Source organism: Acomys minous (assembly GCF_964271855.1).
Source record: "Acomys minous genome assembly, chromosome: 11".
NCBI classification, from domain to species: domain Eukaryota; kingdom Metazoa; phylum Chordata; class Mammalia; order Rodentia; family Muridae; genus Acomys; species Acomys minous.
The window spans coordinates 38,370,865-38,513,524 of NC_140492.1; the positions used below are offsets into that span (position 1 = coordinate 38,370,865).

General features: G+C 43.1%; 4 protein-coding genes and 1 long non-coding RNA gene across 10 annotated transcripts; 3 read left to right on the forward strand and 2 right to left on the reverse strand.

The window, feature by feature from the left end:
* Nucleotides 1–6,843: 6,843 nt before the first annotated feature.
* On the forward strand, nt 6,844–39,559 carry CEP97 (centrosomal protein 97). Of its 2 annotated transcripts, none has more exons than XM_084801545.1 (11): nt 6,844–7,016; nt 10,325–10,467; nt 11,962–12,120; nt 14,164–14,265; nt 18,227–18,340; nt 18,980–19,146; nt 23,162–23,326; nt 24,039–24,163; nt 26,002–26,779; nt 29,909–29,984; nt 33,173–39,559. In XM_084801545.1, exons 1-11 carry the CDS (start codon nt 6,974–6,976, stop codon nt 33,848–33,850), a joined length of 2,550 nt encoding a protein of 849 aa, XP_084657671.1. In that variant the 5' UTR covers nt 6,844–6,973; the 3' UTR covers nt 33,851–39,559. The 2 variants fall into 2 exon arrangements, with proteins under 2 accessions (XP_084657671.1, XP_084657672.1); XM_084801546.1 differs by lacking the exon at nt 6,844–7,016 and adding an exon at nt 7,035–7,674.
* Nucleotides 36,249–44,670, reverse strand: LOC311608917. The gene is made up of 3 exons (XR_014783189.1): nt 43,727–44,670; nt 42,808–42,882; nt 36,249–36,514 (listed from the first exon to the last, which is right to left on the reverse strand). It is a non-coding gene; the product is annotated as an uncharacterized lncRNA (long non-coding RNA).
* Nucleotides 44,669–95,514, forward strand: NXPE3 (neurexophilin and PC-esterase domain family member 3). Of its 4 annotated transcripts, none has more exons than XM_084801550.1 (7): nt 44,669–44,747; nt 45,844–45,899; nt 50,063–50,237; nt 75,299–76,053; nt 82,470–82,543; nt 90,636–90,842; nt 94,544–95,514. In XM_084801550.1, exons 3-7 carry the CDS (start codon nt 50,145–50,147, stop codon nt 95,092–95,094), a joined length of 1,680 nt encoding a protein of 559 aa, XP_084657676.1. In that variant the 5' UTR covers nt 44,669–44,747; nt 45,844–45,899; nt 50,063–50,144; the 3' UTR covers nt 95,095–95,514. The 4 variants fall into 4 exon arrangements, with proteins under 4 accessions (XP_084657676.1, XP_084657674.1, XP_084657673.1 ...); XM_084801548.1 differs by having other exon boundaries at nt 44,698–44,747; nt 49,932–50,237; XM_084801547.1 differs by lacking the exon at nt 44,669–44,747 and having other exon boundaries at nt 45,839–45,899; nt 50,007–50,237.
* A 5,898-nt stretch (nt 95,515–101,412) lies between these two features.
* On the reverse strand, nt 101,413–101,735 carry LOC311608107 (small ribosomal subunit protein uS14-like). The gene has a single exon (XM_084800372.1). It carries the CDS (start codon nt 101,697–101,699, stop codon nt 101,529–101,531), a length of 171 nt encoding a protein of 56 aa, XP_084656498.1. The 5' UTR covers nt 101,700–101,735; the 3' UTR covers nt 101,413–101,528.
* Nucleotides 101,736–103,540: 1,805 nt separating this feature from the next.
* NFKBIZ (NFKB inhibitor zeta) lies at nt 103,541–130,665 on the forward strand. 2 transcript variants are annotated; one of them, XM_084801987.1, is made up of 13 exons: nt 103,541–103,944; nt 105,721–105,792; nt 123,256–123,395; nt 123,934–123,964; nt 124,093–124,196; nt 124,431–125,257; nt 125,848–125,953; nt 126,340–126,486; nt 126,670–126,733; nt 126,999–127,168; nt 127,679–127,789; nt 127,894–128,061; nt 129,510–130,665. In XM_084801987.1, the coding sequence occupies exons 3-13, from the start codon at nt 123,267–123,269 to the stop codon at nt 129,561–129,563; spliced, it is 1,911 nt and encodes a 636-aa protein (XP_084658113.1). In that variant the 5' UTR covers nt 103,541–103,944; nt 105,721–105,792; nt 123,256–123,266; the 3' UTR covers nt 129,564–130,665. The 2 variants fall into 2 exon arrangements, with proteins under 2 accessions (XP_084658113.1, XP_084658112.1); XM_084801986.1 differs by lacking the exons at nt 103,541–103,944; nt 105,721–105,792 and adding an exon at nt 120,165–121,065.
* The last annotated feature ends 11,995 nt before the right edge of the window (nt 130,666–142,660 follow it).

The window sequence follows — 142,660 nt, forward strand, 5'->3', positions numbered from 1 at the left end:
AAAAAAGCAACTTGGGGAGAGAGGTTTTATTTTTGCTTACACTTCCATATCACAGTCCAGCACTGAAAGCCCATGCAGTGCATGTCTACCTAGTGCTCTCAGAGGTCAGAAGAAAACATCAGATTTCCTGGGACTGGAGTCACAGAAGGTTGCGAGCTACCATGTGTGTCCTCTGCACAAGCAACACATGCTCTTAACCTCTATGCCAAGCTGGGCACGGTGGAGCACGCCTTCAATCCCAACACTCAGGGAGGTAGAGGCAGGTGGATCTCTGTGAGTTCGAGGCCAGCTTGGTTCCAGGACAACAAAGGTTACACAGAGAAACCTTGTCTGGAAACAAACAAACAAGCAACCCCCCCCAAAAAAAAAAACCCCAAAACACCCTCTAGGACAACTCTCTAGCCCTCAGTCTACTATCATCTACACTCCGGGACCACCTACGCAGGGGCGGCACCATGAGCAATGGGCTAAGCCCTCCCACGTCAATCACTAACTAAGAAATTGCCCACAGGCCTGGCGACAGGTCAGTATTATGGCGGTGTTGTGTTTTCTCAATTGTGGTTCCCTCTTCTTAGATAACTTTAGTTCAACAACAACAACAACAACAACAACAACAACAACAACAACAACAACAAAAACTAGGATACCTGCCATTGAATTCTTCCCTATTTTGTAAAGACAGTGGTGGTAAAGCTATGCCTAGCTCTGGGTGACTCCATTTTGGATATAAAAGCAGAGGCAAGGCAACGCTGCACATGTAGGTGCCGCCGCCTAGCACCGCCCATGAGGCACAGGCTGGCAAATAACTTCTTTTTCTTTCTTTTTTTTGAGATAGGATCTCATCTATCCATGATCCCAGGCTAGCCTTGAACTCACTTTTTAGCCGAGGATGACCTCAAACTTCTTATCTTTGTCTTACTTACTGTTTTATATCTATGAAGAGACGCCATGGTCTCTAGACCATTCTTATAAAAGGAAGCATTGAACTGAGCGCTTGCTTACAGTGTAGGGGGTCAGTCCATGGCCATCATGGTGGGAAGCAGACAGGCACTGCATTGGAGCAGTAGCTGAGAGCTTTACATCCTGACTTGCTGGCACCAGGCAGAGAGAGTGACTGGACCCGGCTCAGCCCACCGCCAGTGACACACCTCCTCCAACCAGGCCACGCCCCCCAATCCGTCCTCAACAGTCCACTACCTGGGGAACACACATCCAAACATATGATCCTATGGGGGCGCCATTTTCATTCAGATCACTGCAGAGTCCTCTCACCCCCACTTTCCAAGTGTTGTGCTTACAGACATACAATTCCCACGTGTGGTTTTACAAAGTGCTGGGGAATCAAACCCAGGGCTTAATGTGTGCCAGCCATCCTGGGTCTCATAAGTTGTTGTTGTTGTTGTTGTTGTTGTTGTTATTATTATTATTATTATTATTATTATTATTATTATTATTAATTAATTTGGGGCCTGGAGAGGTGGCTCAGTGGTTAAGAGGTCCTGAGTTCAATTCCCAGGAACCACATGGTGGCTCACAACTACCTGTACTGGAAATTGATTCCCTCTTTTGGAGTGCATGAAAACAGAGCACTCATATACAATTAATAAATCTTTCAAACATACTTTATTTTACATTATGTGCATGAATGTTTGGCCACATATGTGTCTGTGTTCCGCTTTTCTGCCCATGGAGGCCAGAAAAGGGTGTTGGATATCCTGAGACAAAAGTTACAGATGGTTGTGAGCCGACATATGGGTGCTGGAAATTACACATAGGTCTTCTGGAAGGGTAAGCCTGTGTTCTTAACTGCTGAAGCATTTCTGCAGTCCCCTGACCTTTAATTTTAGGTCATTTTATGTAAAGTGAAATATAATTCTATTGACTTTAAAAAGTTATTTATTTTTATTTCATGTGCATTGGTGTTTTGCCTGCATGTATGTCTGTGTGAGGGTATGAGCTGTAGACAGTTATGAGCTGCCAAGTGGATGCTGAGAATTGAACCCAGATCCTCTGGAATGGCAGCCAGTGTTCTTAACCACCGAGCTATCTCTCCAGCCCTTCTTTTGTTTTTTTGTTTTGTTTTGTTTTGGTTTTTGGTTTTTGTTGTTGTTGTTTTGTTTTAAGAATCATTGTAGGGGGCTAGAGAGATGGCTCAGAGGTTAAGAGCACTGCTTGCTCTTCCAAAGGTCCTGAGTTCAATTCCCAGCAACCACATGGTGGCTCACAACCATCTATAATGAGATCTGGTGCCCTCTTCTGGTGGGCAGGCATACACGCAGGCAAAACATTGTATACTAAAATAAATAAATAAAAAAATAATAATAAAAATGAAAAAGAATCATTGTAAAAAATCCAAGGCTTTTTCATCCAGAAATTCCAGGAGCTGCTGAGGTGGGACAGCAAAGTGAGCAAGAAAGAGGGGACCAAAGACTTTTTCTCTAGTCCTGTTGAGGCTAGTTGCTGGTTACTTCTAGGGCTTCTCTATGTACTTTACTTTTTTTTTTTTTTTTTTTTTTTTTTTTTTTTTTGAGATAGGGTTTCTCTGTGTATCCTTGGCTGTCCTAGACTAGCTTTGTAGACCAGTCTGGCCTCGAACTCACAGCGATCCGCCTGCCTTTGCCTCCCGAGTGCTGGGATTAAAGGCGTGCGCCACCACGCCTGGCTCTCTATGTACTTTAACGCTTAAACTTTCAGGCTATTTTGGGCCACTGGTCATGGAGAGAAACTTTGAACTTTCTTAACTTTTAACTCTCAGGCTGATAGCTCTGGCTGCGGTACTTTAACTCTTAAACTCTCAGGCTGGTAGCCTTGCTATTCAGGGTCTCTGCTTGCAGTGAAAAGAAAGAAAGAAAGAAACTACATACATTCACACAAACATAGGGAGCAGTCACAGATCATTCATAAACATACATAAAGACATAGACAGTCAGACGGACAGACACATATTTGCTGGATGGTGAATGAAGGAAAACTCCCGTCAATCAGCCACAACTTTATTTCTGTCTTGGGTTTTTATAATATATATGAAAAAAATTACCTCATTCAAAATTAGGTACAATTGTTATTGTTACATAAAATGGGAGTTACAGTAGGACTATTGATTCTAAGTTCTTTCATTAGAACTATTATCTAACTATATACTTTTGCTTATTGTAAGTTCAAAGCAATATTTTTTGTTTTGTTTTTAAGATGTATTTATTTATTGTTACTTATACAGTCCTCTGCCTGCATGTACACTTTCGTGCCAGAAGAGGGTGTCAGATCACATTATAGATGGTTGTGAGCCACCAGGTCATTGCTGGGAATTGAACTCAGGACCTCTGGAAGATCAGTCAGTGCTCTTAACTTCTGAGCCATCTCTCCAGCCCTCCAAAGCAGTGGTTTTATCTGTATGCTCATTATGAGTTCAAAGCAGAAGTTTTCTCTTTTTCTTATTTCAAATGTATGTTATGTATTCAAAGGAAAAGTTTTTTAGGTCAAGGTTTTTCTAAGAAACAGGCATCTGTCATGTCTTGTATAGATAACCGTGTATTCTTTGTTTCAGTATTCATATGGTCTTTCTTATTGAAGTGCACACCTGGGCCTTATCTATGAACTAAACCTAGAATGAATGTATTTCCATGATTATTCATTTGTTTCAATCTTGTTTTCCTTCTTGGTGTGATTCAAATAGAGATTCATAGAGCACCCAATGGTTTTTGCTATAGTGCACGAGGGTTTTATAGTTATTTGAATCACTTAGAAACCATTATGAGGAATTATAAAATCATCTGTGGGAAAGCTGCTCAACACAGAGAGTGGCACCTATGGAGGGATATTACTATTCTCTAGGCAGTGAGGGTCCTTTCATGCTCAACTGCATTATGCCAGGCCTATGGGGCAAGCATGGAAGGGCAGTATAGCAACAAGAAATGGCCTTGAGGCAAAAATCCCCGGGGCTTCGCCAAAACCAGAGACACACCTACTCCTCTGCAGTGCAAAGCAGGCTGCCTCCGGGAAGCTCCCTTGCTTGCTTTTGCCAATCCAGCAGGTGATTGCTCCCAGCAAATCATTTTATATTTTATTCGCGTGAATGTGTGTGTGCACATGCTTGCAGGTGCCTGTGAAGGCAAGAAGATGGATGCCCAGAGGTGGCGTTACAAGCAGTTTTGAGGCACCTGATGTGCATGCTGCGGACTTAACTCCGGTCCTCTGAAACAGCAGCAGGTGCCCTTAAGTACTGACCCATCTCTTTAGCCCCTGTATTATTTATTTGATGTCGAGCCTTGCTGCCAAGCCCAACTTCCGTGCCGCAAACTTACGTGGTAGGAGAGAACCAATTATTCCCACAAAAGTTCTTTGATCTCTACATGTGAGCATCAGTCATATTTGTCTTTCAGACCTGGTAAACTCAGCCCTAACTACTGAAGCACCTTCCTTGTACAATAAATTAGAATATGCACGCCTGTATCTAGGCATGGTGGCAATGTTTGTAATCCTAGCACTCAGACGTCTGCAGAAGGACTGACTGTCTTAGTGAGTTTGAGGCCAACCTAGGCTGCAGAGTAAGCCCTTTTCTCTCTCAACAAAACAAACAAAAGCCCCAAACACACTAATGTTATCTCAGACCCGTGTTGGCTTAGTCTCCTCAGCACGTGTTATCTGCACTTTTTGTGTAATCCTCTCCTGGAACCTTGCTGGAAGTTTCCATGCACTTTTACAAGTCTCCTTCCGGAGCTCTTCTCCATTTCAGTCCAGCCTTGTCATATGAGCAGTTTAGCTTTTCTAAACACAAGTCTCTTTGTGCCAGTCGCTCAATGAAGAGCGTCAGGTGAAAATGAAGGGAAGGAATGGCGGGACGCTCTGGTGAGGCCATCTTCCTGAGAGGCTTCTGATGAGGGAGCGACTGATGTGATAAAGGGCTTTGTCTTGCTCGGATCATTCCAGTGACAGTGGGCAGATGAATTTGGGAGACAGAGTTGGGGATAGAATATACAGTGTTGATAGAAATAAGAGCAGGGTCCCTGGCTTTGCCACTGCCGTTCTGGGAGGCTTTCAGGTTTAATTGGTACAACTCTCCATTCAGAAAGTGCAGGGCTTGATATTTTAGGCAAGAAGGCAATTTAGCTAAAAGGTTAACAGTTTGATTTTAGATTTTTGCCTGAAACACAGAGTGTGTCTGTGCCATGCCTGTGAAAGGATGACGAGTCATTTCATCATATGAGGGCATCTGACTTTTGTACCATTTCCTCAGAACTCAGGATTAATGTGGAGTACCCTGGGAAGATCCTTAAAGTGCTCTTTTTTTTTTTTTTTTTGAGACAGGGTTTCTCTGTGTAGCCTTGACTGTCCTAGACTCACTTTGTAGACCAGGCTGGCCTGGAACTCACCTCGATCCACCTGCCTCTGCCTCCCAAGTGCTGGGATTAAAGGCGTGTGACACCACATCCGGCCCCTTAAAGTGCTCTTAACTGAGCCATCTCTCCAGCATCCTTCCTTCCATTCTTTCTTTCTTTTCTTCCTTTCTTTTGTAACTCAAAGTATCTGACGTTAATTTTCCTCATTAAAAAACACTAAGCACAGTGTTTCTCTCTGTAACAGCCCTGGATGTCCTAGACTTCTTTGTAGACCAGGCTTGCCTTGAACTCACAGAGGTCCACCTGCCTCTGTCTCCAGAGTGCTGGGATTAAAGGCATGCACCACCATACCTGGTTTGGCTTTGTTTTCATACATATAAATTACAAGACTGTTCTCCACGTAAGGGATAAGGGATCTCTTGGTTAAAATAAGGGGGGATTCTTACTCTTTCTTCAGAATTAGACAAGTATCTTTAGACTGAAACAGTAGGACCCAGAAAAGGGTTTTAAGGGCAATGATGTCAAAGAGAAAAGGGAATCCAGGAGTGAGGAAATGCTCTTAGAATTATGAGCCAGAAAGAGCTGGAAGGGAGAGTTACTGCATTTTTTTTTTTTAAACAAAGACGCTCAGATTTTGGAGAGAGCCTTCAGCAAGAGTGGCTTGCAGCACTAAGAACCCTTGTTGTTAGAAAATGGGTCTCCCTTTGTGCTACTGAGTACTTTTAAAGCCGTAGTTTAGTTTCACTTCCCCTATCAAGTTTCCCCAAAGACTGTAATTTCCATTTTCTGATTTTACTGAGTTCATAGCTAAATAAAAAAAAAAAAAAAAGATAAGCCTGTGCCCTTCCAACTAGGCAAAGTAAGCATTCCTGACCTTGGAAGCTATTTTAAACTTTTTTTTGAATACTACAGAAAAAGTGTCAAATATACTTACTCCTTGGTCAAAAGTTCTGTTTAGTGTGTAAGAGCCATCACTTAAAACAAAAACGTCACCTGGGCGGTGGTGGCACACACCTTTAATCCCAGCACTCGGGAGGCAGAGGCAGGTGGCTCGTTGTGAGTTCGAGGCCAGCGTGGTCTAGGGCAGCCAAGGCTACACAGAAAAACACTGTCTCCCCCAAACAAACAAACAAACCCCACAAAAACCAAAACAGAACAAAAGTCAATTATTGGGGCTTTAAATCTATTTAATTAGGTAAAATTGCAAATACAATGTATACATTTTTTAACTCTCAAAATTCCTATAGCAAGGCTGAAACCTTTTAAACTTAATTCAGAATTGTCAAAATAGGTAGCTGCCATAGAGGCTTCTAGCAACGAGCTCTCAAAACCAGTTTATTTTAAATAACGTCCTTATAATGTGCCAGGTGGTAAAAGTGTCAAATTTCTCAAACACCTGGTCCTGTAGTGAAACGGTTTAACAATGCAGTTTGTTCGCTGATCAACTGTAGGTGCCCACAGTTCCCTGAACTGTTTTTACCACTCACTTTCTAGCCTGAGAGTCCGGTCAGGCAGCTAATTGGGCCGGCTGAGTGCTGTGCATCCTGGGAGTTGTAGTTTGCAGTTCACCACGGCTGACTACACGCTCTACAGAACGGCTGAGGACGGTTGCCTGGTGTCATTAGCAAGCGGCAAGTATGGCGGTGGCGCGAGCTGACGGGGCTGTGGCTCCGGGAGAAGGTACGATGATACCCACCCCTAAATTCCAAAGTTTACTTCACTAAGTTAATTTAAATAGTTGCTTGGTGTAAAGAGAAAATCTGGGTTTAGAGGTGCAGTTTTGGACCAGTTCTTTTGATGCGAGGCTGTAGGCAGCGCGGAGGAGCACTACCTACTGGGAGTTGTAGTCCCGCTCTTTGGTCCAGTCCGGCAGCATTGTGGGGAAGGCTGGATGAGGGACTTCAGCCCCCAGGATCCTTCGCAGTGCCTGGCGCCCCTGTCCCGCGCTCTCTTTAGCCTGACTGGGCAGTGGGCTTCTGACTGCGGTGACCTTTCTGGGACGTTTACTTTGAGTTCCGAGTGCCTAAGGGAAATTGGCAGTCTCTTAATTTCCCGTGCCCCTCCTCCTCGTCGATAGCGAGAATGTTCATGAAGCATCTTATCTGATGATGCCGCATCATAGTCTGCCTGAACTCTTCTTTGGAAGTGGCCAGTATCCGTGATAGAATCTGGGGTGACCTAGACACGCGTCGCGCTCCCCCATCATTCTGCAGGCGGAGTCTTGGGGTCGAGTTTGGTCTTTGTTTGGCAGAGCGCAGGCTCGGGGTGCGCCTGTGCCTGGGAGATGCTACCTCTGTGGGGCGCCGGACCTGAGCTTTTGTTTTGGTTACACTCTGAGGTGTGGTAGCAGCTGGTTAGATTGGGGCAGACCCGGGTACAGTCGGGGCTCATAATCTGGGAACCCTGCATTCTTGTGGGGAGGAGTTCGGCTAAAAGATGTGTCGACCCTTAGGAATTGTGTGCAAACGCTAGGTGCGCTTTTCCGGGACAGCATAGTTTTCATTTTGAAGAAGGGGGTCACGAAGCCTCACGTGATAAGAAAACATGTCACATAAAACATTGAAACCTTCAAACAGAGCAGTCCAGAAAAATTACTTCCCTACGGTAATGCCAGTCTGATCATAGATTTGAAATTGGCAGTTACTCTGGCCCCGCCCCCCTGATAGCTCCTTTCCTAAACCTCTCTAGCCCACCAACACAACAGACCACAGCAGCAGTTAGCATTTACAGAGCCATTTAAAAAAAGAGCCAGATGCTATTTTGGTTGCTTTTCTTACATTATCTCATGCTTCTATGTAGAACAATGTTTATATTGTGTGTGTGGTTTTTTTTTTCTTTTTCTTTCTTTTTTTTCCCCCTAGACCCTTGCCATTCTGTAGCCAGGACTAGCCTAAACTCACACAAAAAAATCCTCCAGTCCTTGCCTCCCCAAGTGCTGGCATTAAAAAGTGTGGTCAGCTCATCCACACACCCACTCCCTCAGACTGGGTTTCTTTCTCTGTGAATCCCTGGCTGTGCTGGAACTCGATCTGTAGACCAGGCTGGCCTTGAACTGAGAGATCCGTGTGCCTCTGCCTCCTGAGTGCTGGGATTTAAGGCATGCGCCATTAACCCTGGCTGTTATCCACATATTACACAGTAGAAAAGTTAACTCAATCAAAAAAGAAATGGAGGTGGGACAGGCAAAGAGAGCGACTGGCGATCTGCAGGTGTAGAGGGAAGACACTGGCTGACAGTGAGGAGGCAGCCGGACTCTAGGACTCAGTTACCAAACCTGCCAACACCACTTTAATTTTGGGGGCTTTCAGACTATGAAAAATAGACGAGGAAAAGAAAAGAAAAGGAAACTTGGCCATACTAGTAGCCAGAGGAGCTGCTATGGTTTGAATTCATGCAGTGGTGCTTTATTGAGCGCCGACTGCCAGGTCTCAGGCTAAGCACCGATTGTTTAGCTTCTTCACACCAACCTGTACTTTAATTTTCAAAATGCTTTGACGAGACAGGGCACAGTGCTTGCTCTGCAAACAGGAGGACCCAAGCTTAATCCTCGAAACCAAGGTAAAAAGTTGAATTTGGGTTGGGTGGTGGTGGCGGCGGCTGCGGCACACGCCTTTAATCCCAGCATTTGGGAGGCAGAGGCAGGTGGATGTCTGTGAGTTCGAGGCCAGCCAGGTCTAGAAGGTGAGTCCAGAACAGTCAAGGCTACACAGAGAAACCCTGTCTTGAAAAACCAAAAAAAAGTTGAATTTGGTGGCAGGAGCTTGCAATCTGTCTGGGAAGGTGGATATAGGACGATGGTTGGGGAGGCTTGCTGGCCAAGCAGCATACCCTATTTGGTGAGTTCCAGGCCAGTGAGAGACTCTGCCTCAAAGAACAAAGTGAGGAGCTGAGGTGGTGGGGGTGGGGTGGTGGAGCCCGCCTTTGTGGATCATTGTGAGTCCGAGGCCAGCCTGGTCTACAAAGCTAATTCAGGACAGTTAGGGCAACACAGAGAAACCATGTCTTGAAAAAACAAAAACAAACCAAAACAAAACAAAAAGAGCAAAGTGTGGGCTGTAGGGATGGCCCAGTGGGTAAGAGCACTTAGAGCGAAGGCACAGGGACTGCAGTTCAAATGCCCGGCCTCCATGTGCAAAGCCCCCAGTGCCTAGTGCTTTGGAGGCTTGCTGATTTCAGGTCTGGCTCTAGGCTTCCAGCCTCCCTGGGCATGCATGATGTGAACCCTCCCCCCACTACTTTGGACATTTGATGATAAACTTGTAGTTAGATTATAAACAATTGATCTCTATAAAAAGTTCCGTTTTAGTGCTTGGTGTGACCACAGCTATGACCCCAGTACTTGGGGGGGGGGTGGGGGGGTGGGGAGGAGGAAGAAGATCAGGAGTTCAGATCCAGCTTCTGGCACACAGAGAGTTTTTGTTAGCCTGGTTAGGATCAGATCCAATTTCAGAACAACACTGCGGCAAAAGGAAAACAGTTCAGAACAATGAAAGATTAAAAAGGGGGAAATTGGCTGAGCAGTGGTGCCACACACCTTAACCTCGGCAGAGGTTGGCTGGAGGCAGAGGCAGGTGGATTTCGGAGTGTGAGGCCAGCCTGGTCTACAGGACCAGTTCCAGGACAGCCAGGGCTATAGAGAGAGAGGACACCCTGTCTTGAAGACAAACAAACAAGACAACGACAACAACAATAAAAACCCAAAGGAAAACAAAATCCAGAAAAACAAAACCCCCAAAACTTGAAAAATGCTATTATTAGGTACAAAATAGGGGAAACTTGGGACCTTGCATGCTTTATCTCCAGCCTGTAATTTGTAAATTCCGGAAAAAAAAAAAGTATCATTTACAGCTCTAGATTACTATAGCTTTAAACTTTTGATACTTGTGCTCTGGTGTATTTTAAAAGTGTATACGTACTTTTTTCTTGGTGTAAAATGCTAAGCTCCACTGCCATATTCGCTTTCTAACAAGTTATCTTCTCTTCTCAAGGGTCAGTGGTGAACTGGTCAGGGCAGGGGCTGCAGAAATTGGGTCCCAACTTGCCCTGTGAAGCGGACATTCACACATTGATTCTGGATAAAAATCAGATTATTAAACTGGAAAATCTAGAGAAATGCAAACAGTTAATACAGGTGGGTATGGGTTACGTAAGAGGAAGTTATTAATAAACAAACCCAAAAAGTCACTCCACATCCGGATGCCAGGAAAGCAGTAAATGTTGCCTTAGATCTTTATGTGCTAGCTTCTGAAGACCAATACACGCCCTGCATTTACAGTGGGCTAGAAGGAGAAGCAGTGTCAGAAAGTGAAGACAGGGCCGTGGGAGGGCTCAGTAGGTAGGAGTGCTTGTGCCAAGGTCTGAAGACCTCAGTTTGATCCCCTCAGGCCACAAGGCAGAGAGAACTGACTTCTGAGTGTATGGTGATGGCATTTGCACATGTGCTCTTGCTCATGGGTACCTTCAAATGTGTGTGTGTGTGTGTGTATGTGTGTGTGTACACGCACATAAACATACATGACATATACATAACCCCCCCAACATACACCATCCGCTCACAGATATCTTTAGTAATTGGCGGAAGTCTTATTCAGCTTTGCCTGTATTTTAGAACGTGTAAGCATACATTGATTATACATGATGCTGAGTTTCATTTTCCTGATATGTATATAAATATATTGCTATGATATTCATCCCGTTACCGTCTCGTTTCCTTTCCACTCTCTAATCCCATTTTTCTTCTAAAGTGGCCTCTCCTGTTTTTTCATGTCTTCCCCTCTTTCTCCCCGACCTCCCCTTTTGTGACACAGTGAACTTCATGAGGGGCGTGGGTGAGAATCTGTTTACAGGAGCATGGATGCCTTACCAGTGGCTAAACCACTGAAGAAAGTATCTTTCCCTTCTCCACCAACCATTAACTGTCTGCTAATCCTCAGGGACGGGTAGGGTCTTCCAAGCTCCTCTCCCCAGCTCCAGGTTGCTGAGCAGCTCGGTCTTATAGAGCTCTTATGCTGCTTTGAGTTCAAGAGTACAACAGCCATGTAATACGCAGAAGTCAATATTCCTCTCCCTCTCTTTCCGCCTCCTCTTGCATCTTTCTGCCCTTTTTCCTCTGTACTCCTCGACCTTGGATGGGATGCTATAGATGTCCCTTTTATGGCTGGGCATTTAGCAGCTGTTTCTTCCCTGCACTTTGATCCCTCATGAGTCTCTGCAGTCACCACTAACCACCGCAAAAGCTTCTGTGAGTAGAGCTGGCCGCAGCATGTTCTGTGGGCCTCTATGTATTTATTTAGGATGCAATTGACAGGCATGTTGTATCCACTGGCAAAAAAACGTCAGTAGCTTCTTCACTAGGGTTTTCGTCCTTCCCAGCCATGGGCTTTGGACTGCGTTTACAGTATCACATATGAATTCCTTCCTGTGGACCAGGCATCGCCTGGCTACCCCATTTAGAACAATAAACTCCAGTAGTTATATTTGTAGGTAATAGATGTAAATAATACGTGTAAAAATATAAACTAGGTTTGCGTGTTTGGGAATGTTTGACCATCTACCATACTGTGAAAGTAATACGTATGGACGTATATATTTTGTTTCCAGGAATAATAGTGTTCCCTTTTCACAGTTGTCAGTGGCTAATAACCGGCTGGTTCGGATGATGGGTGTGGCCAAACTGACTCAACTCCGGGTATTAAATTTACCTCATAATAGTATTGGCTGCATGGAAGGGCTGAAGGACCTGGTACATCTGGAATGGCTGAATTTAGCAGGAAACAATCTGAAGGTGAATGGCCTTTTCTTCTTGATAATGAATTTTGTGAGATTTTGTTGTTGTTGTTGTGAATCTATTCTCTGTGAAAAAGAAACTTGGCAAGTATATAAATAAGTCGACTAAAATATGAAAATGTCTGCTTCTACAATCTGCGTTAACAGAAACTTTAAAAAGCTCCCACTTTTGAAACACATACTACATTATAGTATACTTTAAAATGTGAACAGAGAATCTATATTATACTTGAAAATAAATAAAATACCAGAATGACGGGGAAAGAGTAAAATGTGAACAGAGAATCTATATTATACTTGAAAATAAATAAAATACCAGAATCACGGGGAAAGAGATTCCGTCCCACGGAGTTCAGCTTTAAGTAAAAGTTTAATGGTACGTGGAAAAAAGATTTTGAAAGTCGAGAGGTCTGGATTCTATCAACTCCTATACCTGCCACTCAGGAGCTATATCATCTTGGATAAATTAACAGCCATTTCTATATCTTACTTTCTGACGTGCTGGGTGAGGGACTAAGGTAATTGATAATACCAGTTGCCTCTGTTGAGCACCTACGTGATGCTGGGTGCTTCTCTAAGCCCCTGGTCTGTAGGAAGCTCAGGGCAGCCTGTGAGGTTGGTGTAGTTACCACGCTTATTATGTAGAGAAGAGAACTGAAGCATACAAACTGGGCTGGAGAGATGGCTCAGAGGTTAAGAGCACTGGCTGCGAGCTGGGCCGTGGTGGCGCACGCCTTTAATCCCAGCACTTGGGAGACAGAGGCAGGCGGATCGCTGTAAGTTTGAGGCCAGCCTGGTCTACAAAGTTAGTCCAGGATAGCCAAGGCTACACAGAGAAACCTTGTCTCGGAAAAAAAAAAAAAAAAAAGCACTGGCTGCTCTTCCAGAGGTCCTGAGTTCAATCCCGGCAGCCACATGGTGGCTCACAGCCATCTATAATGAGATTTGGTGCTGTCTTCTGGCCTGCAGGTGTACATGCAGATAGAGCACTCATATACGTAAGATAAATAAATTAAATCGTTAAAAAATTTTTAATAACCTGCCCCAGTTCATACATCTGAGATACTGCAGAGCCCAAAAATTTAAAAAATGAATTCTTTCTTGGAGGATTTCATACAACTTATAGCCTATTTTGATTATATTTATCTAATGCTCCTTTCCTAACTCTACAGAGCTGCTCCTCCTAACCCCATTTGATGTCCTCTCTCTCTTTTTTAAATAACCTATTGAGTCCAATTGATGCTGTCTATGTATTTGTGGGTGCAGTGCCATCCAATGGACTATGGTTGACTTACTAGGGCCACACTCTTTTTTTTTTTTTAAATTTAATTTTATTCCATGTGCATCGGTGTTCTTGCCTGCATGTATGTCTCTGGGAGGGTGCCAGATCTTGAAGTTACAGGCAGTTGTGAGCTGCCATGTGGGTGCTGGGATTTGAACCCAGGTGCTTTGGAAGAGTAGTCAGTGCTCTTAACCACTGAGCCATCTTTCCAGCCCCTGGAAAACCGACTTTTCCTTTCTCAGAAGCCATTAGCTGTCCATAGGTCCTCAGGGGTGGGGCTTGGAAGCCCTGCTGCCTCTATGCCAAATGTTAACTGGCTTGATCTAGTGCTGGCTGGCCTTGTGCAGATGAGCACAGTGGGCCTGCAGTGTCTGGTGCTTGCTGGCCTTGTGCAGATGAGCGCAGTGGGCCTGCAGTGTCTAGAAGACACTGCTTTGCTCTCGTCCTCCCTGACCACAGAGCCAAGAGTTAACATAGGCTGTTTGGCTTCACTCTAACTTTGTAAATTCTTTTCTCTACTAACAGTTAGATGTCACTGAAATTTCCTTGGGCTTTCAATATTTGGGATGGTTTGTGTTTCTTGACAGCCTTGAAAGCTTGCAATGTGGCTAATGTCTAAATCCTACTTTCCCTTTTTCCTGCTCAACTCTGCTTCTAATGACAAGAAGAGGCAGGGGCTCAGCTATAAAGAGTTAGGGGACCATTTTGTGTGTTGATCTTCATGTACTAAGTAATGTGATGCTTTTTTTTTTGTAATAGACCATGGAGCAAATAAATAGCTGTACAGCTCTACAACACCTAGATTTGTCTGACAATAACATACCCCAGATAGGCGATCTATCGAAGCTGGTGTCCTTGAAGGTAAGTGGGTCTTCTGTCACTTCTTAAAAATTATCATAAATACAAATAATTGCTAAAAATGTCTCATTGGCATAATCTCAGCCTGCCATATACTTTATATCAAGATCTCCCCCCTCTCTGTCTTTGTCTCTGTCTCTCTCTTGGAGAGTCTCCTGGTAAAGCCCCCCTAATGTCTCAGGGTTATCATAATCTTCCTGCCTCTTGCCAGAGTGCTGGAAATTTCATGTGGTTTGCCACTGTGCTTGCCAGGTTGTCTTTGTTGTAAAAACTTAGGAACTTTCTGTTTTTTCTTCTCTAAGTTTTTCTTTTTCTTTTCTTTTTTAGTTTTTAAAGATTCCTTTATTTTATGTATGAGTGCTCTATCTGCATTTACACCTGCAGGCCAGAAGAAGGCATCAGATCACATTATAGATGGTTGTGAGCCACCATGTGGTTGCTGGGAATTGGACTCAAGACCTTTGGAAGAGCAGACAGTGCTCTTAACTCTGAGCCATCTCTCCAGCCCATATTTTTTCTTTTTAGATACAGTCTCACTGGCTATTTCTGGAACTTGTGAACGCAACAGCACTCCTTTTATGCCTCCCAGACTGGTTGTTTATTCCTATAGTTACTTCTTATTTTCCATCCTCTGAATGTGAGGAATTCCCTTCATTTTAAGCTAGCTAAGGCTAGGGGCTTTAGTAAGTATAGAATGGTAAAGTCTGATAGTAATTCATCCTAAAGGAGTCTGTGTTGTTTGTTTTTTGAGACAGGGTTTCTATTATGTAGTTATGTTTGTCTTTCTGTCTTTGAACTAGCTATGTAGACCAGGCTTGTCTTAAATTCTCAGAGATCCACCTGCTTCTGCCTCCTGAGTACTGGGATTAAAGGTGTATGCCATCAAGGCCAGCCTTATCTTGTTTTTAGATGAGGCAGCACTCTGTTGTCTAGGTTGGGCTTGAACTCCTGGGCTCAAGTGATCCATTTGCCTAACTCTTTGTCCACTTGTCTATTTGCTGTGTGTGTGTTCATAATCGTAGGAATGCTGTTTTCAATATGAAGTATAACTTAATTAACAAAATTAATTTCACTTAATAAACATGGAGATGAAAAGATGGCTCAGTGGTTAAGAACACTGGCTGCTGTGCCAGAAGACCTGGGTTTAATTCCCAGTACCATATGGTAGCTAACAGCTATGTGTAACCCTGGTTTCAGGGGATCTAATTCCCTCCTCTGTCCTCTACAGGCACCAGGCACACACATGGTACACACACATACATGTAGGCAAAACATGTACAATACATAAATAATAAAATCTAAACCAAAAATCATACATAGGTTTTCCCCCTGTATATATATATATGTGTGTGTGTGTGTGTGTGTGTATTTTTGTTTTGTTTTGTTTTGTTTTGTTTTTTGAGATAGGGTTTCTCTGTGTAGCCTTGACTGTCTTGGACTCACTTAGTAGACCAGGCTGGCCTGGAACTTTCCCCTGTATTTTTTGCTTAATTGAATATTATTAGCAGCAGATAGACTCTCAAAGCCTTCGAAGTGGAATGTGAAGCTCTACTTTCCCTGCATCCTGAGCAGAAGTCATTTTATAGCAGCAGTAATTCTAAACAGTTTATGTGCATGTGCACGCATGTGTGTCTGGCAGTCTGCGCACAGGTGTGCAGGAGGACAGAAACGGGCCCTGGATATCCTGGCCTGCAGTCACAGGTGGCTGTGAGCCGCTGATACGGCAACCAAACCTAGGCCTCTGCAAGAGTAGGAAGCACTCTTAACCACCGCAACATCCCTCAGCCCCTTGGACTTATTCTCTGTCATCACTGACGCAATATGAGTTAGCCGAGTCTGCAAGGGACAGCTTCCACCTTTCTTTGGCTTCTAGCAAGCCAGAAATGTAGTTGTAAAGTATGAATTGTGGCTTATCTATCTCTTTTGTGAAATTTGCTTTGTGTGTGATTTATTTTATGTGCATGTGCACATGTGCATGCATGAGTGTGTGTATGTGTGTTAGATATGGGTGTGGTGCATGGACATGAGTGTAGATGAACATACCTATGTGTGCACATGTGGAGGGTAGAACAGGATGTTGGGCATCTTCCTTTAGCCCTCTCCATCTTATTACTTTGAAATACTGTGTCACTGAACCAGAAGCTCACGTTCTTAGCTGTTGACTGGCTGGCTAAAAATCCACTTACTTCTGCCTTCCAGTGCTGGGTTATAAATATGAGCCACCATGTCCAGCTTTTTTTATATATATTTATTTATTATTATGTACACAGTGCTCTGTCTGCCTGCATGCCAAAAGAGGAGATTAGATCACATTATAGATGGTGTGAGCCACCATGTGGTTTCTGGGAACTGAACTCAGGATCTCTGGAGGAGCAGTCAGTCCCCTTAACCTCTGAGCCATCTCTCCAGCCCCCATGTCCAGCTTTTTAAGTGTGTGGTGGGGATTTGATAACAGATGCTCATGGTTGTAGAGCACTTATTCACCAAGCTAGCTATCCAGTCCCCCGACTCCCTTTTTTTTTTTTTTTTTTTTTTGAGACAGGGCTTCTCTATGTAGTCATGGCTATCTTGTAGACTAGGCTGTCCCCAAACTCAGATCCACCTACCTCTGCCTTTTGAGTGTTGGGATTAAAGGCATGTACCATCACAGCCGTCTTATTTTAACATTCTAGAATGAAATGAATGGCTGTGCTGGAAATTGCTTTGTGTATTAACTTCAATTGCATAGCATGCTAGTGCACCACGGCATAGCTAGCGACGACATCAACTATGTGTTCTTGTTTAAATCATGAACAATTGTTGAGCCAAAGACCACTTAGGTACCTTCTCAGTGTTGATCTTTGATTTATGTGTGAGTAGAAGTATAACAAAATAATCTTTATTCTTGTTTGTTTTTTGTTTTTGTTTTTTTGAGACAGGGTTTCTCTATGTAGTCATGGCTGTCCTAGACTCACTTTGTAGACCAGACTGGCCTCGAACTCACAGTGATCCACCTGCCTCTGCCTCTGCCTCCCAAGTGCTGAGATTGAAGGCATGTGTTGGCTCTGTTTCTTAACAATTAAACTTTATTATATAACCCAACTGGCTTACACAAAAGGGAAAAAAGGTTAGAGGGAAAAAAGAGTGAACCTTCTGGTGTCCCGTTCCATGGGATGGGCCCCTAGCTGTCTCTGGCCTGCGTGCTGATCTGGCCTGTTTGCTGACCCTCTTTCTGATCCGCGTGCCTCAAGCCCAGTGTTACCCTGCTGCTCCTCTCTCTGTCCCCTCTGCTTGTCTGTCTGTCATGTGCAAGGGGCAGTCTCCCTCTTCCATTGAGGGTCGGTTAGAAACAATAGTCCAGGTGGAGTCCCCAGGTCCGCTTCCTGAATTCCAGGCCCAGGATGGCTCCACCCAGTCTATTTCAAGGTTAATCTCAGGGAATATCCGTGGTGTGTCCAAGGGCAAAGCCCGCCAAGACTGCTTTCAGAAAGTTTACAATCCTTCCCACAGGCGTGCACCACCACGCCCGGCTGTATAATCTTTATTCTTACAGGCATCGTTTTGGCACTGTGTAGTCTGCCTGCCTGTCTCTCTCTCTCTCTCTCTCTCTCTCTCTCTCTCTCTCTCTCTCTCTCTCCCTATCTATCTATCTACTTTGGTTATTCAAGATAGGATTTCTCTGTGTAATAAGCCCTAGTTGTCCTGGGCTTGCTTTGTAGACTAGCCTGGCCTCAAACTCACAGAGATCAGCCTGCCTCTGCCTCCCGAGTTCTGGGAATAAAGGTGTGCACCACCACACCTAGCAATTTATTTGTACTTTTTTGTTTTTTGAGACAGGATTTTTCTGTGTAATCTTGGCTGTCCTGGAATTTGCTTTGTAGACCAGGCTGGTCTCTGCCTCCCCAGTTGCTGGGATTAAAGGCGTGTGCTATCACACCCGACTGTCTATTTATGATTTGTTAATTTGTAATTTTTCTCTTTCAAGACCTTGCTTTTACATGGAAACATCATCACCTCTCTTAGAATGGCACCTGCTTACCTACCCAGAAGTCTTTCTATACTGTCTTTGGCAGAAAATGAAATCCGAGACTTAAATGAGGTAAAATTTGAAGCTGCTCCGTGGGATCCAGGAAGGGGAGAGTCCAGGAGAGGCAGGACAGTTGCTCCATCTTACTTTTAGACTATGACCATCTTGGGAGAAAATGCTGCCACGGTGAAACACTCGGCCCTAGAGCATCACGATTCTTCTTCACACGGGCAGGCTATCAGGCTGAGCTTCAGTTGTGTGCTGCAATTATCCTCACGCTGGTGATTGGTAGGAGAGAGACATCTACTCTATAGGGGCCAGCAATATCCATCCACGTTTCCCTGGCTGCTGTTATGTTTTTAAAGAGTGGTTTTCAAGCCAGGCATAAGCTCAGTGCTATGTAAATGGAGGCAGGAGGAATAGAAGCTAAAGGCCAGCCTGGCTGAATGAGACTGTGCCTCAGAAGAAGTAAAGAGGGTTTTCTTAAGTGGGAGATAATTCCGATCCTTTTCTGTTGTTGAGCAAGGACAAATGGCCAGGTTTTTAGAGTTTTGGAACTCAGTGGCTAATAGTAGAGTATTGCTTGATGCTTTTTAGAACAAGGGGGAGATTGTGGCATTCTCCAGTGCTGCCAAAGTTAGGCGATCAGCGGAAACCCTGTGCTTGACACTGACCGTTCATTTTGCTCAACAAGGACGTCTTTTGTTGTAGATCTCGTTTCTGGCCTCTCTAAGTGAATTGGAGCAGTTGTCAATTATGAACAATCCTTGTGTGATGGCCACCCCATCCATTCCGGGGTTTGACTATCGGCCATACATCGTCAGCTGGTGTTTGAATCTCAGAGTCCTGGATGGATACGTGATTTCTCAGAAGGAAAGGTAAACATGCTCTTTTTAACATGGCATCAATCAAGGAAGCTTTGAGAAAGAACATTTTTTTCTGTCTTTCTTCTTCTTCTTCTTCTTCTTCTTCTTCTTCTTCTTCTTCTTCTTCTTCTTCTTCTCCTTCTTCTTTTAAAAAAGGATTTATTTATTTATTATGTATACAGTGCACATTAGATCACATTATAAATGGTTGTGAAATCACCATGTGGTTGCTGGGAATTGAACTCAGGATCTCTGGAAAAGCAGTCAAAGCTCCTAATCTCTGAGCCATCTCTCCAGCCCGGGAAAGACCATTTCTAGTTTGCTACAGATTGTTGATTTTTTTTTTTTCTTTTCTTTCTTTCTTTTTTCTTAGACAGGATTTCTTTTTGTAGCCTTGGCTGTCCTGGAACTTGCTCTGTAGACCAGGCTAGCCTTTAATTCAGATATCCACCTGCCTCTGCCTCCTGAGTGCTAGAATTAGAGGTGCATACCACCACCATCTGGCTAGTCATTTAATATTTTACAGTGTGTGTCTAGAAATAAAACTGCTAGCTGGGCGGTGGTGGTGCAGGCCTTTAATCCCAACACCTGGGAGCTAGGTGCTGTGTCAGTAATCCCAGCCCTTGAGAAGTAGAGGCAGAAGGCTTGTCATCCCAGGATACACTTGGTTCTAGAACAGCCTTGCTACATAAGCCCTTAGCCTCAGCGCTAGGGAGTACAAGTTGGTGGAATGCTTGTCCACTGGGTTGGAAGCTCTTGCTCTGCAAGCATGAGGACCCGAGTTTGAATCCCCAGAACCCATATAAAAAGCCAGGTATAGCTTCCTGATGCCTTAGCAGCATGGGGAGGAGGTGGTAGAGTATTTCAAAGCCCTGGCCATGTGGCGCATGCCTGGGACTCCAGCACTGGCGAGATGGAAGCAGGAAGGTCAGAAATTGAAAATCATACTCAGCTACCAGGCAGCTATGCAAAAAAAAGGGGGTGGGGGATGGAAAGATGACTCAGCAGATATGAGCGCGGGCTACTCTTTTTGGGTCCCATTCTTTGTGTCCACATGCTGGCTCACAACTGTCTGTAACTCCAGTTCTAGGGGATGCTGTGCTCTCTTATGTCCTCCAGTGCATGTGGCACATAGATGCCCATGCAGCCAAAATACCGATACACATTAAAAATATTTAAAAAGTGAATATAGCTCTAGAGGTTGGAACTAGTAAGTCTAAATGCAAAACTTACAACAGTCTACTTGCTAAAAGTTCTTTTGTTGATAGCTTGGAAACTGTTACACTCTTTCCTAGAAACCATGCTGTGGATGTGGTATTAACATCTCGGGTTAATCCCTAATAATATTGTAGAATCCAGTGGCCTGCTCTGATGTGTCTAGGAAAACGAACATGGTGTTTCAATTTGGGACTTGTAGCAGCCATACCAAACTGTTTGGTTCTCACCTTCTGATGCTTGTGAACCCATCCTTAGATCACTGACAGTCTCTACCTTGGAGCTGGGAACCTGTCCCCCACCAGGGCTGTATCTTCCAGCGACTGTTGCATGATCCATCAGAGCCTTAGGGAAATCGGGATGTAGAGATCACGCATTATTCTCTTTATATGCCTACTTTCATTTCCTGCCCTCAGAGAATATGTATTTAATCCTTTTTTGTTTTGTTTTTGAGACTATGTAGCCTTGACTGTTCCAGAACTTGCTTTGTAGACCAGGCTGGCCTCAAACTCACAGAGATCCTCTTGTCTCTGCCTCCCAGGTGCTGGCATTAACAGTGTGCATAACCATCGCCTTGCTAGCCTTTTCTTCTAAAATCCTTCTGGGAATTGGTTTTCTTTTCCCCACCTCCTGGGAGCAATGTTTCTTTTCTTGTTCCTGCTTCCTACTCCGTGCTTGGTGTCCCACTACCTGGTTTGGTTTTATTTCCACCTTCCATTTTTGCAGTAGAATGCTGGGATTACAGATACACATTGCTGAATCCGACTTTTTATGTAGATTCAGGAATTGAATTTAGGTCATTAGAATGGTCTGAATAACAAACACATTCACCTGCTCAGTCATCTTGCTGTCCCTATAAATTCATTTTAAAAATGAAAATACGGCTTACATGATGCATATCACATACTATAATTGTAAATCTCTCTCTTTCTCTCTTTTGAGACAGGGTCTTACATAGCCCAGGCTGTCCTTGAGGCTGACCCCTGTGCCTTCACCACCTCAGAGTCAGGATTCCAAGCCTGTTCTATGGCCCTGGGGATTGAATTCAGGGCTTCTTGCACGCTAGGCCAGTGCTCTACCACCTAAACTGCACCTTCAACCTGCGCTAACTTTTTAGTGTCTTAAAATATCAAGCAAGTTGGTAGTCATAACACTTAGGAGGTAGAGGCGGGAAGGCCAGCTTCAGCTACATAGCAAGTTCAAGGCTAGTCCTGGCTGCTTGAGACTTTGTTTCCAAAGGCAACAACAAAATTAATCAAAACCATCCAGTCTATTACAGTTGTATATGCCATAGATTGGCTGTGATGACTGGGTAGTTCTTAGTCAATTTGCTGTGTGTTTGACATCTTCTCCTCTCTACTACCTAAAAATTGGTGGTCGGATATGAAGATGTGATCGGATTCAGTTTTGACTTTTTATTTATTTATTGTGAGACAAGATCCTTCTTCATAGCCCTGGCTGCTCTGTAACTTACTGTGTAGACCAGGCTGGCCTGGAACTCAACAAAGATCTGACTGTCTCTGCCTCCCAAGTGCTAGGATTAAAGGCATGTGCCCCTGTGCCCAGCTAGTTTTGAGGTTTTAAAGGAAGGACTACTTTGTAGATCCTACTGGATTGTACTTAGTGTCTAACCTATTATTAGTAGCTATAAATGATCTGTGCCCAAAACCATAAATTCACTAAGGGTTACAAAATGGTACACATCTGTCATTTTTATTAGTTATATTACTTATGTAAAATAAGTATTTAGTGACAACATTTGTATAGAAAATAAAGGATTAATAACAATATATATGTACACACACATACACATATATATATTTGTTCTTTTTTAATATTTTATTTAATTTTAATTTATATGCATTGGTGTAAGGATGTCAGATCTTGGAGTTACAGACAGTCGTGAGCTGCCATGTGGGTGCTGGGAATTGAACCTGAGTCCTTTGGAAGAGCAGGCAGTGTTCTCAACCACTGAGCCATCTCTCCAGCCCCTCTTCTTGTTGTTTTTGGAGACAGGGTTTCTCTGTATAATAGCCCAGGCTGTCCTGGAACGCTCTCTTTCTAGATCAGGCTGGCCTGGCCTCGAACTCACAGAGATCCACTTGTCTCTGCCTCTCAGGTGCTGGGATGAAAGGTGTGTGCCACCATGCCCGGCCAGAATTAACAATATTTAATTCTCACTATTTACCAGTTTAAAAAAGTGACCAATTAAGTATTTTTAAAAACTGCTATTAAGAGCTTTTAGATTTCTTCTGTTTGATGAAGCAAATGGAGAGAATGCTCATTGCTTCCTTGAGAATAATTTTAAAATATTTGGAACCACTAGTATGAACAGAGTGGTCTAATTATGAAAAAAAATTAAAGCATGAGACCAAGAAAAATGGATTAGGAATAGATTGAAAACCAGGGATTGTAATCCTGCTGCTGAGGGGTGGAGATGGGCAGATTGCTGGAGCTTGCTGGCCAGCCAGTCTGGCCCAAAGGTGAGCCCCAAGAGATACCTCGTCTCAGAAAATAAAGTGGGGAGCAATAGAAGATACCCAACCTCAGTTCCTGCCTTCTGCTGCACACGCACATGAGTATTCATACACGTGCGCATGCAGGAACATGTGTGCACTTGCTTGTATGCATGTGCGCATGCACACTTATACCTCACCCCTCAAAATTAACTAAAAATAAGTATGTAAAACTTGAGTAATTTTTTAAAGTGAGAAACATCCAGTGGTTTTTATAAAGTAAGTTCACAAGGAAGTCACTGCTGCTTAACGAGGTATTGCCCACCCTTGTGCTCTTGCCTCTTCTGTGCCCCCAGTCTGAAGGCTGAATGGCTCTATAGTCAAGGCAAGGGACGCGCGTACCGGCCTGGCCAGCACATCCAGCTTGTCCAGTACCTGGCTACAGTCTGTCCTCTTATTTCTGCGCTGGGCCTTCAAACTGCAGAGGATGCCAAACTGGAGAAGATTCTGAGCAAACAGAGGTAAGCCTGTTATTTGTGGCAGCTGAGGGATTTGGAGGTGAGGCTCACATTGGGGCACTCGGGCCGTAAGTCACTGCACAGAAGCTGAGTTACACAGTGTGGGATGTCCCTCGGCAGATGCTTTGCTAACCATTTCTTGGCTGGGAGAACCAAACAATATGATAACGGAAGAATAGGCCAAGGTTCTAGCCTAGATTTGCCTTGCATGTGTGAAGCCCTAGGTTCAAGCCTCAACGCCTGAAGAAGAGTTCTTGGCCTTTTAACAGAGGCATGTCATGTAGTATGGTAAGTGCTAGTATTAGCAGGCATGGCCAGAAGGGTTTAGTAATCACTTTCCTTATCAGAGTTCCTGTCTTTCAGTGTTTTTGTATATGAGATTGTGTTGGTTTAAGGATCTGTGCATGATTAATTATATAGATGTGAGGCAGGGCCTCATGTAAACCAGCTCATTATGTAGGAGAGGGTGACTTTGAATGCCTGATTCTGCTGCCTCTTCCTCCACAGCGCTGGCTTTATAGGCATGCATTGCCACTCCCATCTCTGTCTAGCAATTAAAGAAAATATAACCTTTTTTTTTTTTTTTTACACACGATGCATTCAAAGGAGACTATGGTTTGCTAATGGCTAAAGACACTCCTTGTCATCTCTGGTAGCAGGAGAGATGTCCCTTCTTAGTTTATGTTAGATGACAGCAGATATTATTGCTTTTTAGGTTTCACCAGAGGCAGCTGATGAACCAAAGCCAAAACGAAGAGCTGCCTCCTCTTGCTCCTGTTGAAACCAGGGCACCCCTTCTACCTGAGTGTTCCAGCCCTGGTCAAGAGGTGCAGGAAAGTGGTAAGGAAGTCATTTATATCCAGTGCCTAAGATCCACCTGTTCCACTCCTTTCCTTCAACTCATTTGACTTAGTGGTCATAAAAAAGCTTCTGACAAGGTCTCTGGTAGCCCTACTGGACTGAAACTTACCATGTAGCTCCCCGGTTGGTCCTGAACTTGTTTCAAATCCTCCTGACTTGATTCTCGATTCCTCTTTTTTTTTTTTAGTATTTACTTTATGTATGTGTTGTATCACACGCATACAGGAGTCTGCAGGTCAGAAGAGGGCAGCAGATCCCTTGGAACTGTGGTCACAGACAGCTGTGTACCATCATGTGGGTTCTAGGAACTAAAACCTGCTTGTTCTGCAAGAGCAGCCAGTGCTCTTGACCACAGGGCCATCTCTGCAGCCCTTTTCCTCCTCCTGAGGGCTGAGATGGCATAGACATGTGCCACTAAGCCTACCTGAAAAGTATGTATTTTTGTAATATTCGATTATTTTAATTTGAGTGATCATTTGATTCTGATTCATAGATACACATATATATGTATATATGGGTACATGTACGTGCATATTTTATATATGCACACATGTTATATGTATGCACAAGTATGTGTGTATGTTATATTTCTAATTAACTTTTCAAAAAGATGTATATGTATTATACATACATACATACACACACACACATATATATGTATATGAATGTTTTATCTACATGTATGTCTGCACACCAGAAGGTGGTATCAGACCATTATAGATAGCTGTGAGCTGCCATTGCATGCTGAACTCACGACCTCTGGAAGAGCAGCTAGTGCTCTTAACCACTGAGCCATATCTTTACCCCCTTTGCAATTGATTAAAAAAAATTTTTTTTAAATCATGTATGTGGTGTGTAAGTGGGTACATATGCAATGGTTACATGTGTGAAAGACAGAGGATTCCTCTGTGGAGTTGGTCGCCTTCTCCTCCTCCTCCTCCTCCTCCTTCTTCTTCTTTTGAGACAGGGTTTCTCTGTGTAGCCCTGGCTGTCCTTTGTAGACCAGGCTGTCCTTGAACTCACAGACATCTGCCTGCCTCTGCCTCCTGAGTGCTGGGATTAAAGGAGTGTGCCATCACTCCCGGCTGGAATTTTCTTCTTGTTCCTTTATGTGGGCTTAGGTGATTGAACTCAGGTCACCAGGCTAGTGCAGCAAGTACCTTCATCCATTGAGCCATCTTGCTGGTCCCCATATTCCTAGTGTGTGTGTGTGTGTGTGTGTGTGTGTGTGTGTGTGTGTTACTAGGGATTGAACCTAGGACCTCAGGCATGTTAAACAACTGTTCTACCATTGAATCATAACCTTGGCCCAATATTTCCAATTTTTAAAAATATTTCCTGTGGGGCTGGAGCTACGGTTCAGTAGATAGTGCCTTCTGGGCTGTACAGTAGAGCTGGCCCTGGAGGTTTGGGCATGGGAGGGCCAGCCGAGGGCACAGGGGGGGAGGGTGCATATGAAGGGAAGGGGCGATGAGTGATATTGGAGTACCTGATATAAAACTCACAAAGAATCAATACACATTTTTAATTTAAATAAAGAGTGTCCCATAGTCTTCCTTCCAGAGGACCAGAGTTCAGCATCCACATCAGGCGGCTCACAGCTAACTGTAACTCTACTTATAAGGGATCTAATACCCTCTTCTGGGCTCCATGGACACACACACACACACACACACACACACACACACACACACACACACAGAGTACATAAACAAATATAAAAATGTTTTAAATAAATATAAAAATGTTTTAAGTATACAATTAAGAAGGCTCTTCTTATACTTGCTGTTTTAAATATGCTCTCTTGATTCTTCTAGAACCTGTCCTCCAAATCAATTCTTGGGTTGGGATAAGCAGTAATGATGAGCAATTATACGCTGTCAAGAATAACTTTCCAGCCTCTGCACACACTGCACGATATTCTCGGAATGACCTTCACCTGGAAGATATACAGACCGATGAGGACAAGCTCAACTGTAGCCTGCTCTCTTCAGAGTCCACGTTTATGCCGGTTGCGACAGGACTGTCTCCAGTATCACCCACTGTGGAGCTGAGGCTACAGGGCATTGCCTTGGACCTAGATGATGATGATGATGTTGCAGATGAATCCATGAAAGGGCTGGAAAGCCAGGACTCGACTAAGGACAAGGAAAAGTCTTTATGGGATACAAAAGAGAGTTCTGTTTCAAGGCTGAAAAGTAAGATCAGTACAGAAGTAAATGAGAAAGCTGGGCTGTTACTCCGCCCCGAGTCAGTGATCAACGATGCTATCTTGGCGGAGGATAGGCATGCTCTTACATGCTTTCCTGAGTCAGGTGGACACAGTGTGTCCCACACAGGACCACACAGTGAAGAAGCCATGGCTCCTACCACCTCAGAGAAATTTCCCTGCAGGATTTTTACCCAGACACCTGTTGCTTTGGGACAAGATAAAGTCACCCTCCAGAAACTGAATGCAGCTGCCACTAAGCTTCAGGCCTGTTGGCGGGGCTTTTATACCAGGAACTACAATCCGCAAGCCAAAGGGGTACGTTACGAAATCCGGCTACGCAGAATGCAGGAGCACATTGTCTGCCTAGCAGACGAAGTAAGGAGGTAGGTTCTGTCAGCTTGGGGTGCCAGGTTCTGAAGTGGTTTTAGAACTCTGCTGCTGTGGCCATGACACCAGGTGGCCACTGTTGGTGTACTTCGCCTCCTGTGACTGAAAGCGTCTTGAGAGTACAGATGGCCATACACACCTCCTTTCCCAGCATAGCAATTGGTACATGGATATAGTATCGTGAAAGACGTTGAGTGACTATGTCTATGATTCTCAAGGCAGAAGCAGATAGTGTGGAAAAACTTGACAAGGGCGATGAGGGAATCCACACAGAACAAGTAGTTGACATAAGAGATCCGAAGGGAGCTGGGTGTGGTGGCACACACCTTTAATCCCAGCACTTGGGAGGCAGAGGCAGGTGGATCACTGAGTTTGCATGCCTCCAGGACAGTAAGGGCTGTTACACAGAGAAACCCTGTCTCAAAAAAGAACAACAACAACAAAAAGAACTCAGGAGTTATTCTGTTCTCAGTTGCTGTTTGTTATAGCAGTTCCATACAGATTAAAATAGGGAGAGTCCCATAGGGCAGGCCAGGTGCAGGCTTGCAGGTGCCCTCTGTCAGTTGCCTCACAGGCTTGCAGGTGCCCTCTTCGAGTTCCCTCACAGCTTACATCCTGTCACGTTGGTATGTGCTAACACGCACAAAGTAGTGCCAACCAGAGAAGCTTTCCTGAACATCGCAGGCCATGTTTTTTCAATTGGGGTCACTTATTTAGGCACTGAGTACTCATGTGACTGACTTAGATTTCTTGTCCCCAACAGGCAAACTAGGTTCTCAGGAGAACAAAATGGGTGTTCATTGGGAATCACATAGTTAGCAAAAACTCCACTACAACTCAATACCTCAGGTGTACAAAGAGACTCTGTAGAAGCTACTTCAAGGGCTCTGAGGCTGGCTTAGTCCCTGTCCTGTGTCTGCAGCATGCAGGGCATGAGCATCTTACGTCCCAGTTCTGATGGGCTAACTCTTCACTGGGTCACCGGAAAGTGGCTGTAGTGGCCTGGGGATGAAAGCCAGTTTGGGATGGCCTGGATAATGAGTAAAACCATGACGGGCTTAAAGAATGTGGTGGCAGCTCTTGGGGAATGTTATTTTAATGAGGGCGAAAGAGTAGGTAGTTGCTGATAGGGAATCGAGGTAAAGGTTCGTTCCTACTCCATGGGTCCTAAGAATTGAACTCATGTCTTCAGTCTTGTTGGCAGACACCTTTCCCCCCAAAGGCATCTTCCCAGGCCTTGGAATAAGTTTTAAAAGTGGTGTGGTTAAAATGGTTTGGGCCTAGGGTGAGATTTTGACAAGTAGATTCCTGGGGTTTTCGTAGGTAGACCATCTGTTTGAATGTTGAGCCCTCACAACCCAAACGGCGGGCATGGGGCAGAGAGAAAGACTGGTGCTGAGACGTCAGTGAATAGTGTGGGGAGAGGGAGAACTTACCAAGATTGTAGGCACCTTAGAAGTGTCAGGGTTTCTACTGCTGTGCTGAAACACCATGACTAAAGGCAGCGTGGGGAGGAAAAGCTTTATTACAGCTTATAACTCTCTTGTCACACTCCATCCCTGAGGAAAATCAGTTCAGGAACTCAAAGCAGGGCCCTGGTGCCGGAAACTGAAGCAGAAGCCATGGCGGAACATTGCTTATTGGCCTGCTTCCTCATAGCTCGTTCAGCTTTCTCGCTTCCTTCGAAATGTTCTTCCTTCGTTTCTATTTATTGAAAATAATTTTTTTCATACACATATTCTCCTCCCCTCCCACATCTCCTCTATCATGGAGTGGCCCTTAAATCCAATCAGAGTTTGTGGTGACTCCCACAACATCTGTGCATCAATTGCACCTGTGTATCACATGTCAGTCTGCTATCTTATACGACTCAGGACCACCTGCCCAGGGTGGGCTGGGCTCTCCCATATTAATCAAGAAAATGCCCCATAGACTTGCTTATGGAGGCATGCCTTCAGCTGAAAATTCTGTGGGTTTGTGTCAAGCTGCAAAAGAACTTAACCAGCACGAAGAGTTAGATAAAGAACCACTTGAAAATAGCAGCGAGGGAGCCGGGGTGGTGGCGCATGTAGGTGGATCTCTGTGAGTTCGAGGCCAGCCTGGTCTACAAAAAGAGTCCAGGACAAGTAAGCCTACATAAGAAACCTTGTCTTGAAAAAACCAAGACAAACAAAAAGCAGTGAGGAGCAGTTTGATGATCCTCGTGTATTAAAGAAGAAAAAAGGCTTCTACTTGAGAGAGCTACAGTCTGTTTTGGCTAAGGAAAAGTTCCAAGAAAGGTAGATTATAAGGGAGCGTGCTACTTACAATTCAGGACTGCCAGGTGGTATATCAGAATGTTGTGGCGAGTCCAGAGAAAGTGGATAATCATGTTCGAAGTTCTGAAAGGGGATGAGGTATAGCTCGGGGGTAGAGTCTTTGTCTAGTAGGCACAAGGCCATGGTTTCTATTTCCAGTGCTGCAAAAATTAAAAAGTGAACACAAAACACAGTTCAGGACAGAGTGAGGGTGATATGCAGAGTGGTAATGGATAACAACTAAGGAAGCCTTTCCTTTGGAAGAGGCCTCAGAATCGAGTTGGCGTCAGTGATCTCAGAGCTGAGACTGAGGTATGAGAGCAAGTAACAGATGGGAGAGGCCTGTGATCCCAGTGAGCGCCAGGCATGGGGCAAACAGGAAAGTGGTGTCTGATGCGTTAGTTCTGCTAATGTCTCGGGAAAATTGTCCGTCCGTGATCCTGAGTCCTTCTGTGTGGTCATTAACTGTTTGCAAGCTTTGAGTAACCAGCCTTTCCTGTGCCTCCCGTCACCTTGTCTCTGGCTGGGAAGTTGAAGGGCAGATAGAGGGATGTTTAATACATAAGCTTATGTGTACACTCACACTCACACAGACGCTTCCCCCACTTTATGGAGTGAATATGTGAATGTCAATTTCAGACATATCTCATTTGGCCTCTGTTTTGAAGCTTAATTTTAAGTAAAGTTTGAGCTTAGATATTCTAAAAGTGGAAACAGTTGTTATTAGGTTATTAATCTCTTTCTAATGCATTTGTTTAGTAGTTGTGACAAGAAGTTTAAATCAAAGTGTTCTTCCTTGTGTCAACATGATCTTTTGAATCATTGTAGATTAAGAAAAGAAAGGGATGAAGAACGTGTGAAAAATTCTGTGCAAGAAGAGGCTGTCAGATTCCTTTGGAACGAGGTAAACCCCTACTGCTGATTCCTTTAGTATATGTGAGCAAAGAACATTTCTACTCAGAGACACCAAAGTCAATTTTTATTTTTTTTTAATCTATTTAAAAAAATTTTTAAAAATATTTTTAAAAAGATTTATTATGTATACAGTGTTCTGCCTGCATATAACACCTACAGGCCAGAAGAGGGCACCAGATTGCATTGTAGATGGTTGTGAGCCATCATGTGGTTGCTGGGAATTGAACTCAAGACCTTTGGAAGAGCAGCCAGTCCTCTTAACCTCTGAGCCATCTCTCCAGCCCCAAAGTCAATTTAAAAAAAAAAATTATTAATTTATTCATGTTACATCTCAATGGTTATCCCATCCCTTATATCCTCCCATTCTTCCCTCCCTCCCATTTTCCCCTTATTCCCCTCCCAAAGTCAATTTTTAAAAAACCTTTTTATTGATTCATGTACCCCAGTCCCACTCATCTCGCTGCCCCTTTGTTCTCCCAAAATAAAAAAAAAAAAAAAACACAACCAACCAACCAAAAAGCCAGACCAAAACAAAGCATAGAAACTATCCTGTAGTGGAAGCTGTAGTGTGTCACGGTGTGCCCCACAGAATCTCTCTCTGCCCACACCTCTTCACTTGCAAATGCCCATTGCAGTGAGTCTGGTTTGGCTGGTGCTCTCTGGCTTCTGTGACACCATCAGTGTTGGATCCTCACTGGCACTCCTCCCAGTTATCCAGCGGTTGCTCTGTGCCGAGGAGATCCTGCAGCTTGGCAGCAGGACTGGCCCTTTCATGAGTCTCAACAGTTTACGGATGATGGAAATTTTGGGGTGGACCAGTGAAGCCCTGGATCTGGGCCTGGGTGGTAGCTGAGCTGGTCAGTGCTTATCCTCTCCACTGGGGTGAACTCTCCAGCACTGCTCCCCCTAGGTCACCCAGTGCAGCCCTCAGCAGCAGGCAGGGGCAGCTCTCCTGCTTTCATGCCCTCCAGCCCAGCTGAGCGGCACCCATACCTCCAGAGCCAGCTCCACCCTGCTGTCCAGTAAAGGCACAGGACCCACCCTCCCAAGTGCTGCAGGCGAGAGGCTTACTCTTGTCCTTAGGGCTAGCTCACCTGTGCTTCCCCCACCAAGGCCAGCTCTTCTGAGTGCTGCAGCCAGCAAGGGACAGGGCCAGCTCACCCAGCTCTCTCTCATGACCCCAGGGCCAGCTCTCCCAACTGCCAAAGGTAGTGAGGGGGAAGGTGGCAGGAGGGTGTCCCCCCCCCCCATACTACCTCCCAGCGGACTACAGACGGTGGCAGGGGCAGCACCCCCTCGCCCTCACCCTCAGGGATGGTTCATGCCCCTCCTGCCCCCACTCTACTATGCTACCTAGGTGAGATGCAGGGCCACTCTCCTGAGTGCTGCAGTTGGCGATGCCACTCCGGCAAGTTCCCTCTGACCTCCACAGGCATGTATGTGCCCCTCCATAAGTAAAAATAATTAAAAAAATTGAAAATATATATTAAAACTATAAATATTTGAGAATGTATAGAAAAACTTTGAAAAAAATACACTTTAAACTACTATCAGAAAGTACCTTGCTAGCACAGGGCTATGTATGAGACCTTGCCTCAAAAAGAAGAGAAGAAATCGCCTTGGAGAGTAGTCAGAGCAAGACTAAAACTTCCATATATGGCTTTTTCTTCTTCCCAGGTATCTATTTTATTTTTTGAGATAAATTCTCATGTGGTCCAGGCTAGCTGTAAGCTCAGTATAACTGATGGTGACCTTGAACTCCTAATCCTCTGTCTGCACCTCACAAGTGGTGGAGTTCCAGGTGTGTATCACCACAGCTGAGTGCTGGGGTTCGAAACCAGGGCCTCATGCCTGCTAGGCAAGTACTATACCAATGGAGCTACATCCCTAGCTCTGTCACATTCTTGCTTGCAATTAAAAAAAAAAAAAGATTTATGCATATGCTTTGCCTGTGTGTATGTATGTGATCTATGTGTGTACAGTGCCTTTGGAGTCAGAAGTGGGTGACCGAAGCCTTGGACCTGGAGTCACAGGCAATTGTGATCTGCTGTGCGAGTGCTGGGAACTGAACTCTGGTCTTCTGCAAGAATAGCAAGTGCCATTTCTCCCACCCTTTTTGTTTTGTTTTGTTTGAGGTAGGGTTTCTCTGTGTAGCTCTGGTTTTCCTGGCACTTACTCTATAGAACAGGCTGGCCTTGAACTCAGAGATTTGCCTGCCTCTGCCTTCTAAATGCTGGGATTAAAGGTGTGTGCTTACTACCCGCCCAGCAGTTTGCAGATTTTTGTTTGTTTGTTTGTTTTTGAGATAAGGGTTCTCTGTGTAGCCCTGGCTTCCTGGAACTCACTTTGTAGGCCAGGCTGGCCTTGAACTCAGAGATCCACCTGCCTCTGTCTCCTGAGTGCTGGAATTACAGGTGTGCACCACCGTGCCTGGCTGTAGTTTGCAATTTTTCTAATACAAAAATTGAAATTATTTTTATACCTTAAACATCTAAAAGGTCATATTGTCAAGAATATGGAATATTTTTAGTCATTTTAGAAAGTTATAAATACTATATTATAAAATAATTATAAGTCCTATGTCTGCATGTATATCTCAAATAGAATGATTTTAGAGGATCCATTATACCCAGAGGTGCCAATTGGCCCTTACTGAGACTAGATGCCTGTCTATATTTTGTACAATATCAACCCAGTAATTAGTGAGAAAGATGCTGTTGTACTTCTCTGGCCTTGCTCTCTGTGCTGGGGATTGCCCTTTGCTACCGATGACACAGAACACTGTCCCTGATCTATTAAGCTGGGAGTCAGGCCTGTGACGAGGCCAGGGGAGTGATGAAGGAAGGCAACTGTGTGACTTCTGGGGGTAAAAAGCTCAGGACAGTTTTATTTAATTAAATTAATTAATTAATTTATTTTTTAAAAAACTATCACTTTCTTTTAAAAATATTTTTTAACATTTTATTTAATTTTTAAAATTTATGTGTGTTGGTGTGAGGGTGTCAGATCTTGGAGTTACAGACAGTTATGAGCTGCCATATGGTTGCTGGGAATTGAACCCTGGTCCTTTGGAAGAGCAGGCGGTGCTCTTAACCGCTGAGCCATTTCTCCAGCCCCTCAGGACAGTTTTAAAGGCATGGTTTTTACTTGATAACAACAGTATCTTCTGGTTTACAGGTAAGATCTCTACAGGCTTGGCAACAGACAGTGGAACAGCGTCTAATTTCCTGGCATACTGATGTTCCTCCTATATCAAGTACTCTGGTGTCACCTAAGCCACCGCTATTTCCACAACGTCAGGACCTGTCTTCTGATCAGAACTTGGATTGGTTCATCGCTGAGGATGAAGTTCCTCAAGAGAAATCTGTGCCAGAATTTCCAGACTCTGGCTTTCACTCTTCCCTGACACAAGTTCACTGTTTGCAGGATTCTTTGGACTTTGAGAAAAGTTCCATAGAGAGCAGCGAAAGCTCCATGTTGGGGAACTCCACGGACACAGTGAAATACGCCAAAGAGGCCATGCCTGAGGAGCACAGCGACTGTAGTAAGGAGAGCTCAAGCTATGAGCAGGATAACACCTTGCTGGAACAGTACTTAACCTCAGTCCAGCAACTAGATGATGCTGATGAGAGGACAGATCCGGACGATGTGGCAGGAGACACTAAGTGTCACGGAGCTTGTTCTCCAGAAAGGTTAGATGCCTTGTCCGACAGCGAGACTCAAAGAGCATCTCCTGCCTTACAGGATGAAATTAGCCAGATGCCAGAGGACTGTAAGTTAAACGAAGGAGTCCAAGGGCCGCAGCCGGAACATGACGCTGCATTTCAGGTGTTGCACGTGGGTGTCACTGTGTAGCCTCTGATCGCATGGGAAGCAGAAAGGCACTTCCGAGTCTATTCATAGTTTCAGTTGCTTCTTTCCTTTTGCAGGGAGCAACTCTTTCTCCCATTTTGTTATTGTTTATATTACAACTTGTATTCTTGTCCCATACTTTTCAGGTATGAGATACTGAGCTACGTCTTCATTTTGATTGTGCTAATGTACTAAACAATATTGATATTAAAAGGCATATGCACTTTATTTTTTAATAATTATACCAATAATGTTTCTTTTACATACATACCTTCCTTTCAAAAACAGTTCCTTGAAGTAGTTTTGGTGATTTAAATAGGAGGAATTTAATTCTTCACTACATGGTAAGGAATATAATGTGGAGGACATGACAAAGGTAAGGATTATGAACAACTGAAATTTGCCAGGCAGTCTTCTTGGACTAAAACATGTTTTTCCCCTTTTCTGCATTATGGAAAGACTTCTTATATAAGAAAATTTAGGAGAAAAAGGCTTATAGAAGTGTGTGTGTGTGTGTGTATGTGTGTGTGTGTGTGTGTGCGCGCGCGCGCCCATGCATGCTGGCAGTTAAACCCAGAGCCTTGAGAATGCTAGGCATGTGCCCTGCCACTGACCTGTCCACCTATCTCCTAGATTATAAGATTTTTAAGTGGGGTGATTAAATTGCCTCATGACAAACGTTAGCTAATTTGTGGATCAGTTTTGAAGTAAAGTATTCCACGTAGGATTAAAATCAAGCTTACTTGATCAAGATTATTGGGCAAGAATATTTTTCTTTGATGTAGAGAAAGGAGACAGGAAACCTATTCACTTGGAATGATGCTGCTCAAATGTCTGTCTTTTCACTATTTTTTAATTATGATATTTATGTGCCAATATTTTGGGAAGAAATATACTGTAAGACATCAATATTCATTTATCATTATGTTCATGCTTGTATTTCTATATATACTTGAGCAGAAGGGCCAAAACTATTCCTCCCTCTCCCTCTCCCTCTCCCTCTCCCTCTCCCTCTCCCTCTCTCTCTCTCTCTCTCTCTCTCTCTCTCTCTCTCGTGTGTGTGTGTGTGTGTGTGTGTGTGTGTGTGTGTGTGTGTGTAAGAGAGAGAAAGAGAGAGAGAGAGGAAGAGAGGGAGAATGGGGATTAACCGGGCCCTTTGCATCCTAGGTGAGTGAGCTGTGTCTAAGTCCTTATTTCACTCTTTATCTTTGTCCCATAATGAAGAACACTTAAAATCCTTCTACTGATAGACTGGGATTTTTTTTTCCTTAAAGACTTTTTTTTGTTGTTGTTGTTAATTTAATATCTGAAAAGTGCCGCCTCTGAAGGCTGGGCCTGATGGTGCATGACTTTAATCCCAGCATTTTGGGAGGCAGAAGCAGGCAGATCTCTAAGAGTTCAAGGACAACCTGGTCTACATAGTGTGTTCCAGGTCAGCTAGGGCTACATGTGAGACCCTATCTCAAAATAAACAAACAAACAAACAAATAAAACCCAACAACAAAACAATAAAAACAGCAGCAGCAAAACAAAAACGAAAAAAAATATATTTTCATGAATAATATTGTGTTTGAATTTTGAAGGTACATCTGTCAATCAAAGATGACATTAGGAGCTTGGTGTTATATCTTTTAGAATGTTCTGCTCTCATTAAATAGCACAACACAGATCTATTTTTCCACCTGTGGACAAGCAACTTTTAAAAATACTGGCAATACTTCTGTTCTCTAAACTTAGGTGCTAAATGCCATCGATTATTCTGTTAAAGCCATTAGAACCTCTTAACTGAAAGTATGTAAAACAAAAGCTCAGGTCCTTCCAAAATAAAGTTGAAGACAACATGGTATTCTCTGCTGAGGGGACATTCCTATGTTATGGTGAGCTGTTGCCTAGTTTGTAAATACATAGCATTCAGGTTGGGAAGGCTTGCATTTCATTCTCATAAGTACAAAGTCTTTTGAAAAGGACATGTTTTCTGTGCTTTATACACAGAACAACTGTCTTGTCTTCAGAATATTTTCTTTAGTTATAGATGTGTAACATTAAATGCATGGCGGATGAAAACTGAAAATTTAACCTTCTGACTAATAATTGCATCTTATAACTTGGCATTTAAAAAATATTTAATTTTATGTGTGCGAGTGTGTGTGGGAGAGAGTGTGTTTGTGTGTATGTGTGAGAGTTTGTATGTGTATGTGTATATATATGTATATATATGTGTGTATATGAGAGAGAGAGAGAGAGAGAGAGAGAGAGAGTGAGAGTGTGTGTGTGCGCATGTGTGTGAGCCTGCTGGAGGAAGCCGGAAGTGGGTGTCAGTTCCCTTGGACTTGGAGTTACAGGTGTTTGTGAGTCATCCTTCAGGCCTCTTTTTCATTCCTTGTTCAATATGAGACAAGACATTTTCTTAGTTTTGCATTTTCTATTTTTGCAGTTAAGTGCCTCATTTGCTGCCCAAAGTTAAAGAAAAGCCATCTCTCGACACAAGTACCCAAACTGCTTCACTGCAGGTTAATTTTCAGAAGTAGCTGAAACGCCGCGGTTGAGTCTCCCTGAGTATGGTTTCTCTAGCCTCTTCCTCCTTTTTTAAAGTAATGGCAGGTACAGCCATCTGAGCTGATCAGCATTGTCAGCAGAATCCATTGTTCTTTTTCTCGTTGTCCTAGTCTGGAAAATGGCGGTCAACGTAGTTTTATGAAAAACTTGGCAGAATATGATAATTACTAATAGTCTGCTTTTATCTTTCTTTTATTTTTACTAGCGATTGTAAGTATGAGAATGTGACGAAGCCTGCTTTGGGCTGTAGAGCATCTTGAATGTAGATGAAAATCCTGTTTGCCAGAATGTAGAAAAGCTAGGGCCCAGACTTAATGGGTGTTTATTGGTTTATAAAGTTTAAGGATAATTTATATAACGAAGGAATAGTAATTTATGTGACGCTATGGGTTAGTTGTTAGTTTGGTTGGAGAGGGGACAGACCAGGGGGTCTTGGAAGTTGAACATTGAACTTTTTTTGAGAGGAGAGTTTGTCCAGTTGTGCTATTTTGTCTCATATAAAATTTCCTTACTCTAGAGAGCATTTAGTTATCAGTTGGACTTACTGCAGAAGCCTAAACTCGTGCTATGTAGCTGGGTGGTGGTGGGGGCAGTGGCGCACACCTTTAATTCCAGCACTCGGGAAGTAGAGGCAGGCGAATCTCTGAGTTGGAAGCCAGTCTGGTCTACGGAGTGAGTTCCAGGACAGCCAGGGCTCCACAGAGAAACCCTGTCTCGAGCAAACCAAAACCAAACCCAAAACCAACCCCCACCCCCCAAAACCACAATAGCTCAAAAAACCTCCTATCATGTAAGAATAAGAAGGAATCTTAAAATTGTGTGTTGCTGTTGTTGTTGTTGTTATTCAACAATTCTAACGAGGTGCCGGCCTCACAGCAGGGACTGACTCTTTGATTTTGAAGAAGAAACTGAAACCCTGGATGCTAAGTGACTTGTCTAAAGTTGCAGTAGTCAGTAGTAAACTGTAAAAACATGTTTATATTTAAAGTGATCCTTATATCTTCTCTGTTAATCTTTATATTTAGTTTAAAAAAAATCTGCGTTTTAAAGAGGGAAAACAGCTTTTAAGAAAGGGCCTTTAATGGCAGAGTTGTAGCAAACAGCTAAATCTTTCAGAACCTTGAATAAGTGTTTCCCCCCCCCCCCCCCACAAAAAATGACTTCCTTAAAATTGTCTGTAAAAAACAATAATAGTAGTAGGGAATGGTGGTGCACACTTTTTTTTTTTTTTTGACAAGGTTTCTCTCTATAGCTTTGGCTGTCCTGGCACTCACTTTGTAGACCGGGCTGGTCTTGAACTCAGATCTGCTTGCCTCTGTCTCCTAAGTGCTGGGATTAAAGGCCTAGGCCACCACAGCTCATTGGTGGCACACACTTGTAATCACAGCACTTGGGACATGGAGGCAGGAGGATCGGAGTTCAAGGCCACTTTTAGCTACATAGTGAGATTCAGGCCAGCCTGGGCCACCTGGGATTCTGTCTTCATAAGCAGCAATAGTAAAGCTAAGACTTTAAGAAGGAATCGCGGTATCTTCTTCTCCTGTATTTGATAACAGATAGTGTGACTGATTGCCAAAGTAGACAACATTTTCTCAAGAAATACTGTACTTGCTGTTTCATCTTGCCTTTTATAGAGCACCACATGCTGTCCTGGTGTGAGAAAGGTCTAAGCATGGCAGGTGATAATTGTCAAATAGTTCAGTAGTTTGCTCTTACATGTCAGACTATAAGAGGACACTATAATATGCATGTTTTAGAAAATGTTTGTCTGGCCACATAGTTATTTGTAAATAACTTTGTTCTTTAATTATATGGGTGCCATTCTTGAGTGTATGCTTTTCCTAGATTTATTAGGTTATTTTAAATATACAAGCATCATAATGGTGTATCTCTCTGTTATCTATTTAGGACAAGTCTAGTTCTACTTTTCATAAATACTTTCAGGAATATACAGGCTTTAAATATTATATGATCTCTCCTGGTCACTTTTTTATGTAAAGTATTAAGATTGCATTTATAACAATAATATTATTTTTTCCTGAAGTAGGAAGGGGAAATACAGTCATAGGGTTAGTTCCTGTTCATAAAAAAATAAAGTCTCAGTTACATGGTTGTTCATTGTATATTCTTATTTTGCCACATCTGTGTTAAAAGGGGTTTATTGTAGTTTTTGTTTGTTTGCTTGTTTGCTTGTTTGTTTGAAACAAGTAGCCTTGGTTGTCCTGGATTCGTTTTGTAGATCTGGCTAGCCTCGAACTCATAGAGATCCGCCTGCTTCTGTCTCCTGAGTGCTGGCTCTGTAGTTACGTTTTAAATGTTAAATACGTAATACTTTTATTTTAGTTTTTAAATTTTTTAAAGACAGGGTCTCTCTATAAAGCTCTTGCTGTCCTGGAATTCACAGAGATCTGCTTGCCTCTGCCTTCTGAGTGCTTGGATCCAAGGCAAAAAAAATTTGCCACTGTGCCCAGCCATAGTACCTTTATTCTTGAAGTGAAACAGAAGTAGTTTGTAAGGAACATTTTACATTTTTTTCTTTTTTTGAGGTGGTGATGGTGGGGTGGTCTCACTATGTTGCCTAGGCTGGTCATGAACTCCTGGGCTCAAATGAGCCATCTCCCATGTACTTGGGACTATTTCCATAGAAACATTTAAATTCTAAACCTTAGTGATAAAACCTATTGTGCCATATTAAAATTAAAAATCAACTAAACAAGTGGTCCTTATTACCTTGGAGAGAAGTTGATCACTGTCTTTTTAGGATGAGGTGCTTCTTATTTGCAAGTGGGTAGAAATCACACTGGATTTTAATTCTTTTAATTGATTCTAGTGGTCATAAGGACTCCTTAGAGTGGCATCACTAATGCATTTCTTTGGATATTTTATAGTAATTTTGTGTGTGTGGTGCTGGCATGTGAGACAAACACTGTACCACTGTACTATACCACAGTCATATGTTTCAGAATATCCTTAAAGCTGGCAATAAGAGTTTAAAAATAATTTGGTTTTGTACTATTTCTCAATTTTTAAAAAATGTTACTATACGTAGTGTAAGACTTAAGGTGGCTGGAGTCTGTTTTATGAAGCCTTGCTATTTTATATTGTCTATTTGAGTCTGTCTAATTTTAAATAAAAGCTTTATACATTTGGGTTTGACATCTGTTTGTTTCACTGATCAGTAGCCACAGCTGTTTCTCCCTGTGCTCTCAGCTATGAGTAAGTAAAAGTCAGAGCGATTTTATTCCAAAAGTTTAGAGTGTTGACATTGTATATAAACAATCAAACAAACAAACAAAAAGAACACATGAGAGTCATTCCCAAAGCACTGTTGTTTCTCCACAAAGGAAGCAAGGGAATTTTATCCAAGGGACTGCTATATCTTCTCTTGAGGTTGAGTCCCTCTGGGAGCATGCTTAGTTAAGCACATTTCTGCCTGGTGGTGGTGCAAGCCTTTAATCCCAGCACTGGGGAGGCAGAGGAAGGGTGGATCTCTTGTGTTCAAGGCCAGCCTAGTCTACAGGGAGTCCCAGGACAGCCAGGGCTATAACAGAGAAACCCTGTCTGGAAACCAAACCAAACCAACCAACCGTACATTCCTGAACATGGCCAGTTTAAAGTAGTAATTTAAAAGAAATGATAGACACAGTTGGGTGTGCACCACAGCGCCCGGCCTCATTTCTGTTCTTTTCTCTTTGCAAATAATATAATTTCACTTTTTTTTTTTTAAACAGTGGAATAGAACTCTATTGTGTGCATGTAACACATTTTCTTGACCCATTCCTGCTTGTGGACAGACAGCAAGGTTGGTTTCACAACTTTGGAATTTCTGAATAGTGCTACAGCAAACGTGAATGTGCAAGAATCTTGGTGGTGCTGGCTTGATTCCTTTACATGAAGAAGAAGAAGAAGAAGAAGAAGAAGAAGAAGAAGAAGAAGAAGAGGAAGAGGAGGAAGAGGAAGAAGAAGGAGAAGAAGAGGAAGAGGAGGAAGAGAAAGAAGAAGGAGAAGAAGAAAAAGAAGAAGAAGAAGAAGAAGAAGAAGAAGAAGAAGAAGAAGAAGAAGAAGAAGAAGAAGAAAAAGCAGCAGCTGGGTGTGGTGGCACACGCCTTTAATCTCAGTACTAGGGAGGCAGAAGCAGATTGCTTTGAGTTCGAGGCCAGCCTGGCCTACAAAGTGAGTCCAGGACAGCCAAGGCTACACAGAGAAACCCTGTCTCGAAAAACCAAAGGAAAAAGAAAATGGAAAAGAAAGAAGCAACAGCAACAGCAGCAGCAGCAGGATGTGGTGGTGCATGCGTGTAATCCCAGCACTCCCAGGATGTGGTGGTGCATGCCTGTAATCCCAAGGCTACATAGAAAAACCCTGTCTCAAAAAACAAAAAATAAAAGAAACAAACAACAACAACAACAACAAAGAAATGACAGATTTAGGTGTGCTTAGCTCTAGGTCCACTAAATGTTGGACAGAAATGCCTCTGAGCATGATCAGCCTGCACTATAAAGTTTCATAAATACTTTTTGGGTGATGCAGTTTTACTGTTTTTTTTTTTCTTTAAGATTTATTTTTATTTTATGTGCATGGGTGTTTAGTTTGCACGTGCTGTCTGTGCACCACATGTGTGCTTATGGAGGCAAGAAGAGGGTATTGGATCCTTTGGAACTGGAGTTATGAATATCGGGAAACACTGTGTAGGTGTAGGGACCTACACCAAAAAGCTGTGGCTGAAAAGAAAGGAATGAATGTGTTGAAAGTGTTATTAACACAGGCCCTTACCCCTGAAGGTGCCGGCCTTTTGTGGTCACTGACAAATGTCCTTTGGCTGGTGATCCTTGGCCCTTGCTGCACACGGCACATGGTGCTATGCTCAAGTGATCATGACAAGCCATGCCTGGCACCCTGTACTCTTTTTATTTTTCTTTAAAGAGACTTTTTATTGGCTGGGCGGTGGTGGCACACACCTTTAATCCCAGCACTTGGGAGGCAGACAGTAGGCAGATCTCTTGTGTTCTGTTTGTTTTGTTTTTTTGAGACAGGGTTTCTCTGTGTAGCCTTGACTGTCCTAGACTCACTTTGTAGACCAGGCTGGCCTCGAACTCACAGCAATTCACCTGCCTCTGCCTCCCAAATTCTGGGATTAAAGGCATGCACAACTATGCCCGGCAGATCTCTGTGTTTGAGGCCTGGTCTACAGAGTGAGTTCCAGGATAGCCAGACCTAAAATACCGAAACCCTGTCTCAAAAAGCCAAAACAAACCATAACCAAAAAACCCTTTTTATTGATTCTTTGTGAATTTCACATTATGCACCCCAATCCCACTCATCTCCCTGCCCCTTTGTATTTGCCCTCCACCCTTGTAGAACTCCTCCCAAAAGAAAAAAAGAAAACCAACCAAACAAAATCTGGCACTATACCCTTTTGTCCCACACTGTGTACTTTGTCCACACATCTTTACTTGCAAATGTTCCTTGCACTGAGTCATTGGTCTGGTTTGAGGTCTCTGGCATCTGCTACACCATTAATACTGGATCCTCATCTAGACTGCTCTCCGATATCCTGTTATTGCCCTATGTCATGAAGATCGTGCAGCTTTGGATCTGTATGACAGACCAGGTCACACGCTCCAGCAGTTCACAGATAGAGTAAATATTGGCGTGGGCCAACTCAAAGCCCTGGATCTGGGCCTGCCAGGTGTGGTAGCTGGGATGGCTTGCCCTCCAGCAGTGCTGCTTTGGCCAGGGCCAGCTCTTCTCTTTGCCCAGGCAAGGGGTGGGGCCAACTCTCCCACCTGCTGCTCAGCCCTTGGACATCAACAGGTCCCAGGTTGCAGCCCAGACTAGAGACGTCCCAATGGTCTTTGGTGGCAACATGGGCCATGGACGTCAACACAGACCCCTGCTGCTATAAGGCTATGGACCCAGACATGGCCCTCAGCAGCAGCACAGGCTGGGACTTCACCATGGCCTCTGGTGGCAGTGCAGGCTAGTCACATCAGGCCTACTTCTTTCCCCCTCATGTCTCCAGATCTGTCTCTCTTCATAGCCCACAAACTGTTTTTCTTCTTTCTCTCCCTTCGCTCCATCACATACTCAGAGGGTGGGTTATGCAGCAATGAGGCCTTCTTTTCCTTCCTTTTCTTTTCTTTGAGATAGGGTCTCTTGTGTAGCTCTGGCTATCTCAAATTCACTATGTAGACCAGGCTGGCCTTGAACTCACATAGATCCACTTGCCTCTGCCTCCCAAGTACTGGGACTAAAGATGTGCACCACTATGCCCAGCTGAACCCATACTCTAGGGGTGGGGCGAGTGGCCTAGTCTCAGAATGTAGTCCCAACAGAGGCCAAGTAGCAAAGGCCAGGCCAGTCACAGCTATCTAGTTGTGGAAAAGTGTCAGACGACGGCTTACCTGACAGCCGAAGAAGAAGCTGTGCAGCTGAAGAGGCTCCAGGGCAGGAGGAAGGAGAGAAATAAGGACTGAAAGCTGGTTTAAAAAAAAAAAAAAAAGGCTGTAAGGAACCAAAGAATACAACACACTAGCCCTGCTCTCTAGAACCAGAGATGGAGCAAATCCTCCTGCCAGAAGGCCTCAGACCCCGTGCTGAGTGTTGTAGTATACAGGCTGCTTGTTAAGGGTTAAGGGTCCTCCTGATCAAGGCCTGAATAGGGACTGTAACACAAGTAGGGTTCCGACACTCAAATCATAGACGGCTTGCCGCTCACTGCTGCCCAGTGACGGCTGAGGACATGGTTGCACACTCAGCCAGCTGATAGTGACAATGGGGATCAAGCCCAGCGCCTTGTACCTACCAGACAAGGGCTCTGCTACCCAGTCCCTAGCTTCAGAATCTTCATTTTGTTTTGTTTTTTTAAGACAGAGGTTTTTTTTTTGTTTTTTTCTTTGTAGCCCTGGTTGTCCTGGACTCACTTTGTGGACCAGGCTGGCTTTGAACTCACAGAGATCCACCTGCCTCCGCTTCCCATGTGCTGCGCCACCATGCCCGGATTGTTTTGTTTTTCCAAGGTGAGGCTTCTCTGTGTAGGCCTGGCTGCCCTGGAACTCACTGTAGACCAAGCTGGCCTCGAACTCAGAGCTGTCTGCCTCTGCCTCCCGAGTGCTGGGAGTAAAGGTGGGCGCCACCACTGCCTGGCGGAATCTATAACTTTTTATTAATCCCTTCAGAACTCCGTGCAGTCTCTGTTGATCATTTTCACCCTCAACTCCTCTGCCATTCTCCTCCAGCAGCCTTCACTAACTTTGTGCTTTCTTAAATTAAACAAACAACCAAACAACCACTTAGTCCAATTTGTGCTACTCAGATACTCACAGGGGTGGGACCATCCACTGGAGAGCGGTTGACGTACCAGGCTCCATACCCTTAAAGAAAACAGTATCTCCGTTCCCCAGAAGCCAGTTAGGTCTTGTGCAGGCAACCGCTGAGGCCCTGAGTTCATAGGTGTGGAATCCTATCATGTCCTAAAGACAACTGTTTCCCTTCAATCCTCCCTGACCTTGGGTTCCTACGGTACCGTGGTCAGTAAATACAAAGATAATTGATGCCAGCTGTAATTTATATTAATTCTTCTTCAACGTGGGGACGCAGTCTGAAAGCAGGTATTACTCTTATTTAATAATTTATTTTGTCAGCATTTTGCTCAGATTAAAAGACTAACTGCACAGTGTTCTATGCCCTTTCGAGGAGCCTGGGATGCCTTCTGTCCCACAGGCCCTTCTGTCTTCGAGGGACTCCTCTCAGGCCTCAGATTTGCCGAACTGCTTCTAATATTTCTTCAGTTAAAATGTCCAAGCTAGGATAATCCAGAATTGAGGGTGGGTTGGATGGAATATTCTGGCACTTTTGCCAAGAGATTAACTTCAAAGCAAGAAGCTTCAAGGCCCTGTTATCTTCATGCTCGCCTTTCGCAAGCTGTGTTTCTCTGATATCAGGAGCCTGCAATTGCCCCACTGCAGGGCCAGTGGTTCGAGTTCTCAGAGGAAATCCTGCCGAAAGATGCTCCAGGGAAACGTTGATGTCCGAAGGTCATCAGTTTATGGGTCTCCCAGAGAGGACCGTCTCGGGCGAGCCTTACAGAGGTGGGTAGCACAGGGAGTGCTAATTCCTTGTCCTTGCCTCCGGGTACAGCACCTCGCCTGAGCAGCTGTCAGTCAACATCCCCGCCCCGCTCCGCCCCGCCCCGCCCGTAGTCCGACCAATCGTAGCCGGGGGTCGGGGGTGAGGCGCCGTAGCGGGGTCAGGAAGCGCGGAAAGAACGGCCTGGCGCTGAGGACACCGAACGGAACGTCCACGTCCCGCGGGAGAGCGAGCGGTGGCTGAGACCCGAGACCCGGTGAGTGCGAGCTGCGTCTCTGCGCGGGGCGGGGAGAATGCTGTCCTAGGAGCTCGGGGTGCGGCGTGCCTCGCCCGCCCCTGGGCTGCAGAGCACCGATCCCGCGTCCCCGGCGTCCCTGGTGTCCCCGGCCCGGTGTGGAGAGCTGCGGCCCCAGGAGTCCCAATTGTGTGCCAGAGCCCGAGAGTGGAGGCCCCAAGACGCAGGCAGAGCTTCAGCTCTGGGCTGCGGCAGCTTGGGACGGGAGGATCCCAGCTGCTGCAGAGATGGGGCGGGGCGAGTCTGAGCATCTCCGTCCTCAGTTTCTCCACTTGCTGTAACGAGTGTGTGACAGGACTCAGGGTGATGTTGAGATCTTGGCTTGTGGTCCATCTCTGCTTGACCCAAGTTCAGAAGGTGGTGCTAAGAGAGGTTACGAGGCAGGATTTTGCGAAACGTCTACGAAATTGTAATTTTCCCTTTGCTTTTCATCATATACTTCGAAGGAAGACTATTGCCATGTTTCCAAATATGGTCGTGTTCTCCCACTGCCATTATTTGTGATTTGGAACATTAGGGTATCTTTGAAGCTGGCAGGATGCCCAGACCCTCAAGACTGTCCGATGCCTCTCGGGATGGCACACCATACTTTTAACTCTGCAGTGTTGGGCTCTGCCCCCCCCCCCCTTTGTCTGGACTTACCATCATCTTTCCGTGCCTGTTATTCTCATAACCTCCTCAGAGTTTATTAAAAAGTGCTATAATTGGTTACTGAGAAGGGAAATGAAGGGATAGGTCATTGAAGAGAGGATGGTTGTCCCTAGTGCCCCAAATCAAGTTGTCCCGAGAGAACACGGAGGCACAATTCAAAATTCATTTTAGTACCACCAGCCCTTGCCAACTTACGTAAGCAATAGCCTCTGGCCAGCCATCCTGTTCAGGGACGGTATTAAGCCCATCCCCATAGATTCAGGTTTATTTCTTTGTATGGGGTCCAGGGCCTGGTATTTTAAAAGTTTCCACGGTGGTTGTAAATGTATAATGCTCAACTCCCCCAGCCCCTGTCCAGCACCTATTTTTTTTTTTTAATGACTCATTAAGCTTCTTTATCCACCAGGTAGTCTCCATGAATGCTGGGTCCTGCCTTGTAAAACTCTGAAGGAGAAAGTCTAGGTGAGTCAGCACTTTGGGGTACACATTGGAGGTGGGGGTACATGGAAGAGAAAAGGGGGTTACAGAAAGGCACCCTGTGTCATCATTAGTCCCAGATTGATCTTGGTCTCGGAAGCGTCTCCAGTTATTTCTGCACATCTTACTCTGTCCTGGAATTCACTATTGTAGACCAGGCTGGCCTTGACCTTACAGGGATCTGTCTGCTTCTGCCTCCTGAGTGCTGGGATAAAAGATGTATGCCACCATACCAGACTGTTTCTCCGTATATCTAAACTTCAGTTTTTACTTTTAGATATAACTCTTCGTCTCTGCAGTTTTTATTTCTGGATGAAAAAATGAGAAACTTACAAATGAAGAAGGGGAGAAAAAAACAAAACAAATAAGGAAGGGGGTGGGGGTGGGTGTGGGGCGGGGTAGGGGGAGGGCTCAGTTGGAGTGATGATCCTGGCCATCTTAGTGTGTTATCTTTCCAGAGACAGATCGTTACAGGCTCTCAAGCAGAATCTAGTTAAGTCTCTTTGTGCTGTACAAGGAAGTCCATCTTCTCCTGGCATGACTGACCACGAGTCTCTGTGGCAGAAGCCTCCAGCCACAAGGGTTGTCTTGTATAGCTGACTGTGGCCTGTTGGTTCATTAGCTTTCATCTGTCTGTATCACTGACCACTGCATTGCTGCTCCCGCTTGGTTCTGAATCACACTGATGTCCTACGCCGAGTGGCTCCCGTTTGGGCAACCTGCAGACTACACCGACCCACGAGGCAGCTAAGTTTCTGTGCCTCTTTGCTTTTTTTTTGCTCTGAACACTATCAAGAAAGGGCATGGCTTTTATGGCCAGCTCCTTGAGAGGAGTTTCCGGGTCCTGGCAACAGAGCTATTTTTTTTTTTTTTTTTTTTTTTTTTTTTTGCTTTCATAGCCATTTCCTGCTCAAAATTTGTAGACACTTCAGGGTGGGTAAGTGCCTTGGTATGGGGGAACGGCATTGAGGTGGGCACGAGATGGCTAAGTTACTCTTGGCATTGTTTGGCATTGTTTAGAATGGTGGTTTAGTGACTTTTCCCACTTTTCCTTCTCTCCCTCGCTCCCTCCTGAACCTGGGGCCATGCCTTCTATGCTAGCACTCTTTTTTTTTTTTTTTTTTTTTTTTTGCTAGCACTCTTATTTCTGTCCCCAGCTCACGTTTCTCTAACAAAGGAACTACTCTCTCTGATATAAATATAAACTTTTTTTTTTTTTTTTTTTTTTGGTTTTTCCGTGTAACAGCCCTGGCTGTCCTGGACTCTCTTTGTATACCAGGCTGGCCTCGAACTCACAGCAATCTGCCTGCCTCTGCCTCCCAAGTGCTGGGATTAAAGCTGTGCACCACCACACCCGGCACATAAATGTAAACCTTTAAAAAAAAGATTTATTTACTTATTATGCATACAGCTCTCTGCCTGCATGTACACCTGCACACCAGAAGAGGGCACAAGATCTCATTATAGATGGTAGCAAGCCACGACGTGGTTGCTGGGAATTGAACTCAGGACCTTTGGAAGAGCAGCCAGTGTTCTTAACCACTGAGCCATCTCTCCAGCCCCTATTGTTTTTTTTTTTTTAAGTACAGTCATAACTGGTAGAATGTAGTTGGAGAAGTTAGAAGCACACACAAAGAAAAATCAGCTAAGAAGTAAAAAAAGAACATTCCTCCAGCTTAGTCCTGCCCCCATTCTGCAGCTGGCTTGGGGAAGAGTTAACATGGCTCTCGGGGGCTGGGCGTGGTACAGCAGGTGGTGTAGAGGAGTGAGAATAAGAGGCTTCTAGGTCCAGCAGAAAACTGAAGGGAGCCATGATGCACCTGAGCTCCTCTGAGCTGCTTCGGACTATGATTATGCTCTCTTTCCCTACACGAGAGCAAAATGCTGGTGCCTCTCTGTTTCCCTGTGTCAAATATTGATTCTGTACTCATCATGTGTTACTTTTGCTTTGTGACACTTCGACTTTGTAGTTCCCAATTTAATTCATATGGACTGTATAACATGCAATGTTCTCATTTTCACTTTTGTTCCCCCCTCCCGCCCTGTGTGTGTGCGCGTGCGCACTCCATGGCTCATATATGGAGGTCGGAGGGCAATGTGTAGGAGTCAGTTCTCTCCTACCTTGTTGATCCTGGGGATCATTCTCAGCCTGTTAGGCTTTCCAGAAAGAATCTTCACCTGCTGAGTCATCTCACTGGCCCGTTTTTTTTTAAAAAACGGAATTATTTCCAATGAGTAAAGAGCCTAGCTTTTCAAGGCAGCAGCAACCCTTACACTAAACAACACGTCTTACCTGTTTCTAAATGTACCCAGTTCCCTCTCGCTAAGGTCTATAGTAGTGTGTGCTTGCTTTCCAGCCAAAGGCTACTGGAGCAGCAGGTGATGTAAGCAAGCCTTTATCAGCGCCTGGCACAGAGACTGCAGCTGCGATCAGTGTCAGTGCAGAGCGACACCCTTCAGCTGGAGGTCGCAAGGGAACAGTCCAGAAGCAGCAGAAACTGGAGTTGTGAAATGAGAGTTCTTCTTCTGACCCACCTCTCAAACAATAAGGAGAGTAATTCGGATCAGGCTTTACAGGACAACGTCAAAATGGCTGAGGAAAGAAAAGAACAGTTAACAGTAGCCAGTGTAGAAAATATCCGTTAAAATAATAGATGAAGGTTGGCAGTGTGGGTCAGCACACACGTGTACACACACACACACACACACACACACACACACACACACACACACGTAAATTTAAAAAAATTAAATAATAGATGATAACGTACATGCATCAGGCCTACCTGCCCCTTCTAAATTCAGAAGACAGTGTCAGCTCAAGTCAGAATACAGTAAGAAAGGAAAATAAAAATGTATAAGTAAACATTAATAAGAGTTTCAAAGCAGGCAATGCCAAAGTGCCCAAGGCCCAGTATGTAGGCTTACATAAAGGCAGGACCACCAGATGCATTGACTTACTGATGTATAAAGAAAATTCACCTGCAGAGAGCAAAAGCAAAGACCAAACAGAAACTGGAATGTGATTCAAAATGTCCCTCAACAGGAACCTTCAACTCGAAGCCTTGGAAACAGAAATAATTAATTATAAATAATTACTTCCTTTGTATATGTCCTTTGGTGGAAATATACAGGGGGGAGAGAGAGAGAGAGAGAGAGAGAGAGAGAGAGAGAGAGAGAGAGAGAGAGAGAGAGAATATGAAGTAGAATATAAAGTAGACTGTGGACGAGAGAGAACTCTTGCTCTCCTTCAAGACTTTTTTCCTAAAAAGCTTAATAATTAAGGAACCTGTGTGACGTATGCTTCCGGTTCCTACTGACCTCGAGTTTAAAGCTCTAATACATCATCACCAATTTGTGTGCTTCAATTTTTTACTTTACAGAAAGTAACAAAATGTCCTTACATTAATACAAAAAAATTTAATCCATTCTTGAGCCAGAATTTCCCATGGTATACAAGAAGTAGATTCGCTACAGAAATTAACTATATTTTCTGGTGAATTGTTATATATATTTTTAGAAGGCAAGATATCAGATCGGATGTTTCTTGTTTTTTTTTTTATGGAAAAACTGGTGTATTATTCTGTCTACAAAAATAAGATGCACAGATAACTGTTCCCTGCTATAAAATGAGAAGTTATGAGAATTTTGTAACTTTTATAAAAAACAATATTATCAGCCTGGCATGGTGGTGTACACCTTTAATCCCAGTATTCGAGAGGCAGAGGTAGGTGGATCTCTGTGAGTTCCAGGCCATCCTGGTCTACAAAGGAGTCCAGGACTGCTAGGGCTATTATGCAGAGAAATTGTCTTGAAAAACTAAAAAACCCCCAAAAATGAAAACTCAAAAAACCAAAAACCAAAAAAAGCAAATAAACAAAAAATCCAGTTAATTTGGGAAAGAAAATTGAAGATCTGGAGATAAGATTCTACTGTCCCCAGGTCCTTTGCTCTGTCTTTGTGACTGGACCTTGGCTAAGGCCCATGGAAGGAAATGGACTTTTCTTTCCGTTACAGTTGGTGAGACTTTCATTTCTCTTGTTTGTTGAAGAAAAACCTGCCTCTTGAACGATTGCAGTCTGTCCTCTACAGGACCCTTAACATTACTGGTGGAATAGAAACAAAGTAAACTGGGCGCTCACCCGCAGCTCACAGCCAAACGAAGACATGGCTCGTTGAATGTGAAGGTAGCATGGTGTCGGCCATGGGTCATCCAGACACAGCCGGACAATGTGGACCAATTTCTTCAAATTACGAGTCTTCTGCTGTCTGTTTGCAGTGCTGATGGTGGTGGTGCTGGTCGTCAATATCACTCAGGTGGAGGTGAGTGCTTGGGTCTGGGGATTTGGTCCCTAGTGCCCTAAGGTCATCAAGAAGCTTAGGCCAGTTGCGTCTTTTCTTTGCTTCAGTCTGTGTTTGAGCATCTCTAGCAGCTGTCTACTGTGCTGGGCACCGAAGACACAATAGTGAAGGCAGGAGGCCTCTCCCTACGGAGGTTACATTCTGCCTGTGTGTGGGAGAAAATACAGAGAATATGTACCTGAGATGGTTGGATTAGACAGAGTGTGTCATATTTGGGAGCTTTTCATTTTATTTACAAAAAAGGGGAGGCTTATTTAGCTCACTAATATAGAAAGTTTTGGATATATTACATATATGTATGCATATGTATGTATGTATGTATATATATATGTATGTATGTACACACACACACACATTTATAGGCAGGATCTCACTATGTAGCCCTGGCTAGCCTCAAACTCAGTGAGCTGCCTGCCTCTGTCTCTTAAGAGCTGGAATTAAAGCACGCATCAGCACACTGGTCTTGGATTTAGGAGTTTTGCATAAACTTCACTGGTTGAATGTTTATAATTCAAAAATCTTGAAATCAGACATATGCCTAAACCTGAACACTTAAAAATTTAAGTTTGGACTGGGGAACATTTCGGATCTCAGAGTTTTGGATTAAGAATCTTGCCTGCTGTATTAGGTTTCCATTGTTTTATGCTATTCCTTAGATGCCCGTTTGCTTCCTAAGGAGAGACAGAAATGTTGTGGTTTTGGGTGTGAGCTGAGGTGGGGAGGAACTGGGAGGGGGGGAAACTGTAATCAGAATATATTTTATGCAAAAAAGTTTTCATCTTTTTTTGGGGGGGGGGGCAGGCTTAAAGTAGGGTTTCTTTGTATAGCCCTGGCTGTCCTGGAACAAACTCTGTAAGACCTGGCTGGCCTCAAACTTACAGAGATCTGCCTGCTTCTACATCCCCAGTGCTGGGGGATAAAGGTATGTGCCACCATCTCCTGGCCTGTTTTCAATAAAAGGGGGGGGGAAAAAAAGACCGCTCCCTCCAACCGTAAGTGATAATCATAGTTGCATGATATAGTACTAATGACTGGTAGAGCTTAGGAAAGTGTGGAAAAGAAAAGAAAAAGTTGGAGGTCTCCCTTTCCTCACATAGTGACAACGAAAGGCTGGTCTCTAGCCAGCGCTATAGGCAGAACCCACCTGGTCAGCTTGACACCATTAACTCCGGCTTTTGCATCCCATATGGTGAAACCATAGTTTCTAAGGCCCGGGCTAAAGGGAATTGCTCTAACTCATCCTTGCAGCTGACACCGGGGTGCTGATGGTGGGGGCATTAGGGCAAAAGTGGAATCATCAGAAACACTTCTTTTTCCATGTGGAGAAAGGAGAGTGGGCACTTCATGGCTGTTTTAGGGTGAGTTCCCCTGAAAGAGGACACTGTGGGGCCTGGCCACAGCTACAGGCTGAAAGACAGTTGCAGGGGAGGAAGTTGATGAGTCTGTTTTGCATGCTGCCCTAGGGCTGAAGGGCAGAGAACAAGTCTTCCTGAACTGCTCAGAAGTGCCCGAGAGACACGAAGAAGATACTTATTAATAATCCCCTCTTTCAGCCTGGCGTGGTGGTACATGCCTTTAATCCCAGCACTGGGGGGGGGGGGATTGCTGTGAGTTCAAGGCCAGCCTGGTCTACAAAGAGAGTCCAGGACACCCAAGGCTACACAGAGAAACCCTGTCTCAAAAGAAAAGAAAAGAAAACAAAACAAACAAAACAAAACACGCAAAACCAACCAACCAAAAAAAAAAAATCCCCTCTTTCTGACTCCTCTGCTGAAGCATAGATGTCCAAATTTATGGAGCAGTTTCTACAGAAAAGCTGCCGCCCTTTCGTTGCTTGTGGTGCTTTTTCATGATGCAAGTCTGAACTAAGCAAGGCATTGCTCTGCTTATTCAGGCCACCAGCACAAGACTAGAGGCTCAGCCGTCGGCCTGTTCATTCCTCCTGCTGGAGACTGCTCTGTGCTGTGTAGCAGAACACCTGCTCTCACTATGACACAGAGGCCTCTAGGTTTCTTTGCTCGCTGTTGGGTACTTTGGAGAACACGAAGTGATTCTGTTCAAGATTAAAGCATAACATCTAGGAATTAATTGCTTTCATTTCCTTACATGGTTCTCATGTTTTGTAGTAGAAAAGGTAGTGCCATATTGACAATGCCTTCCACCTGAGAGCTGTCAGTTATAAATATACATCTGGGTACTGTGATTTAATGCTTTCAAATCTCCCTCCCTCCCTCCCTCTCTCTCTCCCTCTTCCTCTCCCCCCCCCCCCCCGTATGTGTGTGTGTCTATGTGTGTGTGGTGTGTGTTTGTCTGTGTATGTGTCTGTGTGTGTGGTGTGTGTGTGTTTGTCTCTGTGTGTGGTGTGTGTGTGTGTGTCTGTGTGTGTGTGTGGTGTGTGTGTTTGTGTATGTGTCTGTGTGTGGTGTGTGTGTGAGTGTGTGTGTGTGTGTGTGTGTGTGTGTGATGAATACAAATGCTGCTTGCCACAGCATGCATATTGATGTCAGAGAACAATGTTGGATATTGGTCCTCATGGTCCACTTTGTTTGAGACAGGGTCTCTTTGTTGGTCATCACTGTCTGGCTGGCCTATGATCTTCTGAGGAGTCTCTCGTCTTCACCTGCCATCTCACTGTGGTAGTGCTGGGCTTGCACACACCTGTATCTGTGTCTGGAACATCTGGCTATACTTGGGTTCTGGGGGTTCAAATTTAGGTTCTCACTTTTGTGTGGCAAGAGGCATCTCCCAGCCCCGATCAAGCACAGCATACATTTCAGTGGAAATAAGAATGTTCACGTTGTGGAGCTACTCTACCGAGTGCCTTTGGAACTTTACTTTTGTCTTCCCAGACTGAAGTTCTATTTCTGTTAAACAATTACCCACTCCTTCCTCTCCCTTAGCGTCTGCCACCTAATTATCAATTTTCTATCTTGAATTTGGTAAGTCTAGTCTGGACACAATATTTTGTTACTGGCTTATTTCTGTTAGTGTAATGTCCTCAAGTTTCACTTATGTTGTAACATGAATCACAATTTCCATTCCTGGATAGAACCTCATTCTGCGGTCCAAACTGTCATGATACTCACTATTTAGTCAACATTGCTTCAAGCTCACGGCAAATCCTTGTGACTCAGGCTCCTAAATGCTAGGATTATAGCTGTGAACCACCATGCTCCATTAACCTCTGCTTTTTAGTTGGAATGTTTAGACTTTTTATAGTTAATGTAGTTGTTGAGAGGATCATGGTCACACCATTTTGTTGTTCATATTCATCTTTTTTTTTGTTTGTTTGTTTGAGACAGGGTTTCTCTGTGTAGCCTTAGCTGTTCTGGACTCCCTTTGTAGACCAGGCCGGCCTCAAACTCAGTTTGATCCACCTGCCTCTGCCTCCCAAGTGCTGAGATTAAAGGCGTGCGCCACCATGGCCAGCAATTCATACTCATCTTAATTTCTTCTCTTTTTCTGCTTTGCTTCATATTGAGCAATTATTTTAATCCATTTTATTCTTTTTGTGGGCTTCTTAACAATAAGGGCTATTTTGGTGATTGTTTTATGACTTACAGTATATATGTTTAACATCACACTCTGCCAAATGGTATTACACCTCATGTAGAGTATGGTAAACACCTTGCCACAATGGATGTTCATGTTTGTGCTGTTAACATATACTTAAAAAAAAAGATTTATTTATTATTTATATAGTATTCTGCCTCCATGTCACCAGATCTCATTATAGATGGTTGTGAGCCACCATGTGGTTGCTGGGAACTGAACTCAGGACCTTTAGAGGAGCAGACAGTCCTCTTAACTGCTGAGTCATCGCTCCAGCCCAAGGATCTAGTTTTTGAGTTGTTGAGGAATGGAGGACAAAGAAAACTCGGAGACTCTGTCATATGCCGTGCAAGCTGAAGGTCTTAAAGCCCAAGAGAACTTTTCTTCTGACTCTTTATCTGTCTCCATCTCTGTTTTGTTTGCTGTCTGTCTGACTCCTTGCTCCTTGCTCGCTTACCTGCTTACTAGCTTCCTGCCTTTCTTTCTTTCTATCTATCTATCTATCTATCTATCTATCTATCTCTCTCTCTATCTATCGATCTATCTCTCTATCTCTCTATCTGTTGTTACTCATCTTTGTATCTCTGTGTTTGTTCCCCATCTATCTATTTCTCTTCCTGCTGTTCTCCATCTGTCTCTCAGGTCTGTTATTTGCTTGCCTTTTTTGCCATTCCCCATCGATCCATCTCTCTTGCTGTTCCTCACCTCACTCTAGCTTACTCTCTCTCTCACGTCTGTTACTTGTTTGTCTCTGCCTTCTCTCTAACTAACTTCTTTCTTACTTGATGTCAGTTTGTCAAACTAACTCTCTCCATGGGCCAACCTCAGTATTTTATTGAAATGAAGTTCAACTTTTTTTTTTATTACAGATTATATCATGATTTTTTTCTTTTACAATCAATAGGACATCCAAAAATCAACAAAACAATAGAACAATCTAACAAGGAAACACAAAGAGTTCTGTATAACTTACAGTAAAACATACAGCAAAAATCAATCAATTTCTGAGCAATGGTCAGGGTGACCTTATTATTATTTCTTAAACAATACTTGGGAAAGTTTAAATGATAAATTTCCCTGGGCTAAAGCCATTGTGCTTACATGATTGTCATAGCAACATAGCTTAAGCTAAATGTTCTCTAATAAAGGAAAAACTTGACCTACTTCCAGTCCCAGACCAACAGGTGTGCATTCTAAGCCTAAGCTAACTGCCAAGGGGGTTCTCTATTGTAAACGATCTGTAAAGCATGACATTCTGAGCCCACCTTTTATTGTTTTCAAAGCAGATTCTAAGGAAACATTTCTACAGGTAATAGTATCTAGGCAGGTACTATTGTGTCTAGGTCTTAACTTTCTTACATGCAGTTTCTGCTTGGGTGCTCACAGTCAGAGCATAGTCGTTGTCTCAAGCCTTTGGCCAGATGCGCTCTTTCAACATTCTCTGTGGGAAAAAGTTTTCCCTGTATGAATTTCCTAAGGGCTGAGAAAGAGAGAAAAAATGTTTTTTGGGGAAATAGCAGATTTCTAAACAACATTACACCTGGACCAAACATAATATTTGGGGGGCAGTGGTGATCAGCCAGAAATCTTTGGAACTTTGTCAAGCAAAGCCTCAACAGCTGCTCTGGATGTCTAGAGATCATGCTGGACAGTTGGAGGTCTCTGGAACTTTGTCAAGCAAATCCTCTATGGCTTATCCTCATGTCTGCGACATGTGTTCCCTTTTGGTAGGTTTGGACAAAATACCCTATATATCCTTTAAAAATATTTATTACAGCTTTGGCTTTAAAAGAGTTTCAAGATAGAAAAATTGCACCCAAAGTAGAGTTCTTATCCTGTCCTTCCTCATTCTGCTTCTCTCTTACAAAAATATGACAGTAGTGTGATTATTTTGTTTCCCTGAACAGTTTTCTTTCTCTTGAAAATGGATTTTTTTTCACACAATTTATCATAATAACAATTAACCTATAAAGATCAGTATGAATATTGCCTTTTCCAGCAAACTTAATTTCATGATAACCACATTTAACTTCAGGTCTACTTTAACTAAAGAACTCGAGGAGACAAGATGTATTCGTTGCTTTTATGAAACTATTAGGAAACGTTTAAGTGGAAAAGAAAAACAATCCGATGAAAGAACCACAGTGGTTCAGCTTCCGGGGCGTCTGCAAGCAGGAGATACGGTTGTGAGTAACGCGAGAGACGCCTTGAAGGAGGTGAGCTAGTGGCCGGTAAAACATTCACGTCTTCACTCAGTTTTGCCGACGTTACTTACAACAGCTTACAACGGCCCACAACGGCCCTTTGGTTATTAATATATTTCTTGCACTTAATGACAGAAATATGATCTGTTAAACAGCTTTTGTCAATTTATGTCACCAGCCAACCTCTCACAAGCATATACTTACAGAAACTTAAAACACCTGACATATCAGTGGGCAAGAGAATATTATTGTGTATCTATTCTATTTATTTATTTATTTATTTTTTAACCACACCTGCTCTACATTAGCTTCATGGCTTTGTTTTGCTCATTGCGTAGCTAAGCCATAGTTTGTTTAACATCCAGGTGATGGATGTTATTTCTCAGGACAGTGTAGAAGTCAGGACTCCCCAGAGGAACAGAAGTGATAGAATGAGTGAATATACATTATGTATATAAATATGTATATGCATAATATATACTACCTGACATTAGTCCCCGGAGTCCACACGGTAGAAGAAGAAAACTGTGCCGGAGCACAGCACTTAGATCAGAGAGTGAGCATTAAAAATTAATAAACGGAGAATAGAAACAAGAAATAGACAGAGGCAACAAATAGGCAGAAACAAAGGACAGATTCAGGAGGGATAGCAGTCAATACCATGGCAGCCCCGACTTCATTAACCAGTGCAATTTATTATACACATCTCAGGCATGGGAAACAAAACAGAAGGTCACTTTCAAGAGATAATGCTGACATTCACATGGGAAAAATGATATAATCTCAAGCGCCCATGTCCTGCTTCTTTGCATGCCAGGAACAGTCAACTCTTAGCCTAGAGGCTACAGTGTACCTTTTCTGAAAGTCTGAAGACCTTGAGTGGATGCTTGACAGAACATCTTGCTTAATCACGATCTCAGCAATTCACATGATTCTTATGCCAGAGCAGAGAGCACGAGAGCAATGCCTATGGACAGAGAACCTTTGCAAATGGCTCCCGTCAGAACTGGCTCCCACAAGTTGTTCTCTGACTTCCACGTGCTCACTGTGGCATATGTGCACCCATAAACACACACACACACACACACACACACACACGAGCATACATACATATGTGGAGATTTATTAGAGTGGTTTATAGGCTGTGGTTTGGCTAGTCCAGCAATGGCTGTCTCCCAACAGAGAGGCCAGGAGTCCAGTATTTGCTCAGTTCATATGGCTAGGTGCCTCAGCTAGTTTTCAGTCTACATTGAAATCCTAAAGGAGCATATTTCAGTACCAACAAAGGAATGTTTCCGCAGCAGGAGAGAGAGCAAGCAGGCAAAAATCTAAAGCTTCCTTGTCCTGAGTCAATGAGTCAAGAAAACTCCTCACAGGTGTGCTCAGCTGATTGGGTTTTAGTTGATCCCAGATGTAGTCAAGGTGACCACCAGAGTTAGACATCACAGATAGTCACAGCATGAGGACACAGACAAATACCTTTTAGGTTTATTTTTACTTTATGGGCGTTTTGTCTGCATGTATGTTTGTGTGCCGTGTGCATGGATGGTGCCCACAGAGGCCAGAAGAGAGTGTGTGATCCCCTGGAACTGTAGTTACAGTTTTCAGCCACCATGTGAGTGCTAAGAATCAAATCCAAGTCCTCTGAAAAGAGCAGCCAGGGCTCCCAACTCCTAACCTCTGACCCATCTCTCTGTAGACATTAGAAGAGTTTCTAATCTCTTACATGGTGGAAGGGATGCAAACACAGCTCATAAGGATAAACAAGTAGATCCTTTGACCTACAAAGATCACTGGGAGCCTGAAACAGGCAATAAATTAAAACCTGTTGACGCTTCAGCACTTGTATGTAGTAAGAGCCTGAGTAGAAGCTGCTGTGGGATCTCTGCCTAGGAGTTAAGAGTAGAAAGTCAGAAGAACTTGGAAAAAAAAAAGAAGAGAAACAGCTTAAAGACGGGTCGCCAAAATGGAAGCCAAGAATGAGGAATCCTGGGAAATGATGAGCAAAGTAGATGGAAAGGGGTTTAGACTGCGGGATAGTAGGAACAAATCAAGGTAGCTCTCTGGCGGGGTGGCAACATCCCCATTGCTTAAGCCTTCATTAAAAGTTTGCCACACTGCTTGCTGGTGGCCTGGGTGCCTGGGGGAGAGAATGGCATCTCAGAGTAGGCTCTTATGCAGTGAACATTCCAGAAAAAGAACAGCTAAAGAAAGGGAAGAACACTGAATAGAAACGGAGAACTGAACAGAAATTGCAGGCACATGAGAAGATCCACCAGAGATCCTGGGTATCAGGTCCCAAGGAATCTTGCACGAGAGGCCAACATGCCTTCATCAGACTGTCTTGTCAGCAGACAAGGGAATTCGGGTTTGCTCTCATAACCAATGCTGCACCGATCACTGTTGGAGCGAACTATTAACACGTCCTTTGCTTTTCTAAAGATGGACCATTAAAAAGGGGGGCATTGCAGAGTGGAAGAGTAGCACTTTGAAGGCTTCTGATGCAAGAGGTCTTTAATAATAATAATAATAATAATAATAATAATAATAATAATAATAATAATAATAATAATTTGCTGTTTCATCCTTCAATCAGCAGAGACAAGAGGTTTCCTGTCCATCAGTTCATCGGCATGATGTCTAGTCTTCCCATTTCTATAGGAAACAAGGCTTGCCTAGGTTCACAGGGTAGTGAGGCGGAACCAAAGCTCACGTTTCTATCCTACTCTCACCACTGATGCCACTTCCTTTATCAGAACTGGGGTGTGTAGCCCTCATGAGATGTCGGCAACATCATCGCTCAGATGTGAAAACCGGAACTCAGTGGCTTAATGTGGCCTTTTCTTAAATCTCCATCTTTCCCTCTCTGAAAGTCATAGACCTTTCGTCACACGTCCTTCAGTTCTTTGCCCTCTGTGGCCCCAGTTTCTTTCCCTTGCCTGTTCCTTTCTCCTCGGCCATCTTTGTCTGGTAACGTCTGCTCGGCCTTCAGACTGAACTTAAATGTCACCCTCGTGTGAGTCTTACGTTCTAGTTTATGTAATCCCATTGCTTCTGTTTTAGTTTGGGTCTGAAATGGTCTCTAAAAGCTCATTTGTTCAAGTCTTAACCTGAGTCGCGTGGTTGGGCATGGAAAGGATTAGAACATGGTGATTCTGAGCTTGTACACTGAGTGGCCAGGCGACTCAGCATCATTTGTAATTAGAAGGTGGTAGAAATTTTGAAGGTGGGACCCAACTGGACATATTGGGTCACAGGGGGAAGCACGTGTGGTTTTTTTTTTTTTTTTTTTTTGAGAAGTGTACTTTGCTTCCTGCTTCCCGATGCCCTGAGGTGAGTTGCCTTGTTGTCCTGGGGTGTGCCCAGCATGCTCTCTGCCTTACCACAGGCCTGGACTGAAGAGCCTCTGAAAGTGGGAGCTGATTTTTTCAGATGTTTTGTCACAGTGACAGAAAGCTGACTAACACAACTCCCTGTGCTTCTACTGTAGCATTCACTTCACCATACAGGACTTACAGACTGTGTTGCCAGATGCGTCTACGGCTCTGTCTGACCAGTCTTCTGTAAGGAACACAGGACATTCCTCTTAATTAGTAAACCCAAGACCAGTTCTCGCTGAGTATCTGGCCTCTTTAGAATAGGCAGCTACCCTCAGGAGTGTAGCTGGAATCTCAGCCGTTTGTGGTCTCCTCACCAGCCTGTTTCACTCATGTGTGGTTTCCTACTTACCATACGTACCTATTGGGGACAAGAGTCTGTACTGAAAATCATTTTATTTGTATCAGTAAGAGTCTCCCAGCAGGGAGGGAATTGTCCAGTCATAGCCTTGACCCTGGCTTTATGTTGAAACAGAGTCTTCAAGTGCACCCTGGTAACCCCTGGGCCTGCCCACATTGCCAGGTGGTGCTGAAGGCAGTAATTAGCTGTGTTCCGAACCAGGCCTTACCACTTACAGGCAAATGACACAGTGATAGAGTTGTGTGTATGTGTGTGTGTCTTATATTTTACATTCCTACCACAGTTTCCCCTCCCTCCACTCCTCCCAGTGCCCCCCACCCCACCTCCTCCCTCCCCCAGATCTACTCCTATGTCAGCTTTCTGTTGTTTAAATCCAGCTTTAATCCATGATGATCTGATAGAATACAGGGAGTTATTTCCACTTTCTTGTGTCTATTGAGACTTGCTTTGGGACTGAGTATGTGGTCGGTTTTGAAGAATGTTTCCTGAGGTGCTGAGAAGAAGATATATTCTTTTGTGTTTGCGTGAAATATTATGTAGATATCTCTTAGGTCTATTTGGTTCATAATCTCTGTTAGTTTCATTATTTTTCTGTTTCGTTTTTGCCTGGATGACCTGTCCATTGGTGAGAACAGGACATTGAAGTCTCCCACTGTCAGTGTATGATTTAGCTGTGGTTGTGCTTCCTTAACAAATGTGGTGCCCTTGTGTTTGAGGCATAGATGTGAAAAAGTGAAACATCTTGATAGACCTTTTTTGATGAGTGTGAAGTGTCTTTCCCTGTTTCTTTTGAGTAATTTTGATTTGAAGTCTATTTTGTTAGATATTAACAAAGCTGTTGTGACCCATGCCTGTAATTCCAGGGGAGGCAGAGGCAGGTGGATCGCTGAGAGTTCAATGCCAGCCTGGTCTACAAAGTGATTACAAAGGCTACACAGAAAAAACCTATCTCAAAAAACAAACCAAAACCAAAACCAACCAACTAAACCAAAAACCAACAACAGCAAAAAGATTGGCTATGTCAGCTTGTTTCTTAGGTCCATTTGCTTGGAAAATCTTTTTTTCCATTCCTTTACTCTGAGGTAATGTCTATTGTTGTTGCTGATGTGTGTTGCTTATAGACAGCTGAATGATGGTGTGGGTCCTGTTTACATATCCATTCTGTTAGGCTGTGTCTTTTTTATTGGGAAATTGAGTCCATTGTTATTGAGAGATATCAATGACCAGTGATTATTAGTTCATGTTATTTTGTTGTTGCTGATGATGGTGGTAGTGGAGAGAGGGGGAGGGGAGAAGGAAGGAGAGAGAGAGAGAGATTTTTCCTTCTTTTGGTTTGGCTGGTGTGACATTGTTTATTTCCTGTTTTTTCATGCATATAGTTAATCTCCTTGGGTTGGAGTTTTCCTTCTAGCATTTTCTGTAGAGCTGGATTTGAGGATAGATATTGTTTAAACTTGACTTTGTCATGGAATATCTTGCTTTCTCCATCTGTGGTGACTGAAAGTTTTGTTTGGTATATTTGTCTTGACAGACATCTGTGGTCTCTTAGAGTCTGTAGAACATCTGCCCATGTCTATCTGGCTTTTAGAATCTTAATTGAGATGGTGGATGTAATTCTAATAGGTCTGTATTTATATGTTACTTTGCCTTTTCCCCTCACAACTTTTAATATTCTTTCTTTGTTCTGTATATTTAGTGTTTGATTATTATGTGTCATGGGGACTTTCTTTTCTGATCCAGTCTATTGAGTGTTCTGTAAGCTTCTTGTACTTTTATAGGTATAACCTTCTTAAGGTTAGGAAAATTTTCTTCTGTGATTTTGTTGAAAATATTTTCTTGACCTTTGAGCTGGATTCTTCTTCTATTGTTATTATTTTTAGGTTTGGCCTTTTAAAGTATCTCAGATTTCCTGGATGTTTTGTGTCAGTAATTTTTTAGATTTAATAGTTTCTTTTATCAACTTGTCAGTGCTTGAGATTCTTTCTTCCATCTCTTGTATTCTGTTGGTGATGCTTGTGTCTGTGGCTCCTGTTTGTTAACCTAGATTTTCCCATTTCCAGAATTTCCTCAATATGTGTTTTCTTTATTGCTTCTATTTCCATTTACAGTTCTTGAACAGTTTTATTCGTTTTCGTCATCCCTTTGTTCTTTTCTTGGCTCTCTTTAAAGGATTTATTTAATTCCTCCAACTTTTTATTTGTCTTTTCCTCTATTTCTTTAAGAAATTTATTCACTTTTTTTGAGGATCGCTATCATCTTCATAAAGTCTTTTTTTTTTTTTCAAGACAGTGTTTCTTTGTGCAGTCCTGGCTGTCCTGGAACTTGCTCTGTAGCCCAGGCTGGGCCCAAACTCACAGAGATCCACCTGTGTTTGCATCCCGTGTGCTGGAATTAAAGGCATGCACCGCAACCACCTGGCTGTAAAGTTGATTTTAAGGTCATTTTATTGTGCTTCAGCTGTGTTGGAATATTCAGGCTTTGCTGTAGTAGGATGGCTGGAGGTTGGCAGTACGGCCTTGGATGCTCTTGATTATGTTCTTACACTAGCATCTATCTTATCTGGGTTTGGGGTGCTGGTTGCTGAGTTTGTCTTTTTTAGATGGGTGTTTTGTTTTTGTTTTCTGTTTTCTGGCCAGAGTGGCCTGTGTTGAATAGAGGGAGGGCCCCCACTTGAGTTGGGGCTTGGGGTTCTGGTGGCTGGCATTGCCTCCGGTAGAGCAGGGGGGGGGCTTATGCTGGAGTTCATGTGATGTGTTTGTTAACCGTGATAAGCAGTAAACAGTGATAACCAATGTCCATTGTTTCTATCAGGTTATATGCTTTTTCAAATTTTATTTTTATTTCTCTATTTTACATGTATGGAAGTTTTGCCTGCATGTATGTCTGCACTACATGTGTGCCTTGGAAACCAGAAGAGAGTGATGGATCCTGGGGACCGGAGTAACAGATGCTTGTGAGCCACAGTGTGGGTGCTGAGAATTGGACCTGAGTCCTCTGGAAGAACAGCCAATGCTCTTGTTGAGCCTGTTCTCCAGCCCAGGTTATACTCTGTTGTATAGTTTTATAGGCTTTGACAAATGATGTGTTCATCGTTAAGAGTATGATAAAGAGTTTTACTGACCTAAAAATTCCCGGTACTTTCTACATTTATTCTTCCTTTTCTCTCTTGAACACCAGACCACTGATCTTTCGTTGTCTTTACAACCTTCTTTTTCCAGGATGTCATGAGGTTGGAATACTGCCATGTGTGTAACCTTTCAGATTCTTTTTTTCTCTTTAAATATTTTAAAGTGGTTAGTCTCTCATCTTCTTGCTTGCATTATTTCTTATGACAAAATGAAATGAGATTTCTTTTGCTTTTTCTAAAACAACAGAAGTTTGTTACTCATGGTTTTAGGGGTCAGGAGTTCAAGTTTAAGGTACCAGCCAGCTCAGGGCCACATGAGTTCTCCCTTTCTAACTTGCGGTGGGCTACTTTCTCACTGTCCACACAGGATGGACAGATGTTTCTCTTCCTCCTCCTCCTATTCTTCTTTTTAAGACAGTACTCACACTGTAGCCCAAGAGAGATTAAAACACCCACCCATCCTCCTGTCCCACCGCCCCTCCCCCCCAACCCCCCCAGAATTCTGAGATTCAAAGCATGGGCCACTCATGACAGCTTTTTCTCCATTTTTGCAAAGCCTCTGATGCCATTGTGAGAATCTGTCCATATAACCTAGTTTAACCCTAACTGCCTTCCAAAAGACTCATTCTTAAATCATCACTTCAGGGTTAGGCCATTGATGGATAAGTTGGATGCCATACCTAATGCTGTAGGAACAAACTTGCATGGCTTCAGGTTTTCCTGTCCTCAGATCTCCCCACCTCTTCATTTGTCTTATTTAGCCTTTCTTTTATGCAGACTGGCTTTTAATGTGAGTGAAGATATACATTACAGTTTAATAAGCTTTAGTAAGAAGCAGAGTTTCTGAACTTCCTAAACAGGAAACACAATCAATGTACAGACCAAGGAAATTATCATTAGCCTGGAATAAGTTATTCAAAACACACTGTGTAACTGGGGATTTAAGGTGTCCATATCCTTTGAGAAATTTCTCTCTCTCTCTCTCTCTCTCTCTCTCTCTCTCTCTCTCTCTCTCTCTCTCTCTCTCTCGCGCTCTCTCTCTCTCTCTCTCTCACTCCGGCCTTCCCTCTCTTTCTTTAAACATTTATTTATCTTATGTATATGAGTGCTTGTTGTTTTAATTGAAAATCCCTGACCATTGTATTTTGCCAATAAAGACTCAGGAGCCAGATGTGGTGAAAAACCTGCTAGCTCAGAGATGCAGAAAAAGCACCTAGCTGTACTTCCTACTCAGCTCAAGTCCCAAGGGAGAAGGCCCAAAAGGGTTCACTAGCTCAGCTGGTAGCCCAGGAGGAAAAGACCAAAAAAACCCAAGGCCAAAGGCTTGCTAGCTCAAAATCCAAAAAGCCAAAGGCCAAGGAGCTGAGGAGCTCAAGAGCTAGACAGCAAAGAGGCAAGCTAAAGTCCCAAGCTAAGGAAACACCAAAGATCTCTTCTGCTTCTCCATGCTGTCTTAACTACCCTCAACTCAAAGCCCCTCCTACTCTTTAATCCCTGTCAGCTGGTTTCTTGCTCTGCCTCTTGACCTAGGGATAACTTTATTAAATCCTATATACAGATAGCTCTTAAGGTATGTGTAAGGCTGGCTGAACCACACCTTAATCACCTGTTTACAATAAACAGAAAGTTCTTGCATTAAAGGTGTGTTAGGGCTCAACTACAAGAAACAGGCATTTACAGTTCAATCTCAGGGGTCATAGTGGCACTAAAGACAGATTTTAGCAGTTCACAGTCTCAGGGGCAGCAATGGGATCAAAGATCCTATAACAGATGCTTTATGTGCATGTACACCTGCAGGCTAGAACAGAGCATCAGATCACATTTATAGATGGGTGTGAGCCATCACGTGGTTGCTGGGGATTGAACTTGGGACCCCTGGAAGAGCAGACAGTGCTCTTCCTCGCTAAGCCATCTCTACAGCCTCTGGGTTTCTTTTAAATATGTTGATTAATGTTTCTCCACAATGAGATGACTTTAAGAAGGGGGTCTCTGGAGCTAGCTTTTAGAGCTGGTGACAGGCGTGGTGAGGCAGCTCTGCAACTTCTGTTCCTACACCACACCCTGCACTGTAATGAGCTGTGTGACCAGTGGCTAACTGCCCTGATTCAGTTTCCTGACGTGCAGGTATGCGTGATAAGATGCCCTCTGTGTATCTGCATGGCATACTGAAAACACCACAACAAATGCTGCATGCTGCACAGGACAACAGGGTTGGTTCAGGATGATGCTGAGACACATGGGTCTGGGTCTTAGCATCAGGAAGTGACATATGGCCAGAATGTCGTAGTTGTCATACAGCGTGGGGTTCCAGGGTTGATTACTAGAAGCAGGCGACCTTTCCCTTTAATGCTTGTGCTTCCTCCTGATAGTATTACTATTTTTTTTTTTTCTGAGACAGGGTTTCTCTGTTACACAGAGCCCAGGCTGTCCTGGACTCTCTTTATAGACCAGGCTGGCCTCGATCTCACAGAGATCTGCCTGCCGAGTGCTTGGTTACTATTTCTTTTTTAATGTTACTTTTAAAATTGGCATATGATATCTCCATGTTTATACACATAATGCAACCATAAATGAGATTTTTAAAGTTAATTTTCTTTATTAATTAAACATTTTTATTTTTACATATACATTTATATTATTACACATATATACAATAAACTACCCATAGCAAGAAGAACCATGACACGATCAGGAATTATATAAATGTCACATTCTTAGTGTTTTGGCTATTTGTATTTCACAGCCTTGAAGAAAACATCTTTCCTATCTTGGTGCATCTAAAATTCTGAATGTAAATCAGTCTCCATCACATCTTGTCATTATCAACTTAAAACATATATCTACACCTAAAAACATCTTAACCCCCAAACAACCAAGCTTAATTGTAAAACTAAGCTATTTGGTCTTCAACCCCATCAGAGACTTGAGAAGGAATAAACTTGATTACCTGAGTATACAGGGAGTGCAGGTAAGTAGCTTTCCAAATGAGAAGATGACAGAGACAGTTTGCTACCTGAACAGTCACCCAAAACTTTCTATAATGTTGGAACATCATCTTCAGCCTTCTGGATCAATATGTCTGCCTGTCTTGGCAGAGTTTGGCCGTTGACTCCGCCTGCCTCCATGTTTATTGCTACACTATTCACCATATCGAGGAGTAGGAACTAGTTAGGTGTCCACATGCCCATCAACCGATGAACTGATAATGAAAGTATAGCAAACAAATACAACAGAAGTTTACTTAGCTATTAAGAAAAGTGAAATCGGGTGGAAAAGTGACGCAACAGTTTAGAGTATGTGCTGCTCTTCCAGAGGATCCAAGTTCGATTCTTAGAACCCACAGTGGGCAGCTCACAGCACCCTGTAACTCTAGCTCCAGAGGAATCCCGTATCTCCTAGACTCATCTGCACATATACAGAGACACATGCATATACAGTTTTTTTAAAGATAAAATAAATAATAAAAAAAGAAATTTGTTGAAAACAAATGCAATTGGAATATATTGTATCAAGTGAGTTAACCCAGTCTCAGAAACACAAAACCCACATATTCTCTCTCATATGCAGGTCCTAACTTTTAGTAATTATATATATGCAAATTAGGGATTGTGAGAGTGGGTCTAGACTATGAAACTACAGAAGAACAAGAGGTTCTGGGAGACATGAAAGCAGACAGAAGCCTAGTGGGGAGTGAGGGACTGAGGCACAGTGTGGGCATGGAAAGAAAGCGGGGAAAGAAATAACCTAATCAGATATCATTTGGAAAATGACATAATAAAGTCTAATTCTTTTTTTTTTTTTTCCTGAGACAGGGTTTCTCTGTGTAACAGCCCTGGCTGTCCTGAAACTTGCTCTATAGTCCAGGCTGGCTTCGAACTCACAGCGATCCACCTGCCTCTGCCTCCCAAGTGCTGGGATTAAAGGCGTGCGCCACCACACCTGGCTAAAGTCTAATTCTTTATAATCATAATGCATAAAATATCTATAGATAAGGCCATATTCAGATGAGTTTACTAAAGAAATAAATCTCACTGCACTTTTTTGTTTGGCTGGTTTTTGTTTTTGTTTTGCAAAGCTACACAGGGTTTCTCTGTGTAGCTTTGGTTAACCTGGAACTCAACAAGACCAGGCTGGCCTCAAATTCACAGAGATCTGCCAGCCACTGCCTCCCAGGACTGGGATTAAAGGCGTGTGCCACCACCACCCAGCATCTTGCTCTTTTTCCTTAAGTACGCTGCATATGCCACCTCACGTTGTCTTTCTAATCAAAATGGAGCCTGTACATTTTAGACAGCTATCAAATATGTTAACTGCATGAAGAATATAGTCAGGGTCAGAAACAGAGAGTGGACATGGGGTTATGGTTGGCAGACAGCCAAGCTCCAAATGCCTTTGCCTGTGCCACCCCACACGCATCACAATAACAGAGGCATTTGAAATTCATGGCAGCTCTCTGGCCTGGACCCTGCGACCTCTTCTTTCAATAGGAAATAGTGTACTCCGCGCCACTAAAGACTCACTTATTGTTTCCAGGATAGAAATTGTCTTTCATCTTTCAGCACTAATTTCTGCCTCCTCCCTTCTTCATTATCATCCAGACAATTGGAGCTTGCAAGTACCACTCAGCCCAGAAGTTTCCAAGAACTAAAAGGGACTTTCCTAACACTCCCCCCCCCCCACCTATAATAACCATGCTGCTGCTTCAGTCTGTGAGTTCGTCTGAGCTTTGCCCACGCTGACTTAGAGGGCCTTGTTTTCTTGGTGTCCTCCATCTCTTACACTCACTGTGCCTCCTTTTCCAGGGGTTCCCTGTGCTCTGAGGAGAGGGATTTGATGAAGATGTCCCATTTCGAGCTGTGCGTTCCAAGGCCTATCTCTCTATGTCTTATGCCTGGCTGTGGTCTGTGTCTGTTTCCATCTGCTGCAGGAGGAAGCTTCTCTGATGATGGCTGAGCAAGGCAATGAGTATAACAGAATATCATTAGGAGTCTTTTTTTTTTTTTTTTTTTTTTTTGTAGACCAGGCTGGCATCGAACTCACAGCGATCCACCTGCCTCTGCCTCCCGAGTGCTGGGACTAAAGGCGTGTGCCACCACGCCCGGCAACATCTTCCTTTTTAATAAGTTGTGTAGGTATGGTCTGCAGCAATGGGGCCTCGCTGTTATTTCTGTGTAGAGCAACTTATTGTATTGGCAGCAGCCTGGATTGTTTGGGGGATTTCCACTGGGTTCCTTTGGCCAACAGCTCCATTAGATGTAACCCAGTCCTGTTACTGGAAGCTCTGCTTGGTGACCAGAGATAGCCAGTTGGGGCTCTGTCTCCCCTATTCTTTGGCAATTTCATTTAGATCGCCCTCACATACATATCTTTTTTTAGAAAGCTTCTACTGTATTAGGTTTCCATACTACCCCTCAAATGCCCCTTAGTTTTAGCTGTCTCTCCCTGTCTTCCCTTCCACATTCCCTCTCCTCATCCCGTTTGTTCCGGCCCTGCCCTGCCATCCATAACTACTCTATTAACCTTTCCTAATGAGAGTCATCTGTTCCCTATAGTCCCTTACTCTACACCTACGCTCTGTGATTCAGTGAGTTGTAACTTGGCTATCATTGACGTCACAGTTAATATTCTCTTATAAGTAAGTACATACCATATTCATCTTTCTGAGTCTGGGATACCTCACTCATGTTGATTTTTATTTTTTTCTAGTTTCATCCATTTGCCGGTAAATTTCATGATGTCATTTCTTTCAACAGCTGAGTAAAACTCCATTGTGTAAATATACCACATTTTCTTTATTCAGAATTCTGTTGAGGAACATCTAGGTTGTTTCCAATTCCTGACTATTATGAATAGAACGGCAGTGAATATGATTGAGCAAGTGTCTCTGTGGTAGGATCAAGTATCCTTTGGGTCTATGTCCAAGAGTTTTATAGCTGGATCTTGGGGCAGAGTGAATTCCCCTGTTACTGAGGAAACTACCACCACACACACATATTTCCATAGTGGTGGTGGTGAGGCTTGCATTCGCTCCAGCAATGGATGAATGTTCCTCTTACTTCAGAGCCTCCCCAGCAAGAGCTGCCACACGTGTTATTGACCTTAGCCATTCGAGCAGGTGGAAGGTGGAAGATCAAAGTGGTTATGACTTGTATTTCTCTGATGGCTAAGGATGTTGAGCATTTCTTTAAGTGTTTCTCCACTCTTTTGGGTTTTCTCTGTTGAGAATTCTCTGTTTAGATCTGTACCTCATTTTAAAAATTGGGTTATTTGTTTTCTTGATATCTAGTTTCTTAGGTTCCTTATATAGTTTGGATATTGGCCTTATATTGGATGTACAATCACTAAAAATATTTTTACACTCTGTAGGCTGATACTTTGTCCAAATGGTGGCATTCTTTGCTATGCAGAAACTTCTTAGTGTCATCAGATTTCATTTTTAAATGTTGATTATAATACCTGTGCTACTGGTGTTCTGATCAGAAAGTCTTCCTGTGCCAGTGAGTTCAAGGTTATTCTCCACTTTCTCTTCTATCAGGTGCAGTATTTCTGGTTTTATGTTGAGGTCTTTGATCCACTTGGAGTTGAGTTTTGTGCAGAGTGGTAAATATGGATTTATTTATACTCTTCTATATGTTGCCACCCAATTTGACCAGCAGCACCATTTTTTAAGATACTGGCTTCCTTTCCAGTATATATTTCTGCCTTCTTTATAAAAAAAAATGAGATATCTATAGGTGTGTGGATTTATGCTTGTGTCTTTGATTAAATTCCATTCATCAACATATCTGTTTTTGTACCAATACCATGCTGTTTTTATTACTATAGCTTTGTAGTACAATTAGAATAAATGGAGGATAACGACACCTCCAACAGTTCTGTTATCATTCAGAATTGTTTTAAGTGATCCTGTTTTGTGTGTGTGTGTGTGTGTGTGTGTGTGTGTGTGTGTGTGTTTGTGTTTTCACTTGAAGCAGAAAATTGTCCTTCAAGGTCTGTAAAGAATTCTATTGGAATTTTCATGAGGATTGCACTGAATCTGTAGATTGCTTTTGGTGGGATGGTCATTTTTACCATGTTAATCCTACTGTTCTATGAACATGGAAAGGATTTCCATTTTCTGCTATCTTCCCCATTTTTTTTTCTTCAGTCACCTGAAGTTTTTCTTTCTTTCTTTCCTTTTTTTAACTTGAAGTTTTTCTTATACAGCCATTTCACTTACTTGGTTAGAGATACCCCAACGCATTTAATATTATTTGATGCTGCTATGGAAGGTATTGTTTCCATGATTTCTTTCTCAGACTGATTGCCATTTGTATATAGGAGGGCTACTGATTTTGTGAGTTAATTTTGTACTCACCTACTTGCTGAAAGTGTTTATCAGCTGTGGGAGTTTCCTGGTGGAATTTTTCAGGCCACTTATGTATACTGTCATATCATCTGCAAATAAAGGTAGTTTGACTTCTTCCTTACTGATTTGTATCCCTTGATCTCCTCTGTTGTCTTAATGCTCTAGCTAAGACTTCAGTTACTGAATTGAATAGGTATGGAGAGTGGACAACAATTTTTCTTATTCCTGATTTTGATGGATTTGCTTTGAGTTTTTCTTCATTTAAGTTGGTGTTGGCTAGGGGCTTGCTATAGACTGCCTTTATTATGTTGAGATATGTCCCTTGTTTCCCTAATCTCTCCAGGACTTTTGTCATGAAGGGGTGTTGGATTTTGTCAAAGGCTTTTTCTACATATAATGAGATATGATTATGGGCTTTTTCTTTCAGCTTGTTTAGATGGTGGATTACATGGATGGATTTACTTATGCTGATCCATCCCTGCGTCTCTGGGATGGAGCCTACTTGATCATGATGGATAATCTTCTTGGTGTGTTCTTAAATTCAATTTACAAGTGTTTTATTGAGTAATTTTGCATCTTTGTTCATAAGGAAAATTGGCCTATAGTTCTCTTTTGTTGTTGGGTCTTTATGTGGTTTGGGTATCAGGGTAACTGGCCTCATAAAATGAACTGGGCAGTGTTCCTCCTGTTTCTATTTTGTGGAAAATTTTGAGGAGTGTTAGCATTAATTCTTTTTTGAAAGTCTGGTAGAATTCTGAGCTTAAACCATCTGACTCTGGGCTTTTTGTTTTGTTTTGTTAGGACTTTTAATGACTGCTTCTATTCTACTGGGGACTATACGTCTCTTTAAATTGCTTATGTGATTTTGATTTAGCTTTGTAAGTGGAATGTATTGAGAAAATTATCCATTACTTTTACATATTCTAATTTGGCGCAGTACAGGTTCTTAAAATGTGTCCTTAGCATTTCTTCAGTGTGTATTGTTATGTCATCCTTTTCATTTATAGTTTATCAATATGGATCTTTTCTCTGCTGTTTAGTTAATTTGGATCAATCTTAATTGATTTTCTCAAAGAGCCAACTCTGTTTCATTACGTCTTCTCCTTCCTTCCTTCCTTCCCTCTTTTTCTATTTAATTAATTTCAGCCCTGAGTTTGATGATTTTTTGCCATCTACTTCTTTTGGGTGTGATTTTAAAAAAAATTTTCTCTTTGTTTGTATTTTTAAGTAGGCACTTAGTTCTGTGAACTGGCCTCTTAGGACAGCTTTCATTGTGCCCCACAAGTTTGGGTATGTTGTATATTCATTTTCTTTCAATTAGAGAAAGTCTTTGATTGAAAAATTTTTTTCCTTCTTGACCTGTTTTTTATTTAATATTTAATATTTTTATTTAAAAAAGAATTATTCAATTTCCCTGAATTTTCAAGCTTTCTGTTGTTTCTGTTGTTGTTGAAATCCATCTTTAATCCACGGTGGTCTGATAGGATGCAATATATTACTTTGATTTTTAAAATTTATTTATTTATTTATTTACTTTTGGTTTTTCAAGATGGGTTTTTCTCTGTGTAGCCTTGGCTGTCCTGGACTCACTTTATAGACCAGGCTAACTTTGAATTCATAGCGATCTGCCTGCCTCTGCCTCCCGAGTGCTGGAATTTTATTTTATTTTATTTTTTATATGTGTTGAGACTTGCTTTGTATCTGAGTATGTGGTCAGTTTTGTAGAAAGCTCCATGAGGTGCTGAGAATAAGGTATATTCTTTTGTGTTTGGGTGAAATGTTCTGTAAATATCTGCCAGGCCCATTTGATTTATAACTTCAGCTCCAGTTAGCTCTAGCATTTTTCTGTCTAGGTTTTTTTTTTTTTTTTTTTAATCTATGGCTGTCTGTTGGCAAGAGTCAGGTGTTGAAGTATCCCACTATCAGTGTGCGAGGGTCAAGGGTCAATATGTGATTTAAGCTGTAGTAGTGTTGCTTTTACAAACTGGGTGGCCTTGTGTGCATAGACATTAAAAATGGAACTATTCTCCTGGTGGATTTTCCTTTGATGAGTATATAGTTTCCTTCCCTATCTCTTCTCATTAGTTTTGACTTGAAGTCTATTTTCTCAGATATTAAAATGCCTACACCAGCTTGTTCTTAGGTACATTTGCTTGGTATATTATTTTTCAACTCTTTATCCTGAAGTGATATCTATCCTTGACGTTAAGGTGTGTTTCCTGTATGCAGCAATGATGGATCCTGTTTTCACATCCATTCTGTGAGACCAGTGATATTGAGAGATATCAGTGGCCAATGATTGTTGATTCCTGTTATTTTGTTGTTGTATGTGAGTGTGTGTGCACGTGTATTTTCCTTCTTTTGACTTGCAGGTCTGGTGTTATTTATTCCCTGTGTTTTCATGGATGTTGTTAACCTCCGTGGGTTGGAGTTTACCTTCTAACAGCTTTTGTAGGGCTGGATTTCTGGGTAAATATTGCTTACATTTGATTTTGCCATGGAATTTCTTGTTTTTTCCATCTACAGTGATTGAAAATTTTGCTAGGTATAGTAGTCTGGGCTGGCATTTGTGGTCTCTGCAGCACATCTCTCTAGGCCTTTCTGGTTTTTTAGGGTCTTTATTGAGAAGTCAGGTGTAATTATAATTCCTCTGTTTTTATATGTTATTTGGCCTTTTCCCCCTTCCATCTTTTAATAGTCTTTCTTTGTTCTATACATTTAGTGTTTTAATTATTATGTGCCAAGGACACTTTCTTTTCTGTTTCAGTCTTTTCAAAGTTCTAGGTTTGGGAAGAGTATAATTCTAGGTCCTGGTATCTGGTCTTGTATTTTTGGGGTGGATGTTTTTTCCTCTGTGTGTGTGTGTGTGTGTGTGTGTGTGTGTATGTGTGTGTATGTACTCTCTGCCTCTTAGGAGAGTGTGGTGGCTATGTGTTGTCTGTAGGAAAATCTTCTGGTGTGGGCACTGGGGGTTTTGGGTAAAATGTGTTTCCGATTATTGGTGCCTGAGACTTAGGGCTGGCTTGGGCACTGGAAGGTCTTCACAAGAAGAGAGAAATCAAGGTATTTCATGGGGATATGCTTAGATAGTCCCCTGGGAATGGGGGCAGAAAGCAAGGAGAGGCTACAGCAGAAGGTCTGCTACAGAGCTGGGCCAGAGCCTGGGAGAGTGGAGTTGGAAGATTGGAGGGATAGGTGAAGATCTTGCTTTTTTTTTGGTCAGAGTGGCCTGTGGGTTCCCAGGGAGCACCAGCTAGAGTTGGAGACTGGGACAAAGCAATGAATGGGGGAGGGACGTTTGGCGGGGAAGATCTGTATGACCCACTGGAGACGGGTACAGGAGGGAAGGGACGCTGCAGCAGACTATCACTAACAGGAGTCATTTTATTACTACCTTAAAAAAATTTTTTTTTCAAGACAGGGTTTCTCTGTGTAACAGAATCCTGGCTGTCCTGGAACTCACTTTATAGACCAGTCTGGCCTTGAACTCACAAAGATCTGACTGTCTCTGCCTCCTGAGTGCTGGGATTAAAGGTAAGCACTACCATGCCCAGCACTTGCTATCTCTCTCTCTCTCTCTCTCTCTCTCTCTCTCTCTCTCTCTCTCTCTCTCTCTCTCCCTCCCTCCTCTCTCCCTTTCTCTCTTTCTGCCAGTAGTATTTGGTTTTACCCTAGGTCTCTGGTCCTTGGTCACCCAAGCAGTGTTAGGCATCAGTTCTGTTTCATGGAGTGGGCCTTAAGTCATCAGATGTTTGTTGGTTACTCTCAAAGCTTTATGCTAACAGTGCCCTAAGATATGTTGCAGGTAGGACAGTCCTGTAGATCAAAGGCTCTGTGTCTGTGCTGGTGTTGATGTTTTTTTGGGGGGTTTTGTTTTGGTAGCCTACAGAGTACCTTCCCATACCAAAGACGCTAGAATGTAGGGGTGACGGTTGTACGTGGGCATCAGATCAACCTCTTCATGTTTAACGAGTTGTGTGTGTGTTGTCTTCAACAATGGGGTCTTGCTCTCAGCTTGTAGAGAGCAACCTGTTGTCTTGGCAACTGCCTGGGTTGTTTGGGGGATTTCCATGGGATCCCTTTTGGCCAATAGCTCAATTAGCTGTAACCCAGTGCCATTGCTGGAAGCTTTGCATAGTGACAAGAGATGGCCAGTTGGGACTCTGTCTTCTCCGTTGTTTGGAGACTTCATTAGCATTGCCTTCATATATTTTAGGAGGTTTCCACTGTACTAGGTTTCTGTACCACCTCTCTATTGCCCTTTCATTTTAGCTGTTTTTCCTTCCCTGCGTTCCCTCCCTCGCCCCTACCTCCCCTTCCTCAACTCTATACCCTCTTATCCTCCCCACCTGATCCTTCTATTCCCTCGCTCCCCCATTCACCTATAAAATCTATTGTTTCCATGCTTGCCTGATCTACACAGAGTGAGTTCCAGCACAGCCAGGGAAGACACAGACAAAACTGTGTCTCAAACACACACACACACACACACACACACACACACACACACACAGAGTTTGTAGTTTGTTCTTGAGTTCTAGACATGATGAACTAGGTGGAAGGAGCTGGGCTTCCTGGCTTGCAGTAGAATGGTCCTGTGAGTGTGGGGAGGAGGGGCCATCGCTATTCTGTATTTAGCCCAGAGTCCTTTGCTGAGCATCTTCCCCTGGTGTAGACTTCCTTAGTGCTTGCTGGTTCTTACCCCTGGTACCGGCTGGTATTGGAGGTTTCACTTTTCCCAGGTAGGTTTAGGGTTTGGAAAAGTAGTTTCTCACTTTATTAATACTAATCAATGTTATTTAAAAAAAAAAAAGTTCCTCTCTCCGAAGGCTTTCCTCTGATAATTCACTGTAGGAACCCACATATAGCTCCTGGAGGTAAGATTTGTGAAACTAGAGAGACCTCTCTCCGGCCTTTGTGTTAATCGTATTCTGTTACAACATCTGTGAGACTTACAGGCAGTGGTTGTCAAGACAGCGTCACCCCAGTTGGTTTGTTTGCTTGTTATTCAGAGATGCATTGTAGCAGCGGTTTCTGTTGTCTTTCCCTTCAGTACCTGGACCATGAGACGCTCTCTGAGATATTCATCGATAGCAGCGGACAGTATATTTCCTCGCAGGCTACAGGCGTTACCCGGAATCCGTACTGTGGCTATGAGCATCAGACCCTGTCCAGTCGGGAACGTTTGGAGGAGGATGCACTGCTTGCTGCCTCAAAGTGGCAGACGCCGGATGTGGGGCCGGTCCCTTTTGTGAAGAGCACCGACCCTTCGTCCAGCTACTTTGTCATCTTGAACTCTGCAGCCTTCTTCAGGGTGGGGAGCCAGCTGGAGGTGCTGGTTCACATGCAAGATTTTCAAGGGAAGCCCAAGACTTACGGAGGAGACTACCTGCACGCCAGAATACACTCGCCTAAGCTGCTGGCAGGGGCTGTGGGCAGAGTGGTAGACTACCAGAATGGATTTTACAAAGTCTTTTTCACTTTGCTCTGGCCAGGCAGAGTTAGAGTGTCCATATCTCTGGTTCACCCCAGTGAAGGGATCAGAGTTCTTCAGCAACTGCAGGAACAGAGACCAGACAGGGTCTATTTCAAGAGTCTCTTCCGATCGGGAAGGATTTCTGAAACAATGACGTGCAATGTGTGTCTCCCGGGAAGTCTTCCCCTGTGCAACTTTACAGACCTCTACACTGGAGAGCCCTGGTTCTGCTTCAAACCAAAAAAGCTCCCCTGCAGCAGCAGAATCAACCATTTTAAGGGCGGATACACGAAGGGCCTCCTGTCTACCAAGGACAGTGCTTTCTTTCAGAGGTACGGGGGTGGGGAGTGGTCGGACTTCTAGGGGGTAATAGCCCTGTCCCGCCATCTTTGCCATATTTAAGAGACTCTTGTAAGTATGCATTTTTTGTTTGTTTGTTTTTTGGGTCTGTCTGAATCTGGTCCTGTTCAGAAGAAGTGTAGATTAAGGAAACAGAGATTTGCACTTTGTTTAAAAGTGTTTTTAAAAAGTGAAACTTAGTGCTTGTTCACCTTCAAATTAAAGACCTTTTTTTGCCCTTCTGTTTTTGCTCTTACTCAGCTATGTTTTATGTTAGCGGTACATATCATGTTTATCGCCACATAGGCAACACTACTTATTCACAGAATAGGATTTAAAAACCCAAAAATAGCCGGAGATGGCTCAGTGCAGGCTTGCTTTATAAGTCAGACACCCGAGGGCAGCCCTTTGCGTCCGGATAAAGAGCCTGTCACTGCACACATCTGTAATCCCAGTACTTCTATGACACCATGGGAGGCAGAAACGTGAGAACAGTCTAGAAGCTTGCTCACCATCTGGCCTGCAGGATGCAGCATGGCAGAAGCAAGAGAGGCCCCCACCTTAACAAGGTGGGAGGCAAGAGCCAACTCTCAAAAAAGAGTTCTCTGATTCCCCCACCCCCTATGGCACCTGTCTGTCCAGTGCCTTGTCCCCAACCCTATAAAGGAAGTGCTGAGGTTTTGGCACTGGTGCTTGAGGATTGTGTGAAACTAAACTTTAGAAAAGACAGAAGATCAGCTTTTAAATATTAAAAACATTTATGTAGCAACATTACTGAGTTAACATAGTAAGCTCGAGAACCAGGGTGTTCCAGAGTAAAATTTAAAAGCTGTTGAAAGTATTATGGTATTGTTGCTAAAATATCGGTTTTGAACATAAACAGAACATTTTCAGCACAGTGTCAGTGTATGGGTAATGGGCAGAATGAGAAGCATAGAGTTTGTTTGAGTTGAAATTTGTGTTTTCTTCAGTGTTGCATGTAATTCTGAAATGAAATAGCAGTCCTGGGGAAGGTTATGTGGGATAGAAAAAAATTATTCTACTGCTGCATCGCAGCAGGCTGACTATGGCTGCCAACAGCTAATCAAATATTAAAAAAAAAAAACATACAGTAGGTTTTGAATATTTCCATCATAAATAAGTGGCAAATATTTGTGATGATATCCCAGTTTCCTTTTTCTAAGTAGTACATATGTAAGCATTCATTAAAGTCACGTTGTACCTTGTAAGTGTCTATAATTACTAGGCGAGAAAAAAAAAGGTCAAAGAAGAAATGACATTATAGAACAACCTGGTCAAAAAGCACAATTACTTGGAAGAATGTATAAAAACATATTTTTAAAAAATTTAAAGGCTTATATTTTGTGTCTGGATGTCTTGCCTGCATGTATGAGTGTATACCATGTGCATGCTTGGTGTCCACAAAGGTCACAAGAAGGCATTGGATGCCCTGGACCCAGTGCCAGAGATGCTTGTGCACCACTTTGAGGGTCTTGGAGTCAAACCCAGGTTCTCTATAAGAGGAACAAGTGCTCTTAACCACTGAGCCATCTCTCCAGACTTTATAAATATTTTCTTTTTAAATTAAAAAAAAACTCTACCACATATTTTGATGATATTCTTTTTCCTTCCCCACCTCCTTCTAGATTCTTCCCTATAAATATTTTTACTCCCATATGAAATGTTTACTTGTAAGACTCTGTAAGAGAACTGTTTTTTGTTGTTGTTGAGTAAAGATAGAAATCCTAAAGTTTTATTATTCTGTGGTCACTTCTTTTGGTAGAAGAGAAGTTATTGTGAAGCATGTAGTTATAGGAACTTCTGAACTGAAACCGAGTTTCTTCTATGCCAGTGAACTCATGCTATGCAGTTATTTACGGGACCAGCAGAGGGAGCCTCAACCAATGCATTTACTGCGTAGTCCTCTAGAAGACCAGTATGTTGTATGACTGAATAAAGAGTGAAATATGAAACTAAAGAAAGCACGCAAACAATAACAACAACAAAATACCCCAAACCCCTTAAAAATAAGTCTAAATATTTATTTATATATACTTATTTTTATTTATTTATTTATTTATTTATTTATTTATTTTTAAGACCTAGTCTTGCTATGTAAACCTAGACTGGCAAGAAAAACCTATCTTCCTGACACAGCCTTGTAAATGATGAGAATTACAGGTGTGTGCTACTATGCCAAGCTTCAAGAGTTTTGTCTCTTTTAATTTTTAAATTTATTTTGAAAAGGTTCATATATGTGTACTGTATTTATGTGTTATGAATCTTGAGCCCAGGCTTGGTATTCTTCAATGAGTATGAGCAGATTACTTCATTCCTATGCACTTTTTTTTTTGCCTGCATGTGAAGATTAACTTTTCTGGAGTTGGGTTGTCAGCCTATCTATTGGCTCACCTGTGAAGAAGAAAAAGCACGATTATAATTTAGTCAGATTTCATGTGGAAAATGATTGGATAAAGGGGTAGAGAGTTGAGTAGTGAAACATTTAAAGATATTCCGAACACTAAATTGAGACCATTAGAGACAAAAGCAAATGAAAAAAGCCTGTTATAACAGGAAGAGAAAACGTCTTGTGCCTGCACTTACGTGCAAATCTTGAGAGTAGCTGGATTAGGCATATTATACTTGTAGCAGGATCATCATAAAAGTCTCTCTACTTGGAATGTTCGGTAGGGAAAGTGTTTGAGGCAGCCTACATTTGCTGGAAACCTAATGATTAATTTTTATTTTGTTAGCCTTTACACTGCTAAGGTTCTAGACTATTGCAGGAGGCTATCTCAAAAGAAAAAGATAGCAGATCTTAAAAATCTTTGGGCATACTGTTTAGAGCTCCCTGGAGTGTGCTGAGTTGGTACTAATTTTCACCTTTTGTCCTTGGCTCATAACCTTGCTTAGGTTAGAAAAATTAAGAAGCTTTGCTGTTGTTTTGTTTGTTTGAGACAGTATCTCACTGTAGCCCATGCTGCCTGGAATTCACTGTATAGTCCAGGCTGTTCTGGAATTCACTATGTAGTCCAGGCTGCCCTGGGATTCACTATATAGCCGAGGCTGGCTTCAATTTGTGTGATCCGCCTCACTTTTCCAAGTGATGGAATTATATACAGAGTGATGGCACCTGGCTGGCTTTGACGTTTGGATCTTCAAATCATAGGTGACCAAAGGTGATAGACTCTCTGTCTTTTACCCTTAGGAGAGAGAAAACGGTGGTCTTTGGAAGGACTCTCACTCAAAAACTCTATTATAAGGGCAGGAATTTCAAAATGACATTCTCACTAGGTTTTTCTTTTATTTTAACATGATTTATACCTTTTTGGGTGAGGGCATGGTGGCTCCTATCAGGAGGCCAAGGCAAGACAGTGGGAGTGCAAGGGTAGCCTGAGCTCAAACAGAGTACAACACAACAGAGAAAGGGCAGGGCAGTCTGTCCAGCTCAGTCTGTAAAGTGATTGCTGGACAGACATGAGGGCCCAGGATAGGCTATAGAACGCACCGAAGATCTGGGTGTGATGTTAAGCGTGTGTGTTCCCAGCACAGAGGTGGCAAAGATGAGCAGATCTCTGGGCTGTCAAGCCAGCCAGCCTAGCCTATTTGGTGAGCCCCAGGACAGTGAGAAACCCTGCCGCAGGTTGTTCTTTGGCCTTCCTATCATACATGAATGAGCCATACGTACCTATGCATACCTGCTCTCACACATGCACACACAAACCTAACCAACCCAACCAAACCAACCGAATAAAAAGTAAGCAAATGGTATCTTTCTCAGATGCTTTAATGTTACTTTGATGTTAGCACCACCCACCTGCCTTCTTTTAGATTCTCAATGGTTAGTGTTTTCCATATTTGTTTTTCTTTCCCTCAGCATACATAATACTTTATACATATATTTGTGCATATTTTCCTGTATACGAATAATTATTCTTTCTGTACTAATTAGTATAGGAAATTATTATGGCAGCAGTTTTCTTTAACCAGCTAGTTCCCCAACGATTGACACAGAGAGACTATGATTTGTTATTAAGCTGTAGGTACTATGCTGGGCAGATTCTGTGCTATTCTAATCCTTTAAAACCCACATAAAAACCAATCACTTGCCAATCCGATGACTCCCAGGCAGCTTCTGCTTAATCAGTCTGTCCTCACAGCCTGGTCCATCTTGGCTCCTGGCAAATGCTTTTCTCTCCTCCTGCCACCTCTTATGCTCTGGCAACCTAAATTCCATCTCCTCTCTTCTGCCCAGTGATAAGCTTCAGCATCTTTATTAGCCAATCAGGGATAATTCAGGAATATCCCTTATCACCACATGGTTGTAGGAGATGGTTCAACACTTCTGCCCAGTCATAAGATTCAGCATCTTTATTAGCCAATCAGAGATAATTCAGGAATACCCTTATCATCACATAGTATAGGAGATGGTTCAACATTCATAACAATGCCTCTGGCAGGGTAGTAACCAGATCGCAAGGTACTGAGATCAGCATTTAAAAAACACACTGCACGAGACCTTCCTCCCAACATTTCCCCCTTGGGGCATTTCAGATTAGCCATCACAGCCCTGACCTCCAGTAGCATGCATCTCCTAAGAGCATGGACTTTGTGCAGCATGTGATCTTAGCACAGTTACCACAATTGAGACATTTGTCATTGATACAGACTACTGACTAGTGAGCTTGGTTCATGTTTGGGTTTCCCCAGTAATGTCCTTTGTTAATTTAATCTGTGGTCACATTTCATACTGTCTCAGAGTTCCTATTGCTGTGAAAAGACACCATGACCATAGCAACTCTTATAGGGGAAACATTTAATTGGGTTTGGGTTACGGTTTCAGAGGTTTAGTCTGTTACTGCCTTGGCAGGAAACATGGCAGTGGGCAGGCAGACGTGGTGCTGGAGATGGAGCTGAGAGTCCTACGTCTTGATCCATAGGCAGCAGGAGACTGTGCACCACCCTGGGAATAGCATGAGCATATGAGACCTCAGAGCCCACCCTCACAGTGACGTACTTCCTCCAACAAGGCTGCACCTAGTAACAGTGCCACTCCATATAGGCCAAGCATTCAAACACATGAGTCTGTTGGGGGCCATTCCTATTCACACCACCATAATACTTTGTTATCTTTTAGGTCTGGGATAGTTCTTTCATATCTTTTTCTTTTTATAATATGGACAGTTTCAATACTGGTATTTTATAAAATGTCTTTCATGTTAGATTTGCTTCGTTGTTCTCATATGACTAGATTGAGGTCAAGTATTTTTGCAGGAAAATTATGAGGAACACTATCCTTCAGGCATTTTCATACGTGATAAACTCTAAGCTCAAAAGAGTGCTTTATATGTGCCCCTCTTGAAAGTGATCAAATGTCACTATGTACAGTATGAAATTTGTTACTCTCCAGTGTGGCCAGCCCTGTGATCCTTCATTACCTGTTTCTCTGTCTCCTTCTGGAGAATGTCAGTTCCAATTAGAGGGGAGACTCTAGGAGTTTTGCCACATATGCCAGGGCTAGAATGGTGCCCAGAATATAAAAGAAACTTACTAATTATCCATATATGAATGAACAAATTTTTCTGAAATTAGTGAAGGCATTCCTGTATCAGGAGGCTGAGCAGTCTATGCTTTAAAGCTTGCTTTTGATGAGGGTAAGAGTCCTGGCAGTGACTCGATTCTGGAATAGTAGTGTTGGATCGCATGCTTCACTGCTGGTTTTCATTCTCCCTAAGTTGTCCACGCAGTTTTAAAAAGAACTTACCAAACCTAGCCTCCAGTCCATGGTCCGTGCTAAGCACTAAAGACGCAAAGGTGAGTGAAGCCCCAACCATATTCTCAGGAACATCTGCTGTAGTAAGGGGAACAGACACAGGCAGCCTGCAGTGGAGGAACGTGCTCTCTGAGTATGTTTGGGGCAGGTGTCTCCGAGGGACTCCTCTCAGTTTTGAGCGTGCCTAAGGAACCTAGCATGTGATTTAGTTCAGCATCGACTTGTGGCCTCAAAAACACATAGTAACAAGGTGGACATTCTCTGATTCCAAAAGGAGTCAACCTGGAGTTAGTCATTTTGGTGTTTGCATTCCTAAGACTGGCTGAGCAGTATATATAGTGTAATTATGTGTGTGTGTGTGTGTGTGTGTGTGTGTGTGTGTGTGTGTGTTGTATACAACAGTGAAAACACAGTGAGAATCTAGTAAATTCATCTTCCTTTTATATAACCTTCCTCAAGAGCCCTAGTTAATTAGCTGTTAGTCATGCTGGTTAATTTTTCTGCTTCATCATAAGTCTTGGTGAAAGCATATGTATTTTTTTCATTTGCAGATAAAGATATACAACTGAAAACAAATGTCCCTGAATCTCAATCTAAGCTTGTGCTTTTTTTTTTCCCTTTTAATTCTTTCTAAAGTGGTGTCAATATCAAAATGCCAATCAACTCCAGTGGACCTGACTGGGTGACTGTGATTTCCAAGAGAATAAAAGGTAAAAACAAATGTGCTTGGTGATGGTTTTCTTTTCCTTAAAAAAAACATATTTTTTTAAAATTTTGTGAGTGTTTTCCCTACATGTATGTAGGTACACTACAGACATGAATACCCTCAGGAGCCAGGTAAGGGTGTCAGGTCTGCTGTAGCTGGGTTTCCAGAAGGCTGTGAGCAGCCATGGGGGTGTTGGCTCCTCTGCAGGACAGCGAGTGTTCTTAGCTGCCAAGTTATCTCTCCAGCCTGGATGGATGTGTTGTTTTTTTCTCTGTGTAATAGCCCTGACTGTCCTGATACTCTCTTTGTAAACCAGACTGGCCTCTGAACTCACAGAGATGCACCTGCCTCTGCCTCCTGAATGTGCCACCATGCCCGGCTAATGTGTTATTCTTTTGTTAAGGGGATTATTGCACATTAAAAAAAAAACCAATTCATATGCCATGGCTACTTCTAAGTACAATATGAGACTATTATTAAAAGCTTAATTTAAAAAAACCAGCTAGATCTTGTATACTTAATTCTGGCTTTTGCTAGGTGTGCTAATGTGAAAGTTGTCTTCTTTTTCTTCCATTATACACCCTATGTTAGTCTCTTCGCGGTTCTCAACCAGTGTGTCAGGATCCTTTCACAGGGGTTTCCCAAGACCGTTGAAAAACACAAATATTTACATTATGATTTATAACAGTAGCAAGATTGCAGTTATGAAGTAGCAACGAATATGGTTGGGGGAGGGTCACCACAGCATGAGGTTTATACAGTCGTGTTGAAGGGTTGCAGAATTAGGAGGGTTCAGAACCATTGCTCTAGAGCTGTGCTGTCCAGCATGGACGCTCCTAGTCTTTGGTGGCTGTTAAAACAGAAATCACTTACAATGAAATAAAATTTAAAACACAGTTTTTAAAAATCACACACTCAGTAACTTCATCATGTTCAGCAGTGTGTGAACATTTCTGTTCGATAACATTCTGTAGCTAATCAAGACACGCATGTAAATTGTCCTGATAAATGTTAAACACTTGAGTAGAGGATGGACTTAGGACTTAGTAGAAAAGTGCCCATTTTTAGTGTGCCCGAGGCCCCGAGCTCAGTCTGTGGTGAGCACCGACACACAGATGCATACAAATCAGCAAAGTGGTGCAATTTTGGTCTTTTGATTTGGCTATTAATAATGAAAAGCAGCAGTACACATGTACCTGTCATTTCTGGGAGGCTGAGGCAGGGCGACTGCTTTGAGTTCAAGGCTAGCCTGAACTACATAGTGAGAGCCAGGCTAGCCTTGGCTACAGAGTGAAGGTCTGTCTCAAAGCATCAAACCCACGAAATGCTGAAACTCAGAGGAGTGAGTGTGATAAGTTTGCTGGAGGAAATTGAGAGAGCCGGGAGACTCATGTGGGTGGGAGGAAGAGCCTGGTAGTCAGTGAGTCAGCATCTCCCACTCCGCGTGTATTGCCATCCCTTTTGCCACAGGCAGCAGGGATGGTAAAATACACATGCACCAAACAGGATGGCCATTCGGGAGATAAATGTGTGCCTTTTGTAAGCTGTGCAGAACGAATCAAACAGCCAGGACTACCTCATGGGCACCATATGTTTCCTTGTTTCCTGCAAAACCAAACCCACAGCAGTCAGATGTGTCAATATTCTTCAACACGAAAACCAGAAGTCTTAAGGTTTGTTTTGTTTTCCAATTAATTTGAGGGTTTTTGTTTGTTTGTTTGAGACAGGCTTTCTCTTATAGTTCTGGCTGGCCTGAACTCACTTTGTAGACCTGGCTGGCCTTGAACTCACAGACATCCATCTCCTCTGCCTCCCAAGTGCTGGGATACAGACATGCGCCACCACGCCCGGCTTTAATTTGAGTTTTAAAATGTGATAGTTACCTATTTAAAGTCACTAGTGCCTGGCTCAGACTTCATGAAATTATATGATATAAATAAGATTTGCAGAGCAGATGTACAGTCCCTGGCTTCCACTGGTAGGCGTGAGAAGCCATCGTCTCCTGATGAAGATCCATCGATCTATCTGTGTTTGCTTGCTTCCTGACCCAGATGACTTGCTGATTGTAGGGGATGCGTGTGTAGTGGGCATGGTCCTTCTGCACTTCAAACACCTCACCGCACTAAAGAACCTGCCCTTCTTCCCTTCCCCTCTGCCATGCAGGTTTCTGATGTTCCCAAGTGTCCTTTAGAGCGATAAACAGGAGTCCTTTTGTTCTTCAGTCTTGGAGTGGGGGGCTTGAGACAAGGTTTCTCTGTGTAGTTCTGGCTGTCCTGGAAATTGCTCTGTAGTCCAGGCTGGCTTTGAACTCAGAGATGCACCTGTCTTGCCCTCTAAATTTTGGGATTAAAAGCATGCGCCATCACCACCTAGTCCCATTCTTAAAAGTTTTAATAATGGGGACTTCCTTATCTAGCGTGGACAGAGCACACAGGAAGATTTCAGGAGCTCAGCTTCAGCACTGAGGGACTTCTGGCTGCACTGCTTCTTATCCACCCACTTGCCCCATTTGCACCCTTCTGAGGCAAATTGGGCAGATGTTTCATGGTTTATCTCTACCCAGCATGCCCCAGGTCTGTCAGGAATAGGCATAGGCTTGTGATAGGTAGATGTTGGGTAGAGAGAAGACAGATTAAAAAATTAACTTGGGATTTTTCTTTTTGATGGAAGAAAGTAGCCCAAAGTTATTAGGAACAGAATACTCTGGCTTTGAGTAAGAAAGGCATATTGTAGCAGGCCCATACTTAGGAAAACATTTGCTTTCTATATCCAAGGAGCTCAGATTGAGGACCTTCCCAAAGTCCACACTACTGAAGCTCACTGTGTTGCCTTCTATGAAAACATTCTGTTTCTACATAAGCTTTGCTCCAATAACTTCAGCTTCTGTTGAATTCAACTGTAGCAATGATTTCTGTGACATTCCATTAAAGATTTATTAATTGGAATGCTAGTGTGAAGTAAGGTTGTCCCTTTTCATATCTATCTATCTATCTATCTATCTATCTATCTATCTATCCATCCATCCATCTATCTGAGACAGGGTTTCATTATGCAGTCCTGGCTATCCTGGAACTCACTATGTGGAACAGGCAGGCCTCAAGCTCCCAGAGAGTGCTGAGACCAAAACTGTGTACTATGCCCAGTTAAGTGTTTTTGAGATAAAACTTAGTTTAACTCATTCACTATGTGTGTGTGTGTGCTCACGCATGTGACAAAATCTTTTCAAAGTTGACTAATGAAAACATACTCTGTTTGGATGCTGTAAATGCACACTGGCTTCAGATAAGAACTTTGCCTGCCCCAGCCTTCCTGGTGCTGGGTTTGTGAGCATGTGCTAGTCCTCCTCAGCCTGCGCCCACCTCTCTATTGAGCACTTCCTTACTTTCTGACACCATTTTGTATCTTCCCCACCCCATCCTTAAGAGTTCCTAATCTTTTCCTTTTCTTTTTTTCATGATTTTAAAATCATGTTTCTTTTTAATATATACATTTATACTATTACACATGAATAAAATAAACTACATACAGCAGGAAGAACCATGAGACAATCAGGAATTATATAAATGTTCATTCATAGTGATTTGGCTATTTGTATTTGGCAAACTTGAAGTAAACATCTTTTTTATCTTGTTGGGTCTACATTTCTGAATGAAAATCACTATCATATCTCTTCTCTATTAACTTAAAACATCTTTCTTGATCTAAAACATCTTAACCCCTAACCAACTAAGCTTAATTGTAAGACTAAATTATCTGGTCTTCAACTCATCAGAGACTTGAGAAGGAATAAAACTTAAATACCTGAGTGAACAGGAAGTGCAGTTAGCAGCTTCCAAAAAAAAAAAAATGACAGAGACAGTTTGCTGCCTGAACAGTCACCAACACTCTACAATGTTGGAACATCATCTTTGTCCTTCTAGCCTAATATATCTGAAAGACATATTTGCAAGGCAGAAACTATTGAGGACTTGCTCATCCTGTCTTGGCAGAGTTTGGCTGTTAACTCTGCTTGCATCCAAGCTTGCCCCTTTTTAGACAGAATTCTATCTGTGGCAGAAATGAAGATATTTTGCCAGTGGCTTGTTTGCCAAATTTGAAGCCAACTCCATAAGGAGGTTCTTTGATGCTCATCATCTGCTTTGAGGGAGGCTAGGTGTTGCCTAATTTTTTCTTAAACACACACATAAACACACACATGAAAATTTAAACAGGAAACCACTGCACATAATTACTTTTTACTAGGTACCAAATAACATTGTTAAGGAAAAATTTTAGATTGATTTGAATGAATTCATAATCTTTACCCTTTTCTTACTTTTATATGACATACGTTTGGAAGCTTTTTTGCCCAAAAAGTTTGACTATTTGTGTTTAAGCTAACTCATTTCCCCCTAAGATGTATATTTAGAGTGCAGTGTATTGCCAGAGACTGCCTGCTAACAAATATAACATGATGCTATAATTTAAATCCAAAGCAAGAAACAGTTTTAGTTGGAGTAGGCCTGCTTATCAAAGGCAAGTGTCTGGTGAAGGACAGACTCTCCCAGTGTTAGAATTACTGACAACTTTTCATTAGTATCTGTGCTGTGGTCCCTATAAACTCCCAGCTAAATGACTTAGGGACCTTGATGGATATTACCCTTGCTGGAAATTTGAACTCATTCCTTATGAGGGAACCTTATTTATTTTGATGGAAATGGTACCCAAACGTCTGCCCTTAATTCTCATGGTACTCTTTTCATCCTTTCATCTTAGTAGGTAGCTGAGGAGAAATTCTTAGCCCCCTTTCCTCTCATTTTGGTCCAGAGAGCCTTCATTAGGCTAATGGATGAGGTGGATTTGTACAGCAGAATAAATGACATCATCCTAAGGCCAGCAGTGTCTGCTTGCAAAAGATCCCCACAGCAGGGCTTGTTGACGGTTGCCATTCCCTCACAGAAGGAGTGAATTGGAAGTCACTGGACTCTCATCTGAGCCTCCAGCTAGTTCTCTCAGCTGTTTGCCTTAATTGTAAGTGGCCTTTGCGCTCTCTGGTGGGGCTAGAGTACATAGGCTGTGGAAGACTTGGAGGAAGACACTCTATCTGTGGCTGCTGGGAAGCCAGCTCCTGTCGCTGAGTGAAGGCATTCCAGTGTGGCATACTCCCCGCTCTGTAAGGAAGTTCAGTCAACTCATTGGCTACCCAGGATGAACTTTGGTGGAGCTGAACCTTGGTTGCCTTTGGGACTGTTGTGGGTGAGGAGTGGATATTAGCTGGTCTCCCCTGTGGAGAAAATTCTTGCGGTACACAGGATGACACTCTATGGAAAAAAAACCATCAGGCTTAGGCCTGGACGAGAAGCTAAGATGTTTGGAGAACCCAGGACAGTACTTGCAAGTAATAAAAACAATGCCTTCTGTTTTATACAAATATTTCCCAAAAGTTTATTTTTGAATAAGCCAAATACATATTTATTTTGCATAAAGATGTCTTGGTAAATTTTTCCTCTTTCTAATATTTGGAATAACAATTTAGTAATATGGAATCTTAATTTTTATTCAAAAAAAGCAGATTAGGGGTTGTTTTCATCAGTTTAAGAGAATTTCATATCTTAGTGATCTGAAGGCCCATGAAGTTCCAAGAAGCACATTTTAAGCAACTTTAGATTATTTGAAACCAGACAGGAAATGCTTTTGTATGACTTGACCATAAGGGGGCAGTATAGGCACATGGGTTCCGCTCTTAAACAGCACCCTGCGTTTAAAGAAGGAATGTCGGGTTCAGTAATTGATTTGCTTTGCTTGACTAAACTCTGGTAGTAAATATAATTAACATTCTCATGGAAATGGTAATTGCTTCCTGTGTGATATATACTTTTCTTTTTAACATGTATTTGACACAAAATAACTGAATCTGCCAAATTACCGGGGGTAAAATTGTAACTTCAAAATCACTTTTACTTCTCATTCTAGTAAATGTTTTCTCTGTGTCCCAGGTGTGCTCTCTGCATCTCTCTGGCTATACGCTTGGCTTTGAAACATTAAATCAAAGAGGGCAGGCGAGACAGCTCACCTGGCAGAGCCCTGACTGCCAAGCTTGATAACCTGAGTTTAATCCTTTGCTCCTACACAGCAGAAGGAGAGAACTGACTCCTTCTAGTAGTCTCTGACTTCCATATGTGTATTGTAGTGTGTGCAAAACACACACACACACACACACACACACACACACACACACACACACACAAAGTGTAATAATAAAACGGCGATGTAGTTCGGGGAAACTGGAGTTGAAGCAATGCTTGAGAGCATGTTGAGGTTTTGTTTTGCTCACGGTGATTTTTTTTTTTTTTGGCTTTGTTTGGAGATGGTGTCAAACTCAAGTGATCCTCCTGCCTCAGCCTCCTGAGTAGTGTAGTGTGGCCATGTCTCCGAACTATATCTTGCTATTTCTGGCTATGGGAACTATTCTTGAATAAGTCAGATAAATGTTTATCATTTGCCTTTTTTACATTTTCCTCTTGGCAATCATATTTGTCAAACTAATACTTTTGCAAAATACCAGTTACTTTTCTACTTAGTCGCTGAAGCATTAAGATGCCTAAGGGGGAAAGCCTGCAGTTTCTTTGGTATATTACAACGGCACATGGCATCTGTAAGCTAGCAGATCAGCAGCTATATGGGCACAGATGTATTTATGGGAACAGTTTTCACCTGTTTTTGGAGGTAAATAATCAGAACAGATTATAGCTCCCCTTTTTCTTTACCTAAACTAACAAGCTAGAAAACATGTATTTTAAAAGAGAGATATGGAAATACAAAATAATTTGGATTGAGTAACATGGACAGTGGTAGGGAGTTAAATGACTTGAAAACAGTCACAGATAGGCTGACTTAAATTTCAAGGTCAAATAGCATTTGCATTCCAATTGTGGCTCAACTGGTGACTGAAGTGATTGGATTGTGACTGGTGCCGAACCCTGGGGTGTGTAAGGAAGTGACATAAAATGATTGGTGTTACTTGGAAATTACACATTGAGTTATTAAAAAAGGAATAAGTTTATATCCTTAGGGAAAAGATGAAAGAAATGGCTGACATCTATGATAACATGTTTTACAGGTGACCTGGTGTGGTAATTGAGAAGCTGGGTTTGGGGCTCACCTGTTTGCTTTGGGTTCTGACAGTGTCTCTTCAGGAACTGAGCTCTGAGCCTTTGCTCAAGTGGCTTGCATGGAACAGCAGGAGCACTGATAGGAATTTAAAGAGATTGTGTGAGCCTACATGAGATAACACGTGTCACGGCCCCAAACTACCCAGAACATAGTTAACTTGCAGAGGATACTAGCTATTACTACGTGTTTTGAAGCCAGGCCATTTGTTGCTTCCACAATGGCATTTCCCAAGGGAGGTGTAAAGACAGAGACACAGTGACTCTCTCTGAAGGTGCCCTAGTGCCGGTGTTACCATGTGTAGCTAGGTTACAATGGTGAGAACACACTGCTAGTGCCTTTTAGCATTGCCTATGATTCCTAAAGACCTGGCCATTTGTGGAGAATAACTCATCACATGGCATTGGCTTCTCTGTAGTTGACAATGGTGGATTCCTGAATTAAAATGTGAATTCATATCGCTATGATAGTATTTGTGTATATATAAAAATCTCACATATATATGCATATATACATATAAAACTTAATGTAAGATTAAGTTATCATTTGGCTTTCAGGCACTGGGATAAAAATGGCTCCTCCCATTCTGAAGTAATGCTGGGCAGATGCTTACATTTCCTTGGGTTTTGGCTTCCTTTATTTTGAACTTTGATGAGCACACACATACACAGAGTGAATGCCTGAAGTGCTCTTTCCCCCTTGTGCTGTGCAGTACCCTCCCTCCACTTCTCATCTTCCCATTTTAGTATCGGGGGGAAAGCCTGGGATTTCTTCAAGCTATGACAACAGGAAGTGTTGCCTGTAAGCTTGCAGGCCCAGCAAATATGTGGGTGGTTTCTTTCTTTTTTCTTTCTTTCTTTCTTTTTTTTTTTTTTTGTGTTTGTGTTTGGAGATGAGTTTCAGAATCTTATAATAGATGTCCCTCCCCCCCCCCCTTTTCTTTGCAGAAACTGATGCCCTAGAAGTATCTCATGGCTCAGGAACGTTTCCTTCTGGATACTTCTACAAAAACCAGTGGAGGCCCAGAAGGTTTAAGATGCGCCATTTTAATGACCCTGACAACATTACAGAATGCTTGCAAAGAAAAATGGTGTACTTATTTGGTGACTCAACAATCAGACAGTGGTTTGAATACCTCACTACATTTGTTCCAGGTTGGTGCTTTGCTTTTGGTGTCATGACTATTTCCAGTACGTGTGAAACCAGTTTTGAAATGAGCAGACTCACTTTGGACCCAGAAGAGAGGCATTGGGGAAGAGGCGATTTCTCTGTAAAGATGTTTCTTAACCCAGATGTGTGACAGCTTCTGGCCACTAGTGGAGTCATGGTCTTGTGGAGGGTTACCCTACTCTCTCTCTCTCTCTCTCTCTCTCTCTCTCTCTGGTCTTGGATGAGTCATCTATTTCTGAGGCCTCCATTTCTCTGTGTCTGATCTGACAGCTGCACCATGTCACCTTTAATATTCTGGCCATATCCAGCTGTCTCTTTTCCAGTTCGATGTGGCTCATCTCTAGGTCTGCACAGGATTTTACTGGAAGGAAGCGGCCAAATGTGTCCCGTAGCAAAGGCTTCCCTTGGGCGATCATTGATGAGACTCTGAGGAAGAGACGGCCTCTGTTGAGAGACTCTGGGCAAGTCCTAGCGTTCGTAGCTTCATCTGACACCGCTCTCCAGATCCAGGATGAGACTGTGACTGGTTGGAGACCTACCACTTACCCACGGGAGGCGCCCTCTTCTTTCCCTGGGGGTGTGCATTTACCTGTTAAGGAACAGGTGGTGGTGGAGGAAGTATTTGTGTTTTGTCTATGTGTGTATGGGTGCCAATGGGTATGTGTGAAGGAATGCTCACGGAGGTCAAGGTCAGCCTTTGGTGTGGCTCTCAGGCTCTGAGAGACCTGGCTGTCCCTGCCTCCCCAGCACCTCCCTCTTCGCTTAGATTCGGAGGGTCAAACTCAGGTCCTTATACTTGCACTGATGGAGCCATCCTCAGTCTGTGTGGGGACTTTGTTTGTTTTTAATGGTCGTAAATTGAGGCAGTGCTTTTTAAGATTTATTTATTTATGTATTGGGTACTTTGTCTGCATGTATCTCTTCCTACCAGAAGACAACATCAAACAGTTGTGAGCTGCCATGTGGATGCTGGGAACTGAACTCAAGACCTTCTGAGCAGCAGGGAGGCTCTTAACCATGGAGTTATAGCTCTCCAGCCCTGTAAACGGAGTTTGTTTTTGTCTTGTTTGTGGGTTCCTTCTGATGTTTTTTCCATTATGTCTAGTGTACTTTTTAAAGGAGAAGAAAATAGATTGTACCCCAAAAGGTAGAAAGTCAATTCTAATTCCCCCCCCCCCCCGCATTGAAACAGCCATGCTTGGGGTTCCAGTTAGTGAAGTCTAAATTAAAAATCTGGAGGAGGCAGTAATGTGGGGCAGGGTGCTGGGTGAGGGTGGATGCTGACCAGGCAGGCCTTCAAGGCATCTGCAGTTGCTTCTGCATAATTTCTGATGACGTAGCTTGATATTTCCTTTAATAGCAATGATCATCACATTGACTGTTTTGATCATTTTCCACCCGACCCTTTTACGGACAGATTTTCATCTGATATCATAAAGCCTTGTGTGGGCGCCGGATCTTTATCAAAAGAAAATGATAGCATGAACTTTTATTCACTTCAACTCTGGAGGTGAAATAGTAAAGAATCGAGCAGGAGAGTCTAAAAGGAGAAGCTTGGGACAGCCGACAGGAAAGAGTAAAATGTGCTTTATCCCTTAAGAGGACTATAAGACAAGCATAGTCGGTTGTGTCCTTTTCAGAATTGACTAGAAACTGTGAGGCAGGACTGTGACATCTTTGTTGGCTAATTTATGGTACCTGTGAAAGTGGGAACTGGATAGTTGGCAAGGAAACGTGACTAGAACTGTGTTATCAACATTTCCTCGTGTGTGTGTGTGTGTGTGTGTGTGTGTGTGTGTGTGTGTGTGTGTGTTTAATTTGAGACAGGCTTCCTTGTGTACCTGCTAGCCTGCAGCTTGCTTTATACATCAGCCTGGCCTCCGCTTTGCGGGGGTCCTCCTCTCGCTGCTTTCCACATGTGTAGGTTTTGGTGGAAACTGGGCCTTGAAACACAGCTTAGAGGGGAAGGAGCCAAGGGTTTTCTAATTTCTGCTATTGAATCACTCACTTCCTCCCCCCTCCCCCACTTGCTCTACTTTTCTTTTATCTAAGACGTGGTATCACCATCTGACTAGCCTGGAACTCACTACCTAGACCTGGCTGGCCTCAAACTCATAGAGATCCATCTGCCTCTGCCTCCCCAGTGCTAGGATTCAGGGACTGTGCCACCACGGCCCACTTAACTTTGTTATTTCTTATGCTACACAAGTTTTCTTGTAGGACATTAGTACGGCTTTCCAACAATGGGTAAACCTAAAAATCAAAAGAAACAATCACTTTTTTTTTCTTTTGCTTACTGGAAAAACAAGGAACTTGCTTTTTAAATTCAAGAGTATAATTTAGATTCTTTTACTTTCTAATACTTTTTATTTATTTGTTTACCAATTTTGAGGCAAGATCTCTTTCTTTCTCTGTAGCCCTGGGAAGCTTTGAATTCAGTAACATGCTCCCCACGCCCACCTTACCCTGCCAAGTGCTGGCATTACAAACACATGCTATCATTTTTGGCTTAAAAGTTTTTGTTTATATGAATAAATTAATAAAATAAAAAAAGTTTTTGCTTTTGTTTTCTGATTTTTTGAGACAAGGTTTCTCTGTATAATAGTCCTGGCTGTCCTGGGCTCACTTTGTAGACCAGGCTAGCCTTGAATTCACAGACATCCTCCTGCCTCTGCCTCCCAGAATGCTGATCAAAGGTGTGTGCCACCAGGCCAGGCTCAAAAGCTTTTTTTTTTTTTTTTGAGACAGGGTTTCTCTGTGTTAGCCTTGGCTGTCCTGGACTCACTTTGTAGACCAAACTGGCCTTGAACTCACAGCGATTCACCTGCCTCTGCCTCCTGAGTACTGGGATTAAAGGCATGTACCAATAGGCCTTGCATTCAAAAGTGTATTTTTAATTGGTAAATAATTGCATGTATTTAGAGGGTACAATGTAACATATTGATTTTATCAAGCTAACTAACACGCCTGTAACTTTGTATACTTGTTTATCCGGTGAGAACATTTAAACTCTCTTTGGGTAGTTACTGTCAGTTATAGCCACCACGCTGTGCAGCAGGTCTCACAACTGATTCTAACCTTATTAGGCTAGGTTTCTTTGGCTAGCTTCTCCTCTTTGGTTCCCAAGCTCCCCAGTTCCTGGTGAGTCTCTATTCTCTGAGAGGTAAACTCTTAGAATTGCTTCATATAAGGGAGGTCACGGTGTATTTGTCCTTCTGTGCCTGGCTTATTTCACTTAGCATGGCGTCCTTCCAGGATTATTCATTTCGCAGCAAATGGCAGAATTTCCAAAAAGATGTGTGTGGTTACCGAAATATGCTCATAAAGCAGAAGTTACAGACCCTGTCCTAGAAGATAGGTTACTTATCTATTAGAAAGATAAAGTATGAATGGCAACTTTATTCTTATATATTCTGTGACCCATGCAAATAGCGAGATTTCTTGGCTTAATGGAGGTAGCCATCTTAGACATACACAGACTTTGTCACAGATGATGTTGCTTATTATGTGATGTTTTGGACTGATTTGAGTAATTAGGGCACTAGACTAAAGGTCCATTGATTCACTGAGCCTTTTTGTTGTACTTCTATTTTGGAAACTGTTTTGCAAAGCCACTTGAATATTTAGAATGTATGTGTTTAGATGGAATGTTGTCATGAATTTGATTTTTTTTTTCTTGTTTCAGATTTAGTGGAGTTTAATTTGGGTAGTCCCAAGAACGTGGGTCCCTTCCTTGCAGTGGACCAGAAACACAATATCTTGCTCAAATATCGCTGCCACGGGCCGCCCATCCGCTTCTCCAGCGTCTTTAGCAACGAGCTCCGTTATGTGGCAAATGAACTGAATGGGATTGTGGGAGGGAAGAACACGGTGGTGGCCATAGCTGTATGGTCTCACTTCAGCACATTCCCCTTGGAAGTGTATATCCGGAGGCTCAGGAACATCCGACGGGCAGTGGTCCAACTCCTGGACCGCAGCCCTAAGACTGTGGTTGTCATCCGGACAGCCAATGCCCAAGAGCTGGGGCCTGAGGTGAGCCTTTTCAACAGCGACTGGTACAGCTTTCAGCTGGACACGGTCCTGCGGAGGATGTTTTCAGGGGTTGGCGTCTATCTCGTGGATGCCTGGGAGATGACCTTGGCTCATCATCTGCCCCACAAGCTGCATCCAGAGGAGGTGATTGTGAAGAACCAGATGGACATGTTCTTATCTTACGTCTGCCCCTTGGAGACCTAGCCGTCGTCAAGTACGCCGAGGAATCGCCTTTAGTGACTTTGCCAGCTGACCCGTGTAGCATAGGAAATTTGTGATAGCTTTACTGTGAAGTGGATGCTATCAACCTGTTTGACATTTCAAAACAGAGCTGTACTTTGCATAATGACTCGTAAAGGACTCCCAGCGCAGACTGCTTTTGTATCTTCCTGTAGGGCTTCTCCATCTTGACTTAAGCCATTGTAGAGCTCTGATTTACAGCATCTACACACTGTGTTGCCCTGGTAACCAAAGACACTGATGAGTGGATTACAACTAGCTTCTCCTGGGGTGGAGATGACCCCGTGCTAATGCTTACAAGAAGTGCTCTGATGTAAACAGAAGGGATGGAGGTGGATGACAGTGTTGTGTTTGCCATTTATCTGGTAAAGGAAATTGAATGCATCTTCATGAATAGCACTGAGTTGCCTCCTCAGGAATAGAGAGGGGTTATCGTCAGAGGTTCCTGTGGCTGCGCTGAAACTGCCACATCTCAGGAGTGTCTATTGACTTATATTTTTCTCAGTTGCTTGTAAAGGCCAATGTGTGTGGTCAGAGTTTTATAATGAGGATATTAACCGTTTCTCGCTTTTATCTAGGAAAGAAGCAAAATGGAAGAGCAGAAAAATCTCTGCTTTGGATTGGTATTGGCCCTGGATAATTATTTCTTACCAGATTCACTGAAATTTTATGTGATGAATTCTTATTCTAGAATAACCACTTTTGGAAACATATATGTAAACAGAAGTTTATTTTTGTGTTCTGAAGCTTGTGGCTTTTAAGAACAGACTTTTATGTAAAGAATGCCGCTGGATCTCATAAAATTGTAGAGTTTTTCCACTCAGCAATTCTAGACATTTCTCTTTTCTTCTAGCTGTCATGAAGTATATGCCAAAATTAGATGCTAAACTAGATCAGAAGTTAATAAAATTAGATATTAAAATCCACGACAGGTATTTCTTGACTTGGGCATAAAGTATACATACACACTGTCTCGTGGGTGGACATGAGAGCCACTATTTAGCTATCTGCTGCTTTTCCTTCTGGCTTTTTGGATTGTACTTCAAACCCAGGGCCTTGTACACACTAGGGAAGTTGCTCTACCAACAGAATTATATTCCTAGTCCGTTTCTGGACATCTAAAAATAACAGGATTGGCCATTTTATTGGGCTGTTTTATTAATATCTAATGGTTTTAAATGAAATGTAGGATCATTTAATAAGTAGCTTTTGCATTCTGAGAGGTTACAATTTGCTTTTGCTTTCCCTGAACAGACACATATAAACACTGCAGTGGTTTGGGAGGTGAAAGCAGATGCTTAGAACAAGAAAAATACATACCCTTTGGGGGAATGGAAAATTTGAGCTTTTAATGCAGAGGACTTAAGTTCTTCCTTTCCTAAGGGACCATTAAGTTTATTAATTTTTTGGGGGGGGGGGAAGTTTTAGAACTATTTCTAGCGTCTTAGCAGGACCAGTGAAGTTAAACATATTATGATTGCTTAGTTTTTGCAGGACTTGTGCCTGCTAGGTAAGCATTCTGTCAGTGAGGTAACTGCCCGCCCCCGCCCCCCATAGCCCCTGCCCCATTTTTAAAACCTTTTATTTTAAGAAAAGTTCTCCATAAGGTCACAGGCTGGTGTTGAACTTGCTTTGTAGCCTACAAAGGCTTTGAGTTTTCCGTCTTCCCGCGTTAGACTCTGTAGTAACGGGACCTATATCCTGTGCCACCAGCCTGGTTCAAATAGCTCATTTTAGAGACAGCCCCTGCTCCCCCCACAGCTGTGGAGAATGAGCTCCCCATGGGCTGTATCTGCATAGGGGGGGGGTCTAGGTTCTCTGCATGCATTATTCTTGTTTGGTGTATCACTTTGTTCAGGCCTCCCCTGGGTGCAGATCTTCCGGCCCTAATGGTCTCCTTGCGGGGGCTCCTGACCCCTCCAGGTCCTTGCGTCCCCCCTCCCCCGCCGTTTTCCATACAACTATCAGTGTTCCACCCAGAGTCCAGCTGCAAGTCCCAGCTGGCGCCCACGATTTGATCACTTCCCCTTAGTGAGGAGGCCCCGGGGGCACACAGACGAAGGGAATGAAGGCTATCTTGATGAGACCTGATAGGCTGTGGTCAGACTGTGGGGGAGGAAGGCCCCTCTGTCAGAGGTCTAGGGGAGTGGAATAGGGTAGAAAAAGGAGGGAGGATGGGGAGGGAAGAGTGAGGGGATAACAATTGGGGTGAAATGTGAATAAATTATAATAAATTAAAAAATGAAAATAAAAATAAACGAAGCTCATTTTAAGCTAGGCATGGTAGAGCACACCTTTAACACCAGCACTTGGGAGGTAGAGGCAGGTAGGTCTCTGAGTTTGAGGCTAGCCTGGTCTACTGAGTAATTCCAGGATAGCCAGGGAGACACAGAGAAATCCTGCCTCAGGGGTGGGGGGTGGGGGGCAGGGGGGAGGGGAATGCTCGTTTTAAGTGGTTCTTAAATGAATTAGGAACTGTACCTCCAGGGTTTATGGAACTAACCTTTGTGCTAAATGCCCTGAGAGTCTAATGCAGTGTGCAGGGTTCCACTTGAGAAATAGTGACAAAGAAAAGACTGATCCAGAGAAGTAACGTTGCTATTATTTCAAGGCTGTGTGCAGTACTCAGTTCTGGTCATGATTCAGTAATTTGGGTGATATTGGTTCCACCTTTTTTTTACAGGAAGAGCTCAAGTTTGGGCTCAGGTACTTGGAGCCCATAGCTTGCTTAGCTCTGGCTTGTTTGACTTCTGTTTGGAGAACTGGTGGACATTTATTTCCTTAAGGGAGATTTAAGGAGGAGGAGGAGAAGGAGTTATTTCCCCAGTGAGATTTCCAGGCCTGCCCACTATTGCTTTGGAGTGACTTGTCTCCATGGCTGATTTCTCCTGGCCTTGTTTAGCGTTTGCTCTTTTAGTTTGGTTGCACGAGGTTTTAACAGTTCAATGGGATAGTTTCTTGATGCCCTTTCAGTCACTTTCATCCCTCTTTTGCCTTTTATACTCTGGTGTGGAAATTTTTATAGGAGTTAAAAGTATTACCTAAATAGTTCCCAGAGCAGTTAGATACAGGTTGAATGTCTCTAATCTGAAAATCCTAAAAAAGCTACAGCTTTTTGAATACTTGACATTACAAGTGGTAAAGGTTCATGGACATTACGTCATGGGCCCCACTCAAAAGATGGATCAAGGGCTGGAGGGACAGCTCAGGTCCAGAGTGTTTGCTGCTTTACAGAGTCTTGAGTCCTGAGTACCCATGCCAAGGGCCTTACAAGCTACCAGTGACTGATGCTCCAGATGGATCCAGTGCCTCCTTTGGTCTACAAGGGCACCTGAATTCATGTGGCATTAACTCACATTGACACACACAGAAACACACACACACACACACACACACACCAATAAAGCCAGATGTAGCATATGCTTTTAATCCAAGCTCTTGAGAGTCAGAGGCAGGCAGAGCTCGGTGGACTCAAGCCCTGGTCTACACAATTGTACACTAACCAGAGTTACATGGTGAGACAGCTGTCTCAAAAAACCCAAATACATACAATAAGAATTAAAAAGGTCTTTAAGCTGTGTGGTGGTGGCACACACCTTTAGTCCCAGCACTTGAGAGGCAGAGGCAGGTGGATGTCCATGAGTTCAAGGCCAGCATGGCCTACAAAGCAAGTTCCAGGACAGCCAAGGTTACACAGAGAAATCCTGTTTCAAAAAAAGAAAGTCTTTAAAATAATCTTTAGAAACCAGACATATTAAACATTATGTAATTTTTTTTCAAGCTGTAGATGTAAAGTGTATATGAGACATATATGTCCTACTTTGGCTTCTGACACATTAATGAGTTATATAGTATATGTGTCTGTGAATATATACATATATACACACATATATACATACACATATACATACATACATACACACACACATATATAGAAACATATACAAATATTCCCAAATCTACAATAATTTAAAATCTAACTGTTCTGGTCTCGTGGACTTCAGAGAAGGGCTTCTCAAGCTTATGAAAAGTTCATTATAGGCTAATTAGTCCCACATACTTGTGAATGTCAGCATGTTGGATAAAAATGTTTCAATATGGATTTCTCGTAATAAATACAAAAGCAATCATAGTTTTAAAAACTCTGAAGGTTTAGTTAAGGGTACTGTCCAATCAAGTACGAGGAACATTAGAACTTTGATAGGCTGTCTTCTATTTTTTTTCAACTACATGCAATGGTCTCCCTCTTTATCTCTAGGTTCCTTCTATATCACTGGCTTCAGCCAACTGCAGACAAAAATATTTGGGAAAATGTTGCATCTGTACTAAATGTATACAGACTTTTCATGTCATTGTATAATAATAAAGTGTAACATCTGTTGGCATAACATTTTCTATAAAGGAGTTGAGCATCAATAGATTATAATTAGTGAATCCTAGCATCTAAATCCTGAATATCACTGGAATTAGAATCACAACGAACGTGTAATTTGGGCCTTTAAAAAATTTAACCTACAGTTTAAATATTTTTATATCTTAACTAGCCTTAATAATTATAAAGGCCTGCCTAAAGTTGTACTACCTACTAACAGTTTTATGATGTCAGTTGGCCATTATGGCTGGATGTTTGGGCTTGTAATAAAATGTCAAAACGGGTTTATATACAATTTTGTTGAAATAAAATATGTATTTGTAAGGCTGGAGAGATAGAACAGCAATTAGGAGCCCTTGCTGCTCTTGCAGAGGAGGTTGATTCCCAGCACTCACACGGTGACACACCATCATCTGTGACTCTAGTTGTGGGGTGGGTGGCGGGGCTGTTCAGACACCTTCTGGCCTCTGTGAGGACTGCATGCATATACACAAGCGAAGCACTCACATGTACAAATAAAAATATGAATTTATATTTGAAGTGTTAATATTAATGTAACTGAGTGACCCATACTCCTGAGCTGAAATGACTGATTTGCTAGTATTGTGAAAGGAAAAGCCCATAATAAGAACATTCTATGGGGATTATATCTTCTAGAAGCTATCCTATTAAGAATGACCTTTCTCAAGGTGGGCAGTGGTGGTGCACGCCTTTAATCCCAGCCCTGGGAGGCAGAGGCGAGCAGATCCCTGAGTTCAAGGCCAGCCTGGTCTGCAGGGTGAGTTCTAGGACCTCCAGGGCTACACCTTTCTCAGAGCTGTAGAATTAGCTCAGCAGTTAGGAGTAGGCACTGCTCTTGCAGAGGGACCAAAGGTTGGTCCTCAGCATCCCTAGCAGGAGGCGCACAGCTGCCTGTGGCTCCAGCTGCAGGATGTCTAGCCCCTTTGCTATCTCTGCAGGCACCAGCACTCACCTGCACATACCCTTCCACGTCTATACTTGCCATTAAAAATAATTCAGCAAGCACAGACTGCTGTAACCTGGTGAATCTGTTTAAACTCTGTAGACCCTCCACTGAGACCTACTTTAGTTGCTAGTCCAACTGTAGCCCCTCTGTTAAGACCTGTTATCACCCTTAGCATATCAGGAGCCATTTCTCCCCACCCCCAAGACTCCATTTTGATCATAAGGTTCAGGTTTTTGGGCTCTGCCTGCCTGGGAGCCTGAGTAGCCTTTTATTTACAATTCAACTCTTGTTGGACGTTCTGCTTCAATGGATGGTTTATGTTCTACTTAAACAAAACCACACTACCTGACTGAAAAGCCCTCAAGCCTATGTCCTAGCCAATCAGCTTAAAATGCTTTGTCTAGCCACCCAGACGCTGTGCTCAGAACAAATGATGTAACGCTGCCCTCTCCCTTGCTTTCTGCCTGGTTACCTGGTTGCTACCTGGTTACAATTTTTCTTATAAAAACCTGCCTTAGAAACAACGGACTGGGGTCACAGTTAGAGTCCACTGTGGCCAGGCTTGGATGTGGCGTTTGAATAAACCAGCAATATCTCACCGAGATTGGTGCTTGAGTGGTTTGTGCGGCGATTTCTTGTATTATAGCACAGACCAGACTTTAGGTAGTCCAATGTAAGTGAACCATTTTACCACTCAGAAAAAACGTATTTATATTAATACCACTTGATAGACTTTCCTGCTAGTTTCAGACTGATAGATCAGAGTCCTTGGCAAGAACAAATATGCTAAGCCTTTACATAGTCATGTGATACACGTAGAAGTGAATCTCCTGGACTGAACCAACACAACCAGGGAGCCTGCATGGGACTGACCTAGGCCCTCTACACATGTGTTACAGTCGTGTAGCTTGGTCTTCCTGTGGGACTCTTTTTTTCTTTTTCTTCTTCTTCTTCTTTTTTTTTTTTTTGATGGTCTTCATTTTTTTATTCTTTATGTACAAAGGCTAGCATGATCGGTTTCACTGAGCAGACAGTCTTGAATAATCCACTCAAGGTCGCTCAGTCCAACTTAATGAAGCCTTTGTCCTTCGCGTACTGACGGAAACACTGATGGCACATGTTGAGCCCGTATTTCCGGATCAGACCGTGGCGGTTAGAGCAAACATGGCAGGAGGGAGAACCCTGGCCGAACTTCCGTGGGTGACTCCAGTAGAGCTGGTGGTGACCCATCTTGCCTTCAGACAGCCAACGAGGAAAAAGGGAGCGAGCTGGCGCACGCATGCGCTCTCTCCTGTGGGACTCTTAACAGCAGGAGCAGGGGCTGTCTCTAACTCTGTTGCCTGCCTTTGGGACTCTTTCCTCCTACTGGTTTTCTCCTCTAGCCTTAATAGGAGGGGACTGGCCTAGTCCTACTGTAACTTGGTATGCATGGCTGATGGATAGCCATGGTAGGCCTGCCCTTTTCTGAAGAGAAAAGGGGAGGAGTGGATTGGGGGTGGGGGTAGGCGGGGTGCAGGTGGAGAGAGGGAGGGGAGGAGGGAGGGGAAACTGCAGTTGTTTGTTTGTGTGTGGGGGGTGGTGGTGGCAGAAGTGAGTCTCCTGTTTCTGGGCCCAGATAAAGAAAATGACAGTCACAGAGAGGGGCAGTGAAATTAAGCCCTCGAGGGAACTAACAGGAGATGCCTCAGTTCCCCTACACGGCTGATTAGCATTTCGGGTTATTCCTCAATGCAGGCTCAGTGCGCTCAGAACAGCTGCTACGCGGGTGGGCAATGGACAGGATTTCAGATTGCTGTTTCCTCTTTCAAAGTGGGCCTGCAGTACCCGAATACTGGGCGGGGGGTGGGGTGTGGGGTGGGGGTGTACCTGGGAATCCGGGAGCAGATGGGAGGCCCTGGAAGACCAGAGAGCTGTTGAGGCAGGAGTGTACGACACAGAAACTAGGGGAGCAAAAATGTGCTTCATCACTTACCTTTAAGATTTTTAAATAACTTTTGTATTAAATGACATTTTAAATATAAGTTGTAAGCATGATGATTAAAAGAAAAAGGAGTGCTCAGAAAATAGACACACACCTTTTGGTGTGGGTTTTCTCTGAAAGAGAATCACAGCACTCGGGAGGCAGAGGCAGGCGGATCGCTGTGAGTTCGAGGCCAGCCTGGTCTACAAAGCGAGTCCAGTACAGCCAAGGCTACACAGAGAAACCCTGTCTCGAAAAACAAAAAACAAACAAACCAACAACAACAACAACAACAAACCCAACAGAAACTCATTTTTAGGATATTTACCTTTTTAAAAAGATGCATTATGGGAGGGAGGGAGGAATGGGAGGATACAAGGGATGGGATAACCATTGAGATGTAATATGAATAAATTAATAAAATAAAATTTAAAAAAGGAAAAAAGATGCATTACACTCATACAGAATTCTTTTAACTATTTTTTTTTTTAATTAAACGAGAGCTAGTCAGGCCTCTTGAGCTTTAAGGATGTGAACTGATGACGTATATGAGCAGTCTTGCTGCCCCAATAGGACAGGGGGTGTTTCCTATGTAGTCAACAAAAACTTAACTGTAACAGCGAATGCCTGGAGATGATGAAAGAAAAGAAGAAAAAGACAGTCCTGAAACCACTATAGCGAGTGTTCCAAAAACTGAACATCGAAACCGAATGTCAGGAGATTCAGTGTTGTGCAATGGCTCTCTCGCAGTTGGGACCATTTCCCTGTCACCTGTGTCACCAGCTAGTCATCCAGCTAGGAGCCTCATTTATAATGTTATGAACACACAACAGAGATGTCACTTTCTGATTGCCCATGCTCACAGCACTCAACTCGGGGAAGCAATCCTCCAGACCATCCCGTTTCCACACCCAAGAGGCCACAGTGAAAAAGTGAAGAAATTCGTAGAGGCGACTCTAATGAGGAGGTCTAATCCCCTGGATTCCCGGGAGACTGGGACAGACAGCAGTGCGGTGCCTCTCGTTGCTCCGCGCGGCTCCAGTCCGGGTCTTGCAGACGTCCCTCGCGGGGAATGTCCGGGACTCGAGTCGGTACCTTTTTGGCCTGGGAATTTCCAGTTTGTGGAAAAAGTCCACAGCTTAGTCCTCGCTGCCCCCCTCCCCTCGCCTCCTCTGGCCCTTCTCGGTGCCCACGCAGCCCCGATCGAACCCGAGGATGAGCATAGGGTGTATTTTAGGCGTGCTGGGCTTCCCCGCCCCCTCTGCCCACTTAGCTGGCAAGAAAGAAAGCCAGCACTATAAAGGTGGCCGTGGACTGGCCTCCTCCTGTCACCGAGGTCAGTCGGCGAGGTCTAGAGAAAGAGGCTGCTGTAACTCCTTCTTATCTTGTAACCTCAAAAAGAAACCGTTCAGTCTTCTGATGTGCTCACGTACTTGGGGCATTATCGCCGCTTACAGCTGGAAACAGTTGATTTGCTTTTTTACGTATTTGTGACTTGAATCTTCAAACACAAAGGTATACTTTCATTATTTATATTTAATCTTAAAAGGTATGTTAAGAGCTAAGCTGCCCCTCAACCGGTTCCTTTTCCATATTCTTTCCTTGGGAGTTAGATGTCTGCTGTGTAAGTAAAAATATGTGAGAGAGTATTGTTGGTTTTGTTTTGTTGGTTTTGTTTTGGGATGCAGAGTGTTTTTTTTTTTTTTTAATACTTTGGTAATAACATGAATCTTGCCTGTTGCCTTAAAAGCCTAGGAAGAAGTAAGATGCTGGTGGAGGGTGTATATGATGGGTGATGAAGGATGAAGACAGTAAATCTAATGTATGGATTTATCTTAAGCCAGTGATGGACAGGGGTGGTACCCTAAGGTGGAAATTTCTCAGGAGGTTTGATGGGTGGGTTTAAATGTGTACTTTCTCACTAAGGGTAAACATGAAACTGCATATTTTTTTTTTCCTGAGACATGGGTTTCTCTGTGTAGTCCTGACTGTCCTGGAACTCCCTCCCTAGGCCAGACTAGCCTTTAACTCAGAGATCTGCCTGCCTCGGCCTTCTGAATGCTGGGATCAAAGGCCTGAATGCACCACACTCAGCTTTGTGAAACTGCATCTTTACGGAAAAATATAACGAGTATTTTATAGCACACCCTGGGTAATCCTCATATTACCTCTATGAAACTAACATTTATGAACGGGCATTTTATGAATGGGAGAAACCATCTATTTGTTGGCTGGGCAGAACGTGCAGGTTCATAACAACCTCTCTGAGATGTTTATTGTCCACGTGACAGCATGTTTCTAGTTGGGGTGTAGTAGAGGGTCTCTACATGGGCCTCAGTGAACTAGCTGTACTGGGCATAGGGGCTGGCCCGAAGAGGACGTGACATTTAATATGTAAATCGTAAGCACTTGGCAATATGTACAGTCTTAATTTGAATCTGTCACCTAAAGAAATACAGTACCTGGTTAGGTGGAATGGTGTTTGTTTCTCTTAGCTTACTGGTTCTCAGGCTGTGGGTCGGGACCCCCTTGGAGGGTTGACCGACCCTTTCACAGGGTTTGCTTATCAGATGTCCTGCATATTGGATATTTACATCACGATTCATAACAGTAGCAAAATTACTGAATTAGTGACAAAAATAATTTTGTGCTTGGGGGATCACCACAACGTGAGGAACTGTATTAAAGGGTCACAGCATTTAGAAGGGTTGAGAACCACTGTTGGAAAATAGGTTGTTTCGATAACAAAATCGACAAATTTCCAAGGCCTGTTCACCACTCTTACTTATTCCTGGTACAGAAAAAGCTTAAGCCATGTGTCATATAAACATATTTTTATTTGGCTTGAGAATACAATGTAGCTTTTACTCCCTCTCCAATCTCTCTAGTGTTTTGAGGGTTAAGGATACAGCTGGGCAGGCTACAGGTGACAAGCCCTGAAGAGACAGAAGTCATTCTAAGATGAGTCAATGCAGGAGGTCAGGGCACAAGGGATACTGTGGTTGTGCGCTTGGTGGCATCGTGTACAGGGAGGGCCAGGGTCAGCATAACTCTTATTAAGATATTGGCCTTTTGGGCTTATGAAGAAGAAGAAGGGGGCAGACCTGTCCCTTTTACTTTGTCTCAGGACACAGCAAAACAACCTTTCTAAAAGCTGCAGATGCCTGGGGATGCGAGCTCCAGGAAGGCTTTCTGATTGTTCAGGGACCAACCACAAATCACCCCTGAAGGCTGTTCCTTTTGGCTAATGATTGACAGTGGTCTGGTGGGCTCTTGATCTCTCGCCCTCAGCTTACTGAGAAGACTCTGAGGCCCGTGCTGAACTTCACCTTGATCTTCCTGGCTGATGCTCAAGTCCTGAGGGTGAGTGGGTGGATGCTTCTAAGTGGGATCTAAGTATTTCTTCTGCCTCGGGTGGTATTGTCAGTATGGGAGATGGAGTGTTTTATTCAGAGTGTTAAGGTTTGCAAAGCCCTTAATTTAACCGGTTTCTGAAGTTTACAAGCAGATAACTGTGATTTATGGACCAAAAGTTTTTGGTGGTTTGGCCTTTTTCAAATAAACAAATGGGCCATGAGCACGAGTAAGGGGGACTCCCGCCCTCTGCTGATGGACAGTTTCAGGATTATGAAATCTTTCACGAGCTCAGTGAGCATCATGTCTGCTCAGGGTGGGTCAAGAAGCTCGTTTTGAGCTCAGATCTGTGGTTTCTGATCAAAGCACTTCCTGTTTCTCCAGTTTGGTCCCAAGTATTTCATGGGGAAAAAATACAGGACTTGAAATTAACATTTATACACACTTCTTTTAGGAGCTGAACCCACAAGAGCTCAGTTTTTTTCTCGTATTGGCATTTGAGGTGCTGTATTTCATAGAACCAGGAGAACTAGGCAGTTGGCTCAGGGTCCCCCAGACAGAATTAAGTAGTTAGACTCTACATTTACCCTAAGGCCAGATATACAAATGTGCCAGTGGGAGAGGCCAATTTCTCCCCAAAGACTCTTTGACTTCTTGAGCTGAGCTTTGGCTTCCACTTACTCCCTGACCATAGTTACCTGATTCAGTTTTGCTTGATAACCACCAATGACAACACTCATTTGAGGGAGACCACAGGAAAGTGCTTTCGCCCTCAGAGAGTGGAACCGCAGGAGCCTCCGGCCTAAGGATCCAAAGATTCGCTAAGACCTGGCCGTTTACTTTCTAGGTCCTTTTTGGGAACAGTAGCAGAGCTTAGAGGAAGGCTTATCCTGTTGCCAGTTTCCCTTTGCTCCTTTCAGGTCAGAAAAGGTCAGACCATGGACCTTTTCTTCCATGTTGAAAAGATAAACGTTGGGGAAACATTGCTACTCCCCCTACTGCTGGGCCCACTGCCTCTGAAGAAGGGAGCCTTAGGTTAGCCCACGACCTGCCTGTACCATCACCCATGTTTCAGAGTGAGCTAATACAGCTAATGGGGTTATCTGTTTTCATAGGTAGCCTCCAGAAGACTATATAAAGACGTTTATATATTTGTTCCCCCTGGTTGTTTTGTAGAAACACCTCACAGTCCCTTCCCAGCCTGCATTCCCTACAGGCTCTGTGGTACCATGGGAGTGGAGGAACACATGGGCCTACTTGGGTGACAATGTGTGGCTTCATTTATGTGCACTCTCAGTCCCCCTGGTTATTTTGATTAAGTTTTGCTTCTTGAATAGCACTCATTGGAGAGGTGTCGTGCTACAAACTGTGTGTTCTCCAAGTGGGTAACATCACCCCAAGGATGGCAAATATTGTTTCTTTTGGAGAAAAACTTGAAGCTATTATGAGGCACATCCACCTGCATGCCCTGCAAGTGCTGAATATCTGCAGCTTTAATGCTCACGAGAAGGTGTCTAGGAAAGAAATGTGTTAGAAACTTTCTATAGGGCATGCAAAGGTGCAAAAAATGTCAAGGTGCCCCCAGTGTAAATATGAACTAATTCAAATGCCATTCTCAGCTTTTCTCTTTCTCTTCTTTTCTGTCTCCATCATTGTCAAGACTTTAAAAGTACTCATTGTCAAAGGAGGAACCACTTCTATTCTTTGTACCATAAGAGAAGTTTTCTTCTACTATATCTTTAAATATTTCAAAATATTTTCAAAAATGATTGTAAAGTTATATATGACATCAAAGTTATGAGCTCTATGCTATGAACCTGTGTAGACAAGAATCTGTTTGTGCCTTTGATGTAAGTACTTTTGGCTGGATATCCAGAAGCCAAATTGCCAGATCATATGGTAATACTGCATATAACTTTCAAAGCTGACTTGAATTGTTATTATTGTCTGACAGTGTACTGCCACAGGGGAAGGTAGGTCTCTCCCCTTCCACTGTGAGGTTTGGGCCTTGAACTCACCAAAGCAAGTAATTTGCCCACTGAACCATCTTGCTGGTCCTGTGTAGAACTTTTAGAAACTTTTAGAAACTTTTAGAAACTTCTATACCAGTTTTCCTTCTTTAAAAAAATTTATAACTTATATACATGTGTGTATATGCATATATAGTGTGTGTGTATGTGTGCGTGTGTAGGTCTGAGTGTGTGTGTGTGTAGGTCTGAGGACATCTTTTGGGTTCTGGAGTTCTCCTTCTACCATATGGGTTCTGGGACTCCAACTGGGGTCATTAGGTTTGGTGGCAAGTGCCTTTGTCCAGAGAGCTGTCTTGCCAGCCTGCCTATTTCAGCTGAACTCATTTAGCAGTGTTTGGCTGGGTAGGGTGAATAATTATGCGCATCATGGGTGTAAGTCAAGGACTGATAACCAAGATAAGAATATAGAATCTGTCCAGTGATTCTGTATTCAGCCTCACAATGATTGAAACAAAAACCCTTCCTCAAAGTCTACCTGCACTTTAGAAACAAGTGTATGGCTGGACATTGTGCCAAGGAAAACCACTGGGGTAACATCTTGGATTTCATATATGCTGGATCCCTTCAGATATTGCCATGGGATTCCAAATTCAAAAGAGATCCTGGGAGTTTAAAAGGGCTGGAGCTACACGTTGACTCACAGGTGCTGTGGCTGGGTCTGTGACTGACAATGAGCTGAGAGAACCAAGAGGGTGGGAATTAGGTGGCTCTGAGTTCACTGCCCATCCTTTCTTTGCTTCTATTACCTAACCTTCACATTCACAACACGCAGTTGCTCTGTGGGTTTTTGTTTAGCAAATACTCCATGACATAAAAAGCAGTGAAAATGATTCATTTTCTAGTTGGAATAGGTGTCTGTGGAAAGCTATCAGGAAGCCTGAAAGGGCTCTCTGTTTCTTACCTCTGCTAAGGGCAAAGAAGGGTTGAGCTGAGAGGAAGCTAAAAACCCAGTTTTGTGGGCCAGACTGCTGCATTGACTCTTGAAATCGCTACTGTCATATCAGATAAGCTTGATCCAAGATGGCAGAAGTGGGTGGAGCAGGGCCTTCCAGCTTGTCATCCTGGGCCAAAGCTCTCTAGGTCTTGAACAACCAAGGAAAATAATTTTGTTTGTTTATTTGTGGGGTTGAACAGCATCCAGCATTAAGATAAGACAGATTCTTACAGGCAACACTAATTAAATATCTAGGGCACAGTGACTGATGACAGTTGGCTTGTAACTCAGGAGGTACAAGGTGGCTGCAACATTCAGGGGCCCAGTTCCACATACTTCATTTGTTTGACTAAGCTCCAAACTTTACGGTTGTCAAGAACTTATAAATATATAAGGCGGAGAAGTGATTGAAGAGGACATGCCTCCACACAAATAAATGATTAAACAGACAAAAATAACTGGGCGTTTCGGAAGACATTTCTCTAGCCCAATCACTGGAACCAGTGACAGAGTCCAGATCAAACCAATTCCTAAGCCTGATTTCACATCCTCTGAGGTGGGGCCCTATCAAACCTACTGGTCCAGGTAGGGATTCAGCCTCTCTTTAAAATATAAGTAGCCTTTTGTAAAGTCTCATGCCCCATGAGGTGATTATGAGATGCCTTCTTGAAGTCGGTGGGGGCAGTGACTACTCTGATCAATTGCAGGGAAGAGGTGAGATGCAGCCCAGTGGCAGAATGATGCTCTACCTGTCAGCCTTGTGTGGCTTGACCCTGTCCTTCCTCTGTTTTCCAGTCCATTGTCAGCCCTATGGATTATGCTTCTGAAGCATTTCCCTGAGTAGCACCCCCTTTCCATACCATGGGTACCACTCCAGTTCATGACCTTGGCTGTTGTAGAGTGTCCCACGTATCTACATGAGCACAGCTGCCACCTCTGATGTTTTCACTTTGCTCAGCACCTCTGAATGGCTCCCCGTGCTTGTCACATCAGCTTTCCACTGTTCTCGGGCATCTGAAGCCCTGTGGGAAGGGGCTCCAAACCTGACTTCAAGGTTGTCCCCTTTCCTTAGATTTCCTCCACATTAGGCTGGTGAGTCAAAGATGTGTGACTATTTAACTATCAAGTATTAAGCACAGACCTGAAAAGTAATAATAATTATAACTACCATCATTAGTATGGTAATGTTAGTATGAATATGCTAAGCATATCGTAACTACTGCCTCATTTAACCAATACACTAACCAAAAATAATTAAATGTCCATTTTAAGGATGAGAGAAACAGTCCTAGGGGAAACAATTAATAGTATGTGGTTATTAAGTGATTGGATGGGATTTGGACCAAACTTTACTTCACTTGAAAACCCTGTGATTTTGAACAAAAGTTGAAAGATGTTGCAAGCAAGAACTTTAGGTTGGATAAAACTTGTAGCAAGAATCAATGTGCTGTTTTCTACTGTGGTTCATGAGGATATAAATATCCCGGAATTGAGTACTAGCTTGCTAGAGGTGTTATAGAGAGGTTCTCCTCAACTTAGCTGCTTAAAAACAAACAAACAAACAAACAGAAAGTTATGGTTCCAGAGAGAGAACCCAGTTGGTAAGATGCTTGTTGTATAAACATACAGATCTGATCCCTAGAATCCATGTTTAAAAAAAAAATCTGGACATGGTGGCCATGATCATCATCCTGTCATGAGGAGTCAGGGACAGTGGCCCCTGGGGCTTGCTGGTCAACCAGCCTAGCCCATTCTATGAGTGCTAGGCTGAAGAGAGAGCCTGTCTCAAGAAACAAAACAATATGGTGCCCAAGGAATGGCACCCAAGACTGATCCTCTGGCTCATACCTGTATACATAGGTATGTTCATACACATACACGTGTACACACACACACACACACACACACACACACACACACACACACACACACCCCAAAACCCCAAAACAGGAGGAGCAGCAGCAACAGAAAACCTTTTGATCTTACTTTAACTGATCTCTTTAAAGGCCTATCTCCAAATAGAGTCTCATTTTGAAGTCCCAGAGCTTAGGTCATCAATAAAGGAATTCTCTGGTGGTAGGCGTGCAGTTAAGACTGTAGCTGAATTGATAGCTGGTCTGGTAAGGCCCCACCTTAGAGGATGTGAAGTCAGGCTTAGGGATTCGTTTGATTTGGACTCTGTCATTGGGTCCAGCAGTTGAGCAGAAGAAATGTCTTCCAAAACGTCCAGTTATTTGTGTCTGTTTAATTATTTATTTGTGAGGAGGGTTGACTTCCTCAATCACTTCTCCACCTTTCATATTGAGGATTCAGTAGGGGTCACTCCACCTGGGACACACCATTTCAGCTAGACTTGCTAGTCGGAGAGCCCCCAGGAGTCTTTGCCTCTTCTTCTGGGGTTATAGGCCTGTATGCCATCACCTACCTTTAATATATGTGCTAAGGATCTGAACTCACAATGTTAAGCTTGCATAGGAACCATTTTATCCACTGAACCATCTCCATCTCTTCTCTAATTGTTATTATTATTATTATTATTATTATTATTATAATATTTTAATGATTGCATTTATTTATTGTGTGTGTACATGTGTGTGAGAGTGTGGGTGTTTATATGTCATGGTGTGTGTGTAAAGGTCAGACAACAACTTTTGAGGGTCTGTTCTCATAACATGTGGGTCCTGGGATCGGACGCATGTCTTCAGGCTTGACAGCAAATGCATTTTTTTACCCTCTGAAGCACTCCCAGGGTCCTCCAGTTGCTTTTAAACATGATGATAGTGAGAATGAGTACAAAGGAGTGGGTAGTACCCACTTTGGAGAAAAGAATCATTAGAACTTTCTTACAGTAAAATAATAGGGAGAAAGCACCAAATCTTCATTTGAAAAATTCTGGAAAGGTGTGTGTGTGTGTGTGTGTGTGTGTGTGTGTGTGTGTGTGTGTGTGTGTTCACATGGGATGAATGCATTTGGATGTGCAGGTGAATAGATGCACATGCACATGTGAAGAGGCCAGAGCAGACTTTAGGCGTCTTCCTTTTGATGGTCCAGCCTTGAGTCAGGGTTTCTCAGTGAATCAGAACTTGACATTTTTGCAAGGCTGGCTAGCCAGGTTGCTCTCCGCGTGTGCCTGTCTTTCATCTCCCACGTGCTACAGGCACGTGAAGCTGGACCTGACTTTTTACATGAGTGCTGTATGTTTGGACTCTGGCTTTTGCACTTGCCAAAAAAAAAAAAAAAAAAAAAAAAGACGTACTTCTTCCTTTCTTCCCTTCCCTTTCATGTATGTTAGTATGTACATATTTGTGTGTGCATGTACATATGTGTGAGGTGTGCATGTGTGTGCATATGGAAGCTTGAAGATAGCTTTGGGTATCCTGCCTCAAGTGTTGTCCACCTCATGTGTCTGTGTGTGTGTGTGTGTGTGTGCTGTCACACTTGGCATTTCGTTACATATGTTCTAGGGATTGAACTAAGTCCTTCGTGTCTACCCGGCATGAGCTGGCTCCCATAGGTTTGGTTTTAGAACCGTCTGTCATGCGCGTGGCAGCATGGGATTAGAAGTCCGAGGTATGGGCCGGTACTAGAACCTGGAGACTTGACTTCGGTCAGAGCTGAGCTTGTGGGATTGGGTGACATTGTTCAAAGTTCCGAAAAAATGAGATGTCTCAGTTCTGGTGCATACTTTTAATCTCAGCACTTGGGAGGCAGAGGCAGGTGGATCTCTGTGAGTTCCAGACCAGCCAAGTATTATAGAGTGAGTTCCAGGCCAGCCAGGGCTACATAGTGAGACTCTGCCTCGGATAAAACAAAAACCAAACCCAACAAGCCAAACCAAAAGTCTTAGGTGTCAGAGTGCTCTGTGGCCATGCAGGTGTGGAAGGCGGTCGCAAGCTTCGCAACGGCACTTCCGGCTTTCTTCACCTTACCTTGACTCCTAGCACATCCTAGCACTTGCCCTGCATTGTACAGCACTCAGACTGTTGTTTGTCTCTGCTGTGAGTGTAAGCTCCACATGAGCACAGACTGCACTTCCGGTCAGTACCGTCTAGTACACCACCCAGAGCTGTGCTTGCTCCTTAAGTATTTACTGAATGGATCAACAAATAGGTGAGACTGTGTGACTGGTAGAATTTAGATTCCTTTAAGTAGGTTATATTCGTTATTACCTTTTTGTTTTCTGCTGAAGATTGTTTTTTTCCCTTTTAACAAATGCTATTTGTTAAATGATGAATGAACACCCGCACAAATCAAAAGGCTCAGCTCGAAACATTTTCTTTTTGCTTTAATTAAAAAAATTTCTTTTAATTAATTCGCTTTACATCCTGATTGTAGCCCACTTCCTTGACTCACTCCTTCTGGTCCTCCCCTCCTCCCTCCCTCATCTTCCCTCTCCTCCTCCCCTAGTCCTCAAACAGGGACAGGTCTCCTCCCCCATCATCTGTCCCCAGCCTATCAGGTCTCCTCTGGACTGCCTGTACCCTCTTCCTCTGTGGGCTGGTAAGGCCGCCCTGCCAGGGGGAAGTGATCAACGTGTGGGCACTAGAGTCCACGTCAGAGGTAGCTCCTCCTCCCCATATTAGGGGACCCATAAGGAGACTGTGCTGCCTATCTACTACATCTGAGCAGGGGCTCTAGGTCCTCACCACGCAGGCTGAACATTGGCTTTATTTCCACTTGCGTTTTCCTCAACTTGTGCCTTCCTCTGACTAAAGTCACCGGTATCCTCCACTGCTGCAGCATTTCCTTGTAAGAACCTGGATGTGACTCTGACTAAAATTTCAGGCATTTCTGCAGTCTGGTTACTCTCAGATTATCTGTTTGCATCTACATTTTTTGCTGTTATTTGTCAAGTTTTTGGCTTCTGCTAGACCTCTTTCCTCTTCCCTCATTGTACTTGTATTTAGATGCTTACCTCATTGTAGCTGTAGCGCCCCACTCACGTATAACAAGTATGCCTGTCGCCCTGGTCCACACAGGTCCTCAGTAGTGCTGCTGCCCTGGAAGGGTGCCGTGGAGTTGTCGTAAGCTCCAGTCTTAGGTTAGCTAGGCATTCAAACCAACTCTCTTCCCCTCTCGGGAGCCACCTAAAGTGCCTCTGAGCTGCCTTTGAGTTCTCTTGTCCTTGCATACCTTGCCTCTTAGCAGTCCGAGTGCTTAAAAATGGCGGGGGAATTATTGGATAAAAGAATTTAAATGAGGGTGCTCCAACAGATGGGGAATTCCTTTTTCACGGAACTATTGAAACCCCTGGGGGATTGGTCTAGATGCCACAGAGCAGTGTGAAAATCTAGGCACAGAGTACCACTTGGTAAGAGTCATACCCGTTCTGGAAACCTGGGAAAAATGGCCAAGTGTCACCGATCAAGGATTCCGAGACTCTAGACATATAAAACTAAACAAAAACTCCAAAACCAAAACCAAAAAACCCCCAAACCCCCAAACAAAACAAAGACAAAAACCTTGGTTTTATCCTTTGCTCTTTCTGCAGAACCTTCTTTTTTTTTCATTCCTCCTCCCCTTTTGTTGGGCTTCTCTGGAACTTTATGGGGATGCTTAGACTGACAGAGATGTTACCTTGAAGGTAACAGGACAAGGCTGTAAAGTCCAATATGAGATTTAGGAGCTGGAATTGGCCGTGATGTTTGGAAACAGGAAGTGTGGAAGTGTGACTCTCACTACTAACTGGTCCATCTTCAGGACTTACTTGTTCATTCTAAGTTTTCTGATGCATTGATTCAACACTACATTGGGCTCCTTTCTAACCAGTTTAATGGCACAAATGTAAAAATGCTTGTGTGTGTGTATGTGTGTGTGTGTGTGCGCGCGTTATACAGAGATTACGACTAACAGGTCTTTTTTTTTTTTTTTCCTGTCTGTAATCGATTCCTCTGTCTCCAGCTGCAGACACAGAAATAAGAGGTTTACTCATAGCTCACAATAAAGTATAGGAATGACAAGAGGATTAATATTTGCTCAGCTTTTGGAGTCTGTCCAGTATATTATATGCATTGAACATTACCTCATATGATATTAACAATTTTTCTTAATTTTCAGGAGCATAAACTGATACTCAGAGATGAAGGAATCTGCCCACAGTTACATTGTCAGAAATGGCTAGAGTTGGGTTTGGAGGCTTTAAAGGCATACCACAGATCAGCTGAGCCCCTCTGCTTGAATCAGAGGGTGGAAAATTGTTTTTCCATAGTGGGCCAAATAGAAATGTTTGAGGCTTTGAGGGCCAAGAGAGAAGATGGAGGATATTACGCAAGTACTTAAACAGTCACTTAAAAGTCAATGATTAAAAAAGTAAAAACCATTCTTAGGTAGCAGCATGCACAAAGGATTGGGGTTAGCTTAGAGGCTGTGGTCCCCAGCTTCTGGTTTTTTGTTTTTTGTTTTTTGTTTTTTTTGTGTGTGTGTGTCTGTGTCTGTGTTTGTGTTTGAGACAGGGTTTCTCTGTGTAGCCTTGGCTGTCCTAGATTCACTTTGTAGACCAGGCTGGCCTTGAACTCACAGTGATCTGCGTGCCTCTGCCTCCCGAGTACTGGGATTAAAGGCATGCACCACCACACCCGGCCCCCAGTTTCTGACTAAAGGTATACTAAAGGTGTAAACAAAAGCAGTTTTGGGGGAGGTGAGGTGATTGTCCAGGTGACTGTAATTAACTCCATTAAATTCACACATCTCTCAATAACAGAAAGTCCAGAATTTGTTGTTGATAGCGGGGTTACAGTCTTCCCATGCGTGGCTTTTGCATGCTGAATTTTACCTGCTAACAGGAGCTGTGGTTGGCAAGCTCCTGTTAGCTGCCACTTTGGTTTTTGACTGCTGACTATATTGATTTCACTCCAGGCTTTGTCCATTCTTCTAGCCATTGCTTACACTAGAGATGATGCAAATAACCTAACACAGTGTTTGGTGTATGGTGGACCTTTCAGTAGTGACAGCTACTCGCCTTAACATTATCAGTAGGTTATATTTTGTGGCTGTCACTGTTAATTATTTTATTGGTGATGCCCATTTTGTGCATGGCCTGTGCTGGTTTCTTTCTCAGGTCTTGAACACTTCTATAATTGGCATTTTTAATCTGGCACACACTGCTTCCTTATTTGTAGAAATGCAGAATAAGCCTCTATAAAAAGCAACAACAACAACAACAACAACAACAACAACTACCTCCTTCCAGCCGAAACCTTCATGTTTTAGGTTCTGAGCAAAGGGATGTACATCAGAGGATATCCTTAGAAAAACATCCTTGAATTAACATTCTGGCATCTAAGCATTCATGTTCTTACATAAGAAATGTCCGACGGATGTACATGACCTGTATGTAAAAGAAAGTGAGGTTAAAAATGGTGCATGCCTCTAAGCCCAACACTTGGTGGAGACAGACGCTAGGAGCGCAGCAAGTGTGAGCTTATCTCAGGGTATAGTGAGTTGCAGGGCAGCCTCAGGTACAGAGTGAGGCCATGTATGACACCCCAACTCCACAAAAGGAGACTTTGAATGTGAAATTTGTCTTTATTTAATATTTAATTTTTGAGTGTTTTGCATGTGCACCATGTGTGCCTGGTGCTCCTGGAGTCCAGAAGAGCATGCCAGGCCCCTTGGAACTGGAGTCACAGGTCGTTGTGGGCTGCCATGTGGGCTCTGGGAACTGAGTCTGGATCTGCTGTAAGAGCAGTGAGTACTTTTAACCCCTGTGTCTTCTTTCAAGCCCTCAAATGTGAAAGTCTTGAAAAATATAAATTGATACTTAAATCAGTCCAATCAACATTTTCTTTTTCTTTTGAGACACTGCTATGAAGCTGAGGCCGGCCGAAATCTCACTGTGTAGTTCAGGCTGATCTTGAACACGGCATCTTCCTGACCCTGCCTCTTAGGCACTGGTATTACAAGTATGCAACACCATGCTTCTGGCATATTTGTGTGAGTGTTTTGGGGGACTGAACCCAAGGCCTTTTTCATGATGGGCAGGTGCTCTACTGCTGAGCCACATCCCTATACCCCAGCCAACGCTTATGTTCTGACTTATTAAACCCATTGGTCTGGCTTGTACTTTAAAAGCTCTTACCCATACATAGGTGATTTTTGTAGTATCTTGCATTGTTCATCTGAAACATATGGTTAATTGAGTGATACAGATTTTCTAGTGCTTTACGATGAGTATAATGATAAGTATGTATGTTTCCTTACATGATATGAAAATATATCTGTGAATAACATTACCGCTGGCTTCATCGCAAAAGTCTTTCCATAAACATCTGGAGGCTTTTCAACTCAGGAGATCTGACAGCGATTGCCTCAAATGCTAATTTTTCATTAAAAACCTTTGATTCTATCACTGCCAACAAATACTGTTAGTTCTTCTTCTTGATGACATAGCAGACTTACTTTGTAATTAAAGAGAAATCTGAATCTCCAGTGTTTTGCACGAAGTCGGCATTTTGTGACACATGGTGGCTCAGCTCACAGTCTAGTTTTGATTAGAACGAATGGCAAACTGTGCTGTTCATCCCGATGAACAAATACTCTTCTTAAAGACAATCATTGTACCTCAAGGCACAGCACAAACATCCATGTGTGCCTCCTCTTTCGCCACACAGAAAAGTAAAGTGATACATATTTCGTGGATCAGTAGGGATAACATTTAGACTCATTAGGATGTTATCTACGACTTCCTTAAGTGAAACATACGTTTTCCCAGCATTAAGTCTTGAGATTCATTCAGATAGGTGACGGCTGTACATTTCAGATGTCTTGGCGCCCTTTGCATTTGTAGTCAGACATTCATGTAACATGCTGGGCTGATATCAGGTGAGCACGGACAAATAGCAGATGTAATCTGTAGAATTGTCCTTTCTCAGGCAGAAGCAGACTTCTTCACACCAGAGATGCTTGCTGAGCTGTTGTGTCATTTCAAAGTGGCAGTGTGCTGTGATTTCTCCCTCCTCCCCTGCTCCTTTCTGTCATCAAAGTCAATGATGGGGCATTACTGACTTCTTACCTGTTTTCTTGTGCCAATATAGTACAATAGCTCACCCCCTTAGATACCGATGTTTCCATTGCAAACAGGTAATGCTGTTCTAAACTATGTATGGTATTAAGTTCATTACATTTGCACTTAAAACATCTGTTCCATTTTTAGAACTCTGGATTATTGGCCTGCCAATGGTCTTACAACATAACTGGTACCATAAAACTGTTCAAACTGTATAAAGCACAATGAAGTAAATTATTAACATCTATAAAGCCAAGTGAAAGGGTTCTGCAGGTCACTTTGGAACACATTTCTCCTTCTCACGAGTCACAGAACTTTCTGGCATATAATTTTCATTTTTTCTGGTGTCCTTACAAGCAGACAAGGCCTCTGAGCCTCAAGGAGACAGGTCTTCTAGTCTGCATCTTTAAAACATCATCAGACCCATGTTAGACAAGTGAGGACTTTAATCACTGTGATAATTCAAGTGTGTGTGTGGTGTGTGTGTGTGTGTGTGTGTGTGTGTGTGTGTGTGTGTAATGGAACTAGAAAAGGAGGTCATGAGAGAAGACAAAGAGACCTAAAAGGAGGCCAGAGAGAGGGTGATGGAATCAGAGGGGAGTACTTATCTTGCCAGTGGGGCCAGGGGGCAGATAGTGGGGTAAGGTGATGAAGTAGAACAGATTATAATGACAGATACGTGTGACAATGCCACAATGGAACCCATTGCTTTTGTATGCTAACTTAAAAATTAATCACAATAAGCAGGCAATACTATTCAAGAGCCTTCAGTTGGGCCTATTGTTGTGACACCCACTGGGGAGGTAGGAACCGCAGGGTGTCCACAGGGTGTCTGTTAGCAGGAGTCAGTTGAGCAGCTTGCTTCTGTTATACACCAGGGGTGGCTGTCTAGTCACCCATCACCTTCCTGTAAGGGAAGGGTTGTCTTTGCACCAATCACAGTGTAAACACACCAGTCACAGGAGTCTCACTTGTAGGCTCCTCCCAGGGGACATGCCCTCAGTCTGGCCTTGGTGGAAATGGTTCCTGCAAAAGGCCAGGCTCGAGACAGTTCTGGCTCAGGCTACACCTTTAGAAGCTGGAGTTGTGTTTTAGTAACAAATGGCTGCAGCTGCCGGGGAGCTCTGTGGAGTGTTACAAGTTGTTTGACAGTTCTCTTCTCAAGGCTGCCTTGAGCACAGGGCAAGGGCTGAACAGCTAACAGTTAAGGGAATCCAATCCCCTTATTTTCCCATCTTTGTTTATTTCCAGAAAACAAGCAGAAGTGTGAGCTATAAGAAGTTATTGATATTAATTTTAGTTGTGCTTAACGCCTGCCTAGTGCCCTGTAGAGCCGTGGGCTGCCCTGCTGACTCAGTACTGTCAGCCATGCCATATTTGTGGATCCTGCCTTAGTGCAATGTACTTACTTACCTAGTTACTTGCTGTTTACTTTACCTTCCCCTTTGCCACTGTTTCTTCTAGGTCAAGTCATCTTTCTTGGGCCATGGCAACTAATTTTCACTTGCCACTAGGACTCCCTCAGTCTCATCTCCTCTAAAACTGTTTCCAGATTAATTTTGCTTGCTTCAAATTCCTTCCTGCTTCTTCAGTGAGCATCCAAGTTCTGGCATCTTCCTTGGCCGCCGGAGGTGCTCCACTTAAGGTTACCTTTTACACTGAATGCTGTCTTCCCTTTGGCAGTCCTGAAAAGCACTGCGAACTCTTCCCTGACTCCTGGCCTCAATTCTTTGCGGATGAGTCTCCTGCAGCCCTTTAGGGCCATCCTGTAGAGCTCGTCTTAAAGCCACAGCCTTTGCGAGGACTTTCCTCTTGACCTTTCCTCTCCACAAGAAACACGCTCTCTTTTTAGGCTGCTCACTGAACTTTGCGTCTCCCACAGTCAGTTTCTTTTAATATGTGTCCTACTAGCTAAAATGTACATGAAAAGATAGAACCACTGTTGGCTTATTTTAATATGGGTGTCTGAATCTTAGTCCTACGGGCTAAAATGTACATGAAAAGACTTAATTATTCATCCCTTTTCACCCTTGAAAACAAACTTTCCTTGTCATTTCAACTATTGTGGTGGCAATAGTTGTATAAACATTGAAAAAAGTATTCAAGACAGAAGTATCAAAATCCCTGTGTTTATCAGACACAAAGTTGTGCACAATAAAACATTACGTAATATATTAAAAATGATGTAAAACACACAAAGATATGCATGCATGTATTGTATTAATCATTGTACTAAGAAGACTTTATTCTAGTATTGAGGGTTATGAAAGGGTGGGCATCTGTTCTTTCTATTTTATTTATTTATTTATTTTTATTCCAATGCTGCACACACACACACACACACACACACACACACACACACACACACACACACACACACAAAATCAGTTATGGCCCAGATATAAAGTTAGAAAAACTTCCAGCGCTCTGAAACCAGGCCTGAAAACACGCGGGCAAACGCTTCCAGGTTTGGGGGCGGTTAAGTGCTGGGAGGCACGGGAGGAGACAGAACTCTGCACGCATGGCTTGGGCTTCCTACTCCCGGAACCGGGCGGACCCGTTCCCGTAGCGGCCCGAGGCTCCCCGCAGCGCGCCCTGCCGTGGGGGGCGGGGGAGCGGGGGTTCTCACTCCTAGTACACGCGGCCCGGCCCGTGAGGTGCGGTGCGCCGAGCGCGGGACGGCGGGGGAGGCTTGGAGCTGGCACCGGCGAGGGTCCGGGGCGCGGGTGCTGGCCGGGGTTTCCAAGGTGAGCCTCCGGAAAACAACCGGTCGGCCCGGGCGGGGCGGGGCGAGGGCGGAGGGCGTATTGCCTCATCTCGGGCATTTTACTGGAAACTAGATGCATCCGGAGGCGGGGCGGGAGGCAGCCCAGGCGCCGCCGATGGCCGGGCGGGGCGAACGAACACTGCTGGTTAAATAACCCGGCCGCCTCGGGGCGCGCACGTACAAGTCGCTCTGCCGCAGCCTGCCGCGTAGCCCGCCGGTGGCGCAGGTGTCTGGGGACCCCTGAACGCCTAGCCTGGGAGCATGATCGTGGACAAGCTGCTGGACGACAGCTGCGGCGGAGAGGGGCTGCTGGACGCGGCCGGCGACTGCGGCCTCATGACCAGCCCGCTCAACCTGGCATACTTCTACGGCGCCTCGCCACCCTCCGCCCCCGGCGCCTGCGACACGGGTTACCTGTCCACCGTGCCCTCCGCGCCGGGCTCCCCGGCCTCTGACTCCTCCGACTTCTCCTCCACTTCTTCCGTGTCCTCCTGCGGGGCCGTGGAGTCCCGCCCGAGAGGTGGTGCCCGCGCCGAGCGCTCGCAAGGTAATCCACCCGTGGGACCTCGCGATTCTATACTCGGGGTTTACACGCCTGGAAGGATGGGGCAGGATTCCCCAGATAAGGGGCGCAGAGTGGTGTCGCTAAGTGGCCTCTGCGACTTTTTAGCGGTGGGACGGACACGGAGTAGTCACGAGTGACTTAGCGCCTTGTCCTGATTCTGGCGGGATGCCCTGGGCTGTCTGCAGAGTCCCGCGCCTTTGGGCTCGAGCTCCCAGCACTCCGCAGGCTAGAACGCTGGCTTGGACGGAGGTGGCGGTGGCGGAACAACTTGAGAGTCTATGGTTTTCTTCTTTTTCTCCCGTCTCCTAAACCTTTCCATTTTCACTTCGCCCCCGCCCCCGAACTCAACAACCTCCGAGAAATAATTACAATGCGGTGGAAGGAAGTCTTGGGTCTGATGGTTTTCTTCTTGTAACTTTTTAAAGTGAGAAGCAGTGGCCGAGGGTTCAAGTTTGGGAACTGGATTTGAAGCCATGACTTATTCCTAATATATTTGTAGGAATGAATAAAAGAAAACGAAACCAATTATCAGGGTGTAGTACAGGAGACCGGGGGTCGGAAGAATGATTCAGTTTCTGTGCTTAGTTTATAAAGAGTTTCAAAGGCCTGCTCAGAATTCTGCCGGTGTGTGTGTGTGTGTGTGTGTGTGTGTGTGTGTGTGTTTCTTTTTCTTTTTCTTTTTTTCTGTGTGCTTAAGAATGGAAAAAGTTACATCTAGTAAAGCCCTTTCTTTAGCTGCGCATTGCATGGTTTCCTTTCTTCATGAAGCGAATTGCATAATTTGGGGGAAAACAGGATGCCACTGTGGTAGATTAAATGCCGCCTAGATTATCGCAGCCGTTGGAGCTTCTTCTCGTTTGCTGTTTCTTACTGCTGGCCACTGAAACTTTGGTTGCCTTTTACTTTTTTAAAAAAGTTATTTTTAATTTAAAGTGATGTGCCTTAAGCTACAGTGTCGTCGTGTATAGCCTATTCGGAAAAGTTAGGCGTGTATGCATCGACAGCCCTGAGGCCCATTAGGCCCTTTGGCCGAAGTCTGGCTAAACTGATTTTTGCTAGTTCTTGATTTACCACACAAGCCATGGGGGATTCCTGATTTTTTTTTTTTCCTCCCTGTGACGCAGGCATGGAAAAAATTTTAACTCTTGTCATTCCACAGGCATGCTATTCCATTCAGGCCGTTTGGGTGTTTGTTGAAATCCCTCAACTTTAATGGAAAGAGTATCTGATCACTTTATTCGCCTCATTTCTGAGGTGTTTGTCTCAGATACTTGTGGTATAGATGGTCAAATTATGCTTTATTCTCCATTTTATTTTTCCTATTTTGGACAGTTGGACCAGCCATTCATTCCTGAACCTCTCAGTGTTGTTTTCAATCCATGTGCAAGAGCTTGTTACATAGTTGTGGCCAAGGCTGCAATACCGTACTCATAGTAAACTTTAAACTGCCCTCTGAAGTTTTAAGGTGAACACGCCTGTTTCCTTTTTACTTAGAATGCCCATGTACGTAATTCTAAGAGCAGAGAGTGACGGGAAATCCTGTGTGTGAATGTGGAAATGGGCTAAGTGAATTTAAGCAGCTTTCTTGACATAAATGAATTAAGGAGATACTAAGAAATCTTTGGTCCCTGTTGCTGGCTTGTTAATTGTTCAGCTGTGGTCCCTTGAGGTCTTTAGAGGAAGTTTTGTTCCTTATCAGGTGAATGACATAAAGGTATTTTATAATTTCTATATGAACGAACACAAAAGACTTTGTTTTACAAACTACAAATGCCTCATTTATACTCTGCTCCTCCAAGGATTTCTCAAAGTCAAGGATAATTATAAGTCTACAATCTTAGCAAAACCTCTGGTCCTATTTCCTGAGTAAATAGTACTGAGAGACAGAGAAGCTTTATTTGGCCCCGTCTGTTGGCTCCAGGGATCCTTGACCATATTTGATAGCGCTTCCGTTCCCTAGGGTGCCCGGTAGGAAGCTCTATCAGGGAGCACAGACCCCCTTGAGAAGTTCTGGAGACTGATGGTGAGAACCCAGTGATCAAAGGACGCTGGAAAGGCTTTACAATCTGTGGCTTGAGGAATTTTGCCCATCAGGTTGCTGTCTTTGGAGGGCTATTACAATTCACGCTGTGAAGAGGCATGACTGAGACCGGCTCCTTTTCTTCTGAACAGCTGAGCCCCATATGGGGGTTGGCAGGCAGCAGAGAGGACCGTTTCAAGGTGTTCGGGTGAAGAACTCGGTGAAGGAGCTGCTGCTTCACATCCGAAGTAACAAACAGAAGACTTCAGGCCAGTCAGTGGATGAGTTTAAGGTAGTGGCATCTGCTGTTTGTTTTGAGTGGGTGGGAAACTAGTCCGTCAAGGTTTTTGGGGTTTTTTGTTTTGTTTGTTTGTTTTGTTAACCTAGGTCCAGTAACTCACTTGCAGATGACAAATTCATAGGGCAGGATATATGTGTTTTGTTATTTGGTGCGTTCCTCACCCTTGGCTCAGTGCCAGGTGTGTGAGGGTAATTTAATGAAAACAAATGAAGGCAGTGTAGGGCCAAGGGCCTTCGTGGGATTCAGTCAAAATAGAAAGAAGCAGATGGTCTTACTTATTTCATCCTGACAGGATTGAGTAGGCTAGAAGTGAAAATGGAAAAGCAGAGAGGGAGAGAGAGGGAGAGAGAGGGAGAGAGAGAGGGAGAGCGCGCACGCAGGGAGGAGAGAAGAAGAACATGGAGATAGCTGTTCTGATAGTATTTATTTTCTCAGAGGTTTATGTGTGCTATAGAGGGCGTAGAGGTAAATCTTCACTAGGTGAGAAACCATTTTGTATGCACTCAATTAGAATCTTTTTCTCTCGTAGACACAGAGTGCGAGCATTGAGCAATTCACGGGTAAGCGCTACTTCTATTTATTCATAATTTTACTGGTTTATTTTAGAGTAAAATGACTCAGTGTGGCCGTAGGTGGAATTTGTAAAGTTGGAATGATCACAGATTGCATATTCTTTCCTTGGGAACAGAACTGAAGAGCGCGGTATCTGCAGTGGGGAAGAGAAAGGGGACTGGTACTCTGTCTGATGGATCAGTTTGCAAAAGGCCAGCTCTGTTGCCAACTCACTTTGTGGTAAGTGTCTCATTATTTTCCTCTGAACACTCTGTAGAGCCATTCCTGGCATAGTGTTGCTATTTAAAAAACAAACCAAACCAAACCAAAACAAAACAAAACAAAGCAAAACAAAACAGTTTTGGTGCTTGGGATTGAAGCCTAGCCATGTATCCTACCGTTGAGTCTACCCACTAGCTCTTTGAGTTCTTTAAAAGGAAGTGATTATGAACATTGCTCTTCCCTTCTTTCTAGACACCACCACAAGCACCTGCACCTGGGGAGAGCATGGAAGATGCCCGTCACAGTGACTCCAAGCTGGAGAGTAGCGCTGCTTTGCTCCAGAACATTATAAACATTAAGAATGAGTGCAGCCCGGTCTCACTGAACACCGTCCAGGTTAACTGGATGAATCCCGTGATACCCCAGAACTCCCCAAGAGACCAATGCCAGGATTTCCATGGAGGGCAAGCCTTCTCTCCACCTCAGAAATACCAACCATTCCAAGTCAGTGGCTCTCCACAAATGATGGACCAGGCTTCTATGTACCAGTATTCTCCACAAACCCAGAACATGCAGCAGCTGCAGCCTCAGCCGCAGCCGCAGCTGCAGCTGCAGCCGCAACCTCAGCCGCAGCCACAGAACTATCCACACAACCAGACCCTGCAGTTCAATCCTTATTCCAGAGTGTCCCAGTCTCCCAAGTATGAACCGAACCTCTTTGATAATCCAGACACACAGTTCTGCACAAGCCAAAGTTTTGTGTCTCTTCTGAGCGGCCAAGGGGAATCCGAGAACATCGCTGTTCCCATCCAGGCTTCCCCCAGCATCCCCCCACAAAACGAGACTCACCTGCAGAATTTCGGCCTGATGCCAAACAATGCCTGCGAGGCAGTTGGGGTGCACAATGCTGGCTTACCGTCCTTGGGCACTTCCTTGTCACTCCAGAACATCATGGGAAGTCCGATGAACACCACGCAGCTAGGGAAGTCGTTTTTTCAGTGGCAGGTAGAGCAGGAAGAAAGCAAATTGGCAAATATTTCCCAAGACCAGTTTCTCTCTAAGGATGCCGATGGTGACACGTGAGTACCCTTTTATCTTATGCACGTTCACACTTAGTGCTTGTCAGAATGACAATTCATATTTGGAGAAAGGATGTTCCTTTTAGCTTTTTCTCAAAAGGAAAAGAAAACCTTTTGTTCTCATCAAAACTATGTACTTCCTGGGAATAGCCTGTTTTGAAGGCTAATGTTGATTGTATCTTTAGAACTGAAACAATTACATCATGACTAGCCATCAATTGGGAGTTGGTCTGTAGGCTGGATCCTACTCCGTCCTGATGTCTTTATAGCTTTGGGCAAGTTACTCAAAATCTCCATACCTCTATTTCTTGACAAATAAGATAATGTTTCTGTCATAGAATTTTTATTAGTACTAAAAAAGAAAAAAACCCATAGGTCTTAAATGCCCAGTATGGTGCTCAGCTAGGTCCTCCCTCTTGTTCTTCTGTTACGGTTGAGGTAGATGCCAGAAAAGCCAAAGTCTCCTTCTCTGGGCTGTTTCATTTGAGTGTATCAGTATATCAGAAATAGGGTGAAGGACAGTTTTGTTTTCTCTGGTCAACTTAATGAAGTCGGAAGCCATTCCTCTCTTCTCCTTGCCTCTTCACCAGATTTCTCCACATTGCCGTTGCCCAAGGGAGGCGAGCACTTTCCTATGTTCTTGCAAGAAAGATGAACGACCTGAACATGTTGGACGTGAAAGAGCATAACGGACAGGTGAGAGTGTCATTCCGGCAAAGATGGGCTTGTGCTGCTGAAGTGAGGGGCAGCCGGCCTCCGCGGCAGATTGTTTTAAGAGCCCCAGAGCAAGAGACTTTAGTTAATATTAACTTCGAGATATTGACTTTTTTTTTTTTGCCACCGTTAACCTTGAAGTTATTAATGTTAACTTTGCAGTTGTTTGACCAAAGGCTGCGTATAATTAAAGCCGCACCCTAAACTTATTTTAGTTTCCTTGTCTTGCTGTATTTGGTTGCTTATTAATAGGATTTATTTTCTTTCTGTGGCCATTTCCTCTCAGCTGTATTTTAGTTTCATATTCCTTGTTATGGTAGCATTAATAGGTTTAAAAACAAAACTCTTTCTTCTCTAAATGTCCACAGAGTGCCTTTCAAGTGGCTGTAGCTGCCAACCAGCACCTCATTGTGCAAGATTTGGTGAACCTTGGTGCCCAGGTGAACACCACGGACTGCTGGGGAAGAACACCCCTGCACGTCTGTGCAGAGAAGGGCCACTCCCAGGTGCTCCAGGTAAGCGGCCAGCTGGAAAGCAGGCTTCAGGCATCGTAGTGCCGGAGCCTTAGGGCTTGGATTACAAGAAGCTGCTAAAATAATCTGTTTTGAGTCAAATTATTTATTTCTCAGCACAGCAGTAAATGACTATTTTGTGCATCTCACCTTCAGATAACAGGTGTGTTTTTAAAAAATTTGCAGGCAATCCAGAAGGGAGCAGTGAGGAGCAATCAGTTTTTGGATCTTGAGGCAACTAACTACGATGGTAAGTGGCTGTGACTTGATTGGATAAAGAACCACATGGAAAGTCGGGCCCGTGAATTCTGAAAGTGTTAAGTGTCATACTTAGAAAGAGAGATGGCAAATAAAGCTAAATGTTTTACAGGCAAAGTGCCTAGGTATATGTGGGTTACCTTGCTAGGTGTTATGGAGACAGTTCTAAGTGAACCGAGGAACCATCCTAAGGATGGTTACAGTGACCAAAAGACTTGATGGGACGTTTTGACTTCCACTGTACCCCTTCTTCCTAGGCCTGACTCCCCTCCATTGTGCGGTTGTGGCTCACAACGCTGTGGTGCACGAACTGCAGAGGAATCAACAACCTCATTCACCTGAAATGCAGGATCTCTTACTAAAGAATAAGAGTCTGGTTGACACCATCAAGTGTCTGATTCAGATGGGAGCAGCAGTGGAGGCGAAGGTAACTTCCATGCGTAGGGAGAAAGTGTGTGTGACGGAGTCCTGGCTTGCAAACACAGATTAAAACTACTCCCCCCCCCCCCCCCCCCGTTTATTTTTAAGTTGGTTGAGTGAGTCACTTTATATGTGCATTTAAGAAGCTTAGCTTTGAAAACATCCTTTAATCCACTTTCTTGATTTCTTTTTAATTTGAGTTATCCAAACAACAAAACCAGTTAGCTGGGAAATAAATTAGTCTTTGTTTAAAAGTTAAGAGAAGCAGGAAGTTGATGTTACTTTGGCTTTCGTTTTCCTGTGCTGGGAAAAGATGGTGCTTTTTGGAATGGTTCTTTTTATTTTACTTATTTATTTTTCTTTGTGGGATCTGGAATTTGACTTTTCCCATTTTTATTTTTTGAAAATATTTTTGTTAGGTTGTTACTTGCTTTGTGTGTGTGCGCCTATGTATGGGCCTGTGTGGAGGTCAGAGGACAACTGGATTTTTCATTCTTGCCTTTCTTGCCTTCACAAGGATCGTAAAAGTGGCCGCACAGCCCTGCATTTGGCAGCAGAAGAAGCGAATCTGGAACTCATTCGCCTGTTTTTGGAGTTGCCCAGTTGCCTGTCTTTTGTGAACGCAAAGGTAATTTTAGAAAACCTCGGTCCTGCCACTTTCAAGTTTTTGAGCTCCTCCGATGGAATTTCCCCCTTCCTTATGTGTGTGCCCTTTCGTTGCCTTGTTTTCAGGCTTACAATGGAAACACTGCTCTCCACGTTGCTGCCAGCCTGCAGTATCGGATGACACAATTGGACGCGGTCCGGCTGTTGATGAGGAAGGGAGCAGACCCGAGTACTCGGAACTTGGAGAATGAGCAGCCCGTACATTTGGTTCCAGATGGCCCTGTGGGAGAACAGGTGAGGGCCACAGGAGGAAGTGGAAGTTCCCTTAGGCCCTTGGGTCTGAAGTATAGAGGTCAAAGGGCAGCTGATGCTCTGTAGGTGGGCTGCTCAGTGTAGACTGCTTGAAGTAGTTCAGGCTTGTAATAAATGCTTACTTAATATCAGCTTTTATAACTCTGTCTACCAACTAATCCTCCTTAAAAGATGGCAAAGAACCCAGAACATGTTAAAAGTATGCTGTGCTTAGTAAGTGCAATTATATTTTATCATCAAGGCTTAAATGGTCCCACATGAGCAAACGTTTCCCTGTAAGAACTTAATCTTTTAAGAAATTAGTTTTGATGGACATCTTTTTCCAGAGGGAGCCAGGATGATTGGTAGCTGTGGATAGATGTTTGTATACATTATTAATTATAAATTAATTTACGCAAGTTAGTTTTTTTCTTTGCTTCCTTGCTGTCATTAGAACCAACATGTTCTAGAAACTTGTCTGTGGAGCTCTTTGGTTCTTACAGACTTGATAGCTTGTAGCAGTTTTCGCGTAGGTCATTTAGAAGTTGCAAAACAAAAAACAAAACAAAACAAAAACTTCTCAGTAAAGTTTAACTGAGAAAAGAATTAGTATTTAGAAAAGACCAGAACCAGGATTAAGAGGCAGATGGCGGTCTCACGCTCAGTATTTGCTGCTCCACTGTGGTGCACTCTCACTTACTAGTGTTCCGAGGTGTTCCAGGACTATGAGGCTCTTCACCAATCTTACAGTGTTGTCATTTTGTTCCTTCTGTGTTGTGGTGTCATGGAGAGGGACTTCTCCTTTTCCTCATTGTAAGGCTCTGGCTGCTGGACAGGTTTCCTTTTAGCAGCTATAAGCAGCCACCACAATCTTTTCCTCTAAGTCATTGCTTCTAATCTGTTGTGGGCGGAGAGGTAGATACCATAGCTTGTCCAACCAGAAGACAAAATCAGTCACTCTGGGTGAGTGTGGGGGACTTCTTGGGACCCGTAAATTGGCACACAGTTGCTTTAACATTCGGATATTCTGGCCACTGTTTTGACGTGGTGAGATGCACTTGAGTGTATCTAACAGGGACCTTACATTCTTGTTACTGGAGGCTGGCTTCACAACGCATGAGGTAGTCTTAGGCCACAGTGACTGCCATGTTGCCGCTCTCCTCACAAGTGCTAGTGGTAAAGGTTAGCAGAGGGATCAGACTTATTTCAGCTGCAGACTTTCAGTTTTAATGGAGGTGACTTACTGTCTCACACTCAACAGTCATTACAAGAAACTTGAAATAAGCTGTACAAGTTGTAATTTGAACTCCCTCTGGGGCTGGCGAGTTGCTTTAGCTTTGCTCACAACTTAGGAGTGCTGTAGAGGGTTCATGAGAGGGGTGAAACTGTGCAGGGAAGTGTACCACTTTGACCACTAGAAATGAACTCTTCACCATTCATTTCTCTTCTAGATCCGGCGTATCCTGAAGGGGAAGTCTGTTCAGCAGCGAGCACCACCATACTAGCTCCATTGGCTTGGAGCCTGGTCATCAACACTCACTGTCAGTTAGGCAGTCCCAATGTATCTGTACATAGACCATTTGCCCTGTATTGGCAAATGTAAGTTGTTTCTATGAAACAAGCACATTTAGTTCACTATTATATAGTGGGTTATATTAAAAGAAAAGAAGACAAATATCTAATTTTCTTGGCAGATTTGCATATTTCATACCCAGGTATCTGGGATCTATACATTCGAATTTGATCTGAATGGTAAAAGTGCCTTCAATAAAAAGGAGCTTTTGGGTAGGAAAAGACTCCTGGGAAAAGGCTTGAATTGCAGCACAAAGCATAGCTCATGTAGCTATTGCCAGTTTCAAATTAGGTGGACTTGAAACATGAGAAGAAAAGTGAGAGCATTTGAAAGCAGACAGAAGTTTGGATGTCCTGTTGATGCCTCTTTGGGCTGATGCAGGCGCTGGAGGTTAATATTCTCACTCAAGGTGAGAGAGGGCTCTGTGCTTAGGACGTGATCTCGGAAGCTGTATATAATTGTTCTTTTTACCTTTAAGATGTTGTGCGTATTTGACTGTTAATGTGGACATTTGCGATGTGTAAATCAATAAAATAGAAAAGAGCTAGTGAACTGTCACCACTTAAAACATGATGCACACCCAAAGCAACTTTTATCGTGTAATCACCCACTATAGTTTTTGCAGATAACTTTCCCCTGCAAAGGGGAAGTGGGTCCCAAAGTTGCTATGTTTGGTTTGCAAATGGGCTTCCCAAGCATTGGAAAGAGACACATTTGTAGGTTCTCGAGGAGACCCTTTTTATGGGCCACCTCTTAGAGTTTGTGATTTACGTAAGTTGAAGTTTCTGTTGGTCCTTAATAGAAATTACAAAAATTCAGTATTGAAGCAGAGCTTCTTGTTTCCTGTTGTCAAATAGTAATAATATGCTGATGTTTATGCTAGTCATGAAAATGTTTTCCTTCTTAGTAATGTTAATTCTTTTAATATCATTTTGCTTACATTTGACACACCTGGGAAGAATATATTTAGCTTTGATTGTGCACTAATTCTTTGTAATAAATATGACCCATTAAAATTGATGCCTTTTAATTGACTAACTTATCTTTTGTAGCTAAGAACTCATGTTCTTTTTTTAAAAAAAAGACACCCTTTGGATTGAATTGATCATATTGCTTAATTCAGCATATCGTATGGACAGAAGTTAGACACAGCCATTTGGCATCTCTAGTCCACCCACTGACAAAACTCATGCATAGTTTTAAGTGAACATTAATAAGTTCATGCTGCCTTAGAATATGCATTTCCTGTTCCTAGTGCCTTGTTTGTGTGTGTATGTTGAAGAGTACTGGTTTTTCCCTGTTACTGAAGACTGACTCTAGGCTCTTGTGCGTGCTTGGCAAACTCTTTAGCCACTGAGCTCTATTCCCAGCCCAGGGAGAGTATTAACGACAAATACTACATATCTTTAAATTAGGTACTTTAGGAATTTTTTTTTTGAGAACATGTTTCCTGAAGTTATATGCCTTTTCACATCAAAAATAGCTTGTTGTGTCCATGAGTAGAAGTTTAAGTTCTGAAAATGTGAATTTTAATAGTTGATACTGTTGAGTACTCAGTGTATATGATAAATGAACAGGTCTGTGAATATAGGAGACACAGTGTGAGCATTACCAGGCCATCCTCAGAGGGCTGCCAACCTCAGAACAGTATGCAAATGGGAGACCTTCCCTTTCCCAACACTGCAATTGCAGCACATGTACCCTAGTTCTTAGAGTTCTCTTGAGCACCTGATGAAAGCTATGAATTCTTTTCCTGAAAAATGCACATGAGTGTATGTTGTACAGGACTGCCCTCTACTTAGACTGCCACCATCTTCATGAGTTCAGCTATGCCCATGTGTGGTAAAAGGTGGTCACAGCTGAGCTTACTGACTCTTGGCCTTCCCTTGTGAACAGAGGTCCACCGAATATCCAGCCTTCTCTACCCACTAGTTGCATTTCTGCCCTGGTTGCATGTGGCTGCAGGGTCTGGGAAAGGGGCTCCTGTATTAGGCTGGGGAAGACTAGGGGGAAGGGGTCCCATCTGTGCAGCCATGGGCAATCCGTGCCCATCCATACATGTTTTGGTGTGACTGATTTCGTTGCACTAACGGGCCTGCCAGTAACCCTTTACTCTGTGTGTACACCCAGTAAGCTTGTTGGATCCCCACTGGGAGCTTAGCTGGATGTTGCTTAGTATCAGTGAAATTTCTCTAGACAGAATATATATATATATATATATATATATATATATATATATATATATAGTGTGTGTGTGTGTGTGTGTGTGTGTGTGTGTGTGTGTGTGTGTGTGATAGCCCCAGAACATGACTCAGGCCAAGTCAGTCACTCTCAGTCTCCTCCCCCCCCCCTCATCTTTCTTGTTTCTCATTTAGATAATAAATTCTTGGGCATATATTGCAAATACACCTGGCTGGAGACCTAAGACCGTAGGAACAAAACACCCTACTGAACATACCTACAGTTTTCCCTAGATGAGCTTAAGTGTTCTACACAATCAACTGAACTAGTGTTTAACAAAGGTGTGTGTGTGTGTGTGTGTGTGTGTGTGTGTGTCCACATTTGGGGGATGATACAGGGCAAAGATGTATGCAGCTGAGTGCAATGGTGCATATCTTTAATCCCAGCACTGGTGAAGCAGAGGCAGAGTTGGATCTCCGTGAGTTTGAGGCCAGCCTGGTCTACATAGATCCAGGATGTCCAAGCTACATAGTGAGTCTTTATCTTCAAACCAACCAGCCACAACCACAACACAACACAACACAGCAACAACAACAACAAGAGCCATGACATGCACTTTATTGGGTAGACTAGTTTTTTAATGGTACTATTTTTTAAAAAGAAGTATGAGTGATTCCCAAAAGGACTTTACATCTGGGGGAATTTAAGGTAGGGTATTTGGAGTAAGTATGGAGGAGTGGATCCAGATACTCAGGAAGGGATAAGGGGATTGGGACAAATAGAAAACAGTGCAATATCCAGGCACAGTATTTTGTGGAAACAGTAGGTGATTCCAGTGTAGTTTGGTTAGAATTCAAGGTAGCCATGCATTTCTTCTTGTGTTCTACATGTGACTGGTAATATTCTCGTATCCCACTGAGAAATGAGAAATATCCTCGGATGTTCTAGGGACTTAGCAGGGAGGGAGTACTGTGATGAGTGATCGCTGCTGCAAGGGTATGGAAGGTAGCCCCACAGAAGCCAAGACCATGCACTCATTGCTTTGCATATCTCCTCCATGGATCTCCTCCATGGTAGATCATAAAATACTAGTTAAATGAGCGGACAAGCTACATGTTGATTGTGGTTAGAGCCACTGTCTAATGGGGGAATTAGTACCATGAACAAGGATTTGCTGTTAATGAATTAATTAGCTTTGTAATTTTGCATCAATCATAGGTAAAGATAAGGGGCCTATTTGGGCTCTTAAAAATTATTTTGCATCAGTATATCCCTCTTTGCAAGCCACAGTAGTTTGGGGATACCCTACAGAACCCCCACAAGTCAGACACCAACTGTTCCAGCTTTGTGAGTCAAACAAGTAACATTTAATTCTTCAAACTCTTCTAGCTTCTAGAAAATACCAACTTCGTAAACATAGCATAAGTGGTTTCCATTTTCTGATACCATCAGGCACTCGGTTAGTGGATAGAGTATCATCAATTACTTCGTATGGAAAGTGACCTCGGGGAGAAATTATTTCAGGCCCTGGCAAAGTTCTGAGGCCAGTGTACCAAGTTTGAGCTTATTTAGAGCTGCTGCCAGGGTTCTGGTTTTCATGCTAGGATCCTTTCTTAGGTGTTGAGAGAAGGAACGCATGGCTGTCTTATCACTAGAGCGCTTGTGCCTTGGACAGGATGGGACACACCGTTGACATTCAGCAACTGGTTTTTTAGTGAACCTTGTGGCTTTTTAAAATGCGTTTCCCCCTGACACAGCGTATACTTCAAAGTGTATTTCATCTTTGACATGGAGCTTGGGCTTTTATCCAGAACTACTTTACTTCATCCACCATGCACAAATCCAGCTTCAGGGCTCTTTTTAGAGCTCACATTCCAGGGTGGGGTCTGCAGCATTGCATGGGTGATGCATTTCCAGGGGGCAATGAGATAGCAGACTCCTCTCAAAGCATGTCTCATGATCATATATGTATATATTTCCCTTTGCATACCATCCCAACAGAGCTGGTGCGTGGGAATAGCTTGGGGATTATACTGAATAAAAGAGGTTTAATCTTTAACTTTTCAAAAGTAAGCATCTTTGAGATGCTTTGGTGCTGCTTTGCTTTCTGGGTCCCATATAAACGAGCCTGCTGCTTTTCATGTTGGATCACAGTAGCTAAAGTTTCCTGTGGGGGATGGAATAGGATCATAAATTAAACACTAGTTCTCCATTTGGAACACTTGACTTTGTGAAGCCAACAGGAAAGTGGGTACTCGGCGGCACGTGGAAGTGCTTGAATGTGAAGTGTGTTAGGCAGCTGGTACAGAGTCCACACGGCCCGAACTCCAGTGGGTATGTGCTACGTTCATTAAGTGATGGACTCCTGGCACTTGTTCACTAGCTTTGGGAGGGGTGGCATAGTTGGATCTAGCATGAGTTTCCTGTTGGAACAGCAGATTAGGCGTAAGTAAACTTGACAGTAGAGACACATGCTGATTGGGAAAGAATATGAGATTCCTTAGCTTAACTGACTCAAGGCTCAAGTTTGGCAGCATTGTTCTCACTCAGCTCATTGTATTCGTCCTCACCGCCTGCCTTCTGTTTGCTGCCAGTGCCTCGTTAGAGCTTTAGTTTCAAGTGCTTGCATCATCAGTGTGGGACGTTAGCGACGGCTTCCGTCAGTGTCCGTCTTCTGGCGCTGCTTATTCATAAGGACCCTGTTCATGGAGAAGACTTTCACAACTTGGGTTTTATGGTTTTTAATAAAAATCTTTCTACCTGGAAAAAAAATTAAGTGATAAAAATTTGAACTTGACTTACAGACAACTTCAAATAAAATATAATATACCATATGTGACTTGGTTTAAAGGGAAACAGACCTCTTTAGGGCCCTCCCAAATGATTTTTTTTTCTTAGATCCAATAAGGCTGCATGTTCAGCCAGATTGCTTTTCAAATAGAACCTGTAAGTTTTATGGGTAACTGTTGAGTTTGTTCTTGCCATATAGTAATGATCTATACAGAGAAATGTATACACACGTTATTACTTTTCATGTATCGTCTAGCCACATAGAGAATAAAATGTAGCATATTAAATACAAAGGTTTTGAACATTTGACAAGTTTCTCTTTTATGGCATTTTCTATTTCCCAAGGTACACATATAGGTAGTTTTATTTTTATTTTAACTAAAATTATATAGAATCTATTACCAAAGGCACATTATCTGTTGGATTAATTTTTGCTGCTTGTTGCTTTTATATGTTTTCTGCATTGCCACAATAGATTTGTTTTTAAAAGTTTGGTTTTTATGTATATAAGGTGAGTATGTCTAAATGTGGTGGTGGTGGTGTGTGTGTGTGTGCGTGCCTGTGTGTGTGTGTGTGTGTGTGTGTGTGTGTGCGTGTGTGTGTGTGTGTGTGCGTGTGTGTGTGTGCGTGTGTGTGTGTGCATGTGTGTACAAAGTTGGCAGTTTCCTTGACTGCTTTTCACTTTATCTACTGAGGCAAGGGTTTCCTGTGGGTGTAGTAGTAGAGGATGTCAGAGAGATTTTAAGCCTGAGAAGGATTCAATCCTCAAGTACCAGCTTGGAGGATGGAGGAAAGGGCCGTGTGCCGTGGAACATAGGTAGTTCACCTAAATCCAGAAAGCAACGGGATCTCAAATCTTCTACACACAAGGGACCAAGTTCTGTCAATAACTGAATAAGCTTGGAAGCAAATTCTTCCCCAGAGCCCAAGTAACACCTGCAGGTTTGCTTAATATTCAGGGCAGATAATGCAGCCAGGCAACACAGCATCTGAGCTTGTAGTGTGTGTTTGCACATCCCTGCTATTCTAAGACTCCAAATCAGCAAGAGAGATTTCCCAATAAGCAGGCTCATTGCACAGGCTAGCCGACTTGTTTATGATACTCCACTGTTGCTCATCAGCTCCCCATGGCGGATAGGAACAACTCAAAGGAGAGGGAAATCTAGGCATTGCCAGCATTTCTAAAACAAAGTGTGTAGGAGCTTCCTTGAGCAGGCAAAAGGAATAGGGCAGCGTAGGTGACCACCAACACCATCAGCTCACTGGTCTGACTCTGACCATTTACTTGTGTTATCAGGATGGGCCAGATAGAGAGATACCTGATGGTGTAACTTCCTTATAAAAGAAATGCATATATTCACTTCAGGAAAAGAGATGGTTGCTCAGAGTTCTTAGAAACATGAGACCCACAGTTACAGCCTTCTGTCAACTAAAATCAGAAAGGATGGGCATCTCTCCAGCTAGGAATGTGTAATGCAAATGGCTAGACATTCGTGTGGAGTGCCTGGGTGTAAATCATAAAGAACTTGTTTCTTATAACATTTATTTCTGAATGAGTCATCATAGACTCATGATGAAGATAAGGCTTCCAATTTAAAGGGATTAATGCCCTTTAAAAATCAACTTTTAAAAATTACATATTTTGAGGTGGAGGAGGAATTTAAAATAAAAGTTCTGTAGTTACGTCTCTTGCTCTATCTTCCACTTCCTTCCATGTTCCCCCTCTAAAATTCATAACCTTGTCTTCTATGATTATTATTCAGAAATGACTGTGTATATATTGTTTTTGCATATACATATTTATATCTTTCTCATAAAATGGTCTTATGATTAAACAAAATCAACTTTATGGGGTATAATTCATATGTAATAAGATGGATATATCTTTTTTTTTTTGAGACAGGGTTTCTCTGTGTAATATCCCTGGCTATCCTGGAACTCTCTTTGTAGACCAGGCTGTCCTCGAACTCACAGAGATCGACCTCTCTCTGCCTCCTGAGTTCTGGGATTAAAGGCATGTGCCACCACAGCTGGCAGGTGGTAGTATCTTAAGTGTACAATTCAATACACAGTCAATGTGTACACCCATGTAATCACGGCTCAAGTCAAGTTAGAAAACATTTCAGTCTCTCCAGAAAGTCACCTCACCTTTCTTTTTCTATCTGGCCCTCTACACACTGGCCAAGGTGGTTATTAATCTGTGACGACAAGTTGACTTTGCCTCTTCTAGTCCTTCATGGAAATGACATCACAGGGTTCAGCATCTCTCACTCACCCAGTTTTTCAGAGTCGTCAGCATTGCTGCATTTATTGATAGTGTGTTTTTATTGTTGACTAGAGTGTAAATAGCAGTCTGTTAGTCATTCATTGGTGGCTGTTTTGGTTAGGGTTTTATGGCTGTGAAGAGACATCATCCATGACCACAACAACTCTTATAAAGGAAAACATTTAAATGGGGCTGGCCTACAGTTCAGAAGTTTAGACAGTTATCATCATGGCAGGAAGCATGATGTCATGCAGGCAGACGTGGTGCTGGAGAGGTAGCTGAGAGTTCTACATCTGGATCTGCAGGCAGCAGGAAGAGAAAGTGAGCCACTAGGCTTGGCTAGAGCTTCTGAAACCTCAAAGCCTGCCCCCAGTGACATACTTCCTTCAACAAGGTCACACCTACTCCAGTTAGGCCACACCTCCTAATAGTACCACTCTCTATAGGCTTATGGGGGCTTTTTTTTTTTTATTGAAACCACCACAGTGGCCATTGAGGTTTCTTTTTATTATCAGTCTTGGCTTTTATGAATAAATTTGCCACAGATAGCCTTTGTGTGGGTGTATGTTCTCTTTTCATTTTGGAAAATACCCATGTGTGGAGTTTATATCCATGGATGTTTAATCTTATCAGAAACTGCTGAACTATTTTACAAACCCTTTTACTACTTGTCACTTCCTAAGACCATCTAAGAGATCTAACTTTGTTTTATCCTCCTGAAAAGTTAGCATTTCCAGTCCTTTCAGTTGTAGCCCGTCTAATGATTTGTAGCATCACTGTATTGTTTTAATTTTCATCCCTCCCCAATAGCTAAGGTAGTTGCTTATCATTTGTGTTTATTGACCAATCACATATCTTAATAAAAAGACAGGGTCTCATATATTCCAGGCTGGCTTCTAATTTATTATGTAGCCAAGGATGACCTTGAACCTCCGATCATACTTTATGTCCTGAGTGCTGGGATTATAGGCCTTCACCACCATGCCTGCTTTGTGCGGTGATGGAGCTTGAACACAAGGCTTCATGCATGCTAGGCGAGCAGTTTACCATATCAACTATGTCCCTAGCCCCCATATATCTTCTTTAAATAAAAACCCCATTCAAGCCTTGTTACCATTAGCTAGGTGGAGGTGGTACTTGCCTCTAATCTTAGTATTGAAAGTCTGATGGGGGAGGATCACAGGTTAGAGGCTAGCCTAGGCTGCCTACATAGTGAAGTTTGAGGCCAGCCTGGGCTATATACAGTGAGACTTTGACTTAAAATTGTATAAAATTAATAATTATTATTCCTGATTTTTAAGTGTTTAAAATATACATATTTTCTGGATATTTCCACTGACAGTTTATTACATGTCTTCCAGTCTGTGGCTTGCCTTTTCATCATTTGTTAGAAAGGTACTTTGATCCATTCCCACTCTATATACTTATTTATAAAAATTTCAATTGTCCTAGTACGACTGAGAATCTCTTTATTTTTCTACAATCTATTTTCTCTCTAATAATCAGTCAGGATTTTAAAAAAAACTGACTCATTTTCCCCATTTAAGTTCATTGCTATTCTACTACCCTCTTTGTTGGTTTGCTTTGACTTATTTATTATTGTTGTTATTGAACTTTTCAGCCCCAGAGATTTCATAGTTTTAAAAATACGATTTAAAAATTTTCTGCTGAGATTTCCTCTTTTTATTCATGAGGCCCATACTTCCCTTGGTTCTCTCAACACATGCCATGCCTCCAGTCATATTTATAGTAGCTACGTAAGGGCCTTGATTTCTAACTTTAGAATTTCAGTAATAACTGTCCTTGTGTTTCCCTTTTTCTTGGGGAGTCTATTTGCTTTATTTTTGTTGTTGTTCCACACCCAGCAAATGTCTAAACTGTATATATATATAGACTTTAATAGTTTATGTATTGTGTAGACTCTAGAACTTAGTAATCTTTTGAGAAGCACCACCTTTCACTATTAGGTAGCTCAGTTACTGCCCCGTTCCCTGGCAATTCTATAGGCTTGTCTTTTTGCTTTTAGAGCACGCATCTTCGGGAAAACTCACTGTTTCCCAAGTTCCCTGTTTTGAGGCAGCCCTATCCCCAAGTTCTGTTTTCTTTGTTCATTTCTTAAAGGCTTGCCTTGCAGTTTCATTAAGGTGAACTAGAATAGACCTCACTCTAGAGTATGGCTCTCATCTTTTCTGATCTCTCAATTGGGAGATTAGTGTATTAATGAATTAATGACAAGGTCCGGTCACTCATGTCCAGAAGCACTGTTTGATGTTCTTTCCTTTTTTTCTTTCTGTTCTTTGTAGTTTTGACAAGCTTCAGGGACATGAACATGCTTATCTTAGACCTGAGCCAGGAATCTGTAAGGAAGCTTCCGTACCACTTTTGGGACATTCTCTTCCTCCCACTTTTATATAACATCCTTCCTTCCCAGTATTGTGTATCATGGACTGTGACTGCTTCAGTTTTTATCGCTGACCTCTGCTGACCTGTTTCCTCAGTTTAACAGCACCATGATGTATGGTTTGGGTTTCTCCCACCTGTGGCATATTTGGAAAATTGTGCCTAGCAAGAGATCCAAGCCAACCCTTAGGCTCATCCAATAAATTTCTGCTCTCTCAGGAATCTGTGTTGTGTTTCCAGTTGTTCAGTGCTTAAAAGTGTCATGCTGTGTCAAATTTTATTGTTTAGAGTTGGAGGACTAGTCCAATACTAGTTGCTACACCGCATCTGGAAGTGAAATGTGTGCTTTTAGAGATTAAATCACAGGACCTTGAGATACAATTGATATGAGCTTAGCGTGAGAAAAGCCTGGCTTCAATCCTATGCATATTAGATTTCATAAGCAGATACTAGATCTCATAAACAGGAACAGATTTAATGAGGATGGATTCCAAACTTATGTTGGAGCCGAAGAAGAAATTTTAGTGTTATGAGTTCCATCCAATGTCCCATAACACTCATAGGAAGTTGGTATGGTAGAAGGCAGTCTCTTTGCAGTTCTTTGCAGCTTCTCTAAGAAGCAAAAAGAAAGGGTCTAATTTAGCACTCATAAGAATAGCTCATTGTTTTAAAATACTGAATGCTTTAGGCTCTGTCATTAAAATGCATCTCTATTAACTGTAATAATATACTCTTCATACCATTATCTTATTTATGACCATTTAATTGAGAATTAGCTACTAGTCAATACCCAAACTGGTATTTACTAGTCTCTTTACCTATGAGGTTGAAGTGCAAATAGATAAAATAATTTTCTTATGGTGGCATATCTGGTGGGTGGCAGATAAGGACGTCTGTGGAAAGCCTTTGGTCAGCGTCGATTCTAAAAGTGTTGTGCAGGCTTAAAAGCTTTTAGGAACACAACACCATCGGATGTGCAAATGGTGGGTAGATTCTTGAGGGCTTGCGAGTATGTGAGAGCCTGTGGGCATGTGGGATCCCCTACTTAGGGGTATTTTAAAATGTCATTTTATCTTCGTATTGATCATTTAACCTTCAGCTGATTTAACATAAACTTCAGAGATTTGCTTCAATACCACCACTACAGGGAAGCTTCTTATGTGCTTTCAGAATAGGTTGCTCTCTATTTTTTCAATCACATGTATGATCAAACTAATGTAAATATTTGCTTACTAGATGACTTTCCTTATAGGCTACAAGCTTCATCAGACTTGGTGGCAAGACACAGTTGCTGCGATGGACTACTTAGTATTTGCTGATGAACAGTCACTTTTCACCCTTCTCAGCTTCCTATAAACTTAGTACATCACTGGTGCTTTCCTTTTTCACCTATTAAAAATCATAGCTGGGCATGGTGGCGCATGCCTTTAATCCCAGCACTTGGGAGGCAGAGGCAGGAGGACTGCTGTGAGTTTGAGGCCAACCTGGTCTACAAAGTGAGTCCAGGACAACCAAGGCTACACAGAGAAACCCTGTCTCAAAAAAAAAAAAAGCCAAAATAAAAATCATATAAAGCAAAATGTATGTTAATAAAAGTATGTAAATGATGTAGCTACTAACACAGTACACCACTGCTGCGTTGTGGTACAGAATAGCTCTATCTTCCCACCAAAATTGCCTCTTGTTAACTGTTCCTGGTTAAACTCTATACACCAGGCCTTTATTCAAGAGCAATCACTGAGAACTGGTCATTTTAAAATAGCAAGAGCTTAGGCTCTTTTCCTCATTTTCTATTTTGGTTTCTTTGTACGGTAGCTGTCTTAATGCTTGGTTGCACTCCCATGTTACAATAATGATTTATATCTTTTAATTAATTAATTAGCTAATTAATTAATTACCGAGTTATGTTTCACATGGAGTCATTAGAGGCAATGACTTGACCACCAGGAAGAAGCGGGACGTGAGACCACCTGGGTTTTTTGCCAGCCTGTTATCGCTACTCTCGTAGGAGCTCTACCAGCTGCACACACTTCTTTCCCTGAACTCCTGCCACAGGGTCTTGTGTGAGCCATTTCGATAGTCTCCATATTGCTTTCCACATTCCCCATGTTTTCCCTGAGTGCAGTCTCTGCATACCACCTCCAGTGAAATATCTAAGACCGTAAGACCTCCAAAACCTCCTCATGGGCACTACTGAGCCCCGGCACTCAGTGTAACATTCCCAGTCTTCACAAGGCCCTTGTTTACTTCTGAATCATCCTTATCGAGTCTTACTTACGACATTGTATGATGCCCCAGTGTTCCCAAACTGGCTGACATTTCCAAAGGTGTCCTGTGTTTGTTCAGGTGTCCTGAAGGCCTTTCCTCGTGTTAACCTGCCAAAGAACACCTATTCATCATTCAAGACAACACACGTGACACTTCTTGCTTTCTAAAGTGCACGTGGCTGTTCCTTCTTTATCTCCGCAGTTAAATGTCTACCCACCTGTCATTAAAGCCCGTCATCTCTAACAGCATCTCATGCTCACACTTATCCTTCACCCAGTGGAAATGCTCTTTGAGCTAAGTCTGTCTCTTGTTTCTTTGAATGCCAGTGTCTAGAACAGCAACTGCCTCATACAGGTGCTCAATAACCATTCTCACAAGTTTGATTAAAATGTAATTATCATACTTCCCTTTCCCTTTCCTTTCTCCTTCCCCTCCCAAGTCTGCCATCTCCAAGTTCCCTCCCAAATATATGGCCTCTTATTCTTTAACTATTGTTGTTACATGTAATATAAGTGAATAAACATATACATACAACTTGTTGAGCCCATTCAGTGTTGCCTGCATGCACCGGGCTGACCACTTGGTCCTGGGTAACCACTCCAGGGGTTTATCACTGGGGAAGATTAATTCTCCCTCCCCAGTATTTGTTAGTTGCTTGTAGCTCTTCATTTAGGGCCGAGGTCTGTGAGATTTTCCCCTTCCATGTTGGGGGTCAACTAGTGTTTGAATTGTTCACGTCTTGTTTAGGCAGCCATGCTGTGTGCTCAGCAAAAGTTTGATGAGTGTATCAATGAATAAAGCTTTTTACTCCACTACCCATTGAGCACTTTAATGCATTTTATAAATGTGCTTACAATATATCCAGTTGTTGATATCTTAGATTCCTATTTAGACACTAATGACTAATGATTCTGTGTGTGTGCACATGCATGCAAGTGCATGTGCACGTATTCTTGTGCAGATGTGTATCCATATATGGCAAGGCCAGAATTTGACATCAGTCACTCTTCACTTATTTTTTTTTTTTTGAGGTATGATTTCTCACTGACTCCGGGTGTTGTTGATTTAGCTATGTGATCTGACTAGCATGTCTGCACTTCCCCAGCACAAAGATGGCAAAGACT

What these genes read in the sequence shown, in the direction of transcription:
- LOC311608107 (XM_084800372.1), bottom strand. Translation starts at nt 101,699, where the DNA reads ATGGGTCACCACCAGCTCTACTGGAGTCACCCACGGAAGTTCGGCCAG.
- NFKBIZ (XM_084801986.1), top strand. Translation starts at nt 120,780, where the DNA reads ATGATCGTGGACAAGCTGCTGGACGACAGCTGCGGCGGAGAGGGGCTG. An exon ending in AAGGATGCCGATGGTGACAC is followed by an intron (nt 125,258 to 125,847) that starts GTGAGTACCCTT and finishes CCTCTTCACCAG; the next exon opens with ATTTCTCCACATTGCCGTTG. An exon ending in TGTCTTTTGTGAACGCAAAG is followed by an intron (nt 127,790 to 127,893) that starts GTAATTTTAGAA and finishes CCTTGTTTTCAG; the next exon opens with GCTTACAATGGAAACACTGC.
- NXPE3 (XM_084801550.1), top strand. Translation starts at nt 50,145, where the DNA reads ATGTGGACCAATTTCTTCAAATTACGAGTCTTCTGCTGTCTGTTTGCA. An exon ending in GACAGTGCTTTCTTTCAGAG is followed by an intron (nt 76,054 to 82,469) that starts GTACGGGGGTGG and finishes TTCTTTCTAAAG; the next exon opens with TGGTGTCAATATCAAAATGC. An exon ending in CCTCACTACATTTGTTCCAG is followed by an intron (nt 90,843 to 94,543) that starts GTTGGTGCTTTG and finishes TTCTTGTTTCAG; the next exon opens with ATTTAGTGGAGTTTAATTTG.
- CEP97 (XM_084801545.1), top strand. Translation starts at nt 6,974, where the DNA reads ATGGCGGTGGCGCGAGCTGACGGGGCTGTGGCTCCGGGAGAAG. An exon ending in GTGATTTCTCAGAAGGAAAG is followed by an intron (nt 19,147 to 23,161) that starts GTAAACATGCTC and finishes CTGTGCCCCCAG; the next exon opens with TCTGAAGGCTGAATGGCTCT. An exon ending in TCAGATTCCTTTGGAACGAG is followed by an intron (nt 29,985 to 33,172) that starts GTAAACCCCTAC and finishes TCTGGTTTACAG; the next exon opens with GTAAGATCTCTACAGGCTTG.